The sequence below is a fragment of the Podarcis raffonei genome, chromosome 1, assembly GCF_027172205.1.
Source record: "Podarcis raffonei isolate rPodRaf1 chromosome 1, rPodRaf1.pri, whole genome shotgun sequence".
NCBI lineage: Eukaryota > Metazoa > Chordata > Lepidosauria > Squamata > Lacertidae > Podarcis > Podarcis raffonei.
The window spans coordinates 77074432-77218610 of NC_070602.1; the positions used below are offsets into that span (position 1 = coordinate 77074432).

Genomic DNA, 144179 nt, shown 5'->3' on the forward strand with positions numbered 1-144179 from the left:
ATCAGCTACTTCCGTTTGGGGCACCTCTGTGCACTTTTGTACATCATGATTTGGGCTACTCTCAAAGTGTATAGTGGCTAGACTAAAACAAAAAAGGAAGTATGCAACAACAGCAGCAAGAATACTCATTGCAAAGTATTGGAAGACACAAGATTTACCCACCCTGGAAGAGTGGCAGATGAAGGTGATGGACTATATGGAATTAGCGGAAATGACTGGCAGAATCCGAGACCTGGGAGAAGAGTTGGTGGAAGAAGATTGGAAGAAATTTAAAGACTATCTTCAGAAACATTGTAAAATTAATGAATGTTAAAAATTATGTTGGATTGAAAATAAGAGGCACTAGCAACAAAGTTAGTGAGAATATGCAAAAATGAGTTGATAAGGGATGAAAATATAGAGCTATAATATGTTAAGATATAGAGTTAAGATAAATGAAAGAGGGTAAGGATTTGCTGATCTGATTATTGAAATGGGAATACAAAAAGGGGAGGTGTGAGGAAGTCAAGGAAACAAGCTAACGAGTTTAAAGTTATAAAAAATGGGTTTGTTTTTAATTCTTTTGTATCTATTTGCTTTTTTGTACTCTGTATGTGTATCTTTCTTTTCTCTCTTTTATGTAATTTTGTATGTTTCTTTTTTCTTTTTCTTTTTTTTTCTTTTTGGTATTTTGCAAATTTATGTTTTTGTAAAATTTTAATAAATATATTATAAAAAACAAAACAAAAAAGAAATCTATCTTTATTTTGGGCACTATAAAAATGTGGGACTCAAAGTACAAAGCTAGCACTGAACATAGTCGTTTGACAGAATTAGACAAAAATATGGCAATTAATAGCCAGCAGAAGCCAAGACAAAACTACCAATGAACAAGAAATCTAGAAAGCATAGAAATCATTCTGCTGTAGGCACATGCCATTTTGCCTTAGAAGCAGATTACAGGGTAATACACATTTCTTTAAATTATACAAATTGTTACTAAAAAGTGTAACGTAATGACTGCGTAGTATTCCAACTATGGTTAGCACACATGGCAAAAGTGCTAGGTTTTCCACATTTCATTGTGAATGTGATGTACATACAGCTTGTGAATGTAGAAGTGAAATCCAAGTAGGAAAGTGTGATGTGCTTATTTTCTGCAAGTAAAGACTTCGCAGTGCTAACACATAGCTTGTTAACAAGAAGCAAACACAAAGTCGTTCCTTAAGGACACTAATCGTGTTTTGTGTTAAAGCCAAAAAAAATGCTGACTTCTTGAGGAATGCACTTTATTTGTGTTTCATTTCCTTTTATTTTTGTTGGGCTTACAAGCAAAGAAACAGTCTGAAACAATGTAGCCTTATCTCTTCAAAATATCTGAGGGCATTAAATCCCAGGAGATGAATGTGCTATCAGAATTTTAGATCAAGCTGATGACAGCCACCTCAAGTTGTGTACAGAACAAGTGCTTTTTATTTGAGGCGTAACCACCCCCCAAATAATGATCTCAACTTCTGGGGGGAAATGTGCTCATTTCATTTTTATTGTATTTTTCATTAAAACTTGCTCATCCTGTTTCCAGAAGGGTTTGGCCTTTTAATTATACACTCCCAAGAGCCCAGCATGTTTAGCAATTGTTGTTTGTGACTTTACCATGACAATTTATGCTCATGCTCACAAAAATGGTCTATGAACACTAACAAATACCTCCAGCAGGTCAGGAGTGGCAGAGAAAAAGATTCAGGCAGTGAACTAGTTACCTCTCCAGCTCAGTTAAAATGATTATGGGCAATCTCACATCAACATATAGGGGCTTCCTCTATGTGTGTTCATGACATGTGGCTGTGTAGACACATGGGAGAAACAGATCATATAAAGGCAGTCTAAACCCACTGAAATATATATGATTAACATTAAACCGGAATCCTAACTATGGGTGTAGACCCATTGACTTCAAAACAATGGGTTGTATCCAACTGTCTTCCCTCAGATCTGCTTCAGAGGACGGGGGGACCCTTTGGAACAGCATGGGAGGTGACATGCGAGCAGGCTGCAAGAAAACATATGAACAGAAGAGCCTGCTGGATCAGGCCAATGAGCCACCAAGTCCAGCATCATGGTCTCACATTGGCTAACCAGATGCCTGTGAGAAGCCTGCAAAAACTCCTGTGGTTTTCATAAACATTACTGGCTCCAACAGTGGAGGCAGAGCACAGCCATCATGGCTATTGGCCATCAATACCCATCTCCTTCATGAATTTGTCTAATCTTTTAAAGTCAGCTAAATTGGTACCCATCACTTCATCCTGTGAGAGCTTCATGGTTTAACTAACTCCTGAATTTTCCAACATTCAGCTTAATTGGATGTCCACAAGTCTTAGTATTATGTGAAGGAGAAAAACTTTTCCCTATCCACTTTATCCATGCCATTGATAATTTTATAAACTTCTATCGTGTCACCACTTACTCTCCTTTTCACCAAACTAAAAAGTCACAGATGCTGCAACCTTTCCTCAGAGGGAAGAAATCGTAAGAAGGAGGAATTCACAAAAATGGCCCACCTCTTCTACTCATAGAAGCCTCCACTGGATCAAAAAGCCTTCTATCAGTGCCACAGAGGGACACAAATGGATACAACCCAATGTGTGTGGGGTTTTTTTATTGCATTTAGAATATGGTGACCAGTGAGCTATTGCCAATGTTATTTCACCACTGAGAAGGAAAATGCAAAACTGAAACATTATTTTGTGTCCTGGGTGGTCATGGGATCTTGTAATATTGCAATCCTATGACATTCATGTGAAATACCAATTTAACTTAATAGTAAATATTTTCAAGTAAACATGCTATGCTGTAGGATAAGGTTGTGAATAACTGATGCTAAGGATCTCCCTTTTGCATGAGATAGTATATACAACTAACTAACACAGCGGGTGGCACTGTGGTCTAAACCACTGAGCCTTGGGCTTGCTGATCAAAAGGTCAGCGGTTTGAATCCCCGCGACGGGGTGAGCTCCCGTTGCTCGGTCCCAGCTCCTGCCAACCTAGCAGTTTGAAAGCACGCCAAAAAAAGTGCAAGTAGATTAATTACCTTCTCTGGAGGGAAGGTAAAGGGAGTTTCCGTGCGCTGCTCTGATTCCAGTGTTCCCTTGCGCCAGAAGCGGCTTAGTCATGCTGGCCACATGACCCGGAAAAAATGTCTGCAGAGCGGACAAAGACCAGCTCCCTCAGCCTGTAAAGCAAGGTGACTGGACTTAACTGTCAGGGGTCCCTTTACCTTTAGTATGTACAAAGTAGGTGTGAAGGGGATCACCAAAGATATGCAAATAAATGTGCATCACTATGCATCAGTTTATTAACCACAAACTATGAGTGGTGACTCAAGGGTGGGGGAGCACCATGTCAACTTTGACTTCCCACACATTCCCACCCACCCAATTCTCAGTAAATAGAGAGTTGGAAGGAGTCAACCATCACTACCATTTACAGGCTTCTGGCTGAGAAACTGAATTCATTCTGATAAAGTAGATAATCCTGTTCTGCTGCGTTGGAATATAAAAGGTAATTCAAAAGAACTCTTTGTATGTGGTGCTGTATGCAAGATGTGCTTAATAATAATGCTTACAAAATCCTGACATCAACATGTTTGTTATCTCAAATCTCACTACTTTCTGGACAGACAGCCCTGTCAAAGCGCCAGTTCTCTTATGCATCAATCTGCAAACATATCTGAAAGAACTCCAGGGACTGGAAGGTTTTTGTAAACTGCTCTAAAGTCCTAGGTTTTTATTTGTTTTATCAAACAGTATATGGATTTTATTTAATAAAGAAATAAAATCAAAGCTTCAGGAGTGAACCTGAAACATGATATATGACGCTATTTTAGATTCAGCATATCTGCCCACCAGAGTTACCCTCTTCTCTTCAAGATTTTTACACTTTGTATTGTTACCGGAAAAATCCGAGGGCTCCCTTGGACAAAAACAAAGACACCAACCAGGATAACTTGGAGCAAAACAGCAGCCTGTAGGCTTGGCCTTTATCGAACTGTTGCAACAGGGTATTCCCGTCACTTGCAGGAGAGAGGAAAGACACAGAAAAATGGTGTGCAAGACCTTATAAAAACTTTTGAAATTCCCATCCTCTAGGTCAAGCCCACCCCCAGAAACATCATGCATACATTACAGAAAGGAGGGGTTGAGGGAGGAGTTGTGGTGGTAACCTGAGTGTCCTGTCACCTGGCTGATTCCCTTCTCCCCCTCCCCATGAATCATTTTCAGAAGACAAAAGGTAGTCGCAGTTTCCTGCCCCCTGAGGGAAGATCTGATCATTGTCCTTTGTTCCAGTCCATGCTGAATCCACTCCCATATGCAAGTTCTTTGTGATCTTGATTGTCTTCTGTCTAGGACCATCAGGGTTGGCATAGCAACTGGGCAGGGCTCCTGTGGATGTGCTGGGCTGGCCTGTATCAAACCTTCCCCATTTTGTAGTCTTCATGGAGTAAAATAAAAGTGGAACAGTGCAAATCCGATGTATGGTTGATTTTTCTATGAATTTATAACAGAAGCGTGGCGTATGTAGTGTGTGAGTGTGTGTGAAGTTTGTACAAACTGAATGATTGGGGTGGGGGGTTCCTGCTACAGTATTATTATTATTATTATTATTATTATTATTATTATTATTAATTGTATACCACCCAGGGTGGTTCACAACAGAAAAATACAAAATGAGAATACAAAACTGGTTCACATCATACTTCACACTGTGTGTAAGGAGTGTTTCTACACTTCCCACTGTGAGGAACTTAACTGAACCACAATAGGCATACCCATCAGCTCAATTAGTATCTGTTCAATGTGAATGACTTGAAGTCTGTTTATTCTTAGTGATAGAAAAATAGAAATATATACTGTCCATAAATACAAATTTTAAAATATGATAATCTTTAACACACTTCTTAAGGCTTTCTTGTAGAAAAAAAACAGTTCAACACAGAATATAAACCAAAACATTGGACATTATACATAAAAGTGCTATACTAAAGAAAAATATATTGGCTTAGATTGTAAATGAGGTTCTGATGGCAAGTTCCCACATGCCGAGTTCTGCTAACAGAATGTTCCTGCTTCAGTCTCCCCTCCTCAACTGCAGCCCCTTGAATGTCTACTCAGGAGGGTCAAGGGACATTTCAGTGTATCAAGAGAGGCAGTGTAGGGGGAAGGGAAAATTGGTTAAAAAAAATAAAATAAAATGCTGTCTTCCACATATAGAAGGAACCCTTCCATTTGCAGAGGGGACTAATTAGAACCCAAGGCATAAAATACTGTAGTTCCCAGAAGATCAACATGGAATTCACCTTTCCAAAGTTCATATGAATTGAATTTGTCTTGAAGTCACTGGATTTGGTCTTAAAATTTTTTTCCTCATATCACACATATTTTAGATACCTGAAAGCAAAAATAAGACCACAGCAATGTCACGTGGATATACTTATCAAAATCATCCAAATTCAAGAGTAAAATTAAGTAGCCTACAGTATACATAGCAAGGCATGACCTGTACTCAACTAAATCTGTTTTGCAGAATACATTAGGCAATATCCAACAGTGTTTGTCCACCAGTGGAACAGGCACCATTTGTGAAATAAGGATGTCTCCTCCTGCACAAACCCAAACCTGCCCTGAAAGGTTACGGTGACCCCCCAGAGCAGCTGGGGAGGGATGAGGGCTGCATGGGAAAGGAGAAGGGGGGATCTGTTCATGCAACACTGGATATTGCTCTTTCATTAATAAAATACATCTTTAAAATATTTTGAAAACTATTCTTAGAAACCCATAATTCTGACTTTAACTGGGAATTAGGTTTATGATAATGTACAGCTAAGATACAAGTTTCCAAGTAACTTTTAAAAGATTGCTACATTCTTTTGAAATTTTCACTATAAATGCTTATGCATGGTCTGATACAGTACAATAACATGTGATTTAGTTTCACTGATTCCACTGTTAAGACCACTGAAATGAGTAATCACCTCAAAGAGCTGCAAAAATTAATCACAAGGGTCTGGCTAATATTTATTTTGAGAGATGATTCAAGCTTTATGAAGCACTTTATTGCTACCTATTTACCGTGTATCTTCCAAGGAACGAGAGGTCAATGCCTCTAATCATATGGTATACACACACTGTGGGTAATCCCTGGGATCTGTCCACAACATGAATTTCTACATTTGTAGAAGCATGTTTTCCTTGAAACAATGTGGTGCTCACCAAAGTCCGGCAAAGGACAAACAGCAAGCTTGTCTGCCACCAAAAATGTGGATCAGCCTTGATTTGAGTATCAACATTTAACTCCAGACTTCAATGCAAACAGAGACCACCACTAAATAAGCTATGCTAAGAATAACCCTGCATAATGGGTTACATGTTAGTTCACGATGGCCTCATGGAACTTTGCAGTGTAGTAAGAACAGTTATGATAGTGTTTATACTCGAGAACATCAAGCCCATGTACTTTTACAAGGATCAATAAAAAATCTGTACTGCTTTTTTAAAAAGAAAATACAGAATATAGGTTTACCACAGATAGCAGCATGAGTTAACTGACAAATGCAGCAATGGCTATGACTTGCAGGATTGCTTCAAGTCCACATGTGACAAGCAGTACAACATTAATGATGACATCTGCTCGCAGGACATATGTTTGCCACACCAGAAAGTAGATGGATAGGATTATGCTGCCAGCAGTGATCACAAGACTGATACCCAATGGATATTCTTCTTCTGTTAGATTCCCTTTGGTACCTAGTGAAGTTAAAAAAAAATACACAAGCACAATTGACAAATGATGAATGTGATAGCTCACAAAAATCCAAATTCAAAGCGACTATAATGGCCTTTTACTAGCTGCACCCACCTAGTATGATAGCTATGATCATTCTTCAGCCAGGAGAGCCTTCAGAGGCTAGCACAGCATATACTGGAGTTTGTAACAGAAATACCAGTGCTATTCCCTTTTACAGTGCTTTTGTGCTGATACAGCCATGACGTAGCTGAGAAGCAGAGCCTTCCTTTTCATTGTATCTTCCCCTTTTCAACCACCATGATCCACAGAACCCAGCAATACTCTCATTTTACCCTGGGCACCTAGTGCAGTGGGGCTGTTGCTGCATCCCCCCTCCTATTAGCAGCATTCCATCTACTTACCAAGAAGGGAAGGGCTGGGCAGGGACATGGGCAGGGCTGTGTGGGCACACTGGTGAAAGCCAATTTGGTGCTTCTGCCACTAAACTGATACAGACCCAATCTCTCTGCCCTGTCTTAGTAAGTAGCAGTGGTGCCACTGCTAGGACAGTGAGGGCACAGCACAACCAGTGGCGGAGCATATGCCTGCGCTGCCCAGGGCAGGCGCACTCCCAAGGGGGGCGTGGCGCGGAGGATGCCCTCCTAGGCGCGGGATAGCCACTCGGTTGCCCAGAGCGGCACGCAAGCCCTGCAGCTGGGGGTGGAGCGAGCTGCCCATGGGGGCGGAGCATGTAGCTGGGGGGGGGGTGGAGCGAGCAGCCCGTGGCGAACATTTAGTGTGCTGCCCACCCACGACTCCCAAACCTCCCCCAAGCTGTCAAAACGAAGGGGGAAGGGGGGAATGCCGCTGGCAAAGCGGCGCAGCTCCCCCCCATCCCGACAGCTCAGGGTAAGCTTGGGAGTTGCAGGCAGGCTGAATGTCACCCCCCCAGTGAGGGCACCTCGGGTGATCTGCCCCCACCGCCCTCCTTCCTATGCCCCTGAGCACAGCCTCTGCTCCTGATTTTTATGGTTTAGTAAAATTGCCTTTTTTTAGGATGCAAGTGATAGACTCTTACTTTAGAACATACATCCAAGCAAACATGCATTTGACTGGAGTGTGACCTTGACAAATATATCCCTTATTTAACTAGCATTTAGCAAAGTCTCATTTGCACTTTTACCCATGTAGGTCAGTCAGCCATTTTAATGTTTAACATTAAAAGTATTTAAATGTGTTGTAAAATAATTGGTTAGCTGTCATGAATCAGCATGTTTCGACATGTATCCTTACCAAAGGATTAATATTTAACAATGATTCTAATGTGCATGCTGCTATCCAACTTACCAAAGTATAGCCTGATTGCTTCAAGAACTGCCATAATGAACAGCAATATGAGATCAAGAGCTAAGAAATCATCTGGATACGTGAAAACCTGACCTGCCAACGAGCAAAGTATAAATGATGAAAAAAGACAAGTAACAAGAGGTCCACAATACAGCTATTTTAGCTGTGTATTTGAATTAACTTACTTTTATAAATAATCATCATCAGGGTTGCTAAAAAATAAAATATATAATAAACTACATTTAAATAGAAAAGAATCTGTAAGGAAACAGATGACAGCTGGCAGTTTCTGTCAAGGAAATTGGTTTTAAAACAATCAAATCATGTCCCGTCCCCCGTCCCCCACTTCAGACAGCAACACTCCAAGGTATTAAATAGAGAGGAGTTTCTCAGCCCTGCTAGTTGAGAACCTGCATACAAAGCATGTGGACTGCTATAGAGCTATGGGCTCTCTCAAGGTATGGCAATGTATGCCTTAGATGAAACATTTATTGTGAAAACTGTTGATACAGAAGGTCTTGTTAAAGTTAAAAAAAGTTCTTGAAAGGGTGTCTGTATAAAACTATTTGTTCAAGCCACGGGATTTGTTTTACAGGGATTTTATGAAGGCTGAGAATAAGATCAAAGGCAATTTAACTTTCACAGTCCATTAAGAGGAAGACTATTCCTGCAGTGGCTTTATGAAAATCTTGTATGATTTGGAGTATGAATTTTCAAGTGACAGAAGCCTTTGCTGGGTTATTTGCACTTTCAAAATAACGTACACTGGTATTTCAGTCCTCAAAAGTCTTAGAAAATAAAATTACTGGCCATGGACTGGGAATACCCAGGACTTTTCAATCCTGGCTTAGTCAAATTCCTATTCTAATTCCATCCTACATCACTACTTTTTGGATTGGATAGCTTAGAAAAAGTGATACCACTGACAGAACAAGAACAAACACTGGGCGCAGTCGGAGGAAAAGCAAAGTAATTATATCATGGCTCTGCAACTATTAAGCTGGAATACAAATGGTCTTAACTCCCCCCAGAAGAGGAAAAAAGTGTTTCATTTACTAAAAAAGGAACAATTGGACTTGATTTGTCTACAGGAAACACATGTGATAAGGCTACATAGAAAAGTATTGATCAACAAAAGATTGGGTCAAGAGTTTATCTCATCGGACAAAGTTAAAAAAAGAGGAGTAGTGATCTATGCAAAGGAGAGTCTATCACCGAAATTTATTTTTAAAGATGACCAAGGAAGATTTGTGGCAATTGAAATTCAAACACAAGGAGAGAAATTTCTAATAGTAGGAGTTTATGCACCAAATGAGGGGAAATCTGAATTATTTAAAAAGTTGTATGAGACCTTGATGGACTACTTAAGACTACAATGTGATCTTGATGGGAGATATGAATGGAGTGGTATCTACAAATATGGACAAGGCACAAAGACAGGTAGTCACCAAGGATGGTAGACTACCAAAAACCTTTTTTGAGATGACCGACAATTTGGACCTAGTTGATATTTGGAGAACAAAGAATCCCTTGGGTAGAGAGGGAACCTTCTTCTCTGAAGCCAAAATGACATGGACAAGAATTGACCAAATTTGGATAACTAGAGGACTGGCTCCAAAGACTAGAAAAGTGGAAATTTGTCCTAAAACTTGCTCCGACCATAATGCTGTGAAAATGGAGATGAAACTAACACCAACTGGCTCCTTCAGATGGAGGATGAATGACACCTTGTTTAGGGACGAAGAAGTGACCAAGAAGGCCCAAAAAACGTTGAGAGATTATTTTGAGATAAATATGAATACTAGTGTTGAAAAAAGAGTAATCTGGGACGCAAGCAAGGCGGTTATGAGAGGGTTTCTGATACAACAGAATGCAATAAAGAAAAGAACTCAAAATGAGAAAAAAGATAAAATTTTGGATAAAATAAAAGAAGAGAGGAAATTGAGAGCGAAACCAAAATCGCAAGAGATTCTGAGAGAAATAAAGTTACATCAAGTACAATATATGAAAATGATGAACCAGGAAATAGAGTGGAAAATCAAACAGATGAGACAAAAGACATTCAAATCGGCCAACAAATGTGGGAAATGGTTAGCTTGGCAAATGAAGAGAAGACAAAAACTCAATACTATTACAAATTTGGAAGTGGAAGGAAAGAATATACAGAATCCAGCTGAGATTAGAAAATGTTTCCAGAGGTATTTTAAACAACTATATACACATGGGCCACAGAAATTGATATAGATCAATTTTTGAAATTAAATGGATTACCAAAAATCTCTCAGGAAAATAAGTTGATGTTGAACTATAACTGAACAGGAGGTAGAAGGTGCCATCCAGAATAGGCAATTGGGTAAATCTCCAGGACCGGATGGCTTAACTTCAAGATATTATAGATCCTTGAAAGAGTGGATAATACAACCATTAAAGGAAGTTTGTAATGGAATTTTGGAAGGGAAAAAAGCACCAGAGTCGTGGAAGGAAGCTTATATTACACTTATACCGAAAACTGAGTCTGAGAAGACACAACTTAAGAATTACCGCCCCATATCTCTGCTTAATGTGGATTACAAAATTTTTGCAGATATTCTGGCTAAAAGACTAAAAAAAGTGCTAGTGAAGGAGATACATAAAGACCAAGCAGGCTTTCTCCCGGGCAGACATTTGTCTGACAATACGAGAAATATAATTAATATTTTAGAAAAACTACAAGTGAACATTAATACTAAAGCAGTTTTGATATTTATAGACGCAGAGAAAGCCTTTGACAATATTTCTTGGAGTTTTATGAAGAAGAATCTTCAGGGGATGGGGGTTGGTCAAGGTTTTGGAAATGGTATAGGTGCAGTTTATTCAGAACAAAAGGTCAAACTAATTGTTAATAATGTGGTGACGGAGGAATTTAAGATAGAGAAAGTGACACGACAAGGTTGCCCAATTTCCCCATTGCTCTTTATTTCGGTCCTGGAGGTTCTCCTAAATATGATAAGAAGGGACCAATTGGTTAAAGGTATACAAGTCGGAGCCAAACAGTACAAATTGAAAGCATTTGCAGATGATCTAGTACTGACATTACAGGAGCCAGAATCTAGTACTAAAAGAGTATTGGAATTGATTCAAGAATTTGGTCAGGTTGCAGGATTCAAGTTGAACAAGTTAAAAACGAAGGTTCTAGAGAAAAATCTAACACCGATTGAGAAAGAGAGGTTTCAGAAGGGGACAGGCTTGACACTGGTTAAGAAAGTAAAATACCTGGGGGTTAATATGACTGCTAAGAACGTGAATTTATTTAAAGATAACTATGAAAAATGTTGGTCAGAAGTGAAAAAGGATTTAGAAATATGGTCAAATTTGAAGCTTTCCTTGCTAGGCCATATTGCTGCTGTAAAAATGAATGTATTGCCAAGAATGTTGTTTTTGTTTCAATCATTGCAAATTATGGATAAAATGGACTGTTTCAAGAAGTGGCAGAGAGATATTTCTAGATTTGTCTGGCAAGGCAAGAAGCCCAGAATAAAATTTAAAATACTAACCGATGCAAAAGAAAGAGGTGGATTTGCCCTGCCAGACCTTAAACTTTACTATGAATCAGCTGCATTTTGCTGGCTGAAAGAATGGCTGCTTCTTGAGAACACAGACATTTTGGATTTAGAAGGTTTCAATAATGTATTTGGGTGGCATGCATATTTGTGGTATGATAAGGTCAAAGCGCATAAAGCATTTAAAAACCATATTGTCAGGAAAGCATTGTTCAATGTATGGATAAGATATAAAGACTTACTTGAAAATAAAACCCCAAGGTGGTTATCACCGATGGAAGCGAAGGCTCAGAAAAAGCTCAATATGGAGGCCAAATGGCCGAAATATTGGGAGATTTTGGAACAAGAAGGAGATAAATTGAAATTGCAGAGCTTTGAGAAACTAAAAGACAAAGTGCGAGATTGGCTTCATTATTACCAAATAAGGGAGGCTTACAATTTGAACAAGAAAATTGGCTTCCAGGTGGAAAAATCAAAATTGGAAACAGAACTGTTAGATCCCAAAACTAAGATATTATCAAGAATGTATAACTTGCTGTTGAAATGGAATACTCAGGATGAAACGGTGAAATCTGCTATGATAAAATGGGCACAAGATGTCGGACATAACATTATGTTGGCTGACTGGGAACAGTTATGGACCACAGGTATGAAATTTACGGCATGTAATGCCTTAAGAGAGAATATTATGAAAATGATATACAGGTTGTACATGACACCAGTCAAGCTTGCAAAAATCTATCATTTGCCCGATAATAAATGTTGGAAATGTAAAGAAAATGAAGGTACATTCTTTTACCTTTGGTGGACGTGCCCAAAGATTAAGGCTTTCTGGGAGATGATCTATAATGAAATGAAAAAGGTATTTAAATATACCTTCCTGAAGAAACCAGAGGCCTTTCCCCTGGGCATGGTCGGCCAATTGGTGCTAAAGAAGGATAGAACTTTCTTTATGTATGCTACAACAGCAGCAAGAATACTTATTGCAAAGTATTGGAAGACACAAGATCTACCCACCCTGGAAGAATGGCAGATGAAGGTGATGGACTATATGGAACTGGCGGAAATGACTGGCAGAATCCGAGACCAGGGAGAAGAGTCGGTGGAAGAAGATTGGAAGAAATTTAAAGACTATTTACAGAAATACTGCAAAATTATTGAATGTTAGAATGATGTCGGAATGAAGTTAAGTGGTTTTAGCAGCAATGTTATAAAGGAGTATGTAAAAATGGATTGTTAATAGGTGAGAATGTAAAGTTATAATATATTAAGATAAAGGATTAAGATAAAAACAAAGAGGGAAAGGATTTGCTGAAATAACCAACTGAACTGGAATACAAAAAAGGGAGGTGTGAGGAGGTCAGGGAAACAAGTAAATGAATGACAAGATATGGAAAGATTGATTTGTTTTTAATTGTTTTTATTTTCCTGTATTTTGTATTTTCTCTTTTCTTTTTCTTAATTTGTAACCTTTTTTGAAACTTTAATAAATATCTTTTTTTTTTAAAAAAAAAGGGAGACTTATTTCTGAGTAGGCATGCATAGGACTGCACTATAAAAGACCTACAGGTAATAGCTACATTCCAGCTTGTGGAGTGGATGTCAGTTCTACTGAAACAGAACTGAGTATTCACATTCTCCAGACTGAAGTAATGAGAAGGAATTGTAGTAGCAGAAATACTTGAAGACTGTCTGGAATGCTTTTTGGGGAACTTGTAATACAAACTGTATTACCCATGTGTCTGGAGTGTTGGGGGACCCTCCAGAGCAGATTTGGGTGGACATGGTGGGAGGGATGACTGCAGTGAAAGGAGAAATCAAAGAAAATTGCTTCCTGATCCATTCTGCTGATATAACCCTTATCATCAGCTGAGTAAGACCAATTGATACAACTCTATTTTATGGAGACCACTCTGATCATTTCATTTCTTAGTTTCCCAGACTATAGATTAATCAAGTTCTAGTACAGTACTTATAATCAGTGACAACATATACTGCTTTTGCATATCTCAAATTTCACTATGAATTTACAAACTAAAACTTATTGGAGTATAATGAAACATAAAAGTAGTTTTAAAACTTCAGAAATAAATAAATAAATAAATAAATAAATAAATAACCCACGCCCATCTGGCTGGGTTTCTCCAGCTCCCAACAGATTATTAAAAATACGATAAAACATCAAACATTAAAAACTTCCCTAAACACGGCTGCTTTCAGATGTCTTCAAGTAGTATTCCCCATGTCAATTTGTTTGCTACTGAATACCTGCATTGCATTATATTCTGCAACATGCTTGACAGTCCATAGTCCTCATTGAGGAACCCCAATAACACATTTGAAAATCACAGATAGAAAGAAGCAAAATTATTTCATCATCTGAATGAATGAGAAAGGATACAACAGATGTTGCTCTTCCTGTACATAAGACAAAAATAATAATTAGCAGAGTCTATAATTTTTGGACCAAAGATTAAAAACCTAAGAATGGCTGAATACATGTTGTACAGTAGAAATTATTTTTTTCTCAGAGTCACTGGGAAAACAATTTAAGCTATGACAGTAGCCAGTTAGAACATGAACAGCTCACTTCAAAGCTGTAACACACAATGCTGAAAGATCTATTTCATACCACCCCTACTCCCTGCAAGAATAATGCTGCAATTTACAAACCACTTAAGTCATCTTGGGCATATTTTTCAGTTTAGGGCTACAGTCTTAAACACACTACTGAAGTAAGCCATAAAGAACACAATGGAACTTATTTCTGCACAAACATGCACAGAGGTTATAGAACCAAAGCCTAAAACTGATCAGAAGGTTACATTTTAAAGCAAGAAGTAACAAAGCTAGGAAGGAAATAAAGAATTCATTCATTCATCACTGTCATACATTATTAGGCTTACATAAAATGCTTGATGTATAACCTAGTTACACAAAGCAGTTCTCTATCCCCCTCTAGTGAATTAAGCATGCTATGGTTTCTAAGTTGGTGAATTATTCCAACAGGGGCCTAAGTCCTTCTTTAAATCAGGTTGAAACAAAATAAACCTTTAGATGTAGTTGAAGTTACACTTTATAGTGCAAACAATTCATAAGATGTGGGCATGACTGTAAGATGGAGGTGTAGCCTGAAATTATATTTAATGTAAGATAGCCTCTGGTACACTATGTTTAAGCAACTGATTGGTATGGATACCCTCTCCATCTAATCCAACATCTACAGTCTGATGAATGCCACTTTAAAAAATAATACATATATCTGTGAACTGTCCCACATGAGAGTTTATATTATTCATTACATTACTAATGCCATCTGCACCCCTCCAACCCATAACTATTACATACACACACACACAGCCCATGTATTTAAAGTACATGGTCACAGAAACACTCCCAGTAAGAATTACAATGCCTGTGTTATTGGCCGAATTATTTTTGTGAACCCCCAAGCACCTAATATAGTGAAGCAGCCATATTAAACTGCAAAAATGAAGGGCTAAGAGTAATAAGGGTTGTAACCAACTGAGTAATGTAAGAGAAACTTCCACACATGCAGCAGAGCACCCCCTCCATCCACACCATTCCCAGATTTGCTCAGGGTTCCACCGGCCCTCCAGAGCAAATATGGGGGAGTGTTCAGTTGTAGGAGAGGGAGAAGTTCTGTTGTACAAATCAAAGTTGTTCTGCTCATGCAATGGCTTTGCTGGATTCGACCCACAGCCATTAATGTGTGATCACTCTTGACTGCTCTGAAGTGACAAATGTGGCATCCCATCCAGTAAGTAGAGGCACATTTCCCACAAATACAACTCATTTTGGGGGGGTACATATTCATCCCACTTTTTCTTCCCTGTGTTCCCTGAGGGTACATATCCTCTAGCCCACCCCTTTTGTCCTTACAATATCCTGAGAATTAGGTTATTATGACAGGCAGCAGTGGGCTCAAATTCACCCATATTTGGACCAAGGTCCCAGGTATGTCCAGTAATCTATACATCAGCCTTCCCCAACTCCAAGCAGCTCCAACCAACATGGCCAACAGCTAAGGATGGTGAGTGCTTGAGTGCTGAAACAGTGCAGGGGTGGGCAACCTGGAGCACCATAGGATCCCCACCACCACACTACTATACAATTTTGCTCTCCAATAATTCTGTGTACTTTGAAAGTCAAAACTGCTTAGAATAATTGGATGATTAAGCATTGGTTGCTGTAGGCAACAGTCTACTTCATCACTTATAAAAGCTCACAGTAAGTCATTCAAAAAGCTGCAGGCCTGATCACAATTACTAGGGAGAAAAGAATCCATTTAATGTAATGAGATTTTGGCTCTGTTGTTACTTGAGGTGGCAAACCTGTGTCTAAGCTAGGGGTGCGGAACCTTTTTCAGCTTGAGGGCTGCATTCTCTCATAGAGAACCATCCAGGGGCAGGGCACCAGTGATGGGCAGGGCAGGAGGCGAAAACGGGCGGAGCAACAGCTAGGACTCTCACTTTTGTACAGGCTGCATTCCAGACACACAAAAGCCAGGGGTGTGCATGTATACACACAAACACACACACCTTTCGATCCAGGCAGCCACAGTTCAAGGCCACATTCCAGGGAGGCCAAAAAAACAACAACCCAAAACACCAGAGGAGAGAGCAGAGCAGTGCCTCTGTAAGAGGTGTGGGCTGGGGAGGGTGCCCAAGGCTAGCTGCAGGACAGGAGGGCTGCATTTGACCCCAAGGCTCACTACTCCTGGACTATACGGATTTAATTCTGGCTGTAGGAGGAGGCTTTTGCAATTAAATGAATTACTTCTCGATACCGAAAATCCCCTCCATATAGAAAAGAAATGTCAGGGGGAAAGGCTAAGCTGAAACACAACCTTTCACCCTGATATCTAGTTTCCTATGTAAAATAATTTTATGTTGGAGGGTGCCCATGGAGAAGCATTCAATCAGGCTGACACTCCGCCCCCGTCAGAGGCGATAGCGCTCTGCTTAAGAGACTTGCCGCCTCAATGAGAACTAGACACCTAAACCCTAATCACAAACACTTACAAAACGCAGAAAAAATCCTGCGTGGACGTACTTAAGAACGGACTGCGGGGTTGCAATCTGAGTCTCGTTTACTAAGGAATAAAACGCCACTCCGAGCAAGAACGCGCATTTTTGCTTCTGTGTTGCCATGGAAACCTAATACCAGGCAAGGCCAACGCAGCCCAGTGAGCAACCGGCGGCCTCGTCACCAGGCTCTGGAGCCGCGTGCATGATTAGGGGAACCGGGCCTGCTTCCCCTCACTCGCCCTGGCGTTAACAGCGGCGCCTTAGCGGCACTGAGCTCACCTCGCCTGACGGCCGCCATTTTTTCGCTCCCCACCGCCTCCCGCTCGCTCTCCGCCCCGCCTCAGTTCCTCCAATATCCCGATAGTCCTTGCGCAGCCTCACTCGGGGCCTCGTGAACCTCCGCATACTGCCGTTCGTTGCTTTACGCGCGGGCGGGATTGCACAACAGATTTCGGAGCTCAGGCGTTCGGGCTGAATCGGACAGCTCCGGTCGCTTGGGATTGTGAGGGGCGGGATTCAGAAATCCCTGTTCGGCCTTTCCCGCTCGCTTCCCGCTTATGCCCTTCGATTCGGTTATAGCCGGAAAGACTCGGGTCTCTTCGGCAATCGCCGTCAGTCGCCGCTTTTGAGAAGCCGAGACGAACCTGGACCAGTTCGGGCGCCTTCGCAAGCTTTCGGCCTCGTTCTAGATCACTTCGATTGGGAATTAGGCTGATCGGAAGAGGTCGGCTTAGATCGGGAACTGTTCGGGATTTTTCGGGTGAGACCGAAGCGGCGCTCCGGAGGCCTCGGCCAGGGTTGCCATCGGCAGCACTCGGGAGAGTACTCGGGCAAGATCGGATAGGGCCTTGGGCAGTTCGTTTCGTCACTCGGGAGCCGTCAAAGAGGCGCTCGGGTGACATCGGAGACGAAATCTCAATCGAACGGCCTCGGCTCACCTCGCTTCGGTCACCCCCCCCCCCGCGTCCCCCCTCCCCAACACCCCCGGCTAAAGGCCTCTTCGGATGGAGGACTCGGACTCGGCCGCGAAGCAACTGGGCTTGGCTGAGGCCGCGGCGGTCGCTGCCGCGGCCACAGACGGGTCGGAGCACCAGCAGCCTGTGGAGGCGAGTGGCTCGGGGGCGGAGCCACCAGAGGAAGAGGAGGTGACGGCCGTGACCGTAATGGCGGCGGATGCCGAACACATCGAGATGGGAGCCGAGTCCCTGCCGAGCAGCGACGAGGCCACCGCGACTGCCTTCGCAGGTCAGCGCACCCGGCGCATGCGCAGAGGCGCCCCGCCAGCCAGTCCGTTCAGCTTCGTTCCTGATGCTTGGCTGGTTCGCGCTCGTGCGCTTCAAGGAGTGTTAATGGACTCCCGCCTGTTTTTGTAACATCACGTTTTGAATGCTCGTATTGCATCAGACACCACTCTGCTCTGTGGAAGTACTTCGCACGTTCCTCAGCCGCTATTAGTCAAGTGTATAGAAATCACGTGTACACATGCATATGTGAATCAGCTCTGAGACATAGTATAGTGGAGTCGTCGCTGTCATGGCTGCAATGTTTCATTTCTACTGCTCCCTGAGTCATAGGGCTACTGGACCTTTAATATCGTGGTAGGGAGTCTTTTTGGCCCTCCAGGTGTTGGCCCTGCTGTTTGGTGATGATGGGAGTTGGAATCTCAACGTCGGAAGGGTCACAGGTTTCCCGGCCTGCTTTGACAGCAGCTTGACAAACAGAAATCTAGCAGATGTACAGTTCCTCTATAGTTCCCAAGGGAGAGCTGTGCCTGTTTAATTTCCGCCTGTCAGCCAACTGAAGAAAGACACAGAGCCCTGCTTTGTAGTGGTTAGATGTGACACAGCAATATAACATTTCTGTGTGCATTTATAAGTTTCATTTTTTAGTTTGCCTCTGGAAATATGGCTGGATGTCTGAAATGCATAAAATATCAAAGTAGCATACAATAAAGCTTCACTCGTTTAAAAATTAAACACTTGAAAAAGCAAGTGAAGTAGAAAGTTCTGTAAATACAGGCATACATTGACCTCAGTCATACACTGGGACTAAATCTTGGAACTCAATGAACTTTATTTCTGAGTAGACACACACACATAGGACTGCACTGTAAAAGGGAAAAATTTCCCACTGCTACTCACCACTTTACATTTAAGTGCAGTCACTATATTGGTGGCTTATTACTAATTAGCTGTGCTCACTGAGCCAAAAATGTTTGCTTTATGCATTGAAATGCACACCTCAGAGGGAGAGAGATCACCTTACACCTAGATAGTTGGATAAGAAAAACATTTACAATTGCATGCTTTACTGCATGGAGTTTACCTGGTCTATGGGAGGCTGTAGCAGAAAATTAAACGTTATTTTGGCCATATTTTACAGAAGTGACTACAGTAACTGTAGCCAACGTGGGTGCCTCTGCAGACAACGTATTCACTACAGCAGCAAATGCAGCATCTATTTCAGGACATGTTCTGGTAAGGTCAGGGTTGATTCATTCTCCAATATTCATTCCTTCATATTTAATATTTTGTGTGTGTTAAGTAACATCAAAGCTGTGTGTGTATGTCGCTATGACAGTTCATCAATCCAACTGCACAGATGTAGCTTTTACCCAGGGCTTGTGGGATAAATACATTATTGTGTACTCTTCCTTTTAATTCTATTATGGGCAATCTTACACATTACACAGAGGGAAACCCAGGTTTGCCAACAAGTGTAGATTCAACATAAATCAGTGAGTAGCCAATCACTTGAAAATGTATAAAGCTGCCTTGATGTAGCCCTTGACTCTACAATGCTCCCTTTTATATCACTTGTACAAAACTCAATAATGTAATATTGTTTAAGTGGTTCATGATTTGCACAGGCAGTATCTAGAGTCTAGACTGTAAGATCCTTGGGATGGAGACCTCTCTCAATGTTGTATGCCTTATGTTCTGCTTGTAGTTATGGCCCAGGAAAACTCTGGGAACTGTGTCTATGCAACTGCACAATAAATGCTGAGGAAGGGAGATAAGGATTTCTCCTCTCCCCTGTAAATATGCAAATCCACCTTAGATATTTCCATACTAACTTAGAAATCTATAGGCAAACTAATATAAAAGAATAACAATCCTTTCAGGTTGTATCAGCTAAAGCTCTTTCTTCTGCAGTCTGGAAGGACAGCTCTTCAAATTGGAGACAGCTTAAACACTGAGAAAGCCACTCTGATTGTGGTCCACACAGATGGCAGCATCGTAGAGACTGCAGGCTTAAAGGGTTCATCAGCATCTCTAACATCAGGTATTATGCGGCCTTGCAAAGTTTTTTAAAGTGTCACTCCTCAAGTTTAGTTTCATGCCTTGCAATGATAAGGTTATCATGACAGTTAACTCATAACGTTTGGCTTATCACCTCTTGACGTTTTGTTGATGTATTTTCTGACTGTTCACTTTTATATTGGAAATGACAGATGAAAGTACTTTGAGTTAGTTCAAGTAGCTAAGGGAAATTTCTAAACTGAGAGATGGAAGGCAAAGAGGATTTTGCAACAGGATGACAAATGTTTATTGAATTTTGGCAAAATAAGTATAATGACTTGGACCTACACTTCCTATGAGTGGATTTCCACTCATCCGATTCTCCCTTTGGGAAAAAGGGCAAGATGGGTGATTTCTACAGATTCCTCCTTGCTCCTGCAACCATCTCTACACTTGGAAATCTTCTTTGTAGGTTGGGAAAATTTCTGGAATGTTGGGGCTGGAGGGGGTATTGGTTAAAATCACCTGCCCCTTCTACCTCTGTTGAACTGGAATCCTTTCCAGGAACAGAAGGTTCCTTCATGATCTATGGGAAGACATAGAATAATAGAATTGTAGAGTTGGGAGGGGGCCACAAGGATCATCTAGTCCAACCCCTACAATGCAGGAATCTTTTGCCCAAAGTTCGGGTCGAACCCATGACCTTGAGATTAAGAGTCTCATGCTCTGCCAACTGAGCTACCCCACAGGTCTTGTTCAACTTAATATTAATATAAATGTGCATCAGTGTGTGTGTTTACTTTTTTATTGCAATGATTACAACTATAGCAATGTGAATAAATTTCGTATCATGCATAGAATATCCATCATAACTGTTTCCTTTGTCTAGTGTTGATTCCAATAAAGTGCAAAAGGATTCTTCCATCCCTTAATTGTTTGTATTGTATTATTTTATTCACTACTATTAAATCCAAAATTATCTTCTTCAAAAACTTGCCCATTTCTTAGCCAGATATCTTCCAAATCTTAACCAGCCATCTTTTCCATTTTCCATGCTTCTGCAATCATTATACAAGCTAAATCTACATGAATCACCAAGATTTGTCTGTGCATGTGTTCTTCAATCTCTGTGTGCTTTTATCTATAAACATTTATGCTTACAACTGTTAACTTACACACTGTATTTTGTTGTTCTTTTCTGCTGTATATGTATTAATACGAAACAATGAATAACAATAAGTAAAATGAAAGGTTACTCAGAAGTTATCGTCGCGAGTACTATGTTTACGGAAACCACAGCTCAGAGTTCTGTATAATGTGTTACAATCAGGCTTTTAGTCCAAGTAAATGGGATTATATTGGCTTTGATCCAATTATTCAGGTCTAGCATGTTTTTGGTAAATGACAGTTTCAATAAATATTGGAAGCAGTAGGCTTTTGCAGGCTTGGAGAAGGACTTGTGCTTGCATACTGTGAGTAAAACTATAATTTTGAACATTGAAGAAAAAGTATTGACATAACTGATAAGTTCTGTCTCTTTGTTTCTGTATTTAAATATTTTTTTTCTTTTGAAAACCCAGCAGGGCTATCTAGACGACTGCAGGTTGCCTTGAGTAATGACATGAAAGGAAACAATTCAGCTTCAATATCCCATTTGTAGTTCAAAGCTGTTCTTGGCCTGCTGTCTTATTGTTCTCCAGGTGGTGGTGCAATAGCTACTTGGAACACCCAAATGATTTTACTGTGCCCTGCCTTTTTTATAACAAAGACTTCTCTTTCATCTGATGCAGTGTTATGAAATCAGTAAATCAGGGCCAGTTCATATGCTATGACAACAATGCGATCGGCACTGCTGCATGCTTGCACCCCATGTTGCGCTAGTAATGGCTGAACTGGGAGAACCATGTGGAAGAAACGTATTGTGTGTCTCCCCTCCATGCTGCTGTGGTTGAATGGAAAGCAACAATGACCTTTGCCCCTTTCCACACGATTTCTGTATTTCAAACAGATATTCTGTTTGATACACAGAAATATTTGATTTAATATTTGTTTCCTCTTCTTTTGTTAAAGGAACTAGTTCCCAACTAGAGTGGGGGCGGCAGGGGCTGCTCCAGTTGGACTGTCTCCTCCACACCACAGAGTCCTCTTTACATTTTATATCATTTATTTGTTCTGGTACTGGGAAAATTGTAAACTGCTCTGGGTGCCTTTGCAGAAAAGCAGTATATTTTGTTCTATTGGTCAGAAGTCACTTTGAGAATCCAGTGGCATTTGCCTTCCTGTGGGAAAGGCAGAAGTTAGAACCTGAGTGTGCTGTGTGTGACTTCGTTTTCTTTCCATTAATCCAAAGGGCCTCAGTCTCCTACTCCTTTAACATCTGGGCAAGAAAAAGCAGGAACAAAATACAACTGGGATCCTTCAGTGTATGACAATGAGTTGCCTGTGCGGTGCAGAAATATCAGTGGGATCCTGTACAAAAACCGACTTGGCTCGGGTAAGGTGTCTCTTCCTCTTTTTCTGATCTGAGGGTGATTATAAATCTTCTGTGCTCCTTCTTAAAGCCTGAGAGTCAACAGTGAGCAATGTGGCTCAGCCTCAAGTTCCTGTGGTTGTGGCAGGCCAGAATCTTGTTTTGTGAAGAACAGGGACTCAGCCCTTCCCTCTTCTCTGATCAAATCTGTTTTAAATGTCCTCTGTCAGTGCAAAGTACAGTTGTACATTGGTTCTTGAACATAAGCCATTCCAGGAATCAGTTCGACTTTCGAAAACCAAGGCGTGGCTTCCGATTGGCTGCAGGAGCTTCCTGCACTCAGTCGGAAGCCATGTCGGATGTTCGCCTTCCAAAAAACGTTTGCAAACCAGAACACTCACTTCCAGGTTTGCGGCGTTCAGGAGTCAAAACGTACGAGTACCAAGGTGTTCAAAAACCAAGGTACGGCTGTACAGGGACACTGCATGAGCGGAATTTCCAAACTCCCCTCTTCTCCCCGGCTCATGAGGTTAGGCCAAGTGCCTTCTCTAGGCCCTTTGCTAGATCTACAAATAGCAGAGAAAGGCTGTTTCCAAGCTCAGCTGGGCCATCTCTGCACAAAGCAATTCTTAAGCAGGAGCTAAGCTTGTTGTTTTGCCCTCTTCAAGGTGGTCGAGGACGTTGCATTAAACAAGGGGACACTTGGTACAGCCCCACTGAATTTGAAGCTATGGCTGGAAGAGCCAGCAGCAAGGACTGGAAGAGAAGCATCCGCTATGCAGGAAGGCCGCTTCAGTGTCTTATTCATGTACGGTGGGCTCTCTTTCATTCATTCTTTAATTTATTTCCTACAAAAGTCAGAATGTCATTCCTGCCTTCCCCTCATCCAGGCACAGAGAAACTGGGCACAGTGGAAAATCCCAATTCTAGTCTCAGAAGAGTTACAACTTGACTCCTGAAAGACCACCTGCACATTTACAGACCTGTAAGATCACTTAGATCAGTGGTTCCCAATTAGGGGTCTGGGGAACCCTGGGGGTCACGGAATGCACCCAGGGGGCCTGCGACTCCAGCCCTTGCCTCTCCCCCAACTTTTTTTGTCATTTTTGCATGGTAATATCACACATTTTATGGTCTGTTATAGCGCTGTGATTTTTCAATATATTGGCCAAAATCAGTTTTGTAATCACACCGCGATAATGATTTTGACCAGGCAATATGCAGCAATATATTGTTCCTTGCGCAAGGAGGAGCAGGGCAGCCAGTTTAAAGGCACCACCAATATCACACGGTGATCACCTGAAACATGTTTACATTTTTACTTTGCTAACTATACATTGGAATCTGCTCTGGATCAATATTGAGTAGTATTCCATGACACCCCCTAGCTACGCTAGTGCATCGACTTTTCAGAATTTTCAAAAGTAGGGGGTCCATGGCTTGGCTTTTAAAAAATAGGGGGTCCTCAGTAATTAACTAATTGAGAACCACTGACTTAGATCATCTGGGGAAATTCTGCTCATGCCACCACACCCTGCAGAATATCATAGGGTGGTAACCCGAAAACAGGCATTTTCAGTTGTCCTTTTGTTTTAATGATATGCACTGCTTAAAGATTTTTGAAATATTAAGCCGCTTTTAAATAAAAATAGAAAAAGAAAATGTTAATTCACAAGTAAGCCCCACTAAATGCAGAGGGACTTGCTGCTTGTTGTGTGTGAACAGGGCGGCATCAGTACTGTAGTAGTAGTAGTAATACAGTAGTAGTAGTAGTAGTAGTAGTAATAATAATAATAATAATAAATTTATTTATACCCTGCCCAGCTGGCTGGGTTTCCCCAGCTACTCAGGGCGGCTTCCAACAAAAGATTAAAAATACATTAAAACATCAGTCATTAAAATAGTAACAATTAGTAGAGAGAACATGAAGAGAACAGAATGAGAAAGAACAGAATGTTAATTTCCTGGGCAGGTGGCTGGGAGGAACTCTAGACTAGGTCTTCTAGGAGTAACTTCAAGAAGGTGCTGGGAACCCTGAACTTGATCTTTTGCTTTGTATAGTAGAGCATAGGATGGGTCTCCAGGCATATTTCCCCCTGATACTGTTCTTTACTTTCCCCAATTTAGGATGGGATATTAAATCCTCATGCTGCCTCATGCACTTGTGCTGCCTGTTGTGATGACATGAGTCTGGTGAGTGTACAGCTGCTGTTGCAGCAACTGGCAGGACTCTCTAATGGTACACTGTAGTGCCGTAAGTTTAGGTTATGAGCATCTCAAGAAAGGAATAACTGTAAACTTGATGGATCGAGGTGTGCTTCGCTTAGGGAAAGGCAGAAAGGAAAGGTGGTCTTTTCATATGACAGCTCTTCACTGAGACTTCATTACAGTTGCAGTATCTGACTTTCTGATGGAAGAAATATTATTGAGGATAATTTATCTGTCAACTTACTTATTTGAAAATGCACATTCTATTTATACATATATAAGCTCTAGTGTTTTCTAATAAAGTAATCTGTCAAGTGGCCTTCATTAAGAGTAAATTAAACTACTGCAATTATAATCTGTAAGCAACCTGTTCAAATGCACACCTCAGTAAGAACATTTTTACTATGTTTTCTAAAGATCACATGAGATGAGTGTAGAGGCAGCAACAGAAAAAGGCCTGCTCTCTGAGTCTTGTGTGATTGCACACCGTGATAACTGTAGGGTCCTCTCCCTAGGACTGTCCAGAGCAGGGGTGGTGAGCCTATGGGCCAGATCAGGCCTCCCAGGCTATTTCTCATGGCCTACTAGCCTCCGGATCAAATTTTACAATGTCAAGGTGGAAATCCACTGTGGCGGTGAAATCAGTCATCTTGTTTCCCTTTGTGCTACTGTCGCTAATAGGTTGGAGTGCTCTGGAAATGGGAAGGAAAGCTCTCATCTGTTCCAGGGTTTCCTAGGAAAGGCTCAGGAATTTTTTTAAAAAAGATTGGGGTCTCTTTTCTGCTTCAGGAGCACTCTGACCTGCTAGTGATGATGGTGCAAAAGGAATAGAGGTGCCTTGCTCAGCAGTGATTTCACCATTGGTAGGAGGGAGGGAGGGAGGTGGCAGTGGTCTCTGACAGGACTGGGGTCTGCTCCTTAAAACATGTTTTCCTTTCCTCAAGAAAATCACCCCCTCTTAGATCCAGCGGAAAGGTGGACTTTCTGGCTAAGGAAATGTTCCTTTTTTAAAACAAACAAACAAGCAAACCCTACTTTCCACATTGTAAAGTAAATTTGGCGCTGAGGTCAAACACCACCACCCACAAGCATCTCTTTCCTCACTCTGGTAGCGCAAATACAATACTGTAATGCTAAATTAAATAATTAGAGGTGGGATGCAACATCCCACTATGACAAGCGTTACATCTGTGCGAAGATTTCAGCTTGTCAAACAGAATGACCCCCATCTCCTCCCACCATGTGCTGTTCTGGGGATTCTCCCAACCCTTCCAGGACCAATTTCAGGAGGTGCAAGGGGGAAACCTTATTGCACAAGCAGAAGTCCTTGTTTGGGACTTCCACTGACATTGGGTGAATCCCACCCTGAATAAAAAGCATATGCTGCCCTTGCCTGATACCCCAAATCAGTTGCTTGAGGCACAGAGCAAGACAGTTTGACAGAAACAGCTATGGCCATGGCAGAGAAGCTCTGAGCACTGGTGTTTTCTGCTTGTTACCAGAGTGGTCCTGTGAGACTCTTTGTGCCCTATAAAAGACGGAAAAAAGAAAACGAATTGCCCACAACTCCAGTGAAGAAGGATTCCCCAAAAAACATCACTCTTCTTCCTGGAACTGCTGCTGCTACTTGTAAGTCATTCTTGGAATAAACAGCCTTGTCAAATGAATCACAATCATTTATATACATATGTATATACATCCTTTGCATGTTGTAATGTTAAAATAACTTTATAAATTGTTATCCATATGAAATGTCCATCCTCCTTTCTGCTTTCTCACTTTTATTCAGAAAAGCAAGCAATGCTGAGGATTTTTCCTTCAGCAACCAGCAGATGGTCATGGTATGTGTTGCAATGGCAAACACATCAAGGAAATACTAGCATAATATATTATCTAAAATTTGAATATTTAGATTAAGTTTTTATATTAGTTTCTCCAGCTGGTAGGCCAAATCTGAGGTTTCCCTTTCTGTGACTCTGTCTCTTTGATCAGTGCAATTGGGAGGCCTTTATCCTACTTCTTCTGGATTGTTTCTTCTGTCAGTGGTGTCAGAGGAGGGCTGTGTCTGTTTTTTCTGAAATGTAATGGAAGTTTTGTCAGTGTTTTTAAAAAACAAAAAAAGAAGGAAAGGGTTCTGACCTCCCTTTGTCTCTTCAGCCTGGTCCTTGGACCCTTGTCTGCATAAAAGAGTCCACGAGAATATCCTTGCAGAGTTTTATTCTTAAAAGTCTTTGTGCAAAACACGACTGAATAACTATACACACCAGCACTAACCAACCAACCCAACCTCCAGACACCAGCCTCAGCAAACTAACATTTCTCACTCTATATATACAACTTGGTGCAGGCCGCTGAGTCATGCTGACCCAGCTTTATTCGCATTAAAGAAACAGCGGCCATTTTACCCGTGACACCCCTTCTGTTTCTTAAATGCGAAAAACCCCAACAGAAACAATACATACATACATACATTATATACATAAACCCAGTTTCGTCATCAATTCATTATGGCATGTTGCTGGCAAAGGCTTGGTAAACAAATTAGCAATATTATCTTGTGGCTGACAATACTCCAGTTTGATTACCCCATTCTGTACACAATCTCTAACATTCGCTTGACGGATAGCAATATGTTTTGATGCAGATTTCATTATTTCCGAGCCCACTAATGCAATGCACGATTGGCTATCTTCATACACTTGGATAGGCAAATCTACTTTACAATCTAGATCTTTTAGTATCTGTATAAACCACATGATTTCATTGCATGCTAGCGACAGGCTCCCATATTCTGCCTCACAGGATGAGGTCGCAACAAATCCTTGTTTCTTTGACCTCCATCCAATTATGGAATTGGCAAACATCATAAACATTCCACTTGTAGATTTTCTGGTAGCTACACAGCTTCCCCAGTCCGCATCAACAAATACTTCTAGTTTTTCATCTTGTGTACTAGATATCTTCAAACATACATTTAATGTCCCCTTTAGATATCTGATAAGCCTTTTCAAAGCACACCAATCAGCAGTACTGGGTTTAGATACACGTTGGCTCAGAACATTTGTAGCACATGCAATGTCTGGCCTTGACCACTGGCTTAAATACAACAGTGATCCTATTTTTGAGTGATACAACTCAGGCTGATCAAATTCATCATCACACACTGTCTTTGGGAAATCTGGTGTCATGGGAGTCTGAACTGGCTTGCAGTTTTCCATGCCAAACTGCTCTATCAAATGAAGAATTTTCTCTTTCTGGCTCAATAGGAAGCTTCCATCTGCTTCCTGCCTTACTTCTACTCCCAAGTAATTGCTTACAGGCCCTAAGGCTTTAAGCTTAAACCTCTTTTCCAGTTGACTTGTGAGCTTCTGGATCTCATCTGCGGAACTCCCTGCCACAAGCAAATTATCAACAAAGACTAAGAGCATTAGATATTTGTTGCCTGTCCCCTTGGTGTACAGACATGGATCAGCCACACTCCTTTTAAAACCAAGTTTTACAAGGGCTTCATTTAAACACTGGTTCCAACACCTTCCACTTTGTTTGAGACCATAAACAGCCTTTTTCAAACGCCAGACTGCACCATTCCCCTCTTCAAACCCAGGGGGTTGTCTCATTAACACTTCATGGTCTAAATTTGCATGCAGATATGCAGCATCAACATCAAAATGGTGCACTGCTAGTTGTCTTACAGCAGCAATGGAAAGCATTAAATGAAAAGTTTCACTCTTTACAGTGGGAGAAAACACTTCATCATAACTCTCCCCTTTAATCTGAGTGAACCCTCTGGCTAGTAATCTGGCTCGAAAATGTGGTTCCCCAGATGCAAGGGTTTTTCTTTTGTAAACCCACTTGCATGACATCACTCTGCCACCAGGTGGCGGCATTAAGACCTCAAACACTTTGTTACGTTTAAAAGAGTCCATTTCTTCTTTCATGGCTTGTTCCCACAAAGCACATTCCCCAGGGGGTAAGTCTAAGACTTCATTATAACTTTGTGGTTCCACACAACTCACATTGCATACTCTCACTCCTCCTAGGGTCAAACGTTGAGGAGGTACACCCTTGTTTGAACGCTGGGAGCGTCTAGGCACAACTACTTCTTCTTCCCCCCCTTATCTCTGGCTCTTCTTCCTCTTCCTCTAGAGAAGTATTATCTATTGCCACATCTTTTGGGGAAATCTGTGCCTCCTCCTCATCCTGCTCCTGTGTTGCCAATGGCTGAGAAGAAACCTCTTCTCTTACTTGCAGGGGCAGTAGGCAATCTGGGTTGGCATGGATCGCAGTCCATCTGTCCTGGTCAGCGAAGTCTGCAATTCGTGACAGAACCACGTGTCCTGGGCGTAGATTGAAACGCCACCCTTTGCCATAGGACTGCTATCCCACAAACCGCAGTTTCTGCGCTCTAGCGCCCCCTTTCTGGCGCTGAGCTTTGGGGATATTTACATGTGCCCAAGAACCCCAGTTATGGAGCATTGTCCACTCTGGTTCTTTCCCAAACAACACACAATAAGGAATATCTTTTATAGAGCTAGACCAGGTTCTATTAATCAAAACGTTCGCTGTCAGAAAAGCCTCGCCCCACAGCCTATGGTTGTGACCCAGTCCTGCATCCACTAGCAGGTAGTCCTTTACTGACTGTATTACAGCCCCACGTCTTTCACACAGACCATTTTCAGCAGGGCTATAAGGGTTAGTCAAACGGTGAGTGATCCCCTTACGTCGCAACCATTCCCCAAATTGTTTGTTCAGAAATTCTCCGTCCCTATCTGTTTGCAGCTGCACAACAGGCCGAACGAAGAGCTTTTCAGCTTGGGCAACCCATTCTCTGAATGTGGGGAAACACTCAGATTTCTGCTTTAACAAAAACAACCAACTAAAACGTGATTTATCATCTATTACCAGAAAAGCATATCTGGCGCCTCCTTCAGTCTTCTGTGGGAAAGGGCCTATCACGTCACAATGGACAAGTTCTAAAACCTCTTTAGATACTCTGTCACTTTTAGAAGCCACAGGCTTCCTCTTAGATTTGGCCATTTTACATACATTGCAATCTAGGAAACAGTTACAGCTATTTACTTTTAGGTTCTTGCACACCTTTTGCATCTCTGAAAGCACACGGAAATTGGCGTGACCCAGTTTTCTGTACAGTTCATGTACATACCCCTTATGAACTGGCAAATTATCCTGAACCACCTGAGCTGCTTTAACAGGCTTGTCCTGCATTACATATAACCCATTTTCCAACTTTGCATGGCCACATACCTGAGTTCCATTCTTTATCAGACAGCCATCCCGTGTGAAGTTAACACTATACCCTGCATTAATCAAACAGCTTACAGACAGCAAACAATAGTCCAAACTGCTGACAAACAGAGTCTCTGGTAGAGTAGTGTTCAAGCACTGCAGGAAACATGTTCCCTGGCCATCAATCTTGCTTCTATGACCATCAGCAAGATAGATGGAGTCTTTTCCATCAGCTGGCTTCCCCAGGGTCTTAAAGTCCTCCCGACTGTTGCAGATAATCCTGCTGCTCCCAGAGTCCAGCAACCATGTTCCTCGAGGTATCTTCCTCTCCTCCCAAGAAAATGCAGACACAAACTGAGCAGAACGCGTGTTCTTCTTCCCTGAAGAGAACCCCTTCTGCTTACGTTTCTGCGTCGATTGCTGTCTCTGCTCCACGTCATCTCCTGGAAGTCTTGCCCTGCATTGACATTGGAGATGCCCGGGTTGGTTGCATCTATAGCACCTCCTCACCGCCATGGCCAAGTCCAAGCCTTGGCGTTGCTCCATTGGCAGATTCTGCTGCTGGCCCCCTCGACTGTAACTCCTCCGCTCTTGGAGTTCAGCCTGTCTATCTGACCTTCTTTCTGCTTCTTCAGTCAATCTTCCAACCACATACTCAAGGGTCAGATCTCGGGGACGCATACTCTCCATGCTGTTAATCACAGGCAACCAGCTTTCAGGCAAACTTGAAAGGATAATGTAGGTTTGGTCAGTCTCATCATAACGCTTACCTCTCTGCTGTAGTTGAAGAAACAGAGATTTCAGCGTTAGAAGATGAGTTGCCAAACTCTCACCTTCTTTCATAACAGTCCTGAACAGCCTTCTGGTCAGAGAAATTATAGTTCCAGCAGTTTCTCTGACATGCATTGCCCTTAATAAATTCCAGTACTCAAATGCTGTGCTGGCATTTGCTACATGCAATAACTGAGAGTTGCTCAAACACAGCATAATTTGGGCACGAGCCCTTTCATCCAGCCGTTTTTTCTCAGCAGAGTCCCGTCTCAAAACCTCAGTTTCAACACAGTCCCATAGTCCATCTCTCCTTAACAACTGTTGCATTTTAATTGACCAACTCAGCCAGTTGCTTTCTGAGAGAAGTTCAAAAGGGATGCCTCCCCCAATATTTACAACTTGGGAAGACTGGAAATCTGCCATCTCTGCTGGTGCTTGCTGAGCCCCTTCTGTGGGGCCTCCAGCAATCTCTCCTGACTCTCTTTTTAGAGTCCGACTGGACAGTCCTGGCTGGCACTCACCGGCTTCTAGCTGCTGCCTCTGTTGACCCTCAGGTCCCGCCTGGCTCTGCAACTGGTGTAGCCGCTCTGTGAGTCGCCTACTGTGGTCCTCTAGCAGTTCAAACTGTTCCAGTAGCCGACGCTGAGTGCTTTGCTGATCCTCAGATCCTAGCCGCTCCAGTGTCACTGCAGACAGTTACAGCTTGCCACCAACTGCTCCCACGCACAGGCACTGGCTCCATACACCACCAGGACTCACCAGCTCCCTGCTGAGATGCTGTCAGTTGTTTTGCACTCTGCACATGCTCAGAAACACTGGGCCCATAACCTGTCAGTGTTTGTAAAAAACAAAACAAAAAAGAAGGAAAGGGTTCTGACCTCCCTTTGTCTCTTCAGCCTGGTCCTCGAACCCTTGTCTGCATAAAAGAGTCCACGAGAATATCCTTGCAGAGTTTTATTCTTAAAAGTCTTTGTGCAAAACACGACTGAATAACTATACACACCAGCACTAACCAACCAACCCAACCTCCAGACACCAGCCTCAGCAAACTAACATTTCTCATTCTATATATACAACTTGGTGCAGGCCGCTGAGTCATGCTGACCCAGCTTTATTCGCATTAAAGAAACAGCGGCCATTTTAGCCGTGACAAGTTTGACTATGAGTTAGTGCAAGAGTGGCTGAGCTGTGCTCTCCAAATGTTGCTGGATTCCCAACTCCCATCAGCTCCAGCCAGTGTAGCCAGTAATCGAGGATGATTAGAGTTGTCTACAGATATCTGGAGGGCCACAGTCACCTCTGAGTTAGTGGGCTGGTTTCTGCAACTTGGAAGCAGAAATGAAGAGACCTCTAGTTGATTGGTGTTAACATTTCACTAATATCTGGAAAACGTTTTTACACTTTTTTTAGTCACTGTGACTCCTTCAGGACAGATCACTACCTCCGGCACTCTGACCTTTGACCGTGCATCAAGCGTTGAGGCCACAGCTATTATATCAGAAAGCCCATCCCAAGGTGATGTTTTTACTGGTACGTCTGGTAAGTAAAATAAGTAATTCACACATGTATGCACATGTGATTGGGATACTTGTGTGGAATTATAGATGCCTAAGGCTAACATTTCAGATTTAGGGATTGAGCAAGCTGCTTCAGCCACCATGATAAGCCACAGTTTATCCTGCGCAACTCAAACAAGCCAAAGTATAGTTTGTTGTGTCATTTGAACCTGGACCATGGTTTGTTTCAAACTAACTGCAAGGGATAAGCTCAGAAATAAACTAACGGTTGTTCGTGGTTAATTTGCGCTATACTGTTTGCTATTTGTGGTTTGCTTGTTTCAAAGAAACCATGGCATGTGTTGGAATGTCATGAAACACTATGCTGTGGCTTGTTTGAGCCACATGGGGGGACCCACACAGCAGGAGTAGAGGTATGTTCATGAGTAAACCATAGTTTAAGACAAACTGGTTTAGAGAAACCTGGCCAATGTCTAAGGAAATTGGAAGACAGCAACTCCGATGACTTTACACTGCAATCCTATGGATGTCTACTTAAAATAAATCCGAAACTGAGTTTAGTGAGACTTAATCTCATGTAAATGTGTATAGGATTACAGTTGAACAGTGGAATCCTTTGGGAGTATATTCAGAAGTAAGCCCTATTGATTTCAATGGGATTTACTTCCAGGAAATTGTGTTTATGATTGCAGCCTTTAGCAATATCATAATAAACATTATGCCAATTCACACAGGACTTTTTTTCCTACATGCATGCAGTCCTGGCCTATACTGAGCCACATACAAGCCTGAGACTGCATGTAGTTGTGAAATTGGGTATACGAATACAGAGAGCAGATAACAGCAATTTTAATGAGTTGAAATATTTCTCCATATGAATGAGTATTGGCTTGAGACCACTGACCTTTATTGAAAAAGTTCTATGCTGTAAGGGTAAGTAAACTTAATAAAACATACTCCACATGAAATGTCAACATCTCAGAAGTGGTTGAAAAATGGATTTAGATTTGATAATTTTTTTAAAAAATTAAGGAATCTGTAAGCATTTCTGGTCAAATTTTAGACTGACAGGTCAGTTAAAGGGATAAAATTCTGGTTGTTTGCACAAGGATGCCTGCAAATCCTTAGTAAGTCATTTTGGATAAGCATTACTACTATTTTTTTTAAAAGGAAAAACAGCAGATGCTAGAATTTTGGTATTTATTTAGAATAAGGAACTTATTTATCTGAATTTTTGATTGTCCACATTCTGAATTCCAGTTTTAATCCTCTGTACTGAAGCTGAAACTTTATGCTAAACTATTAAATATATATTTTCAGTCTTGCTTGTCTTACAAGAGAAACAATTCAGTTCGTTACTGGTTGATTGCTGTTATGAGGCACCCAGCTATTTAAATAACACACTTTGCAAAGAAAAATCTGTGGATTCTAATCTAAGTCTTCGCATTGCTCTTTAACAAAGAGTGATATGAGCTCTTCAGTTCACATTGTTTCCAGAATAATTCCAGCTGCTGCTCATTCCTTTTCGTACTGTAATCTTGCATCTTGGGTACTCATATCAAAAGTTTAAATCAAAACCAAATGATGAATTCTTTTCATGAGTCCTGATTTTCCTCCCCCCCCCCCCAGTAGTACAAGACACAAACGTTCAGCAGCCTTGCCGGGTGAGACATCCAGAGCCTCACTACCCAAGCTATCAGGACAATTGTCAAATCTCCGCATTCCCAGAAGCAGCACTGCCAACCTCTCACCCCAAAATTGGTAAGTTTCATCCCAAAGAGCTAAGGGAGAGATCAGACATTGCGCCAACAGGTGCAATGGAATTCCCCTTCCCCCTGTGGTTCCCCAGTCTGCGTAAGGGCTGGGCGATAACTGCTTTCCAACATCGTAATACACTGCCAGCTAAACATCATGGTATGGCAAGTATATCACGATTTTGGAAAGGAATTGGGAAGGAACAAGGCAGTTGCCAGCCACCATGCACAGCTTCTGCCTCATCCAGAGTGCTGTCTCCTCCATCACCCAGCGCCGCCCGTGTCAAAGCAGCAGTGGATGAGGCAGGTGTGTAAACGCTCCATCACATGCCTGCCACACCCGATGCCTTGGCATGGGCCGGGTGGGATGGGCAAACAGGCTGCCTGTCCCAAATGAGACAAGCAGTCCGCTCACACCTCCCCCCTGCCAAGGCAGTGGCAGTAGCTAAGGCAGCATCCGCCGCTGCCTTGAAATGGGCAGGGGGCGCAGGAGGAGGGATGTGGGGCTTGTTTGTACTCCTTAGCCGGGGGTGGGGCAAGAAGCTTCCCACTCCCCAGCTGAGCAGCCTCAATCCTTCTTCTCACACGCGAGCAGGAGAAGGATCGGGGCTCCCTCAAATGGGGAGCGGGAGCACTTTAATGGAGCCCGACCCCGCTGTTGGATCGTGCGAGCCAGTGGCTAGTTGGGGGCTCCATAAAACTGCTTGGCTGAGGCAAAGGCAGTGGCATGCCCATCACCCAAGCAGTTTAATAAAGCGAGGGAGGAACAACCTGTATCAGCGCCTCGCCGAGGCAGCTTGTTTCTCCCTCTGCGCTGGTATGAAGACAGACCGCGATGGTGGTTTCACTCAACAGTATATTGCTGGTGAAACCGCCGCTGTTCCTGAGTCCCTCTGCCTCCAGCACCTGGCTGCAGCATGTTTCTCCTCTGGGCGCTGGTACCAAGGGGCAGCGGTTTCACCCATGATATACCGCTGAGTGAAGCCATCATCACAGTCTGCCCCTCACACCAGTCCTGGGCAATACATTGATATATTGCCCAGGTCTAGTCTGCTTCAGGAAGTCCCCCCCCAAGTCTTCATACCAGGTTTTGTGGGGGCTGGGGGCTGCATTGGGAAGGGAGGAAAATTCTTGTCTGTGCAACTGGAAACTAATTGTGTAAGTGAGACATCTTAACAGAATGTCACCTTAGACGCATATGTCAATATCAGCTTTCTTCCATAAGGGACTAGTTTGATTTTGATGCGTTTTCATCAAGTTCCCTTTTGGAAGTCGTAAATAACACAAGTTTTGGAGTGCTCAGTATGTTTCATAGTGCTTGCTAGCTAACCTCTCCACAGATTGGAGGGGTGGATAGGGAATCAGGAGAAGGGTGGGGGTGTGCGAATACAGTTTCAGATACAAATGCAGCAGCATTGTGGCCCAATACTTATAGCAGGGCATGTGCTGAGTGTTTTGTTGTATACTGGCCAGGGACAGATATTCTGGAGGCTAGAGGCCCTGTGACCAGGCTTTTATTGGGTTCAGACTGCTCACCAGCTGAAATATGGGTAAGCTCCCAGCATTTCCAGCCACACTGGCTAATGGCTAAGGAGTTGTAGTCGAACAACATCTGGAGGGCTATAGGTTCCTCCCACTGCTTTGATCTCTGTCTGAATAGGGAATCTCTTGGCCATCCCAGGGAATTTATGAAACCTGTCAGTTTCTGGAATGCATTGGGGGCTGTTCCAGTGGTACCATTTTGTTGATTCTCTGGAGGAAACCTCGTTATTGATTCAACTGCATTTGGACTTTCTCCCACAAGTCTGGTGCCATGGTTTGTAGATGAACTGCAGGCTGAGTAGCAGTTTTGGTGTCAGCTGAAGCACATGGCAAAAACTCACACTGAGTCTGACTGAACATGTCATAGAGCCCATGTGTAGGCCTATAAGGTGGTGGTGGTGGTGGTGATGCTAGTAAAGGGGTTATACTTTCTCAGCACCATGGCATTAGCAGAATCACATCCAGTCGAGTTCTTTAGGGTTATTCACTGAGCAAAGAAAGAACAAAAACCTCTGGTGGTGGCTATGATATTGCACGGTGTGGCTCTTAATAAGATTTTATTTCCCTCATGACCTCTTAAACCTTCCTTTTTCATTCACTTCTGAGCACACTGTTGCACATTGGCTATTCTAAAGAGCAAGTGCATTAGAAAAAAAGCCCATTAACTGGGCATGACTACAGAAGTATAAACACTTATGGAAAGATCAGGCAATCAAATGTCAAGCTTTGTTCCTCACTGTAGAAAGCATAGTAGCTGAAAGCCGTTGCTTCTGCAAATATATGGAAGACAGGGATGTTTTACTGAATCAAATTAACTACAATCCTATTGATACTGTTGCGCAAACATCTGTTTCATTTACTAACTTAATAAAAGCTTTGGGGTTTACATTTTGATTCTCTAATTCATGGCTTTAACTTTGAAACTTGCACCCATTGCAGTATGGTGAAAGTCTAATACATGCTAAATAATTGCTACGCAAGTTTGTATTTAAAACGTAGTTAGCATTTTTAAATGATTTGGGGGAACTGGAAGCATACTTGGTGTATAGACATATTATTTCTTGCAGAGTTTTCTGGATAAAAACTGGTATTTTAAAATTGTTTTGATCTGATCTGTACACTTGTGTAATTATGCCTTTAAGGCTATACTCCTACCAACAGTTGCCTAGGAGTAGGATTGAACTCAGAGAGGCTTGCTTTTGAGTAGACATGGATAGGATTACATGCAAATATTTGCATCTATATTGTGATTCTAAACACACCTAACAGTGGGGCTTACTTCTGAGCAAACAAGCAAGAGTCTGACATTTTCTGGGGGATCCTTTGCCAACTGCTCCTTTTGCGGCATCAGTATTGTGGGCAGCTGGCATCACAAAGCAGGCAGCTTTGTTTCTTCTGTGGGGGCTTGTGTAGGGGCCCCATGCAAATACTGTTGAAAACAGTTGCAGCTTGTGTAACCACAGTGAGCTGATTAGTTTCAGCTTACACACACACACACACACACACACACGTGTCTTTCCTTTGCAGATCAAGTGCTTCATTGCTCATGTTTCTGTACCCATCACCACCCAACTTTTTTCAATGATGCAGCAGTGGAGAACAGCTTGACTTAACCTCCCTACTCCTGGTCCCTCAACAAAGCCGTTCTAAAGCTTATTTGGTATTCAGCCCATGTCCTTGCACTTGCCAGAGGCTCATAGCTGGTAACATGATTAGTGCATGATCAATGTCCCATTAAAAGATGCCATTAAGGCTACAGTCCTGTGGACACTTTTCTGGTTAAGGCCCATTGAACATGGTGGAACTTTTGCCTGAGTGAACATGGATAGGACTGTATTGTAAAAGAAGTCCCTGCTGTCCTTCTGGGTTGCAAGATAAAGTGGCTGTGTGTTGCTTCTGGGAAGATGCACAAAGCTCTGACTTTTGCTGGATCTCTGCAGAAAGTGACTTCCAAAGCTTGGAAAAGGACTACTGAGTATGCAGTAACACTTATAGTTTTGAAATCTGTGCTTCTGGAATTCCCTCCAGGAACTGAGGTTTGCTAGCGGTATGAAATTTTGATTAGGTTGTAGGTAATTCTGAACCTCTAAAGGGGCAGAGAGGTGAACCAAAGCAGTTACAGACTAAAGTTGCTACTGTACAGTAAGCTTCCAACCGAACTTGAACCAAAGTATCTTAATGGATTTCTTTTGATTTTCAGTATTGACCTCACTTCCTGCCCTGGCTGTGCCACCTGCCACCCCCACCAAAACCATATCGGCTTCCGTATTGAATGGTCTTGAAGTGACAGAGCAGCGGAGTTGGTTGTACCTTGAGGAGACGGTCAACTCCCTTCTCAGCACAGCTCAGCAGCTGAAGACTCTGATCGAGCAAGCTAAGCAGGCCAGCTCTTCCTACAGAGAAGCTGCTGTCACTCAAGCAAAAATTCAAGCTGATGTGGAGAGGAAAGAGGTAACTATGCTTGTGGAATGACAACACAATTCTAGCTCTAAATCAGTCTGCAGCTGACTTGCTCAGGTGGCAAGTTGATAGCCTTCACAGTTTCTTTTATGCCATAGTGGAAGGCTGCCTATCATGGAACTTCTTAAGTTTAGATTGTACTCTTCAATTTGATGCAGAAAGTACCTGTACTTTGAATGACTGGAGTTTGATTTTAATGAAAATTGTAACACTGTCTTTAGCAATAATAAAACAACAACCACACCGTTTTTACATCAAGATCCACGGGTGTTTGCTATTTGCCAGAACAGATCTAAGCTGTGGTCCACTTTCACAGATTCCAGCTGTAGGCAGAATAAATAATCATTGCAATTATTTTGCACGACTATACCGTTTACTGCATATAGACATTCACAGAAAATGACATTTTTTATTTTTATTTTTACAAGGTTGGGGTGAGTGGAGCAGGGCGAGGATGAGATGAAAATGGCCAGCACAGGGGAAAGAAGCGATGTAATAGGAATAGGTGTAGGAACTATAAGGACACTAAAGCCCCAGCCACTGCCTAGTCCTAACCTTGGTCTTTTGTCCAGACGATTTGCGTGCTCTTCTATGCAACCATGGTGGCTAAAACTTCATAGAGCCAGTGAGACGCAGTGGACAGAGTGTTTGAATTGCAGTCCTGGCTTTGGAGCAGCTAGCAGCCATAAAAGCTTCCTCTGGGCGTGGGATATAAGACTCATGCCACCCTCTTTTTGTACCAACTGCATTGGCACCTATTCATTTCCAAGCACAATTCCAAGTGATGGTTTTTGACCTATAAAGTCCTAAACAAGTTGGGACTAGGTTTCCTGAAGAATCAACTTCCTCCATATAATCCTGAGCTGAGATCTTGCTGTTTCTTCAGCTATCTGTAAGGTAACAGCATGCACAAGGCCATTTTTATGGTCTATCTGTCCCTTTCCACCCCACCTCTGGAACTCCCACCTCCAGGCTATCTGAATGGCTCCTTCGCTGCTTGTGTTAGAAGGACATTTTAACACTTTAAACATGTATTAAAACGCTTTTGAGCCCTCTAGGATTTTACTGTTTCTTGTTTTTTTATTTCACGGCATGCCACTCTGAACTCCTATGGAATGGCATATAAAAAAGTATTAATACATTAATAAACAAAGGTCACTCAGTGGCCTTGGGCAGGGATGTCAAAGGATTGCTGACCAAAAATCCCCCAGGAACCTCAGAGGTCAGACATGATGGTAGTTATTAGACCAGGAGTGCATTACCTTTTAGGGGCCAGTGGTCTCATTGTCTTGTCATCAACCACAAGGGGCAAAGGGCTGTATGTCAAAGTGGGTGTGGCCATTTAAAAAAACCCCAAATCTAATGTAATTAAATTGATTGATTGAATAAAATGATAAAATTTGGGGAAGTCTTGGGTAATCACAAAAACGTTTTGGCACCACAGAATCGCAGTAGGGGACCATAAAAAAAAAATTGGTGGACATTTGGGTGTGTGTGCAAAACAATTGTTGGTATCAGCGGGATGGGGGCAGCTATGGGAGCATTCAGTCAGTAAAAAGATTTTTTTCAAAATTATTACAGTGGTACCTTGGGTTACAGACGCTTCAGGTTACAGACGCTTCAGGTTACAGACTTCACTAACCCAGAAATAGTACCTCAGGTTAAGAACTTTGCTTCAGGATGAGAACAGAAATCGTGTGGTGGTGCGGCGGCGGCAGCAGCAGCGGGAGGCCCCATTCGCTAAAGTGGTACCTCAGGTTAAGAACAGTTTCCGGTTAAGAACAGACCTCCAGAATGAATTAAGTTCTTAACCCAAGGTACCACTGTATTATTATTATTATTATTATTATTATTATTCAACAAATTTGGGGGTGGGCTTTAAAGGTCTACAAAAACCCCTCCTGGTATCACAGCAGGGGACATACAGGAGTAGTCGGAAAAATGCGGGGGGGGGGGAGTGGAATCTACCCTACCAACCTGACACAGAGGGCATTTGGGTTGTAGTTCAAAGACTGGTCAGCACATGCCTTTTTTCTCCCTTGATAGTTGCATTGTCAGCTGATGCCTTGCACGTATCTCTGGGCACCGTGCCTCACGTTCCACCAAACACAGGGCTTTACAATTGCTTCACAGTGGTTGCTTCAGCTAGCCCTACACATGCAGCAGAATAAAAGGACAGCCTCCTGGTAACGTGGGTTGCACCACTTGAGGCTGCAGGCACAGGGTCTGCTGTTTTGGAATGCTCCTTTACATTCCTGAAAATGGATAAATAGCATGATGGGCAATGGGACTGGACTTGAACATTTCTCCTGTGCATTGGTGGGGAGCAGAGGGAAGTAATCAGCAGTGGCAGGCACGCACGTATTCCTATTATACTTATAGACCCAGCTGAAATGTGCAGAAGGCAAGTGATGTGTGAACCATACAATGGCTTCTTTCCAGGATATTCATTGGCTTAAACATCTTGGTTAGAAGAAGACAGCAACTCATGACCCAGAAATTACGAGTCATATATGAAGGAGATAATATTGCCATTTAGATTAAGTTGTTAATGAGTGGCAATGAAGCAAGCTGGTTTCATAAATGCAGGCATTTACCGTATTTTTCGCTCTATAACACGCACCCGACCATAACACGCACGTAGTTTTTAGAGGAGGAAAATCCGTAGGCATGCCACCTGTAGGCAATCCCTCCATAACACGCACAGACATTTCCCCTTATTTTTTAGGAGGAAAAAAGTGAGTGTTATGGTGCAAAAAATACGGTAATTGGTGGCAGAGAGAAAAGCTGCTCTTTTCTGTGCCACGGAAGTCATTTTCTCCTGTTTCGATACTTGGAGAATTCATACCGTCAAATGAACTTTTCTGTTTCGTTTTATCTGAGACTCAAAAAAGAATCCCGCCCTTTCCTGTACACATAAAAATATACGGCTGTCATTGCACAGCCCCCATTAGAGGATTTGCAGTGCCACATCACAACCCTGGACTTGCAGCAAGTCATGGTAGGATAGGGGAACAAAAGAGAAGGCAAGTTGCACAACACCAGTGTCCATGGCATGGGAGTGAGGAGGTAGAGACACCAAGAGGAAAACTGTGGTTTTAAACAACAGAACAGAGTTTACATTCATAAGGCCAGGAGTTCCTGCCACCCCCTCCCCATTGCTCTGGATCCTCCTGTGCCCCCTGGAAATCTGCTCCTAAGAGTTGGGTGGTCCTTTGGAATGTGTGTGTTGGGTTGCAGGTGAGGGGAGAGGCTGCAGATAGAGAGGAGAGCTGGGAGAAATCACCTACCCATCCCAACTGCATGCAATTCAAGAAATATAAGACAATGTGCTTTATTACAGTGGTGGGACGCAGGTGGCGCTGTGGTCTACACCACTGAGCCTCTTGGGCTTGCCTATCAGAAGGTCAGCGGTTCGAATCCCCGCGACGGGGTGAGCTCCCGTTGCTCTGTCCCGGCTCCTACCAACCTAGCAGTTTGAAAGCATGCCAGTGCAAGTAGATAAATAGGTACCACTGTGGCGGGAAGGTAAATGGTGTTTCCGTGCACTCTGGTTTCTGTCAGGGTATTCTGCTGCACCAGAAGTGGTTTAGTCATGCTGGCCACATGACCTGGAAAGCTGTCTGTGGACAAATGCCAGCTCCCTTGGCCTGAAAGCGAGATGAGTACCACAGCACATAGTTGCCTTTGATTGGACTTAACTGTCCAGGGGTCCTTTACTTACTTTTTTTTTTTACTATTACTGTGGTGTTGCATTACATGAGGACTGTTAGAGCAATAGTTTCCTCACCAGTCATTCATGAAAAACATTGCTGCTACCCAGGCTGCTACCTGTTAAGTTATATACCAGCTTGAGCCTGAGGACATGATGTGTGACTGTTGTAATTACCTTCCAGAGTTATGTGCTTTAATAAACCACAGTCAGAAACCGCTGTCCCGAAATATGAGAAAAAAGGTAGTTAGGTGACTATTCAATCTGACATTTCTTTTAAACATTCCTCTATAGTATTTGAATTTTTCTAAGATAATTGAACATTTCATACATCTAGGTTTTCTGAAGGGGTAAATAATGTTTATAATGTTGGGCGGAAAAATCTGGATCATATTTTATTTCTGCCTCAGAGGTAAAAGCATTTCAGGGAGGAGGTGGCACACATTTCTCATCCTGCTGCAGCTTGATGTCGGCTTCTGCTGCAGGATGAGAAACAGTCTTCTCTTGTCCCTCTTGTCATAATCGGAGCTTTGCCTTGGTGGCAGCAAGAGGTAGATGTGCTGGCTTGCATAGCTGGGCGACAACCATATTTGGCCCAACACACTGTGGGTTTGGGGGTACACTGGAAGAAACAGCCACATCTTGCTGGGGGTGGGAGGTTGACCCTCCAGCCCAGCATCCAACATTCCTTGGATAAAACTGCATTTCTGTACAGCAAATAGAAGCCTAATGTTAACTGGTTTCACCATTATGGATGTTCTAAAGGATGCCTGGGAACTGTGCATCTAGAAACTTCTGTGTCCTCCTGCATCCTAACAGTAACTTAAAGATTGGATTAAAAATGTGTCAAGGGATCCTCTATCTTCAAGAGCCCCATAGCCCAGGAAAGCTTTTTCTCTCAGGGCTGCGAAAATGCTTCTGGCAAAAATACCCCTTCAGTTCAAGCATACAGGAAGCTTTACAGAGTCTGGACTCAGGGGAAAAAATGGCACAATTAAGGCTATAGATCTGTACCCCCTTACATTGGTTAGGTCTCATTTAACTCTGAGTATTTATGCACAGGATTGCACTGTTAGTCTGGAAGGGAAGTCTCATGAGAGAGAGATGCCAGCTCTAGCACAGATTAGTCTGCATAGCACAGTTTGTGCGGATTAAAATGCCAAGCACGGTTATATGTGGCTGCAGAGAGGTAATTATAAGGTGGCAACACGATGACCACAGCTTTTACTGTATATATATATATTGGTATTTTATTTTATTTCTACCCCCACATTTTAAGGCAAGCATGTGGAAACCGGCTGAGGATGAAAACGTTAAGAGCAATGCAACAATAGAATGGATAGCATATAATAACACAGCAGAGATAATGTTATATATAGCCACTAATAAAATCCAATAAAGAAACTCGGGATACAAACAAGGTTTTAGGGTCTGTTTAAAAGCCACAGAGTTCACCTCTTTGGCAGATACGCATTAAAATGCATACATGTCACATATTTCCTTAGAGTTAACAGAAAGAAGTTCTAATTGAGATTCAGTTTTGTGTTTTTTTTTAATAAGATATTTATTAGACTAATTGAGATTCGGTTTTGTTTCATGAAACTGGCACCCCTCCCCACAATCCTGAGAACAAGATACAAATAGTTAACTGATCTACACAGCTTGCTATGTAAGTGTTCAGGCATCCAAAGTTGGGGTACCCTTGACCTAATGCTTCTCATGGGCTTCTCTTGCAGCATTTATGGTGAGGTCCAACACCAAACTTTCCCCCCATTTCTTCCCTGCAACTCAAGGATCAAGGCATTTCCTTCATATGTACTGTGTTACCATTCTTATAAAATAGCCTTACAAAAACTGGTGGGCAAACCCATTCCTTGCTAAGCAAAGCACACCTTTTACAGATTATTTGTTCTGACTAGCAAGCTTTTCCTGAAGCATAGAGACCTAGATCAGGCCTTTAACAATTTTATTTATTTTAAAAAAAATGTATATAATGCTGTATCATAAAAATCTATCGCAGTGGTTTATAAAAGCATAAAACTGGACAGTAAAAAATATTTAAAAGCTTCAAATGAATAAAAAGCAAAAAAAAATATTAAAAACAAACATCAATAGACCATTGTTAGTGTTGTACACATCATTGCCTGCATAGGCCTGACGGAATAGGGAAGTTTTTAGCAGGCTTTTAAAAGTCTGCACAGAAGACGCTATGAACATATAAGGCAATGATATGAATATATAAGCCAAATTATTAATACCAAGCAGCATCAAATCTGGTGTTGCTTGGGAATTCTAAGAAACCAACAAATGATTGCAGTTTTGAGATCCGTGTAGTTTGGAAAGTTTCAGTCTGCCATCTTGATTCAAAATGGCATCCAATTGTATCCCAACATGGACAAACCTGTTCCTTGATCTCAGGAACCATCAATGCAAAATGGGGTTGTGGTATCTTAAGAGGTGCCCAAATGAAAAGTGAGCAAAATATATAGTAGAGGCAGACACTACAACTTAGGAACAGTTATAACAATCAAATGAGTCATGACTGTCAAACCTGTGCTGGTAATTGGCTTTACTTCCTAGGCAAAAAACCAAAACCAAATCAATTTTTTTTCTTGACAGTTCTTACTACACTTTAATGGCATTGGAATACTTGGGAGTGTTAATACTGGTATCTATGTTACACAGTATTTGAAGGCTGAAAGCTGCTTCTCTTGGCTTACAGAGCAAGTATATCATAAAAAGTGTGAGATTTCCATCTTTTCCTCTCTGCCTAATGTGATTCTATGCCATGGTCATTTTATGTTCCTGTAAACTCACAACACTCCAGACCTTTAAATGCCGTGATGTCAGGTCATAAAGATGATCTGAAATTAAGCCTTTAATCTGCTTAAGTATTAGGTTCTACTCTTGGATAAATCTACTTTGCTTTAGATTGTTTTTGAACTGTTCCTCAGGAGATTTAACACCCTAGGCTGGTGTTGAATCTAATTTTGGCTAGTATCTCCAGTCTTGATACATTTAACTTAATTTATTTAGCACTGCCTAACCGAGTTCTTGTGCTTAGTTTAAGGCTCTCTGGAGCTTGCCTGCATTGTGAATTTATTGTGTGTTTCCATGCTGAATGAAGGGTATATAAATAAAGGGTTTGGTTTGAAGGAATATTGAGTTAAGACCACGGAGGAAAGTGTTATAGTTCAAAAAGTCCATGTGAAATTTTGCAATCTATTTTTGCCCTACCTTAGGGCAAACCCAAACTTGTTCACCATAGCAAGTCCCCCTAATGAGCCAACCCCCTCCCAAAGTTTAAGCCTTCCTGTGGGATAACTAAGCCAAAATAAAGATGGATCGCCCCCATGGCAGTAGAACTCCTTCTCATTATAAGCCTGTAGCAACATGAAGCTTGTCAAAGGGAAGCAGGTAGAGCAAAGAAAGAGTTCAGGAGACCTCAAAGCCTACTGCCGCCAATCAATCAAATGTCTGGGGCAGGCAGGGGAGGAAGAGGACACCATATGTACAGATTGTCTGGATATAAAGACATTCCTCCAAGATTAGCAAAGCTACAGACATATCCATTTCCTTTTTTCTTTTTTCTAACTGGAGGTGGGATGGTGGGGAAGGAGATTTTGTGGAGTAATGGAGAACTGGAATTTATGCAGTACTTGATTTTCACACCTAAACTTCCTTTACCAGTTTAACTGCACAGTTTTAAAGCAGGGGAAGGGAATCTGGAGGCAGTTTGTCCACCTTATCCAATGCTCTTCCGGGCTGTCCTTAGCAGATGGGAAGTGAGAGCAGTGGAACATTCTCATGCTCCTCCATTCTTTTCTTCTTGATTTTTTAAAATTAATACATTGTGTCCCAACTACTGGAAACAATGGGAGAGAAGTAAAAATGCTTTCACCCCCAATGCTAGACTACTATTGGGATCCTTGTGGTTGCCTTCCTGCATCTTAAGGTTTTGAAGAGGTTCCAGACAAGGCAAGCTCAGGGGGAGGGTTTTATCCCTGGCCCTTTCAACCAAGGGGTCACATGTAGGAAGGTGAAAGATCCTGGAGAGATAGATTCCAGAATTGCTGCTGGCCACCATTGTTGGTAGTGATCTACATAGAGCCTGGTACCAAGGCAATGCCTTGTAGCATCTTAACAACTTTCAGCCAATGAATCAAAGCTGGACCAACAAGTAGAAAGCTAACAGTCAATTTCTGTTTTCTGTGTCATGAAGTTGCTTCCCATGCTTGGCTCTTTAATGCTATTTTCTTGTTCTTGTTCTTTTTATTTTATTTTGTTTATGCCTTTTTGCAACTTATATATACACATCATACAGTATTCACCATTATCTCTTATCCTCGGACTTCCCAGTCCATGGGATTCTAGGTAGTTCTCTGTTAGCTGCATAATCTATTATTCCACCCCTTTTCATCTCAAATCTTCCTTTATTTAATGTTATCTGCTGTTCGTATGTTTATTCCTACTTTTATGTTAAATTGACTATTATACCCTCTAAGATACTCTTCAAAGCAACAAAGAAAGGCAGGGATATAGCAACCAATATAAAAGAAAATAAACTACAGGCTAAAGATAGTAGATTAAAGGGCCCTGATATTGGAAGAAGAGCACCAACAAAATTAATATAGCAAAAGCTGAGCTTCAAACCTAAAGGTGGAGCTTTTAAACTACTGTCTTGGGTGTCTCCTACCCCTTCAAAGAGCAATATAGACCAGAGAACGTTGAATCTAAGTACTTAAACCAAACTAAATATATTAGAAGGGCAGGAAGAAAAGTGGGAGCACCTGGACTTCCTAGAAAGCTCTCACTGACGGGAGAAGAAGATAAAGATAAATCTTGAAATTCAAATTAATATTAATACTCTTTTTCTTGTTCTGAAGTTTATCAAATTGTGTCCAAATTAACAGCTTTTGAGGGTGCAGCATGCTGTCAGCAGCATGTTTGGATGCCCTTGTGATTCCTTTCTCGCACACACACAAACCTAGGACCCTGCAGCTTTCCCACTGTGGGGTAAAAAGCAGCTTTTAATCAGGTAATATTAAACAGCAGGTTCTCTCCTGCTGCTGACCAATGCCTTGGCTCCAACCAGTGTCAGGTCCCTGCAGCTTCTATTCACTTTGCAAAGATTGCACAGGAGATCTTCATCACAGCCCTTCTGCATCACATCGAGTTCCCTTCTCACAGGAGTGTTGTTGTTGAACAGAAAATTATATAGCAGCAGAACACTTTAATGGAATCATTTAACTATGCTCTAAAGAGCAGCCTGAGATGTCTGTAAAGCTGAAGTTTGCAATGTCTTTTTCCTTTTAGCAGTATCAGGGCCAGTTATTTCAACAAGCTGAAGATGTAGATGGAAAAACAGAAATCATCATTAAGGTAAGCACAAGGCATTGCTATCAAACAGCAGTTCAGGAACGTTCTGTTCTGTTCTGGTACAATGTTGTCATTGTCTGTCAATGTTATGCGTTTCCAGTTTTGGTTTGCTCCCCGCCCCCCAATCCCCTGGTGGTACAGTGACAAAGTCTACCCCATGACTGTTAGGGTGCTGTCATCCACTTACTTGTGGTGGCCTTTGGGACATTCTGGCTCCAGTATCATGATGCTCTGCTGCCAAGACCACTGGCACGGTCAGATAACACAAGCACAACTGGGAATTCCCTGGGACGAGCTGTGAAATGGCTGGTGCTCTTTGCCTCCTGTGACAGGCTTTGGGTCCCCCTGCACACATGTGTGCTCAAAGTGTGCAGCCTCTTTCAAATAATGCCCTCTGAAATTTGGGTGCAGTGTAGATAGCAGCACCTCCTGGCGTGATGTAGCACTTGATGAGTATTGCGTTTTTTGCTTCTGCAGTTGCATGGAGGCTAAAAGAGTGCATATGTGTCCTGTTTCCGACTCATAAGGAGGGTGAGGAGATTTCACCCCTCCCATATCCAAGAATCTGCTGATGTTCTCTGCTGATTCTCGAGAGAGGAGGGGGCGGTTTCTGCTCTCTACTTATTCCGCTCCAGCCTCACATCAAAGAGAGAGAGAGACTGAGTGTTAGAGAGAGATCGTGTGTATAGATAAGGTTGCTGCTAAGAGCAGCTGCAGACACTCAGTGCAGTTCAGCATTTTCGTTTAGACCTCATTTAGCTCTGTACATAGTTGTGTATTATAGTTGTAGATAGAATAAAAGAAGATATTCTACAGAGCTGCTCTCCGAGTCGTTTATGCTCTGCTATACTCTGCTATACTCTGCTGTGCGACGACTGTCTTCTTGTTGGAGTGAATCCGGTGCTCACAACTCTTAAGCTGTGAGTCCACAGCACTTTGACCTGTTCCTGTGCAGAAGGTGGTCTCTGGAAGTGCTACCCAGCTCGCCTGGCCCAGTCGGGGCAGAAGTGTGTGAGTCCAGTTGGTGGCACTGGCTCAAGGGTGATGTTGACAGAGGGAGCTCTATCCAACCACTCCTTTGTGCATCCCACTGGCACTCAAGGTGGCAGAGCGGGAGGTGTCTGTGCAATACTTTCCATTCCCTGATCAGAGAACATCCCAGTTGCTTCCTTCAGTGTAGATCCCACCCAAACTCACAGCTCAGCGAGGATGAGGCAGCAGGCTGTTCTGCGGCTCTTGCAAGAGACAAATGCACTAGGGTGGGGGGCTTATTTGGATTATAGCTGGGGGGGAATGTGTGTGTGTGTGTCATCCTTTCCATACAAGGACATTTTTCCCTGAGAGGCAAGGAGCAGAATTAAGGCTGTGATGCCTATCAGGAAAATGGTACAAGGGAGGGTGAGTTTGAAGCAGCCCACCCAACATTATAGCTTTGATCCAGATTGGCAGGCCTCTATGGCTACATTTGCCTTTTTAGAAAACATAGGCAATCCAGTCTCGGGTCTCCTGCTGGCACATCTACTTTGGCCCTAGTCCCATATGTTGCTCCCACGTATATCAAACCTTGTACAAGCCGCAGTGTCAGGTTGTCAATGGCTTGCGTACACAAGCAGTTACTGCCGTACCCCCCACTAAAATCAAGGTATATAATTCTCTGGCACCTGTTATATTTCAAGATTTGCAGATAATTTGCAGGCAGATGGTGCAAACAAATTAGGTGATAATGAGAGTGTGAATCAGTTGGGCCCGAAAGCTAGCAGATCCATCTGCACTAAATATGGCCTGTGTTAATGCTTTCACAGCATGTCAATTTATTCACTGCCAAGAATCCCTTCCTGCGCTGGCCTCCTTCAGTTTTACCAGGTTGCTAATCACGCCTAGGTATGAGCTATAAGCAGATTGAGCTGGGAAACATTCCTTGCGTCCTTATTTTTGTTCAGGTTTTGAACAAGCCACCCCAACACGTAGAGCTTGCTCACTTTAATGGGATCTTATGAACCAAAGGACATAATGACAGCTCACCAAAGCAGTGTCCCGTTTCCCCCCACCAGTTGTATTAAAAGTGTTGCCTGAGGATTTAATGCCTGTTTTTAGGTGAATGAAAAAAATGCAGTTATTCTCAATCAATTCTTTATTCTAATGCTTCCTCACATCTCTCCCCCACCCCCACCCTCATCACCTGTTCTTATTCTGAATAAAAACCCTGGTTCTTCCAAGTGGCTGGCAAAAGGCAGACTGGGGACACGGGGAGGTCTAATGCAGAGCCTTCAGCTTAAAAAGTTATGCCTCTCAGTATTCTTATTCTTGAAGGATATTCTCCCAGTTTTTCAGTATTACAGACCAGGGGAAAGCATATGGTACGCTCCAGGTGTTGTTGGACTATAACTCCCATCAGCCTCAGCTGGCTTGGCCAATGGTCAGGATTGATGGCAGTTGTAGTCCAACAACATCTGGAGGGCACCACCTTGTAGGCTCTGTTGTAGGCTCCTGTTACCTCACTTTGGTGACCAAGAACTGTTGTTCTTTTATTCACAGTTCAGCACCATATTGTTTTCATGAGTTTTGCTTATCTAATTTTTATTTATTTACCCCTTTCCATATTTGAGCTCTCTCAGCACTTGCTTGTGTTTCATAGTCAGAACTAGCAGTGCTCAAGAGTCCCCAGAGGTAGACAGTAGACGGGGATTATTTCCATATGTGGTGGACCTGTGACAAGGTTAAAAATTTTTGGGAATCAATTTATAATGAACTCAAAAAAATATTTAGGCATACCTTCCCCAATAGACCGGAAGCGTGTCTATTAGGCTTAATAGGAACAGAAATTAAAATGCGAGATCAAAATCTGTTTATGTATGCTACGGCTGCCGCAAGAACCCTCCTGGCCCAAAGATGGAAAATACAAGACATACCAACTATCCAGGAGTGGCAGGTAAAGCTGACAGAATATGCAGAACCTGCCAAACTGTCAGGGAGGATCCGGGACCAGGAAGATCAAAGATACCAAAATAATTGGAGTAAATTTATTGAATATTTAAAGAAGAATTGTAAAGAGGTTAAGACACTAGCAGGATTGACATAATACCTCCAATGTATAATAGTATTATTATGAGAATGATGTGTGTGATAGAAAGGGGTTAAATATACCAATTGTAAGGAGGGAGGGGAGTTGCGACTCGGCAGAGTCAAAGGGAATGTATGGTTTTATTATGGTTTGTTGGAAAAGAATATGTAAGGAAAACAATAAAAGTTTACTTTTTTAAAAAAAAGAGTCCCCGAGAGCAAGTTACACTGGGAAAAAGAAGCCCGAAGAGGCCATTTTTTTAAGATTTGCATTTTTGAAGGGAAAAAAAAGGATGGGTGATGACAAGGTCAATTCCTCCTGCTCTTTGGAAACCTAAGCAACCCTTTGGAACCTGCAACCCATCTGCACACATTTCCCTTGCATGATGTTGGCTTGTTTTTCTATCACTCCCCCCCCCCAACTTTCATTTTCATCAGGAAGCATATATATAAATCTTTTCCTGGAACTGGTATTTTGAGTTGTGAAGTAAAGTAATTCATGAAATGAGCTTAGAAATAATGAGAGCTAAAAAAATAATCAGTTGGGACTTTGTGCTTGCCACTGTTTACTGCCTTCCCCACAAATGGCCATGCGGCAAACTTTTCTGCATCCATCATCATTAGAGACACGATGAAAGCAGGAGCCTAATGAGCTCTCTTATGGGCCGTCCTGTTCCATATATCAGGTTCAGGCTGCAGACCTAAACACGTGTACTACAAAGTGGGACTCTTTTATTTTATTTTATTTTGAGTCATAGACACAGTCCATTTATTTATATACAGCATTTCCCACAAATCCACCTGTGCTCAAGGCTGCGGATATAAAAAGCAATCTGAAACTCAGTCACACAATAACAGTGCATCAATTGATTGATTTAAGAAAATACATACAGCTAATTCATTAAAAAAAAATCAAAGTGGTTCACAACAACTACATAAAGCTGTACAATTCTTACTCATTTTATATATTTATGATATTTATATATCCCACTTTTCCCTCCAAGGCTCACCCATAAGCATTCATAAGGTTGAAGAATTTGCATGAAATGCATCAGCTCTTGAAACCTATAATCAAGTTATCTTTTTAATACGCTAAAACTGCTTGAACAATTCTTGTTTATGCAAACCTATCCAGTCATACAGAAGTTACACGTGTCTGATTTCTGTTTAGCTAGAGGTGATTTTAACCTTTTCAATATTTCTAATACCATTTTAAACTGTTTTCATATAGACAATTTCAATGTTTTGTTTTATATTGTAAATATAATAATAAGGCTATCAATGGCTACTAGCCACAATGGCTGTTCCACCTCCACTGCCAGAGGAACTATGTCTCTGAATGCTGGCCGCTGAGTGCTGCAGGAGGGGATAGTAGTCTCACGCTCAGATCCTGCTTGCAGGTTTCTCCACAGGGACCTGGTTGGCCACTGTGAGAACAGGATGCTGGATTGGATGGGCCATTGGTCTGATCCAGCTAGCTTTCCTTATGTTCTTAAATTAATAAACATGTTTATTCATATCTAATCTTGTTTTGAACCATATGTGCATTTGAAGAAGTATTGAGATATATTGCTTCCTGTGTACATGGAATATTAAAGAAGGTATGGTAAAAATCCACAGTTGGTCTGTTGTATAAACACTTGAATATCTTTGGCTACATTAGGTTTTCACGACTGTAAAGTCAGAGGTATCCCTCCAAGGTGGAATCTACACACATATAAAAAAACGTTCTGAAAATGATTTTTTTAAAAAGCATTTTAAAAAATACATTGACTTTTCCATAAGGCTCACCATTGCCATCTTGTGACACGTATGTTGCACTTAAAACATTTTATTTGCAGCTGTATAGCTGAGTCCCAAGCTGACTAGTATAGCCTTGGCTTCCTTGTGGTCCTTCAGAAAACTGGAGGGGAAAAGTCTAGGGAACTGAAGTGCCTGTTTAATCCTTCCAAGTGCTCAGTTGCTGTAGGCAAGAGTCAATTTATTTATTTATTAAAAAATAAAGTATTCCCTACACAGGACCTCTGTAATTGTGCATCACTTCTGCCCTTTATCATGTATCTCGTACTATTAAGGCTTTGCAAGAGAGAGTGCTTCTTTCCTCCCCATTGACTTAGCTTCTGTGTCTGCATTGTGACAGCAATCCTGTGTAAACTGTGGTCGGGAAGCAATGAACGAGTGCACTGGCTGCCATAAAGTCAATTACTGCTCAACGTTTTGTCAGCGGAAGGTAATAAATTCCTTATACTCCGCAAAGCCAGAGAAACAAACACCCATGGCCTCTCACTTTTCAGCTGTCACCACTCATTTATTTCACTGGGGCTTGATCAGAAGGGCTGCTTGGTAGATTCCTTCACGAAAAACCCACCAACCTGAAGGACCTCCTGTTCCCATGTGAACCTACCCAAACATGAAGATTATCTAGTAAGGCCCAACTGGCAGGTTTCATTGTCTGCTGAAAAGCCCATAGCTTTTGATGGTAGCCCATTTAGGGAACAATCCCCTCCCTAGTTTTATTCCCTGGCTCTTATCCTTTTGGAGCCATGTTAAAAGGTATTTTAGTTACTCAAGTCTTTTCATGTGGTAATTTTAGGGTTGCTTTTAATGCTTTTTTGTTTTTTTTTAAAGATATGGGTTTTAATTGAATTGTTACAAAATTATTGTTTTTAGTTGGTGCTCTTAAGTTTCCAATGAGAAAATGTTTTTGGAGAGACAGGGTATAAATGGAATTTTAGTTCCCTTTTGCTAAGTGATATTAGGATTCTGGTGTATGTACTGGGGGAATCTCAAAGCAGAATGTCACCTCATAAAACTAGAATTCCGCAGCCCTTGCCCAGTGTTGCTACGTTTTTCTTTTACCCGGTAACTGCTTTCATTTCACACTCTTTGCTTTTTGCCCCTCCTGTTCAGGATTGGAAAGACCACCAGCATATATGTGGCCAGGCAGCCACAGTTACTGTTCAGGCAGAAGAAGTGGATGTTGCAGACAATGTGATAGAGAAAGTTATTGTCTGAAGAACCCCACCTCTTCCATCTAGATGGACATGTGTAGGGAACAGACTGGCTGGACCAGTAACCCCGCTGTGAAGTCCTACTGAACTGAACTCATCAGAAGATCAAACCGTGATGTTGTTTACATGTTGCTGTTCTCTAACTGTGCCCAAACTGACAAGACACGGACAAGAGAACATTTAGGGGCTCTGCGTGTTTTAAAGAAAACTCTGGAACTTACATTATGTTTACAGTCCTCTGTGTGAAACCGCTGCAAAACTGATGGACAGTTTGAATTGTTGTATCCTACAGCTCTGGTGGGTTCTTTGAAGTGACTTAAAAGGTTCTTTAAAGTGGTTTATGAGACCTGTTTTCTTTTGAGGTTCCTCCAAAGTGGTCCACATGAAACTTGAATTGTTGCCATTGTTGTTCTCTCCCTACCTCTCATGTAACAAAACGAATATGGAACAGCCCATCCCTTCAGTGGGTTTTGTGTGCTGACATTAGGGTATACCTGGACTTTGACTTTATCACTGATTTTAGTTTTGGTTGTTGCATTCTTCCATCCCACCCCCTGCAAGACAAAGTTCTCCGACATATTCAGAATTCTGTATTGTGCGGATACTGAGCAAACTGCAAAGCAGTCAGAAAACTTCCTGTAGCATTCACTCTGAGTGCAAATGCAAATCTGTGGTGTCTGAACGGCTATAAACAATTGATTTGAATGGCTATATAACAGTTGATTTGTCCAGTATCACCAAAACCTTGAGATTATAGCACAGCTAGACCTAGCCTATTCACACACCTCACATATAAAAGGCCATCTCGTCTTGCACAAAACACCCTCTTATTCGTCTTGCACAAAACACCTGAGGAGAAACTGAGAAGACTGCACTGTGTCTACGGAGGTCACTATCATTTTAATTTTCACACATCTCAGTTTGTTTTCCACCTCCACCCACTTCACTCCATAAAATAAATGATAAAACATTCTCTCATATCTCCCTGCAAGAAAGAGCTCAGCACTGATCAGTAATCAAATCAGTAAAACTAATACTTTATAAAGAGTTTACAGCTCTGATTTCGTGCTGCCAGAAATAAGCGAGAAGGTGCAATTGTGTGTTTCACCTTATTCCTGCAAGGGAATTGATTTGAAAGCTTCACCTTCCTGAGTGTTAAAATTGCAGGATATAAAATGAGCATTGGTTTTAGGCCATATTCGTTCGTATAAAAGGAAGAACGTTTTTGGGAGTCGGAGGAATGAGAGAAGCACAATAAAATGTTGCTGATATTGATAGCACTTGCCATTTTCTTTCCAGTGTCTGTCCTGGTCCTCGTATTTATTTATAAATTTGCATTATACTTAAAAATAAACTTAATAAAATAAAGAAAGAATGGCTGCGCACAATCAGATGCTCCCCAAATAGGGTTGTGCTGACTTTTGCTTCAGTGCAGCATTGAAAAGCACAATGTTACTCTGGCATTGCAAAGTCATTCACGAGTCCTTTGCAAATGCATTCTATATATAGACTTTCAATTGCACTTTGGTGTAATTTTAGGGAGGAAGGTTGTTCTTGATCATGCCAAATAACTCTGTTGCCAAATTTCCAGTCCTGGCTGCAAAGCTTTTAAAACTTCTAAGCAATGAAACAGCCCATCAGAAAGTCTTAAATAACAGCCAAATAGTGCATTTTTCTTTCATCCAGGGAAACCAGAGCTTTAAAAATCATGTCTCTGTGGTAAAGGAATTTTTCTTGCACCTTTTGCAGGTTAAATGTAATGAGCAGTATTCTCCTCAGTAGAAAGTGTAAAGTAAGGGGAACTTGTGTCATCACCATTTTGGTCCTTATGCTGAGAGTAATACAGTTTATAATCAGAATGTGGGGAAGTTATACATCTGTGTGTACTTGACGCACATCCCACACAAGAGGAATGCTTCAATGTCACCTTGTCCATTTTGTGTTGACCACTCTTAGGGATATACATGGCAATAACGTTACCTCGGTCTCCATTTCAGTGGGGTCTTTTGCAAGAAACGTTGGCTTGTGTCCAGTGCAGTTTCATGATTAGCAGTCAATGTGAGCAAGCAGTATGTCTCAGGTGTAAGAGGAAGAGGCAGAAACCAGGAAATGCCCTTCATTTGGATAAGGTAGGGGCTTTGCCTTGCTCTTCGAACTAGAATGTGAGCTCATGGGTGAATGGGAAAGATATCTGCAAATGCTTTCAACAGGTGTCATCACTTTGTGGTGAATCTTGAGGCTAAACTGGGCTTGTGATCCCAAATCACGAGCCAAAGGGCAAGATGGCATCTGTCCAGTTATAAAATCAAACAGGACTAGCAGCTGAAACTTACTTGAACACGGACAGTGGGGCAGCATCCTCTATCACACCTGGGACAGCAGGCTGTCAAGTGTTTGATGGTGAGGAGAAAGAGGGAATGGAAGAGAAGAGAGTAGCAAGGGAGGAACGTGTGCCAACACATTTCCTTGGATGCAGATGAGGAGACATGGGAGAGTTAAGCAAGTGCTTCATGGCAAAACCAGGATTTGGAGGTTGAAAGAAGGGAGAGTCCTGATATTTCCTACCTCTTTGGGGTTGTCTTGGTTATCATCTCCCTTCTGAATGGAAAGGCCACCAGTGCTATCTGCCTGTTTTTGCCACCCTGACCTTTATCTGATGAAGATAAGAGCTGACTCGACTCTTAATGAGCTGCAAAAGGAGATGGTCTTGGAAAAAGGAGCTGCTTCTTTTTCAGTCCCTTTCACATTCCTCATGTCTTCTGCTAGACTTTGGCCTTTTGTCAGAGGAGCAGTGCAATTCAGCAGGGAAACGAGACCTTTGCAAGGAGTAACTGGGTTCAATAGCATCAGGGTGACTGGAGAAACTGAGCTCAGCAGGGTTGCTTTGCATGGTGCAAACCTAAGGGCCAGATTTAGAGCACAGATGAAACAAAAATATGTCCCAACACCAGGTGTATGCCTACATCTCCCAACCTCTTCCATGGGGGGCAGGTGCCTCTCTTCTCCCTCACAACCGCTCCTAGCTGGGTATGGCAAAGGATCTAGATTGGCAGTTCAAGTTAGACACATGGAAACCTTTTTTTAAAAAAGAGAGTGAGTTGAGTTGTTCTCTGCAAGAATCTTATTGTGCTGTCAGTTCTGCTAGAAGATCTGATGTGGGAGCAATGAGCTTTGAAGCATTTCAATGCTCTACCTCCAACTATGCGCAACCAATATATTGGTAAATAAATGCAAATATTTCAAAATGGCAGTTAGCCTTCAGTAACCTCATTCCAAAGGAAACCAAGCCCAGGGAAGTGCTAGAACCTCTTAATCATTTTGCCGCCAAGAGAAGTGTAGCATGTAGAACAATATACTCCATGGCAGTTCAATCTTCCTTCCTTTCATGGTCAAGCATTTTCATGCACCTCTGGCTACTGACTTCCTTCTTACTTTCCTCTCCCCTCCTCTTTTTCCCAAGGCCCAACTTTTTCTTATCTGACCAGTTTAGCGGACACAATGTCAGGAAGCGCCATGTAGCTTTGCCTAATCACAACTCAGCGGTGCACAGCCTGTGCAAGAGGCAAAGCTTCCTTGGGAACACACTTTGTGACTCATCAAAGCGTCTCCCCTGCTCGGGCTGCTCTGCTGTGTAGTTCCTTGCTTACACTATTATTATATTTTTTTTTATAAATATTTTTATTCAGAAATTTTTCCATATAAACATAACATACATAAACATACAAAAACAAAAACAAAACAAAAAACATGTACCATTTCATATCCTAATTTTTTATGCCTTCCTTCCCCGACTTCCTCATGCCTCCCTTTTCTGTATTCCAAATTCTTATCAATTACTCAGCAAATCTTCCCTTATTTTAATTTAACTTTAAGCTAACCTCCCTTATTCTCCTTGTCTTAACCATTGCTAATAGTAACCATTTACTTTCAATCCATCATCATTCTAGCTTTCATTAACTTTGTGGTATTTCTTTAAATAGTCCTTAAATTTTTTCCATTCTTCTTGCGCTGTTTCTCTTCCCTGGTTTCGGATTCTGCTCGTCATTTCTGCCAAACCCATGTAGTCTATCACCTTCATCTGCCATTCTTCCAGTGTGGGTAGATCTTGCGTCTTCCAGTACTTTGCGATGAGTATTCTAGCTGCTGTTGTAGCATACATAAAGAAAGTTGTATCTGTCTTTGACACCCCTTGGCCGACAATACCCAAGAGAAAGGCCTCTGGTTTCTTGGTGAAAGTATATTTAAATACCTTTTTAAGTTCATTATAGATCATTTCCCAGAATGCCTTAATCTTCGGGCACGTCCACCAAAGGTGAAAGAATGTACCTTCCTTTTCTTTACATTTCCAACATTTATTGTCAGGCAAATGGTAAATCTTTGCAAGCTTGACTGGGGTTATGTACCACCTATAGATCATTTTCATAATATTTTCTCTTAAGGCATTACATGCCGTAAATTTCATCCCGGTGGTCCACAACTTTTCCCAGTCAGCAAACAAAATGTTATGACCAATGTCCTGAGCCCATTTAATCATACTTGACTTAACCGTTTCATCCTGTGTATTCCATTTCAGCAGCAAATTATACATTTTTGACAAATTTCTAGTACTGGGTTCTAACAGTTCTGTCTCCAATTTTGATTTTTCCACCTGGAAGCCAATTTTACTGTCCATTTTAAACACTTCATTTATTTGATGATAATGCAACCAATCTCTCACCTTCCCTTTTAATTTGTCAAAATTCTGCAATCTCCATTTGTCCCCTTCCTTTTCCAAGATTTCCCAGTATCTTGGCCACTTTGACTCCATATTAGACTTTTTAACAGCCTTTGCTTCCATTGGCGATAGCCACCTTGGAGTTTTGTTTTCCAGCAAGTCTTTATATCTGACCCAGACATTTAATAGTGCTTTTCTGACAATATGGTTTTTAAAACTTTTATGTGCTTTAACCTTGTCATACCACAGATATGCATGCCACCCAAAAATATTGTTAAATCCTTCCAAGTCCAAAATGTCTGTGTTTTCAAGAAGCAGCCATTCTTTCAGCCAGCAGAAAGCTGCCGCTTCATAGTACAGTTTGAAGTCTGGCAGGGCAAACCCCCCTCTTTCCTTTGAGTCCGTTAATATCTTAAATTTAATTCTGGGCTTTTTGCCCTGCCAGACAAATTTAGATATATCTTTTTGCCACTTCTTGAAACAGTCCATTTTATCCATTATTTGCAATGCTTGAAACAAAAACAACATTCTTGGCAATACATTCATCTTTATGACTGCAATTCGACCTAACAAGGAAAGCTTTAAATTTGACCAAATCTCCAAGTCTTTTTTCACTTCTGTCCAAGTTTTTTCATAATTATCTTTAAATAAATTCACATTCTTAGCTGTCATGTTTATACCCAAGTATTTCACTTTTTTAACCACAGTCAACCCTGTCTCATTCTGAAACCCCTTGCTTACACTATTATGCTAGTTGCCATTAGTTGTACAAAAAGGCAAGGCTTTGGAAGGGGCCGCAGAATTATATGAGGCGTGAGTGTTGGCCATTAACAGAGGCAAATATTACCCAGCTTGTGTGCTGCTAGTTCTGCAGACTCTCCTCGACAGGACTCAATAGAAGCAAATAAACTTAGGATTGCTGTTACCACCACCCAGTCTTGGGCTATGTAGACATTCATGTCTTAAAATGCAGTGAGACTCCTCTATTTCTCAAGTTGCATTTGCAAGTCGGTGGGCACACCAGAGAGGAGGCAGGCATGTCTTTACCTGAAGTCCCCTGGAACTCCTATTCATGAAGCTGTCGTCTGCACATCTGCAATGGCTGTCTCAAAGGGCTTAGCTGTCAAGTGAATGTGGCTTATATTTTCAAATTGGATGGAAGCTGGTTTAACAGAAAATGCACTGAGCTGTTGGCAATTTGGATGCCACTCAGCTTGCAGAAGAGAAGTTTGCATGGAGTTAAGATAGAGTGAGGGACCTCCACATTCCCAGACCATCCCTGATCTTTTAACCTATCACCTTATTTATCTCCTTGCAGAGTGATACATCTTATGTTCCATTCTGTTTACAGCTTCCTCCTCCTCACACTTCCTCTCTTGGACCTCAATATTAGAAGTAATCTTTAACTAACTATGGCTACCATGTTCAGCTCTACACTAGTTTGACCCAAACTGGAAACTTTTCTATCCAAGATACATGTATCTCCTACAATAAACCACTTTATTATTTTCTTACCAATGAGCATCTCTCTGTGTGTGATTGCAGCAGGTAAAGTGTACACTCTAATCAAGATTCCTCAGATGAACATTGCTCACTCTGCACACTAAAGGGTAACTGGACCCTGTCACCCCAATACAAACAGTAGTAGTTCTCAAGAAACTGCAGGATAGATGTGGATTGTGGCTAATGTGTACACCAGGGGTGGGAGCATGCTAGAGCCATAGCAGACTGTCTTAATTTCTCAGTTTGAAGCTATTCAGGATAAATGTTGAGAAACTGAAACAGATATAACCGAAATAATATACATTTATTTGCCTGTAGTTTTTCCTTACATTTCTCCTCCTCCCCTTTAAATGCAGTTGTGGAAGCTGCAACAGGAGACCAACAGCTAGAGAAGGAAGGAAATTTTACGGCCTCTTCCTGTATTTTTCTGCTAATAATTTATCCCTCTGCAGTGCTGCTTTTCACCCTATATATTTTTCCCTGCAGAGGGAAAATCGGATGAACAGTTTTAAGCTCCCGCCTCCCAACACACACAGACACAGACACAGACACAGACACACACACACACACACACACACACAAGCCTGGGTTAAGAAGCTCCATACCCACTTACCAGTCTTCCATCCCAGTCTCCACAGCTGACTTTAATGTTAATTAGAAATCCATGCAAAATTGTCTTTTGATTCTATCCCATTGGTACCATTGTGACACCTAAGCAATCCAGGAATCATCTCCAAAAGAATTCCCAAGGGAGAAGCTAGAAGTCATCATGGCTACAGGATTCTGTGCACATCTTTACATGATTCGTGAACTGCCTTGGGACAACAGTCCTTGGTTAAATCTCACTTGGTTGGCACATTCGAAGGTTAAAATTAGAACAGCAAATGTATTACAAAATAGCGAGTTGATTTAATCATCTGCCTCTTAATTAATATCATTAGATGAAAATAACTGAATATATTACCTGGAGCTCAATATAGTGTGTGTGTGTGTGTGTGTGTGTGTGTGTGTGTAAGAGAGCGCACTGGTGCTATTTAGGGAGGAGAGAGACATTCAGTTCAGTTGCCTTTGAAGGTTAATCTGCTGAATTCAGACTTTTTTAAACAACAGAACATAGCCATCTTTTGAAGTTTACATTCTTCCTATTTTGCAATGTTGGTCACCAGCCAAGTAATATGTACAAAAATGCAAGTAGTGGAGTAGCATGTGCATAAAAAAAACTGGGGGGACGGGACTTGCAAACTGCATTATTTTAGGGGGAAATGTTCTCCAAAATATGTATTTAGGCAAAATGTCATACAAATGTGTAATTATGAGAAATTCACACTAAAATTATGATGACTTTTCATGAAGACTTAAAAAACCCCACAAACGGATGTGAACTTGAGAACTGAATTTGAGATTGGAAAAATGGGAAACTAAGAGAAACCAGAATTGACAGATTCAGCCATCCCAAGCATAATTCCAGCCAAACTGCAACTCCTATGTATGTATAATATCTGGAGATATTAGTTCCTGGGTGTACAAGAAAACCCTGCCAGGCTCTGTTTAAATAACCCCTGCTGTGCATGCAAGGAAGGTAATGAAGCGTGAGATTGGCCCAGCCTGAAAATTGGCTTGCTTCCCTTCTTTATTACCCTTTTGGACAGTCATGAATCAGCAGGAGGTCTCTTACAAGTGGATTGCAAGAGCTTATTGAGAAATAGAAACAATAATTTTGAAATATTCAGCAGGAAGCAGTACATGCCCGGGTTTATATGGAGTTAGTTCAGCAAAGCATGTCTTATAAACTGTGTGTGTGTGCATGAGATTTTATCTTTAATCAGGCAGACATCCTGTTTGTGTTTTCATTTTGTCTGGAGCATCATTATATAAACTGGATGGGTTGACTTAAATTGTAGGGATAGTGATTCCAGGGATGAATGGAGTTTGATGTGTGGATTTGGGCCTTAGGAGAGCAGGGCAAACTCTACAAGAGCCTTTTCCTATATACTTTCAGTTTCTCGGCTCAGGACAAAATTTTCTGCTCTTGTTATATGGAGACCTTTATTTCTATATGGAAAAATATTTTAAAACTATTTTTAAAAATATTATTTATTGATTCATCTGTCGAGTTCCTTTTTTTGGCCCAGATTTTTCACATAATTTGTCTGTCATCATCAGGAAAAAGTCTAAAGATGCTAAGAAAAGTTTCCCTGTAGGATTTCATGATGAACTGGAATTCCTTGGACTGGGTGGGCTGAGAATAGGGCTGGCTCCTTGCTCAGTTGTTGTGATTCTTTGGTCCCAGCCTATTGACTTCCCAAATGGAATGGTACACTATCCATGGAAAGATGTCAAGAGGCAGAAATTGGAAGGAACTTTAAATTCTCCTAAAAGTCAAGCTAACGGAATATTACAAAAGGGGGGGGGGAGAGACTTTATTAAGTATGCTCTGCAGGTGGCTTTCACAATGTTGGGTTTTCAGTATAGTGGAAATATTGTGCATTTTAAGAAGAAAAATCAACTTTGTAGAGCTACCTGCACAGCGTACTTAATACTAGAGGTCATCAGAGGAGCGCATCTGTCCAAGAAGCTGCTCCTCTGACGACCTCTGTGTTGCAATGGGTCAGTGCATCTGGCTGTTAACCAGAAGACTGGTGATTCAAGCCCACCTAGGGATAGCTGTGGAGAGGATTCCTGTATTGCAGGGGGTTGACTAGATAATCCTCAGGGTCCCTTTCAACTCTACAATTCTATGGTTCTTTAAGAGAAGGCATTCAATCATTTCCCTGGTCCATCTCAGGTTCTGTTCACCCACCAATTTTTTTTTGTCTTGCCTAGAATCATTCTGATGAGATTCCCAAGCAAATGAAGGGAAGTGGATGGGCCATAGCTCAGTGGCAGAGAACATCCTTAGCAGGTAGAAGATCCCAGCTTCAATCCCTGATGTCCCCAGGTGGATTTGGGAAAGTCTCCTGCCTGAATCCCTGGAAAGCCACTGCTAACCAGGGCCAACAATAGATGGACCGATGAGCTGACTCAGTATAAGGCAACTTCCTACATTCCTATGAATGAATTGCTCTCCAGCTACCCTGCTCCAAGGATCATTAGCAATTAAGTGGCATGTCTGCTCCATTCCCATAACATGTTCCACAGACTTGCCTCGTGGAGATCAATACGGACAAAATAAGCAAAGCATATTGAACTGCAATCTCTGCTTTTACTGCTGACCTCTGGCCTTCAGTGGCCACAATTTATGCAGAAGTGTACATAAACCCATATCATGCTTATCTGGACTCCACTGAACTAGGTCTTTTAATCACTGCACGCAGGTCAAACATATAGTACAGTGCTACCTTGGTTCTCAAACTTAATCCGTTCCGGAAGTCCGTTCCAAAACCAAAGCGTTCCAAAACCAAGGCGTGCTTTCCCATAGAAAGCAATGCAAAACGAATTAATCCATTCCATACTTTAAAAAAACAACCCCTAAAACAGCAATTTAACATGAATTTTACTATCTAACGAGACCGTTGATCCATAAAATGAAAGCAATAATCAATGTACTGTACTATAAAATAAATAAGACAGTATTGTAGATGATAAAAATGAAAATTTAATTTTCCCCCCTTCCCTGTACTGATGATAGTCATTGTGTGGATGGGGGGCTTTTATCCATTTTCGCAGTCACACAATCAATCAATCAATCAATCAATCAGTAGATGAACTGAGTTCCACACAGTCACAAAAACAAATTAACCGAAAAAGCCTCAAAAACAAAAAATAAATAGCAAAAACAAAAGCACCAAACTTAATCCATTCTGGAATTCCGTTTGATTTCTGAAATGTTAGAAAACCAAGGCACAGCTTTTGATAGGTGCAGGTATCCCGGAAACAATAGCTGACAGCTGCATCGAATGTTCAGCTTCCAGAAATCGTTTGAAAACCGGAACACTTACTTCTGGGTTTTCGGATTTTGAGAAACAAAGCGTTTGAGAACCAAGGAACCATTGTACATACATGACACACATTTTCCTGCCACATGTCTTTCCCATGCTGCAGGGATGTTCAGAGCCTGGTAAAAATTGTGCTATGCTTCTGATCAAAGGGTGTGGAACTGGCCAATGTTGTAGGCTACAGTAGTGGAGGGGATAGATTGCTATAGACATGGTGGCCATGTTTGTTTTCTTCCCCCTTTGCTCAATTCCATAGCCCTTGTGAAAGGCCCCAGGCAGAGATAAACATCTATTGGTGATTGTCAGTTATATGGTAGTTATGTTTTAAAATCTTTTTATTTTAATGATATAAAATAATAAGCGTTAGAAACTAGGAAAGGTTTTACAGCACCACCAGAAGGTGCTTTAATTCTTTTCTAGGGGAAAATGGTACCATAAATTGGGGTGGGAGGCAACCACTGCAAATGCTTCTTAGCACATGCTGGAACTTGGCATGTAGATGCACACTTGAAGGTGGTACACAGGGGTGATGACACGTTTGTTTTAGGCCACATCAGCAGTCTCACCAAAAGTAGTAGCCTCTCTATCAGCCTTCCCCAACCTGGTGCCCTCCAGATGTTTGCATTACAGCTGCCAGCAGCTTTAGCCAGCATGATGGGAGTTGCATGATGGGAGTTTCTCTTCAAAACATCTGGAGAGCACAAAACTGGAGGAAGGCGGCTCCATCTGACAATAAAAGAGTTATTTGAAAAGATCATTTGTGCCGTGGATAAATGGCTATGTCCATAATTGTTGTGCATTCAAAAGAGGAACTGCATTGTTGTAGCATCTGTCTTCACCCAACCGGAGGAAAAAAGACTGAAGCACACAGTAATGTAGCAAGAAATAAAACTTTAATAAACTATACAAAGAAGTTAAATTTGTCTGGCTCTTTGCCTTGTGTAGTACACTCTGTTCTATATTCAGAATCCAGTTCTATGTTTAGAATCCAGCAGTGTTAGCAGAAGATGTGCAAAACTTTGCGGAAGTAGTTCCTAAATTCAGTGTTGAAGACGGTGTAGATGATGGGGTTGAGGGCACTGTTGACGTAGCCCAGCCATGTCACAATGCTGGTTACCTCGCTGGGGATGGTGCAGGAGTGACACAAGGCTCTGGTTATGTGGACCACAAAGAAAGGAGTCCAACAGAAAAGGAACACACCTGTGGCAGACAGAGAGACAAGGACAAACAAACTTAATTTCTGATTGCTGCAGGCTCCCCACGAAGCCAGAGGTCAGCTAACTTAAATCTTCAAATCTCTGTGCCTCCGTTTCTCTGATGCAGAAGAGTTTCATTCAAGAATAACGTCAATTAGCAACTTGGAAAAGTGGAATGGATTCTACAATGCCAGGCGAAGTGTCATTAGTAAGCTCATGACCCCCAGTGCTATTTCTTTATAACTCCTGAATCAGGAGAGGCAGTGAAGCCCTGGCTCAGTGTCTGGACCCAACACTGGGCTGGATGAGAGTGAAAAAGCTGAGCCTTAACCCTGACAAGAAAGAGGTGTCTGTGGGTGAGTACAAAGCTGCCAACAGATGGATATAAAGGGCTGGATTTGGTGGAGAGGGGAGCAGACCAGCAGAGGCCTCAGACTCTTAGCTTTATTTATTTTTTTAAAGCAAGTCAATCAGGCAAAAATGAAGACAGCTCTAATGCTTCAGCACACAGTAGGCAGCACCATTGCTAAGGACACTTAATCCTTGTTGCTAAGCAAACAAAGGAAATAATGTTGACTCTTCCCAACTGGGAAGCTGATTGGAGGGAGATACTGAGGTATTTTGTTTTTGTTTTGTTTTGATAATATTAAAAGAATACAATTTATTTTGTTTAAATTGGTACTGAGGCAAGGAAGAAGGGCTACCCCTATGCTATCCATATAATCAGTTATCAGTAATCAATATATTCATATATGCTCACACATAATCAGGGCTTACAGTATTTTATAATCCATTTTGAATCAAAGGGAAGCTGTGCCTTAGCTAACTGCATACTGCTTGAAACAGCAAAATTAGGAGCCGACCTTTCCCCTACAAACATCCGTGTACCCTGGACATGGGGAAGACGTGAATCAGAGATTCTGGTACAAAATCCCCTCAGATACAGGCTAAATTAATCCACAGAACAGGAAGAGCAAAACCACAAAATCTCCAAACTCCCTGTCCTGTTATAACTAGGGGAGAGGTTAGACAGAGCGTCACTGCAAGCATCGGAAAGCAGAACTAGAACTCCGTGCTTGACCAGTGCTTGACCAGGAGCTGGTAGCATGGCAAGAAGCTTGCTAATTGGCTAATTTTCACTGACAATATCGTGACTGTCTCATGGTTGTCTCATGATCTATGATTTGCTGTGATCTGCTCAGGTATAAAGACCTCTGGATTTCTGTCAATCGGGGTCCCAGTTCCTTTTGGAAGAGATTCCAAACTGGGTCCTTATTGCCTGGCAATAAACTTCACCTTCTTATTCTCCATTGCTGAGTCTGCCTGATCCTTATTTAACACCAAGCGAGTACCTGCTTACGTTCACGTGCTTCAGTACCACTATCATCAGTGCCACCTCAGCACTCAAATCCATAACTAAATAAGCGCCGAAGAGGCCCCCACACAAGCAGAGCCATTTCTAACTCCCTGCCTAAGGGAACTCTTCTCACCCCATGTGTGAGATTATTAGAGAATCCTCTGGTGTCTGGTTCAATTATTGCCCTGAGTGTGTAAAACAACAAATCTTTCAGTGCATGTGTCTTTCCCACGTGCTCAGTGTCATATTCAAACTGAGTCATTGTGCCTGTGCAAACCATAGTTAATTACTTAACTGAGGCAAGAATGGGAAACCTGAGCCATCCTGATGTTGTTGGGATTCCATGTCTCACATTAACCCCAGCCAGCATGGCAAATGGTGGGAATGGTGGGACTTATAGACCAACAACAACTGGAGGGCCACAGGTATCCCATACATGGGTTAAGGCCTTTGTATACTGCCCTTTTAATATTTAGGCCAGTAAGAGTACATTGACTTGTACATTTTGGGAGGCAATTGCCTGAACACCAGCATAGGAATCTTATAATCAAACAGAGGATCTGTGGCCAGGAGGATGCAGTGCTGGTAAGCACCAGCATTACAACCAAATTGGGCTTTGGACATTATATATATACACACACACACCTGCATAACAATAAATCTTCATTTAATACAAGCCAAGATCTTTATGCTGAAGCCAGTACACAATGGGGGAGGGGAGAGATGGGGGAGATGTGCTTGGATCCAATAGTTGTCCCCAGCTTCATAAAACATTCTTCATAAAACACTGAATGATCATCTGAAGTAGGTCTGCATCTTACACACGGGGGGGGTGGGCTGAGTCTTATTTTCATCCATGTGTGGACAATGAAAGTGCACAGGGGAACGGTGACCAGATTACCATTTTCAACATGGAGCAGAGCTCCTATGCTTTTACAGGAGGGAGATGTAGTTTCCTCTGCCACAGAAGAAGCTGCAACCTGCCCAAATCGCTCTTGGGAGACTTGCTGATGCTGTACACTGCAGGGCTTCATGGGAGAGGCATCGTGACAGGTCGTAAAGGCTTCACCCAACCCCTGTGTTTAGCCTGAGAGCTCTTCAGCAGACAGGTACCCTTTACTACTCAACAGGAGGGAAGCTGGTTATAATTTTTACAAATGCCTCAGAAAGCCTGCGAGTTTAGTCTACAATTAGCAGAAAAGCCCCCAAAGAGGCAAATTGCTGGCGGAGGAGAGGAAGCCCTTAAGCACTGAAGAGAAAGAAAAAGATTTCACAGCTGCAAGGGTCCATTATGTGACCATTTAGTTTGACCTGAATAAAGCTGGTCACAGAAAAAACACATAGCCAGTTCTGGTACTGAAGGCAGGCTTCTGGCACAGCTTCTCACATAATTTCAAAAGGTTTTTTGACAATAATGGGTTCTATCACCACTCCCCCGCTCCAACCTCTTGGCCCACCATTCTGCTGAATTTTCTCCTGAGATTGCTGAAATATGCTATTGGTTTTCTCATTAAACACCTCCATTAAAATGAAATTTCCATTAAAACTTTCCTAATATAGCATTGTTGCTTGCCACCCCAATCTCTGAGCAGTGCAAGATTCCAGGGGTTCCAGGTGCTTACCCAGGGTTCGTGTTTTCTTTGGAATGAGGCACAGCAGAGACTGTGGTATCTTTAGAACAGATGGTTTATTTACACATATATACAATGGAGGGAGGTCACAGCATTAACACCCCAAAGGGGCCTTGCTTCTCCCAGAACCATAGCCTTTGATTCCAGCAGAAGTCAGCCATGGCTCTCTGACCCTTTCACTGAGATGCAGAGGCTGTTTAGGAGAAGTGCCAGAGCTCATTGCATGCAAAAGGTTTCGAGTTCAATTCCTTGGATCTCTAGGTACGGCTTGGAAAAACTCATGCCTGAAATCTGGAAGAGCCCCTGCCAGTCAGATGGACCTGCGGTCTGACGTGGTACAAGGAAGATTCCAACATCAAAAGAGCAGTTCCAGTTCCAATTTAAATGGCCCAGTCATGGCCACCTTTGATGCTACAGAAATAATGCGGACAGCACTGTTAGCATTAAGCAGTTCCTAGTCACAGGGGCACCAATGCCTGCCACAAAGGAGGGCCCATTTAGAGTACTCAGGGTGGAATATATAGGAGAAGTACCGTATTTTTCACTCTATAAGACGCACCAGACCACAAGACGCACCTAGTTTTTGGAGGAGGAAAACAAGAAAAAAAATATTCTGAATCTCAGAAGCCAGAACAGCAAGAGGGATCGCTGCGCAGTGAAAGCAGCAATCCCTCTTGCTGTTCTGGCTTCTGGGATAGCTGCGCAGCCTGCATTCGCTCCATAAGACGCACACACATTTCCCCTTACTTTTTAGGAGGGAAAAAGTGAGTCTTATAGAGCAAAAAATTCGGTAACATTTCCTGCTAGTGTCTGACAGTGCTCTTTACATTTCATGCATTACAGGGGGGGAAATCTAAACTTTGTATGCCCTCCTCAATTTTCCCCCACTAATCATGCTTTATGGAAGTTAAGTGCACTGATTCCAATTTGCAAAAGCTAGTGCACCCTCTGATAACAGGTTGTAGATGCTCTAGTGCCTCAGTCGAAAGACTCATGTATGCAACAAAGCAAACAATGTACACAGCTTCTTCTGCACTGCACAGCCCTTTCCATGTACAGAACTATTCCCTTCACCACAGTGAATGTGGCAGCCCTTGTAGAAGAGGGAGCACCATGTGGGTGCCCCATATATACCCTCACCAGATGAGGTTGCTTCTCTGTAGGTGGTCTGACATTCTGCTAAGTAGGGTTTCTCAGCAGTTCTGAAATTCAGGCAATCAGCCATGTCAAAGGAACTGTTATGACAGGCACTTTTGACAGATTTGAAAGGTTTTGGTTTTTGTTTAAAAAAAGCACACACTCCAATTCTCAGGGTGAGTATGGTGTGTGTTCAGTACAAGGGTGTACTTTTGACCCAGTACCTATTCTGTACCCACTTGGGATATTTCTAATGTCAGATATTATGGCGCACAATCATTGACCACGGGTGCAAGCCAACCCTACTATTAATTATACTATCCCTTTACGATAAAAATAAAAGAGATCCTCAGCTCATCCATACACTTATCTCCTTTGTCAGATAGCAGGTAGAGCTGTTCCCTTGCTCCTCAACGCAGCAGGAATCTCTGCATGTCTTGAATGAAGCAAGAGATCCTATCAGCCATCCATGGAAGAGCCAGGCTAGCATATATGTTCAGAAGCAGAATGCCATTCATGGGTGGGAGCACTGATTCTTCTCTTTTGTCAGAGACTTAGACTTGAAGGCGGAGAGGGGATGAGTGAATCATGCAAGAAATTAAGCACAACTGGCATATGTTACTTGCGGAAAGATTCCTGCTACTTAAAAATTCAAATTGTAGCAACAAAGTTATGCTGTGCACTGCTCTGCCACATAGGCCAGTTCTAACAGGACAATGCTGGGGAACCATTGGCCCTCCAGATGCTGTTGGACTCCAACTCCCAACAGCATGGTCAATGGTCAGAGATAATGGGAGTTGTAGTCCAACAACATCTGGAAGGCCAAAGGTTCCTCATCCCTGTAACAAGACATCCAGCAGCAAAAGGTGTGTCATATATATTTTTCAAAATCTTCCAACAGGAGGAAGAGTTAGATTAAGATTCAAGTGGATTTCCACTATTATGTGGAAAAAGGTGTTTTAGAGAAACTGAAATGTTCTCTGAAAGGTGCCCACAAAAGCGTCCCCCTTTTTGTCTAATTTGCACATTATGCTAAACCATGGCTTATTAAACTATATTTTATCAAACCATGGCTTAGTGATATGTACAAACCTTGCTGTGTGTGTTATTGTTGGTTTATGAACTGTGTTTTAATTATGGCTTGGTGCTACATGTGAACCCAGCACCTTACCTTAACAGCATTTTGGGGGTTTTTTTTGGCTACCCCGCCCCCAAACTCACCTCAAGCTACAAAGGAATATAGCAAGAGCTGCTGGGAAACAAAAAAAAAACTCTGAAGAAACAAGCCTTGGTTTGATCTCCTGTTGCACAATTCACAGTCAACCCATTTAAATCAGTATAACACCACTTTAAATAGTCATAGTTTCCTCTTAAGAATCCTGGGAATCCCAGTTTCTTAAGGGTGCTGAGAGTTGTTAGAAGTCCTTGCTATTCCGCTCACAATTTCCAGGATGGCTTAACAATCAATTCCTCATCCCTGGGAACTCTAGAAAGGGAGGGGCTAGCTGAAGTCAGACTGAGATAGGTGGGGCAATGCCCCATTTGCCCTAATGAACCTGACTCTGCTGCATGTGGTCGTGTAGGGAGACATACAAAGGACCCAGTCTGACACAGCTACTTAGATAAGCAACACCCAATCCCATCAATTTGGTGCTTTTGTTTAACCAGCTATCAGCACTGTGAGGTGAAGAGAGACAACAAGAGTAAAGAAAATTAGGGTAGATGTGCCCTATGGTCTGCATATTAGAATCCCAAATCCCACAACTGGTTACTGCCTGCTTCCCATTTCTGTTAATACGAGCCTTCTAAATTGTATCTGATCCCTGTTGCTTCTCAGTCCTATTAAATAACCACTGAGCATTGAATACTCACCAACCACAACCGGCAGCACCTTCATAGCTTTCCTCTCTCTGCCATTGATCTTTGCCTGCTTCCTTTTGAGTCCTTTATGTGGTGGGTATCTGAGGTGTGGGTAGGACACAGTCTGAATCCCATTGGTCACGTAGTCCCTGGGAAAAGAGCACTCGGAGCAAGTATATCGGTTGCGCTCCTCCAACTTGACCTCAGCCTGGTTCCTCTCAATGACAGGTGGCGGACAATACAGTGGCCTGTTGCCCAAGTAGATGCTGCTCTTCAGTTTGGCCTTCCGGGCTTCCTCCCAACGCCTAAGTCCCTGGAACATGGCACAGTACAGGACCAGCATGACAGGGCAAGGAATGAAGAAGGAGCAAATAGAAGAGTACACAATGTAGTTGTTATCCTCCAGCTGACACAATGTAGGGTCCCGGTCTGGAACATTGTTGAGGCCAAAGATGACCGGGGAGGCCACAGCAAAAGCAAAGATCCATGTGGTGGAGATGAGGACCAGCTGCCTCAGGTCAATTTGCCGCCGGTTATAGTTCAGTGGGATGGAGACAGCAATGAACCTGGAATGACAAAGAAGAAGGTGAAGCTGGGAGTAGTCTTGTGGGAGTGGATGGCCTACAGCATCTCAATCTCTACCATCAGGTGGCCAACATAGTTGTTGCTGTTGACTCCAACTCCCATCACTTCTGACTGCTGGGAATGTTGGTGGGAGATTAGGGGAGTCCAACAGCATATGGGGGCACCAAGTTGGCTATCCAAGCTCTAGGAATCCAGCCAGGATGTATGAATGCACACACACACTGTCAGAGGTAAACAGCTTTTGCTTCATTAATCTGTTCTTATATCAAACATATCCCTGAATGTTTCTCCTGCTCCCATCAATCTATTCCCTGAAATTTGTTTTCTCCCTTGCTGCCCTTATGTTGGGAAGTGTTTCCTAGAACATCTTACTTCCTTCAAAACCCACCTTTTCTTTGAAGTCTTTGTCTGTACCCACTAGTCCCCATTGCCTGTTGTAGCTTGCCCCAACCTGTTGCCTTCCTGATGTTGTTGAACATCAACCCCAGTCAGCACAGTCCAAGCTTATGATCACCTAGAGAAGCCCCTTTCAGATGTTATCCCTCCACACACTGAAAGAACAGATGGAAAGGAAAGAAGGTCCCTGGGCACTAGGCCTATGCCACAACATCCTTGACAGCACCACACCAGCCTGTCACTTATTGAGTGGGAGATCTGATGGGGGATTCTATGTGTGTTTGGCTGATTGTTTTTCAAGTTTCCCTATGTGATCAGGAACTAGCTGCCTTGAATGGATCAAAGCTGCATGTTGGACTGTTGAAACTGATTAAAAAACAAACAAACCAGCATGTGCTGGACCAATTTATAATATATATCAAGGAATATATATTATAAATAATTTGCTAAAACTATTTTCAAGTGGACCGCCAAACAAAACAGTAAATTAACACTGGGAAATCTGTATCCATCAATGACCTAAAATGACTTCTGAACAGGGCATATTTGCTAATGGAATAGTTGTATACTAGTTCAACAAAATTATAGCTTTTCAGTCTTTAGACAGGAGTTCTGTGGTCCAGAGGTAATACGGACAGATGCAGGCTCAGCACAAGCTTGGTTGACAGCCAGCAGTCTAGGGAACAGTTCTACTGAACAAAGGCTTTTGCTTTCACAGGACTCAAATTCCTTCTTTCCATTTGTGAAATCTGTGGAAGAGACATAAAGTGGTGCAATTGTATCAGACCAGCCAGCTCAACAGCCAGCACAACTGACACCAGCACCAACCGTACGGGATCAAGCTTCAGCACCAAGATCTCAACCAGCTCAGACAGGGGACCCTATTCCCTATTGGATAGATCACTGGTTTAACTGGTGGATTGGGACCCATTGCCGGGACATGGCATAATCCAAGATGGGCTGCAGCAGTAGCAACACCATCATACAAATACATGGGTAAAAAGAAAAAGAAATGGGTCCCCAAATACATGTTTGGGTTAAATGTGAGTCCTGGATCTGAAAAGGCTGAAGACTACTGGGGTAGACAGACCAGGATATATCCAGTTCAGAATACACAGTGCCAGAACTCTGGATTGTCTTGATCGATCTAAGGATTTGAAAATGCTCCAAAATATATCAGACCTCCACTCTTGAAGCTACCTCATCAGTTGTACCCTGGGGACAAGGAGGTTTTTAATCTGAAAGTGATGGTATGTATCCAAACTGTATTATTATAGGATGGCAAGTTATTCCAAACGCCTTCTGAGGCCCCTACTGCAGTTCATGTGTTGTTGTTTATGAATGAAACTCAAATCCAGCTGGAAGCTGTTCAAGTGTTGGGATGTGAACACATGAATGTGTGGATAGTGGTGGACAGGAATATAATGAAGCTGGGAAAATCCCAAAAGCTGAAATCCAAGGCAGGCAAAGGAGCTTACCGATCAACGCTGATTGCGCAGAGGTTGAAAATGGAAGCTGTGCACAGCATCACATCCATGGTCATCAAGGCATCGCACAGGACTGTGCTCAAGGACCACACACCTCCCTGAAACTGAAGACAGAGAGAGAGCATCAGCTGAGAGGGAGTTCTCACAGCACCAGCCATGACTAAGATGCCTCCCCATATCCTCAAGAGATTCTAAGCTTGCCTCTGCTACTTTTCTCCAAGAAAGTCCTCCTCAATGGTTGACTAGAGGTCGCCAGAGTGCAACCAGGATTTCTGAGCTGCAGCTTTAACACTACCAATAAAGTGAGAGGTGAAAGTAACTTCTCCTGCACGTTCCTTGCTCAATCCTTTCATTTGGCACCCCATGCCCACTGTCCATCATACCCACAAGTCCTACTTAATGCAAGGGAAGGGGTGGGTGAAAGGAATGGGAGGGAAACAAAGGGGAAGGGACTCTTTCAGAGAGTAGCCATGGCTGTAGTACTGCTTCCTGTTTGACCATTAGCTTTAAAGATGTAAAGCAAATCTCTAGGTAGCAACCTTCTTAGCTCCGGACAGGTGCCATTCCAGCAAAATGCAACCTTGCCTTGGGGTATATAAACCACTGCATATCTCACTTGCTTTACATCAGAATGGGGGAGATTTGTCCTGACAGGGGTACAGGAGGCCATTGATACACTCGGGTGCAGAGAGAGTCTAATGCAATGGCTCTTTAGCTCCCTGCCCCCAACCCAAGATCAGCTGCAGTGGCACAATACTTCCTTTGTAACCAAGCAACCAACGGTGAGCCCCAAAGCATCACCTCTTCATAAGATAACAGCATCGCAGAACCTTCCTTTTTCACCTTAATGCGTATTAATAGATCTCAAACACGTCTGCAAAATCTGGGATTGTCCTAGAAAGAAAATAAGTCACAAAACCCTGCACTAATGTCAGCTAATCCTTGCTCTGCCGTTACTATATATCTCCCGCTGCAATGACGTTAGCGCAGGTGGATTATTCGCACCTTTTGGGCTACAGCTTCCTTATCCCTTAACTTTCAAACTGACTTCAGGGTCAGGCTAGGAGAAGGTTAATGTTCTGCATAGCCTCATCAGCTTCCCACACATTTGCAGGTAACGTAAGAGACCCCCAGGTTTGCTACACGCACATAGCACAACTGCTTGTCTGGAACACACAGGTCTCTGTCAAATTAAAAGAATTAATGGAGCCAAGACAAAAGTGTGGTTTGGTTGATATAGTTTTTACTTGTTCTGTAATGTAAAAATTTGTTTTTAAAACCATATTGTTAGATAAAAGTTTTGGTCTGTGTAGAAGAGCTTTAGGGAATGGAGAACTTCCCCTTTACTTCACCAATAAACCAAATTTCTATGGCAGCCTTCCTCAACCTGGTTTGGACTGCATTTTCTTAGCCTGGGGCTGATGGGAATTGCAGTCCCAAACATCTGGAAAGTGCCAGGTTGGGGAAGGCCCTTCTGTGGGAGGCAGTTGCTGTGCACATGTTAGGCTTGGCGTTGTGCTGCTCCCTTGCTTTCTGTCAGGGCAAAAGAGGGAGGCAGTGCATCAAGGAGAGAATGGGCAAATATGTTAGTTTGGGGGGGGCGTTTCTCAGTTTCTAAGTTTAATTACTGTTATAAATCATTATTATTAATGTATGTATTACTTGCACTTCACCCCAAGTCTGGTTCTCCACATTTCTACATCAGTTTGCAAAAAAGGAAAGGAAAGAAAAAGTACTCATTCTATAGACTCCTCACATTTCCAGAATATGTTCTTGCTAGGAGAACCTAAGTGAAAGAGGCTGCTTTGATGCTCACTCTTATTAGAAGTTCAGAATTTCCAAAGCCAGCTTTGAAAACGATTTCAAAAGTATTTTGAACTTTTAATTAAAGCACTGGTAAATGTAAGGTGGTGTGCAGTTTGTGCTAAAAGAAATGACCAAAAAATATGTCCCAAGGTAACTCAGCATGAAGTAGGTTAGACTTTGCACATGTCATGTGCCCAGAACCATCTCATGAACTTTCCTTTGCTGAACTGAGGTTTCAGCTTAGTGTTTCCCATGTCCAAACTCATCATTTTCTGGTGCTCATTATCAGTTGTAAACCATCAAAGCAATAAAATGCTGCTTATAGGAAACTTTCTGCACCCAAAAGGAGAAGCGAAATCTTGACAGCTCAGTCCCAGAGATCTTTATATCCTTACCATTGCAGCCCTAGGCTTGGAAATCCTTGCAATAAAAACTGCTGGAACCTGGGCAGTGCTTAAAGGCAAAGTGTAGTGTGGGTCTAGAAGTGAAGCCTGCAGGCTGAGCCCAAAAGTTTGGGGCATGTATAATTATGGAGCCTCAGTAGCAAAGCCCAATGCAGTTTGTTCATTTGTAGCATGAGTGGAGAACCTGTGGCCTTCCAAGCCATGTTGAACTCCCATCGCACCTGGCCATGGTCCATGCAGCTGGGGTTGGAGGGACCATGAGCATCTGGAGAGTCACAGGTTCCCCACCACTGACTTATAGTGTACAGCCAACAAACAAGCAGCTGAAGAGAAAACTGCCTAAAGCAGGAAATCTGGTCTCGCTCCTTGCTTTTCTGGAAACCAGTCCAAGAGAATTAAGCAAGAAAATGGGCAGGGGTGTGAAAAAATTAATGTGCTTGAAGTATAAATCTTCATTCTCTCTTTTTAATCATTGCATTGTTTCTTTCTTCTCAGCAAATAACAGACTTACCCACATTCCAGCTTGCCTATCATGAAATACCCACAGCTGCCAAATTCATTTATAGTCAACATTTTTAGAAAAGTACTTGGCAAAGACTGGACTCTTTTCTTGGGATTTGTAAAAGAGAAATGGGATCTAATTTGACCCGCATCTGATAAAATAAAAAACACAATAGGGTTACATTAAGTTCTATAATTGGTTCACTTGATAGAGCTATTGTAGTTTTAATCTCACCTTCACACTCCCTTCCTTATTAAATTACATATTCTTTCCTACACTCTTAAAACTGTTAACAGGCCATTTGGTCAAGTCATTATCTGCCTTTCTCATTCTACTTTAAAATCCTTATGCTATCCTCTTAAATGGGAAAGTAAAAATGGTATAGGCCTAGTTCTTCTCTGAGGTAATAAACCTGTGCCTAGCACTATTTCATTCAGACTGCAGTTGTGGGTTTCAGAAGACCAATTGCTCCTCCACAGAAAACTATTTCTTCCAGATAGAAAACTAGATATTAGAGAGATGCGTTTTAGGCTTCTTCCTGGCATGTTCGTTTCCTGTGTTTTTAAAAAATATTTCAAAACATTTTTTATACATCAAAGTCATGTACAACCTTATTAAGACTAACTTATTGTTCAACCATATCACAATAATTCTAGTAATAAATCCAAATCTTCAGTAGGCAGCACATGTTCAGTAAATATCAATCATCAGGAAATGCCAGGGTAAACAAATGAGTGTTTAACGTGCACTTAAAGCATACTATGGACGGTGGGTGCTATATTTCCAAAACGAGGTTTTTCCATATGCTGGGCGCTACCACCAAAAAGACCCTTCTCCCGGTGGTCTGGAAACCAGGGGGTGGGATACACCCAGAAGGGCTTTGTTTGCTGATCTCAATATATGAACAGGTTTGTGAGGGAGAAGATCTCAGATATATGAATGTGTTATGTGGGTTTACAAAGCATGGTTACTAAGTCACTTATTTTGTGCTAACCAGCATTTGTGTTAGTGCCTATGAAATACAAAGCTCTGGCTATCACCAAGAATAAATAGTTTGAAATTGCTTTGGAGAGAAGAGAACATAGGTTCACAAAGCTGTTTCCTGCTTTTTGAACCATGGCTTACCACCAAGCATTCTCTCTGTCTTTGTGCACCTGCACAGAATTCTGACTCTGGCAGCTTCCCCACCACAGGGGCAAAGCAAAAGGACAAGGCCATACATACCATTGTGTTGATCTGATTAACTAAATCTGGCCTGAAAGGGTTTGGATGCAGCTTGAATTAGCAGAGACTAGAAAACGGGTGAAGGAAGAGGCAAGCAAAGGTGACTTTGGAAACGCATGGTACTGTTCATCCAAAAACAACCAGACGATAAAGCCAGATGTTCAGCGGCCAGGTGCCATAAACGGCAACTGCCAAAACAGGGAATTGCACACACTGAGATAATCGGCTCTCATCTCCACAGGCTCAGCATCTGCTCCTCCCTCTAACCCTTCTCTATTAGAGGGGCAACAGTGGCTGAACTGGACAGGCGATCAGTTCTGCTGCAGCTTTATTACCTCTGCCCCATTTTATTCTTAACCCAAAAACATTGCTGGGGAAACAGCTGGTTCCTCACTGGCAGCAAGCAATTCGTTTCCCCTCATCTCTCTTTCTCCAGGTCTCCTACAAAGACGGCCAGGTGCAGACAAGTCTAAGGCTCCTTTTATAAATCAGTGATGATGGTCCCTACTCTCCTTTGCATTCAAGCAGTATAACCAGTGGTGTCAGTGAAGCAGGACAGGGCTGAAGTGCCACCCCTTATTTCACTCTGACAATCCAAAAGCAACACAGTGGGCTAATAATATACGTACAATACTTTTATATCACTACTGAATTATGTCTTAATTTACAATCAGATAACGTACAATATATACATGGTGACACCAACTAATATAAGTTAAGAAAGTGTCCCAAAGTGAGGGATTTTTAGGCTAGTATAACACCAAGAAGAATCACTCAAGCTTGAGGCAATATGCCTTCCAAGGTAAGTGTCTTATGCAGTGTTTTGCAGGGAGTGAGCTGAAGGATGTTGGTGCTCCAAACACAGCGACAGGACAGTCCTTCCAGGATAACTGACTGTTTCAATGTTCTTCCTCAGCAAGTAAAACGTCCAAAAGGGTACACAGGATACATATGGTTCAGGTAACTGATCTCTAATATTAGAGACTTCATTTTGTACAGTGAGAATTTCTGCTTTCAATCTGTGTACCCTTTTGGACGTTTTACTTGCTGAGGAAGAACATTGAAACAGTCGGTTATCCTGGAAGGGCTGTTCTGTTGCTGTGTTTGCAACACAGCAGATCTTTTTTGTTATCCCTTATTTCACAGCAGGGAGGAGGATGTCATCTCCAGGGGTGCTATTTGCCAGTTCCCTGCACGCCAAATAAACTTTTCTCAGAAGCAAATCTGCCAAATAAACTTAAGCAGAGGAAGAGGTGGGTTGGTTGCATCAGCGTTCATGGGTAATGGTGAAACTACCACTTCAGTTTTGAAAAATTCCCAAGTCACTTTATTATGACCAACCTAAATGTCACTGTAATGTCCCTCTAGTGGTCAATCTTGGTGTGACACTGAGATATGCATAACTGGACCGCTTGCATTTCTCTCCTAAAAGTAAAAGCAATGGGGGGTGGGGGTGGAATCAGATTAGGACAGCAGTATGCAGAGTTCATGGGGGGGGGGAAGGTTAAATCCTTCCCACCCATGGCATTCTGCTGCTTTTATTTTTATTTCCCATAAAATACCTTTATGCGATTGAACACTAAAAACATCAGCAATAAAAGCAATTACACCATTTCATATGTAAACAATATCATAGTAATTAAAAAAGCAATTAGAGCACTTTTAAATATAAACACGGTTTCGACTCTAGTACTGATATAGGCTGGGATAAAGCTCTCCACTTCAAAGACATGTTGGGAAAGGCAAAAGGTACTCCTGTGCCCAAATGCCTGATGAGTGAGATGGTACCTGCTGGAGACCCTCTTCTGCAGAGCATGCTGATTGGTTGTAGGAGTGCAGGTATCCGAATTGCCCCATTAAAGCTGTTTGCTGTATTGGGGAGGGGGCAGAGAAAAAGAGATGCAGTTATCTGTGTCTACCCATCCCCACACTGCAAATAGCATATCTGGGGAAGCAACTGAGATACCAAAAAGAAAAAGTCCTAGGGGAAAGCCCTGGCCCAGTACTGCAGCCCCATCAGACCCCAGCAGCTTTTGTGGGGGGAGACGGGAGACTGGAGATGCAACCATGGACCTCCTGACTTCAGTTGGGCCCTGAGACTCAAGCAGAACTAAAAGCAAAAAACACTCAAGGTGAGAATACTGCATTCATTTCTAGTTGCCAGGCTATTAGGTTTCTACGGACAGGATGCAACTGCTGGAATGTTCAAAAAGACAGGCCAGTTTACACCCTGGGTAAACCATCATCACAGTTTACACCCCCATCATCATTATCAGCAGCAGCAGCATTTTAACGAAGGCCACCAAATACATAATGCAGGAAAGGCACAGGGGAAGAAACTATGCAGTGACATTACCAAGTTCAGATTCAAGAGATCGTGCCTTTGCTCCCGGGTGGCAAGAGAACGTATGGCATCTCCTCTCCTGCCTCTGTTCTCAAACAATCTGGCCACAGTATCAAAGATCAATTGACTTTCCCTCCCACATGCAACATGGTGCAACTACAGCCCAAGAACTTTGTAGGTAAAAGGAACTGCTATCAGGGAGATGCTGCAGTTGCATAGTTCCTCTCTGTCCCAAAGTTCTTAAAAGCTGCAGGCAGGGTCTGTATGTCTGGACCTGCTAATCCTACAAGACAGCAAAATAGCACCTTGGAGATGCTGAGTCAGTGATCCATTCAGAAGGTGGCAGAGAGCTAGTAGGAACTTTTCGAGCACAATCAGCTTACGAGCCCTCATGGCACTTTACCACCCTGCTTCAAGACGCCACAGCAGTGCACGATACACTGGCAGCATGTACTCAGCTCTGCATCACAGTCACACCAGGAGTGTGCCTTAGATATATGCCCTGGAAGATATAGATAGAGGAAGCTTCCAGGTATTTAAAACGGATACAACGTATAATTTTGGCTTCAGATGCTTCATTCTAGGACACCTGCCAGTGGCATGGTGTCACAAGGCTTGTTCATTTTTAAGTAAACAAACAATCCCCTGTATTGCAAAATATGAGTCAGCAATAATCAGTAATCACATGAGCACTGTTCCAGAGTATTTTTCATTATATCCATTCAAAAAAAGATTGGTTAATGAAGAAATTACATATCTTTCTACTTACGAGTGTTGAACTAATTGGCTGATGAAGAATTCAACGAAATGGTAGTTGTTATCCGGAAACATTGTTCAGCAGATTTCAGAGTTGGACATCAGAATTGGACATTTGCTGATTATACAAAGCTTCACAGCTTGCTCTCCACCGGGTAAAGTCTGGCACCGTGATTTATTTAAGGACTTTCAGAGCCTTTCAGAGACTTCAGTTTGTTAGTTTTGATGTTTTGAATTATTCCATAAAGTTTTTCACATTGTTATTGTTTCTGGCCATCATGTTGCTTTTGATATTGCTTGTTCCTTTTTAAAGCAATATTAGTGGCAAAGAGGCTTGTCATAGGCACTTGGAAAGCTTCACATCCCTCATGCTCTCAAGTCTGGCACAGTTATTTGACTCAAGGCTCGTCCACTCCACACTTCCAGCTGTCCTACTACTTCCTTCTGGGGAAACTCACTCCTTACCACTGAATCAGAGCAAATGTCAACCAGGTTTTCCATGGATTGGCATTTGCTTCAATTCTATGCTAAAGAGTGGGTTTTCCTGGGGAAAGTGATGGGGAAAAGAGAAAACCTCTCAGACTTGTGTGCCTAGAAGGCACATGACAAGTGGAAAATTTCTAGGACCTAAGCTTTCTAGGCATGGGACAATCAGAGTGTGGATGAGCCCTTATTAATAGGAAGGGGAGAAATAGTCTATAGCAAATCTAATAAACTGCAAACTTGCTCAGATACTGGGAAATCACAGAGGGGGGTTGTGAGGGAGAGGAAATGCAGGTTGCTCTTTTCCTTTTAGGCAACCTTTAGCCTCCAGCCAGCCAGATATGGTTCATTACACACACTTCATATCTCTCTGTTGTTTCTAATATTTGGAAGGAAAATGCTGGGTTAAGACAAGGGACTGACTAATGGCGAAGTTACATAGAAAGGAATAACAACAAATGCTGTTGTAATGGGGTTTGCTAATCTATCTGAAGCTATTTGTATAATGAAAATTCCAACAGACTGTTAATAAAAAAGAGCAGAGGGTTTGTATTATGTTTGGGCATTTTCAAATTTACACAACTGTGATCTCTTTGGTGATCGCTCGTAGCCGAGTAAGATGGTCTTCCATAAACACGGTTTTAACAATGAGTCCGTAAGTGGCTGTGGAGGCCAATTCTGGATCCACACGTCCTTCCACAGCGGGGACATTGGTTTCCGTGTGGGAGTTGATCACAGTGTGGATTTGTCAAGCATGCCTTCCTCTTAGCATGTTTCTCCCTTGCGCCCTGAGTTTGAGTGTCTTCAAAGCCCATGACACCTTTGGTAGAGGCTGCTCTCCAACTGGAGCGCTCGAAGGCCAGTCTTTCCCAGTTGTCAGTGTTTATACTGCATTTTTAAAGATTTGCCTTGAGACAGTCTTTAAACCTTTTTTGTTGACGACCAGCATTACACTTTCCATTTTTAACTGTGGTAAGGATGGTACAGATGCCTCAATAGTGTTTTGTCCCTACCTAATGCTGGCAATTAGAGAGTCATCAGAGTCCTGCTGCTCATTAATGTTTAGCAGTCAATTCTACAGACATTTATTATCATCTTCACTTATTATACACTACTTTCATTTGTTTCAAGTGCATTTTTAATAAATAAATGTCGAGCTGTGTACTGGAGTACTGAGCCATTGCACATCCATCCTAATGCACAATAATCCCAAATAACCCCCTATCCAGCCAAGAAAGGATGGAAAGATGGATCTGAGGAGGAAGAACCGGGTTCCCAGTCACTGCAAGTGCTGCTCTTGCTACTGGATTCCATACCACATCACAGGACTCTATGAAAGTGCTTCTCTTGTCTTAGAACACGAGAGCATGCAGCTCATGGACTGGTAACAGCTCTCCAGGGTTTCAAACAGGGAACATTCCCAGTCTTACATGGAGATGCAAGAGATTGAACCTGGGACCTTTTGGATACAAAGCACAGAATCGTAGAGTTGGAAGGGACCGAGGATCATCTAGTCCAACCCCCTGCAATGCAGGAATATGCAGCTGTCCCATAGGGGGATTGAACCTGGAACCTTAGCATTATCAGCACCAAGCTCTAACCAATCCAGGCTGACACTGAGCCACAGCCTTTCCCTGCACTAACACCTCCTCCACCCACAGAGATGGATGTTAGTATTTCATGCATCTGATGCTGCAGATGTGATTGGTGTAATTCACATGCCTGTCTGGTAAGACCATGGGAACGGAAGACAGCCTTATCTCTCTTCCATTGTGGGTACTGTTGGACTGTACTTTTGCTTTTACTTCTGTTCTGTTCTCTCCTGGAACTGATGAGAGAGGACGCCATAATTCTTTGTACATAGTATGTAAATAAATACATAGATTAGCTCTACGGTGTCTCATGCTTCCTGCTGTGTAATGCTAGAAGACTAGTGTGCATATACCATCTGGTATATGTTGCTGAGCACGCTGGAGAAGAAGCGAAATGCCTTTTCCAGAGCTGCACAGGACAGCGGGGGCTGCAGGAGCACCTCAGGGTGTTTTCCAATCAGCAGAGGAGAGGGGCTGGAAAGACCTGCAACCAAACCCTAAATTCCTACTTGTGGAGAGTCAAAAGCAGGGTTTGAAATTAGCAGGGCGCCAGGCACATTTTGCACCTAAAGGTTCTCCATTTGCGAGCACCTCAAAAAGTCTGGGTGCCATTTTTTGTGCCTGGCTGACACTCAAGGATTACTGAAATGTATGTGCTTTGAAGCTTCAAAGTATATGTTAGGGATAGACAATATGTTAATGAGTTTAACAATAAAGAGTAGAGTGTTTTGAAAACTGAAGTACGGTACCAATTTGCAAGCACAAAATTAAACATTAACAATTTCTGCTAAAATGTGATATTAACAATGTGTCACTTACGTGAATTGTGTATTAGTTCATGCTTATCAAAATAATAAATAGAAAGTTTTGCCACACAAACATCCCCCAGTGGCAACTAGGCATTCTGTTTGGGTGCTCACAACCCAGGTCCCAGAAGCATTTGGCTCCTAGCTTTACTATCCCATTTTCTAGCCTACTGGTCTAACATTCCTTGCTGCTTCCAATAAGAGAGGATGGCCGTGTGCTCCTGAGTGTGTGCTTTCTTTTCCTTGCACCATTGAGACTGGCACATCACATTTCCTGGATTCTCAAAGTAAAGTATGCACTCACTGAACTAGCAGGTGGGTGGGGGCAAGCTTTCATAAATTTTATCTGGAAAGCTGAAGGAAATAATGAAACAATAATTGAGGACCTGACAAGCATTTTGTGTGAGCTGCTGAACAGATTTTAATGGCACATTTTGGCATATTACTAATCCATTCCTGCAAGAAGTACTAAAAAGTAGCCCCAAATGAATGGTCTGGTAGCAATTCATTTATGATACATTAACTCAAGCTGTTCTTCTGCACATTTCCTTGATGCTGCACTATTCCAGGGTGACTTTAGACTTTAATCGTATTCATATTTAGGATTGCATACACAGATCTCACTGCTTCATTCTCAGGGTACTGGATGAAATTCTCTCCCGATAATTGATTTTACATTACAATTAACTTACACACTCACAGCGCTCCAGTAGTCCTCTTTAGAGGAACTGTTCATTGTGTAATGTCATCACTCAGGAAGATAATTAACAGCATTTGCCCCTTACCTAAGACAGAAAACATAGGAATTGGTTTGGCGCTGAATTGGTTCATTGCCTTTTTTAGTCTTCCCTGTTCAGAATATGAGTCCATGGCAACTGTATGATTAATATCTATGGGTTGATAAAACTAACTATTCAAGTCAGAATCCATAATTATGGTGATAATAGGATAATAGTGAGTGCAGGCTTGGAGATTTTTAATCAGAGCTTAAGGCTAAGAGTTCAGTTTCCTATCAAAATATTGTGTCTGCAATGATCATCTAAAAATCTGACAAACATTAATTTCTATACACTACAGTCAGTATAAATCCCAAAATACTTCTTAATAAGCAAATAAGGAGATAGGATCTCCTAATTTTATTAGTTTTCATGATTAATAGAGAACAGCTTAGTTTTCAGGTATAAATTCCAGTTCCAAATCTATGCTTCGGTACGTATACAGGGTTGTTGTTTTTTGCACACAGTGCAAAATGTGGTAAAATGTGGACTGGACGAGGTAACTGTGAGGTGGATTTGTAGCTGGTTGACTGACCAAACCCAGAGAATGCTCACTGATGATTCCTCATCAACTGGAAAAACATGACAAGTGGGGTGCCACAGGGTTCTGTCCTGGGCCTGTGGTTGTTCGACATCTATATAAATTTCTTGAATGAAGGAATTGATGGGGTGCTAATCAAATTTGCAGATGACGCCAACCTGGGAGGGGTAGCCAATGCTGCAGAAGACAGAATCAGGAATCAATATGACCTTAACAGATTGCAGAACTGGGCCCAAGCTAACAAAATGACTTTCAGTAGGGACAAATATTAAGGTTCTACAATTGGCAAGGAAGAACCAACTGCACAAATATAAGACGGGGACACCTGGTTTGCCAGTAGTACCAGGAGTCTTGGTGGACCACAAGCTTAACATGAATCAACAGTGTGATACAGCAGCAAAAAAAGCTAATGCTATTCGAGGCTGCATCAACAGAAGTATAGTGTCCTGATCAAGGGAAGTCAAAGTACCCCTCTATTCTGCCTTGGTCAGACCACACCTGGAGTACTGTGTCCAGTTCTGGGCACTACAATTGAAGAAGGATATTGACAAGGCTGGAATGTGTGCAGAGGAGGGTGAACAAGATGATCAAGGGTCTGGAATCCAAGCCTTATGAGGAATGGTTGAGGGAGTTAGGCCTGCATAAGAGGAGACTGAGAGGAAATATGACAGCCATCTACAAATGTCTAAAGGACTGTCAGGTGGAAGATGGAGCAAGATTGTTTATTCCTGCTCTGGAGGCTAGTCCGCAAGCCAATGGCTTAAAGTTACAAGAAAAGAAATTCTGACTAAACATCAGAAAAAACTTTGTTGGAAGCTGTTGGACTCTTCTTCCTTGGAGGTTTTTAAGCGGAGGTTGGATAGCCATATGCCGTGGATGCTTTAGTTAAGATTCCTGCACTGAAGGGTTTTGGATGAGATGACCCTTGGGGTCCCTTCCAATTCTATGATTCTATGATCAAACTGAAAAATTAACAGCAGCCTTCAGAAACCTCTGTTGTAATTATGCAGAAAGCACAGGAAAAGTGGTGGTTTGTATATTTCTAATTTCGGCACTGTTTGTATCCAGGAACCAGAAACAGCCACACTGCAAACCAAATGTATACATTACTCAGTCTGTGGTGTTTAAACAAAGATCCAACAAAGGCAGAAGTTTATTCACAGTGTCAGTACACTAAATTCCTCTTTCAGTCACAGATAAACATCCCTATAATGGGTTCAATTATTACAGATACAAAGCCAAGTCACAGATACCAACCCAAGTTCACATTGATATCAACAGGTCTTAAATGCAAACTAAACTGGACAACATTGCTCCAGATTGAATTTATTCATAAAATGGTGTTAAGTATATTCTGAAAAGAAAAAGGCTGAACATTTAAAAGGCCTGAGACAGATATACAGAACACAGCAGTTAGTTTTGAAAATCTTGGTCTGAGATTTTGGACACTAATTCTTTCCAACTGGCTTTTCATCATCATCATCAACCCCCCCCCCCAAAAAACCCCCACCTAAAGCAAAGTTAGATCCCTTTTACCAAATATCACATATCCCCATTTTCCATGTTGTCTTTGTGGCTTTCAGGCAAGAAACTGTTTTATGCTTATTGCACTAAATGTACTACATGTTAACCAAAGCCACAGCTGTCTCTTTGATGCTTGACTAACTGGATTAACAGAGGCCAAACCCGCTTCAGCCTGGTCACAAGGTTAATTGTTACCTGATTATACTGAGTTGCTGGAGATTAGCTTGCTAGGGGACACAGTGTAAAGCTTTAGAGATCTTAAATGTGCCAGGCCTCCTTTAAATAGTGCTCCAGAGCAAGAGATCCACCAGAAGCTCTTCTTTATCTTCTATTTTGTACAGCCAGAGTTTTCAGTGTTTCCATGACAAGCACCAATGGTACAGAGGCTAAGATTAGAAGGCTATAGCAAATATTTCTCTGGGGAAAGGCACTCAATGAGACTCTTATACAACAAACCTTCAGGGAAGGGCCATAGCTCAACAGTACAGCAAACGTTCTTCATGCAGAAAGGTCGCAGGTTCAGTTGTCAGCATCTCCAGGTAGGACTGGGGGAAAAACTTCTTTCTGAACCCCTGGAGAGCCATTACTGAGCTAAATGTGTTTGCTTCCTCTTGGTAAGAAGATCTACCACGCTGGTGTTTTCCTCCATTCAAGCCCAAATCCTAGAATATGATATCTCTGATACCACATCATGCAAATCCAAATCATAGTTCTCTTGATGCAGTTTGTGGATGTCACTATTGCTGGCTGGAAGATTTCATCTTGTGTCACCTTGCCCAAAAGTAGCCAGTCCTCTCTGGTTCTACTGCATCTTCCAGACTCACCCAAACCAGCCATAGGGCAGGCTGGCCCATCGATGAGGTGAGGTGAGCTGACTGCCCTGGGTGGCAGGATCCACAGGGGCAGCAGATCCCAATGAATACCTTTCTTCCCCACTAGTTCCTGATACAGATCTCACCCTTTCTTCCCTGATGGGGAGGGGGGCACCATTTTGCAGTTTGCCACAAGCACCAAAATGTCTTGGGTCAGCCCTGGTCATAGGCAGCTTCAGGGTTTTGTGTTCTCCCTCTAGCAGAGGGGTAAGGGAGCTCCAATTAGTTTCTCAGCACCCCAAACAACTATCTTCCTCCCAACATCCAAAGCACATGCTCCTCAGGGAAATGCCCACCTTGGGATTACACAGTGAACTACATATCCAAGGATATGTGCCCCATATTATATTTCCCAATTCCCCACGTGCTGCAGCGACCCTAAAGAAGCAAAGTTTTCTCCTCAAACATTTAAAGAAACCTTATTTTCCTAAACCTTCCTTCCCACCCTTAAAAAAAAAAAAGGAGCAGGCTAGTCTGCACAGACAGAGAGAACATGAAGAATCTGTGAAAGAATTCATTAAGACTGATATTTCAGGTCGTAATAAAAATTAGGCGATGCCACTAAAGAGAGCAACTAACATATAGCTGTTGTCTTGCAAATAAAACACAAGCCCTATAAATTTTGCATGCACCTGTAAATGTTGATGTCTAGTGACTGAATCTTGTTAATTTCAGATGGTTGATTAGTATATACCACCTCTTTTTTATCTCAACTGGCACAAGAGTCCTTCTCCCTTCTGTCATCAGACCAAGTGTATATATAGTATCTTAAACCTGAAAAGGCTGCCCTGTGCACCGCCCCCCCCCCGGGGAAGTTTGAGGAAAGCAGATGAATAAAGATGGCACTGATGGATTCTCAGATGTGTGCTGAGAGGGAGAGACACAAGGAAAGCAAACAGAAGCTTTGAAAAATGTGGCTCTTTGAAATTTCAGAAAGTGCATCACATACCTTCAGAAAAATGGTTGCACCAAAAAGTAAGAGAACATGACTATTCTCAAAGCCATGACAACTATTTACCAAAGACGTTCTGCAAACAGTACAGATGATAAACCGATGAGAACACTACGATGGTTAACTCATTTCATACTTCTTCAGAAGCAGAATGGAGAATCATTTGTAGACGGTGGCCATAAATCCCTTTCAATGCCTCTTTCTTTCAGGAATGTGTTATTCCTATTAATCTTCTTTGAATCTTCTATGAACTTTTAATCATTTGAGTTCAATCTGAAAGCTGTGGCTCAAAAGACTGTAATCCAAAAGTGAAGAAATTTAGAGTTCCAGGCAAGGAGTAAGTTATACCAATATGCTGTTGTTGCTGAAGGAAATACTAAAGGAAGTGGTAGAAAATTTGTATTTGCAATTTTGTAGTCCATATACAAATATCTACACATGTCCACATGTATAGCTGTTCATATTGTTACAATTATTATTAATGATATCATTCATTTTCACTTGGGTTCCTGTAACTTTGTCTTTATATATATAACTTTGTTATTTATATGAACAGTAATGGAACAAATCACCAAAAAGTACCTAATCTCCAGGAAATAAGTTCATTTTTTAAAATTCTCTACATAGAAAAACCCATACTAGGTGAGAAAGTGAATGGATTGGCTAAAGGAGAACCATGCCGATTCTTTATTTAGGTTTTCCAGAGATATCCAACATGATGAATGAGCACTACGTACCCTTAAAAGTTTCCCTCTTATAAAAAGTAATAAGAATAGTTGATGAGAGCTTTGTTTAGAGCCTGCAATGAGATAGAGGAATATGCAGCTATTGGTTTAGAAACACATTGTCCCAGGTATCTGTTTTTAGTAGATAGCAGTCATGACAGATATTCAAGAGTAACTTGGAAAAAGGTCATTTTTGAAGGCCTATCTTCAACCATGCTGAATGAAGCAGTCTGTTAGAAACATTTCCTTTTCTCTTCATTCAGTGACTTTTTAAACAGATGTTTATGCAATAAAATTTGATGTGAATGCAGTTAGCAGATCTACTTCAAAGCATGGTCACTTATGGGTTAGGAAATGGGCTGATCAAGTGAGTTTTCTTGCAGATAAAGACTTGCAGAATGCTATAACATGGCTGCATTTGTACATCACACTTAACTAAAAGTGAAAAAAACAACTGTGGAGCCAGGCATACACTTAGAATTAAGGAACAAGACACCTTAGAGCACATGCTCAGCCCAGGGATTTGTTTTCAGTAGCAGAAGTGAGCTCACAGTTTTTGTCACTCACAAAACTCCTCATTTCCTCCCCAAGTTTTGTTCAATTCAATGGCCTAATTTGTGCTGGAAGAACCTTTCTCATTCACTGTCATTGATAAACAATTGGGACTCAGAAACTTTTACCTAGGTAAGCCCAGGTGAGCCTTGGACTCACACCCTCCTCCTTCTCTGCACTGGTGCAGCTTTTGCATATCAGACTGTCATGTTCATTATGATTTGTTTGAAACAAGCCGTACTGAAGTCATTGAGTCAGCAGCTAGCAAGCCTTACTGTCACCTCTCAGTTAAGAACCCTCAGTTGACCCTTTATAAAGGTTTGGAGGAAGATTTGCATATGGGGCGAGTATTAGTGAGGACTTCTCAAGGCAGATCAACAGATTGCCTGTAGCCATTTCAAGCATTCAACAGACTTTTGAAGCCAGTCCAGAAGAGCAGGACAGCAGATAAATAGATTCACTGGAAGGTACAAAGGTTGAACCTTTTTGTTTAAACTAGCTCTCAGCTCTGAGGGTCCCATACATTTTTGTAGAAGAGGTGTGGCTTATGATGTCTTGGAGATGCTGATTCTGCCCTCCATTCAGAAGCTGGCAGAGAGATACTAAAAAACCTTTTGAGCATAAGCAATTTATGAGTCTCCACTGCATTTTGCCACCCTTCTTTTAAGATGCCAAAGTAATGCATGGAGACACTAGCAGCATGTACTCGAGTAGATATGCATTACATTCACACCTGGAATGTGTTTTAGACATTCATTCTAGAAGGGTACAGTTGTACTTCTCTTTGGGGATGAAGTTTGCAGGTATTTAAAAATGTCACTTTGGGTATAATGTATAATTTTGGCTTCCAATGCTTCATACTAGGACACCTACCAGTGGTATGATGTCACAAAGCTTGTTCAGTTTTAGAGCAATGTCAGTGGCAAAAAGGCTTGTTGTAGGCACCTGGAAAGCTTCACATCCCTCAAGGCACTCAAGTCTGGCACAGTTAACTGATGGAAAGAGGAGGAATAGCAAATCTGATAAGCTGCAAACCTGTTGAGATACTGGGAAATAACTGAGGGCATGCATGGGGAACCTGTGGCCCTCCAGAGCTTGCTAGGCTACAGCTCCCATAATTCCTGACATCTGTCTATGCTGGCTGTGGCAGATGGCAGTTGTAGTTCAACAGCATCTGAAAGGCCGGAGCTTCCTCACCCCTGACTATGAAGGGCACCAGAACATAAGAGACTGATAAATTCCTCATTTATCAACTTTGATGCAACCGTGCTCCCTTTGTAAGAGAAAGTTTGCATACAGAGGGTTGCAAACTGCACTCCTCAAAACTATTTTTTTACTGTACAGTATAAGCATTGGGGGAGGGCCACAGCCCCAAAACTGAAAGTTAATTTTAAAAAGGACAATACCCTGTATCGAATTTTGATTGCCCTTATGCAAACACACCTGATATTATTTTGTGTACATCCTATTGTCCTATCATGATAAAGCAGATAGGTAAAACAGGTAAAGGACCCCTGGATGGTTAAGTCCCGTCAAAGGTGACTATGAGGTGCGCCGCTCATCTCGCTTCAGGCCGAGGGAGCCGGCGTTTGTTCACAGACAGCTTCCCGGGTCATGCGGTCAGCATGACTAAACCGCTTCTGGCACAATGGAACACTGTGACAGAGCACATGGAAATGTCATTTACCTTCCCACCGCAGTGGTACCTATTTATCTACTTGCACTGGTGTGCTTTTGAACTGCTAGGTTGGCAGAAGCTGGGATAGACCAACGGAAGCTTAACCCGTCGCGCGGATTCAAACTGCCGACCTTCTGATTGGCAAGCCCAAGAGGCGCCGTGGTCTAAACCACAGAGCCATCCTCTCCCCAAATCTACAGGTGAGCCAGGAGGGTGCACTTCAGCAAGGGAAGCAAGTGAGAACTGTTTCAGGACCCTGGACAGAGGACAAGGAGCAGATTACGTGTTCCACAGAGAACATCAAAAACAGAAATGATTATTGAGCACTAAGACAACATGGAAAAAGTCAGGACCATTCAAACACAAACACACACACACACTGCAAATTGTACTCATTATGTAAACATACACAGAAATAAAATAAAATAAAATAGCCATAAAACAGCTTCTGAACACAATATTAAACCGCAATGAAAAAAATCTAACTTGACAACCTAACACAAATAAGCAAAACAAATGTTGAGCCAGACTATACTTCTCCAGCTCTGACCTCTTGCTGTGGAGTACACAAAACCTTAGTGGGGCATCTACTCTAAAGTCCAACATTCTGTCATCTCTACCAGGGATGTTGCCTATGTTAACACACTAGCTCTTGGACACAAGTTTATTAGTTCCTTGATGAAACTAAGCTAGGATGGGGGCAGCTATGAACTGTGGGGGTCTAGACTCAGAAACTTGAGAGAAATGGTGGTGTTCAGGCCCAGTGTTTCCTCAGTTGGCATCAATGACCTCTTGGTCTCTGTGTGTGTCATTGCTGGATTCCGTAAGATAAAGACACCTATGAAGTCAAAGGAGATGCTCTTCACAATTGGTAAGGATTTCTATTTAACAGAATGTGACTGCCTTATCATATACAGCCCAATATAACAAATATATTGCATGCTGAGTAAATTAAAAAGAAGAAAAGAAATAAGACTAAACATGATACTGTTTTCTGTAGAATTGGGAACAAGAAAGCCCACCATTAGGCTGATGAGGCTTTCCTTGTTGAATAACAAATCAACCTTCACTTGTTAAAGAGTGTTATTGTGTCCCCTCCCAGCAAGCAAAATGCACCAACCCCCCCCCCAAAAAAAAAACCAAGAGGGGAATCGTTTAGCCAACCACTGGTGATTCACTCTTCTTTCCTAATGAATTGTATTAAAATAAGTAGCTAAGTGGTTAACCCTGGTTTGACTGAATAGGCAGCAACAACCCAGCAAAAGCTATAATATTGAATTGACTGCCTGCTGGCATCACCTTTCATCCAAAACTAATAGAATTCACACTGGAGATGATAGAAAGGGCTACTAGGATCTTAATGGAGAGAGAAAATCACCCTACAGTGCTCTAACTACTCCAAATGGTTTATAGCAGAATTTGTGTGCTCTTGACAGGAGGAAATAAAAGAGACTACAGGGATATCGGCAGAGCTGACAACCCTTCTGGTCTGATTGCAACCCCAGAGGCACTGTGTAATTCTTATAGAGTCCCTGCTCCTGGCATGATATATAAAGAAACACATACATCAAAACAAAGGTGATGTTGCTGTGTGAGGTCTATAATTTTAGATCTCACAGGTGAGAGGAAGGAGAAATCCCTTAAAGAGTTCAGAAGCTGGGGTCTGGTGTAGACTAACACCAGTAACCATGGAGTTGACTATGGGATCACTACTCCTTGTTGTAGGGATGGTTAGACTGTCTTGCACAAATTTCTACTCCCCATGGACTTTAAAGCACCAGAACTAACTGTGGTTAGCACTAACCAGAGTAACCTTTTACCAGGATTTAAAGCTAGTCAGTAAATCCTGATTGCAAGGAAACCTAGTTATTGCTAGCCATGATAAAATCTGGTGCCAATGAGATCCTTAACTCTAGTTATGACCAGTGGGGCAAGGGAAAGAGAATTCCTGCTAGTGATGAGCTGTGAAGGGATTGGGGTGGGGAGGGGGGGAGCTAAAAAGCATGTTACTCTGAAGACCTTTCCCAGACTTGAATGTGGTAAAGCGACTGCACAGTGTTACATCAGCACTAGCTCCAGAAGGCACATAAAAATAATTCAGGATCTTGACATTATACCCAGATGTTCAAATCAATCTAATGATTTATGCATCTTACAACTAGAGATCTCCATCTCCTGTTTGTTCACTCCTTCGCTGAATGATAAGCCTCTGGTGAAATGCTCTCATTATGCTCAAATTATAAGCATTTAACAACTGCTTCTACTTCCAAATATGGGATGCTTCCATTTTTATGTTCCCATTGCTAGATTTTAAAAATACCAAACTACTGGGTTAAAGCTTATTCTTCTGATATGCTATCAGTGCAGCATGATCCAATTGCTGAGGACTGTGGGAATTACTCTAGCTTTTTTGCAGTCCACAAAGCAGAATCTGGTACACTTTGGGAGCAACTGAGAAAGGGAGGGTTAAAAAAAGGCTAATATCACCCTGAAGTGGTCAAAATATGTATCATTATATCTAACTGTTCAACTTTAAATATTGTACAAGTGAGGAAGCTGTTGCACCCAATAGTTGTGCAAGGGGAAGGCAGCTAGCACAACCAATGTTTGCAGTCCCCTCTTTCCCCTACAAAGGGGGTGTCTAACCTTTGGCCTTCCAGATGTTGTTGGGCTCCAGCTCCCATCAGCCCCAGCCAACATGACCTACAGTCAGGGATGATGGAGACTGATTTGTAATCCAACAACATCTGGAGGCCACAGCCTCTAACCCCCAGCTATGGTTGGTTGGCATCCATCAAGAGACAATGGAGCATGCCTCTGGGGGGTGAAGTCAAAGCACTGCATTAACAGTACCGAATTGACATCCCTTCCCCTCCCCATCTATACATGATCATTTGTTGAAATTATTGTACTTTTTCCTTCCATAAGACATCTCTTGTATTTTCCATCTGAGGCACCAAATTTATTTCTACCATGGGATGATTGGCACCATCATAATAAACTAATTAGGCTCGTTTTTAAACAAGAGCAAAACCAGAATCTGATCACCAATCTTCGTTGGATTTTCAGTGAGCTAAAGCTGTCACCAACAAATTATTCACCTTAAAATAATCATTAAAAGCTATGATACAATTGCTGGAAATATTTAAAATATTATTGCTACGTGGAGAAAAGCCCAAAGAAGGGGAAGGATGACTGCTTTCAAGCATCACTTGACTGAAGAAGTCACAGTGGCATATGTCTAAAGGACAAAGCAAAGGTAAGAACCGCCCCCCCTTAAATAGGGTCATAAATGCCCAAAAAATGCAGCTCATAATTTTTCTTGGAGCAATTAAACTACATCTGTCAGATTAAGGCAGCAAAGAGATTGAGGAACATGGCCAAAAACCTATGTGTGTTGTCACTGCATACCAAAGTTTATTTGCAACGCATGCATCCCTCTTTTCCTTGGCTATTTTGCCTTTCCCTATCAGTTGGGCAAGGCAGGTTCTGCCTATCACAGGGAGGCACATTTCTGTTCACTGTGCTGCAGCTTGTGGAGAACCTTCATTGTACAGACATGTTGTGTCCTTAATGGGCAGAAGAAACACCGTTTTCCAAGGAACACATGGGTCGTTACATCAATATTGGGCTACCCTGAATGAGGTGGGCAATCCTCATGCTTCAGTAGGACAGGGAGATATCTCTAGCTTTCTAAACAGCTTCACATCACACACATACAAATTTTGGAAATGTATGTACTATACTATACATGTCTTCGCTAGGGTTTTATGCCCTTGTTGGAATATGAACACCTGCCAATTCAGCAGAAAACAGCTACGCTCTGAAGGCAAAAGAAGAAAAGCCACCACAGCTCCTCTTCCTTTACCATGTGTTGTATTTGCTATGACGTTGTATAGCTCCTAGTACAGGCCAGTGTAGCCTTTGACTCACCAAGCTGAATGCAACTACCAGCAGCAAATTTAACCCTTTTTTGGGGGGAGGAGCTACCTGCCCAGAAATGTGAAAACAGGAAGCCTGTCAAGTACCTTGGATGCGACAATAGATGGGTAGTTGGCTACATTCAGCCTTATAGGTTATGAGTCGTGCATGTTTGCTCTAACACTTCCCTGCAGTGCCACAGTTCCCAAATCATCCAAACACTCCCATCTTTTCCAGGCCCTGTTGTGCTGCCGACTCTCTACTTCTAAGTCATACTAATCTCATAAAACATTCGGAAATCCTGTCCACCTCTTGCTCTGGATTTTATGTGATGCATACATGCGTGGGTCTTCTAACCCTGTGCTCTACCTGTTTTCATAGATTTTGAGCACCACTGACTGCTGCATATATATTTGCCCTGGGATGTTTGGGAAATTCTATTGAGCATCTCTCTTTTACGTAAGCCATGCCCTCCTGGTAACTTTTGAATATCAATGTTTCAGGATTCACATGCTAGAAGATACCGCTCTTCAAAATCTTTCTCAGCAATTCATCGAGTCCTATAATGGCTAGTTGACACAGGTTTTGCATTCTGTATATAATCAGTCAAAATAACTCCCTACCCTCCTTGCACATCACAGGTTTCATGGATGTTCAAACTTTGGATGTTGCACATCACAGGTTTCATGGATGTTCAAACATGGATGTTCAAACTACTTCAAACTTTGCTGAAACCGTATAGTTATCAACATTTTGCAAATGGAAAAAGGATAAAGTATCTCAAAGGGTCAGAGATACAACAAAACCAAGGACTCAATAATGTGTTCCTCTAACCACTGTTTCATTATTTGAAACTGAACAATATTAGACAATTTGCAGAAAAAATCAGTATGAGTCTTTAAGAACTGCACATGCAACAGAATAAAGACTTGTGTGCTTTAAAGCAGAGATATACGAGGATCAAAAGCTGGTGGATATTATTTTCCAGTTTATTTCAATGGACTATGAGATCAGGAGCCATGCAAGCATTACCCAAAAGCTGCATTCACTTGCATGTAAATGGGAAGAATGTTTTAGCTCAAAAGGCTTCTTTTCTTCTTTAAATTAGAGGTACCCTTGGAAACATAAGTGCTTTTTTCATCTAATAACAGCCTGCTAAGATAATGGATAATAATAGGGTGTGGTATGTGTCGCATCACTGTTTCTAATTCATATTCTAATACATATTTCTGACATTCAATCTACTCCACATTTAGCTCCTCTCACACCTCTGCCTCACAAGACTTCCATTAACTCCAAATGACTTTGAATCAGATCTAAGAGGGAATGGCACACCTACTTTGAACATTAAATCTTGGTTATGCTGTAAAACAGAGACCTGTGACAGGGATGCATGCACACATATCGATGCCCCACAAAATAACCCCTAGCCCCTACAAGTAAGCGAACAGCAAGGCAAATCATCCTAATTCAAGCTGCCCATGGGTTTTATCTTCTAGTCTTCCTCAGATGCCACACAAATTTTCAATGACAAAGAAACCAAAGCTAAACAAATGTTCAGCTCTGGAACAATATGCTCTCCAAATCTGCAAGAAGCACTTGAGTTTCTGCTACATCTGCCATTTGGCTTATCTGAGATCCACCTGGACATTGTAAATCTCCCATGTATCAGTTGGCTCACTTAACTAGCACTAACAGTGCTCTCATTTATCTCAACTTCTGATTTTCCAAATGTTTTGCATGAGATCAGCACAGAGTGGCAAAGCTAGATAAGTTTAGATCCTTGACTAAATGGCCTTATAGGCACCCTCCCCCCACCCCAAAAAAAGGTGGCTGTGTATTTTACTTCCTCTGCCATTCCATGCTGTACAACTGATTGTACATTCCTGACACGTTAGGACAAAAAGCAAACAAAAAACAGTTTGCCAACCCTGATTAGTTTCACATTTTGAACTCATTTAAATCATAACCCCGCTGTGACTGCAGGAAGAAAATGGAGCTCATTTGTGCTGCCCTAATGGTAAAGGTGTTTGCATGAAAATAAGCACCACATTTTTGTAGAAAGAAATAATATATTTATTGAAGTAGAAATAATAAAATGACCAAGTATGTGTCTGCCTGTCTGGTCCCAACTACATAATTTGTTTAATAAAAGAGGAAGGAAATAGGAAAGATGTTGCAACAATGACCATCACCCCCGGTTGGCTCTAGCATGCCCGCAGAAATCCTAGTGCCATTGCCACCCCCACCTGTCACTCTCTGGGTGTTCCTCAGTGAGCAACCTTGGCTGAGGAGCCCTGAGCTTCAGCCCTAAGACCCGGCCCTAGCTGCAGCCACTGTCCACACACTGCTTCCAAACTACCCAAAACCACAAAAGTTTAGGCTGCATTCCTTAGCAGATGTCCTAGAACCTTGGTTGAACTTCTTCAGGAGTAACCTTATGTTTAGTTTCAAGCCATGACTCTATGTAACAGTGTTTATGCTACATAAATCCATAATGCCCCATGGTGCTGAAACTTGGATAGAAAACACGTTTTGTTTCATTTCCTAGCTAATTTCCCCAGGTTATGAAGACACTTGCAACTTCAGCATCAGATTCTATGGTAAAATTGTTGCAAATTAGCTATTTAAGATTAGTCAGTATTGAGGAAATGTCAGGCTTGAACCAAAGAGATCTAAACACAAATACCTCTTCTATAACAGACATACTGAAGAGTTTGGACAAATCCCCTACTTACATACCTCCACTCCTCATATGTTAAAAAACCCAAACACTACTGTCAGAAAGAAGAACTACTGTATTTTCCTGTCTATAAGACGCCCCCATATATAAGACGCCCCCTATTTTTCGGGACTCTGATTTAAGAAAATGGGGGGGAGATGGCCCCCATGTATAAGATGCCCCCAAATTTTGGACATTATTTTTAGGGGGGAAACCTAGTCTTATATATGGAAAAACATGGTATATACCCACAGATGACATAGTAAAACAACCCATCATCATCAATAGGCCATTGCTCCTGTACCACCATAGTCCTGACAATATTCAACCAACGCCCAGACCTGTGGCTGTGTAATATGCCTTTATCCACCTAGCATTACATATTGAAGTGCCAACAATCATACCGTTAGCAGAAAACTTCAAAGAAATTAGGACACCACAGAACTGCGGCATCTGTTGTGGTCTGAACACATTTGCACAGGTCTTTCTCAACCACTAGACAGAAAGTACAGAAGGTACAGGCTCATTCTGTGGTGATGCTCTGCCTGCCTCCCTGTCTCTTGCAGGCTCATGCAAGAGACACTGTCCACACAGCAGCTACAAAGCTTGCAATGTAGATGTGTGCTCTCTGCTCCCAGTTAGCCCCACAGGCTCACCTAGACAGCACAACACCCCCAAACTCCATGAAGTCCCACAGCAAGTCCCTGACAACTGTGTGCAAGGTCTAAGCACTGAAGCAACATTTCACAGGCTTTCCATTACAGGATCCCAAACATGCCCACAAGGCACGACAAGCTTTCCTGCAAAGGCTGCCATGTGGCATTCAAATCTGCAATAGTCGACAAGGATTTGGGGACCTTTGGAGAGTTGTGGGAAAGAGAAATTCCGACAGGTCCTGCTTTTCTCCTCCTTGGGCAACACTAGGACTCAGCAAGCTGCACCTACCTTGAAATCCCCTCCTGCTGCACAACTCTCTTTAAAGTCCCGGCCACTCGTTGCACCTTACCTTCTGAAGTATATATAGACGTGCTTCAAAACAAGGGATATTTATTAACATAGGTGGTGCCTACTCCCACCCCTTCAAATAAAGGTTGCATGGGAAATTACCTTCGCGAGGGGGAAACAGGAAAGCGAGGCGAGAAGAAAAGGCGATGGACTTTACCTCTGAGAAGACGTAGAGAGGTAAGACGAGGATGGCCAGGAGCAGGTCTGCCACGGCCAAGCTGACGATGAAGTAGTTGGTGGTGGTCTTCAGCGCTTTCTCGGTGCACACGCTGAGGCACACCAGCAAATTCCCGCTGATGATGAAGAGGATGAGGAAGACGCCGAAGACCAGCGCGGCGAAGTTGTAGTCCGGCTCCTCTTCGGGAGTGGGGCAGGCGTCGGTGGCATTGAAGGCGGGGGTGCTGTTGGCCCCCATGGCTCCCGCTCGCCGCCCTTTCACTTAGCACCCGCGTCCCGCCGACGGTCGCTTCTGCGCCTGACGAGCTACAAGGCCGAAGAGCTTCACGGGCTCATGGTCCTTAAACGGCAGGGCTCGGCTGGCGAAAGAGAGTCACCTCGCCCCGGAGCTGCCTGGGCGGGAGCCAGCGCCCAGGCTGCCCCACTCCATCACCGAGTCAGAGGAGCGATCCCGGCGAGCAAAAGGCGGCAAGAGAGACGCCGAGGCTCGGCGCCGCCCGGTCCCTGCTCGCGAGGGACTTCTCAGCAGCCGGCGCGCTTTGCTACTCGCCTCAGCGACTGGGCGCGGCCCCTTTCCCGAAGTTTTCTTTCCCGCTCGACCCTCGCCAACCAGCCGGGCGGGAAGAAGGAAGAAGCCCTCGAGGCTTCCTTCCGCGCGCCTAGAAGAGGAAACGCGTCCGTGCGCAACGCACGCGCCGGACCCTTGCAAGTCCCGCTCACTTTTTTCTCCTGTTCGAGCCCAGCTCTGCTGCCCCGGCGCGAGCTACAAGTGGGTCACCTCGAGGCGAGGAAAGCGAGCTGACTGGACGGAGGGAGGGAGGGAGGGCGCTCTGACGGGGAGGCCGGGCTGGGCCGCGCGCGAGGAGCCGACGGCCAATCAGCAGCGCCCTGCGCGGCGCAATCCGGGCACATGTGGGCAGCGGGAGACCCGTGGTTCCTGCGCCTCACAGCGCCTGGCAGGAGTCCCAGGCGACGTCGCGCCAAAATCTGCCACAGACCGCCCAGAGACCTGGCTTGGGCGCTCGCACGTGCAGCTCCTTAGAAGGTTTCTCGGGGCACGAAATCGCCACAGGGAACCTGAGGCGTTGCCAGACAATCGGAAGGTCCCGAGAATGTCTGTTTTTGCGGGATTCCCACCCAGGGCCGTTACCGCGGTAGATGTCGCCACGTGGTAGGCTTCCTACAAATCTGATAAAAGGGAAAGGGCAAATAGCTACTGGCAAACAGGGTCAGGGAGAAATCTGCAAATAAAGGTATTTTCTCCCCTCCCGGAGTAAAGTTGCGTAGAATGGCTGGATGGCTCGTGATGGGCACAGCCTTTCTGCCTTTGATCTTATCTTTCAAAACTACTGGTGAATAGATGCAGCCCTGCTACACGAAAATGCATTGCCTTCCATACACTTTTATTTTTCCCCCTTTTAAAGGTGGGTGAAAAAGTTCCCGTTCGCAACCTTGCAGCTATGGGAGACAGCAGTTGTGTTGCGTCATTCTTGACATCACAGATAATATCCAGCAGGTGCCTGTGTGACACTGGTGCAAACTATACTCCAAAGAACAATTGCAACAGGCACCTCTGTGGCAAGATAAATAGCTTTCTCGGGGAAGATAAGCACACAAACTTTATACAAAATATAACATGTTCCCTAGTACATTCAGTCTTCAAACACAATATCCTAAGGCACAGCCAGGAGCAAAGATGTGTGAACTTTGCAGAGCAAATGGATAACACTATGATTAAAAACTGATAATCGTTTTTACTATGTTAAAGGAAGTTCCTAGACCCGATAGAGACAATATTTTCTGAGAATGGGGCATTAGTGCTCTAAGTTCTATAGGGCTGGATTGTCATGTTTAGGGCCTCAGTGTAACTGGTTAATTTAAAATATTTAAATAGAGTCGAAATATGCCCTTGAATGATCAGGTAGCAAATTTTGAAGAAACGCTGTTAATTATTTTTAATGCAAGTGCTTACAAAAACTGTGGGTGGCAGACATGGGCGTAGTAGCCAGGATTTTTGTTGGGGTGGGGCAGCCAAAGTGGTGGCAGATGTTGCTGTGGCTTTAAGAAGGTGTGTTTCTCTTCCTGTCCTGCAGGCGGGAATGTCTCATCTAAGACGGTGCCTGCTGTGAAACATGAATGCATCATCTAAAAGCAAAGGAATAATGCTTTTATTATTTTATTCATGAATGCAGATTTAATCAAATAATTATAACTCGTACGGTTAATGAATAAACTAATAAGCTTATCAGTTGAAGGACCAGAAGCACAATAAGTGATGAAAATGAAAGTGCAGCACTCATAAACTGAGTTGTGCAAAATCACAAGAAGAATGTAAATCCAGCTAACGTTAATTTAAAAATTAAGTTAATGTAGGAGTCAAAATTGCAAAACATTTTTGGGGGTCTTTACTTTACTGGCATACAGCCTGAGTCCACTTTTCGCAAGGACAAAGGGTCTTAACCCTCAGTCCCCCTTGGAAATTTTAGCACTCCCTTCATTTGTTTCTTCCCTTCTAGAACAAAATGTGAAATGGTCACTGCAAAAAAAGCACTTTGTGGAAATGACCTTTTTTATCACCACTCTTGTAGGACAGAGAACTTGTTTCTTTACAAGTAGCTTCATGGGGATTAATGGATTCCTCCAACCCCACCACTTAAAAAAAGAGAAGGAGCTGGAACAAATGATTCCCTTAACTATTTTGTCCAAATAACTTTTGGGGAAGATTCTTGTTTGTTTGTTTGTTTGTCTGTCTGTTTGATTAGTATCTGAAGGTTTTTGTAGGCTACCTTTCATCCAAATGTATCCTGGGAGATAGGGGTTCATGTTGGGGAATTATGGTAACATATAATTATGTAATGGGTAAAATGTTATCCCCAAAAATCAATTATTAGGGATGGAACACGCCTTCCCTTTCTTTTCAGCATATGGATATGAAGGAGATGATTTTCCTAATTACCCCTGTGCTATGGTCTTTGGAAAGATATCAGGTATTATTTTGAATAATGTGTTTACCCACCTTTCTTTCATGATCACATACAAATATGACTTTCCATTTGGGGGCTCTGTAGAGCCATGTGGCAAGATTTTATTTCTATTTCTATCAGTCACTTAAAAGGTAAAGGCACCCCTGCCCGTATAGGCCAGTCGTGTCCGACTCTGGGGTTGCATGCTCATCTCGCTTAAGAGGCCGGGAGCCAGCACTGTCCGAAGACACTTCCGGGTCACGTGGCCAGCGTGACGAAGCTGCAGCTGGTGAACTGGCACCAGCGCAGCACACGGAAATGCCGTTTACCTTCCCGCTATAAAGCGGTACCTATTTATCTACTTGCACTTAAGGGTGCTTTCGAACTGCTAGCTGGGCAGGAGCTGGGACCGAATGGCGGGAGCTCACCCCGCCGCGGGGATTCAAACCGCCAACCATACGATCGGCAAGTCCTAGGCACTGAGGTTTTACCCACAGTGCCACCCGCGTCCCATCAGTCACTTAGGAAGCTGGTATAGTGTGATGTAGTGGGAACGCACAAGAGTTAAAAGGTAGAAAATTCCCTAGGCCACATCTCATCTCTGCCAACTAAAGTCACTAGATGGGCATAGGCAAGCCTCTATCTCTCAGTTTTAGCCCCGCCCCCAACAGCAAGAGAACAATAACGCTGACCTTGCCTTGTTGTTGCAAGGATTACAGAGATAATGTATGTGAAGTAGTATCCCAAGACAAATTGCCAAGAAAATCCAACACAGTCACAAGAAGAAACAATATTAAAACACAAAAGTGCATAACGTAGTAGCAAACAAAAACAATATTGTCCCCCCCCCCCAGTTTAAAAGACTGCAGTTAAATTAGCAAAAGCCTGGGAGAAGAGGAATGTTTTCCCCCTATACCTAAATATATGTAACAGAGGTGGCAGGGGAACCTCCCTAGAGAGAGCATTCCACAGACGGGGAGCCACTGCAGAAAAGGCCCGTTCTCGTGTTGCCACCCTCCAGACCTCTGATGGAGGAGGCACACAAAGAAGGGCCTCAAAGGGTGGCTACAGGGTCTGGGTCAGTTCATATGGGGAGAGGCAGTCCTTGAGGTATTGTGGTCCTGAGCCGTTTAAGGCTTTATAAGTAAAAAACAGCACTTTGTATTGGACCCGGAAACCAGGGTGGATAAAAATCATTTTTAACAATAATAATAATAATAATAATAATAATAATAATAATAATAATAGGATTTTTTAAATTTTAAAACAGATTTTTTTTATTTAAATTGGATTTTTAAAATAAAATGCTTTAGGAGGAAAAATCTTTCTAAAGATAGTTTTCTATTTAAGTTACATTATAGTCCAAAGGCTATGCATCAGGAAATAAGGATTTGTTTTAAGTTTTTCATGTGTGCTAAAACTCAGTCTAAGGTGTGTTTTTTTAAATCGTTTAACCACATCAGTTAGCAAACATGGATAAATATGCTATAATATTGTTTTAGTTAAATTGTTATTAAGGAAATGATCATTTTCCTCCTTATTAAACCTCATAATAATTTCATAATTATCTGTCAATGTATTTCTAATAATAATAAATAATAATAATTTTTTATTTATACCCCACCCTTCCTGGTTCAAAAACTGGTCTCAGGGCGGCTAACAACAAATTTAAAACACTTTAAAACACTTAATTATAAAAGCAGCATAAAGTACAGTATAAAAACATGAATAACAATAAAAATTAAAAATCAATTAGATAATCCCCAGGGCTAGCTGCCTGAATTGGTCCTACTTGGGCCAGCGAGGAGGCCAGGGGAGAATTAGCTGTGGGTTCTCAGAGCGGGTGATCTGCATAAAAGGGGAGGGGGAGGGAAGAGAAGGGAAATAAAAGATCAGGCTGAATTCAAATTAAAGGCCAGGCGGAATAGCTCTGTCTTACAGGCCTGACGGAAGGAGTTAAATCCTGAAGGGCCCTAGTCTCATGGGACAGAGCATTCCACCAGGTCGGAGCCATCACTGAGAAGGCCCTGGCCCTGGTGGAGGATAGTCTGACTTCCTTAGGGCCCAGGACCTCTAAACTATGGTTATTCATGGACTTTAAGGTCCTCTGCAGGACATACCAGGAGAGGCAGTCCCATAGATACGAGGGCCCTAAGCCACAAAGGGCTTTAAAGGGCAAGACCAGCACCTTTGAACCTGACTCTATACTCCACCAGGAGCCAGTACAACTGGTAAAGCACTGGGTGATTATGCTCCCATGGCAGGGACCCCGTGAGGACTCTCGCTGCAGCATTCTGCACCCGCTGGAGTTTGTGGGACAGTTTCAAGGGCAGCCCTGCGTAGAGCGAATTACAGTAGTCAAGCCTGGAGGTGACCATCACATGGATCACTGTGGCCAGATTGGGATGGGAAAGGTAAGGGACCAACTGCTTAATGCGGCAAAGATGGAAAAATGTCGCCTTAGCTGTTGCTGTAACCTGCACCTCCATGGAAAGGGCGGTGTCCAGGATTACACCCAAACTCTTAACGGAAGGCACTGGCACTAATTGGGTCCCCGCAAGAGAAGGGAGTAATTTTTTATATAACTGTAAAAACTACTCTGAAAATTTATTATTCCGAAAATGAAATCTTCATCTGGTTGTAAATATTAAGATTATACCAGCAAGAATTAATCTTTCTGTAAAAAATACGATTTAAATCAAGCCTTACTGACTAGTGATTTAAATTGTGATTTAAATTGATTTGATTTAAATCAAATCCACCATGCCAGAAACTAATTGGTCACAACAATACAAACACAACACGTAGGTTAATAGTTAGTAGAAAATATATTGCAAAATATTGCAACACAGGGGTTTGGTTTTGGAAACTAATTGCTGGCCAGTGCAGTCAGGCCAGGATTGGTATTACATGCTCAAGCCATCTTGACCCAGTGAGCAACCTGGCCACTGAATTTTGCACCAGCTGAAGTTTTCAAACCGTCTTCAGGGGCAGCCCTACATATAACACGTTGCAGTAACCTAATCTAGAGGTTACCAGAAAGTTGATGTAAATTTACTCTCATGTAAATATGCCTAAATTCAGGCTACCCTTCAGTTTAGCTAAACATGCCCTATCTTATTATATCAGAACGATTTAGGAATGGTCTGGTGGCAGATCACTCAGTGGTAAATAGATGTGGGATTTGGAGTGACTGTGAATAGCATATATTGCCTAAATATACTGCCTAAATTCCCATTCCTTCCACATATATATATATATATATATATATATATATATATATATATATAACACACACAGTGGTACCTTGGGTTAAGAACTTAATTCGTTCTGGAGGTCCGTTCTTAACCTGAAACTGTTCTTAACTTGAGGTACCGCTTTAGCTAATGGGCCCTCCTGCTGCTGCCACGCCGCTGGAGCATGATTTCTGTTCTCATCCTAAAGCAAAGTTCTTAACCCGCGGTACTATTTCTGGGTTAGCGGAGTCTGAAACCTGAAGCGTGTGTAACCCGAGGTACCACTGTGTGTGTGTGTGTGTGTGTGTGTGTGTGTGTGTGTATCTCCTCGTGTAGAACTATTCTGTTTTGAAATAGAAAAGCAAAATGCCAGAGTTCTTTTTTTGACAATGTTATATTTTTCTTTTATTAGCTCTGCCCTTCTGTGTATAACAGGGATTGATTAGACTATGTCTCTCTACCATTCATCATGTCCTGAGCACTTCATGTCAGAACATAACATTGTTCCTTTTTGCTGCAGTTTAAGCTCTTTTAATATTCTTTTGAAAGCCCCAAATATATGAAAAAGATAATTGTAAAGAAATTTCTTGAAAACGACAACAGCAATGGAAGCAAAAATATTTATGCTTCTGCCTCTGAACCTGGGAGATTCTGTATAGGCATTCGTCTGCCTGTTTGTGAAGTTCAGAGATGAGCATCAATCCTTGCACAGCCAAATTAATGACGGCAACACATAAGGGGCATTAGGAGGCTCAAGGAAATTCCAAGTCTTGTAAAAAAATTAAAAACTAGAAAAAAATATATAAACATAAGGGGCCAAATTCATCTAAGTCCTTGTGCTAGCAGAAGCTGGTGCAATGAGTCTCACTAGCGCAATGGGACTTCCCCCCCCCCACTCTCCAAATTTGCCCTGGAGGGTTGGGAGGACCCATAGAGGAGGGCATGGGAGTAGGGGAAGGGAAGTTGTTTCCTCTGGGAAGCAGAAATGCTTTCACTGATGGAGCAGTCACCTTAGTGTGACAGCGAATTCCACCCAAGGTGTCAAAACCAAACACTGAGGGAATGAGGGAGGACAGAGCGTGCTCAGTGGCTGCGGAATGACAAGTATCTGTTACAGGGCAGATCTGGGTGTGTGGAAAACCAGGGAGGGGGAATGGAATATGGAATAGCATATCTTGCAGCAGGGTGCAGTTGGCTAGGACTGTGAGCAGGAGCCTCCATGCTGCAACGTTTTGTTGCAGGTCACATTTGCCTCCCAAGAATTTGTCTCCTCAAATCCCCTTATAAAGCCATCTGAACCAGTGGCTTCCCCAGTAGCTTAGTAGCAAATTCCACACTTTAATTATATGTCGCCCGGTGGGTGGGTGTATACTTGTTTTATTTATCCTGAATCTCCTGCCAATCAATTTCATCCTATTATCCCCAAGTTTGTGAATTGTGAGAGAAGGGTTTTATAACGCTCAGTGCTTAGTGTCTTTTCTTCTCATATGGGAAGGCTGAACCTTTGACATTTAAAGTTCCTGCGCTAAAACAATCACAAACAAAACCCTTTTGGAAGAATGACCTTCTTCTGCCAGTCAGCGCTGGAACTGTCAGTACAAAGGGTAGAAGATGGTGCCCCTTTGAGCCAGTAAATCTGGGCTACTGACATAAATCACTCCTTTTTTCTGGACTAGTACACCATGACATCATTTGGGATTGTAAGCCAGAGACAATACATGTTGCTGAAAGATTTTGCACAAAAGGTTTTGTAAGGCATACTGAGTTTGGGGAGGGGGCACTGTCATTTTTATATACAGTGGTACCTCGGGTTAAGTACTTAATTCGTTCCAGAGGTCCGTTCTTAACCTGAAACTGTTCTTAACCTGAAGCACCACTTTAGCTAATGGGGCCTCCTGCTGCCATTGCACGGTTTCTGTTCTCATCCTGAAGCAAAGTTCTTAACCCGAGGTAATATTTCTGGGTTAGCGAAGTCTGTAACCTGAAGTGTATGTAACCTGAAGCATATGTAACCCAAGGTACCACTGTATCTCTGGTAAAGGGCTTCCTAGCAAAACATTTATACATTGTGCTCTGCAAGCAGACTCAGTAGAGGATCCACCTAGCACAGCCTCTGCAACCAGGTGCCCTCCTGGTGTTGTCAAACTTATCCCTGCCCTTCCAGAAACAGCTAACTTAGAATGGATGCAGCCCTGGGTATTTTGTTTGCATTTGTTTGCCAACAAAATGTAAGACAAATCAGAAAGCAATTGTTTAATTACTGCTCCAGACAATTTACCTGATCAGGAGCAGGTGGCTGCTGTCTTATCACCAAATACCTCCAGACAGGTAATGGAAGGAAGGCATCATTCTTAACAGCAAGTTAGAGTAGGAAAGGCAGAATCTCGCTAAGGAACAAAGCAAGAGTATGGATTTGCGACATAGTGTTTGGCATTAACTGACTGCTGTTCTTCTGATCGCCTTGAAACATTTTTGTGCCGCTCAACTAAACTCTTGTTAGAATTTGAGCTTTAATTTATTTCATTTTATTTATTTCTAGCTTTCTTGTTGTTGAGATAAGCTTGAAAACATGGCAGTAGTTCAATTCTCAAATATGTGTTTATTTTTAAATTTTATCTCCCACCCTTTACTATAAATCAATCTCAGAGTGGGTCACCACATACAAAAGTGCATCAACACACCCTGATACAGAAGCCAAAACTGTTTACACAAAATGCCTGATGGAAAATAAGTCTTTTCACCTGGGGCTGCAGACGTCTGAAGGCAGCCCTGTTTAGGGAAGCTTTTAATGTTTGATGCATTACTGTATTTTAATATTTTGTTGGAAGCCACCCAGAGTGGCTGAGGAAGCCCAGCCAGATGGGTGGGGTATAAATTATAAGTTTATTATTACTATTAAGCCAATCTTGGTGTTTCTTAAACTCAGGGAAAGACTTCCACAGCCAAGATGCCACCACTGAGAAGGTCTTGTTATGAGTGTTGAAAGTCCAGACCTTGCTTGATGATGACATAACCAAAAGAGCCTCCCTGATAGATCTCAGGTTATGGGAATGACAGGACAAAGGGAGGCACTTCTTTAGGCAGCCTTGAATTGGGCTCAGCAATAAACAGGCGACAAGTGCAAATCTTTCAGGAGTGGTGTAATATGGTCTTGCATAGCCATGTTAACCAACACCATTTAAACAGCATTTTACACCAGCTGCAGTCTCCAATTTGTCTTCAAGGGCAGCCCTATGTAGTGTCCATTACAGTGGTCTAACCAGGGCCTGCACAGGAGCAGCTGTAGCTGGAGAACCAGCTGGAGCAGGAAATTGGTGCTCCATGTCATTACACCCCCCGGGCCTCCATGGAATGGAAGAGTATCCCAGACCATGCACTTGCTCCTTCATAATAGGTTGCTCTCCTAATTCCCAAACCTGGGAACTACTGCTCCACAGCACCTCCCTCTTGTTAGGATTCAGTTTCAGTTTATTGATCTTCATCCAGCCCATTCCTGCCTCCGGTCACCAATTACTATTCAGTTACAGAACTATGCCAGTGTGCTGATTATCTGGTAGCCAAACTGCTATATAATGAAATTGCCCTAATTCCTGCTTTGATCACATATTCCTCTTTCTCTATTCCAAGTCTCAAAAGCTACTTTTTTGCATTGCAGCCACATCACATCTGGTGACAGTGGGCCTGAACAGTCTGTTTATGAGACCAGTACAGGTTGTGTAAGAGCCATAACTCAGTAACATAACACAGGCTTTGCATGCAAAAGGTTCCAGGTGCAATCCCTGGCATCTCCAGGTAGGAGTGAGAAAGGCCCATTTTGAACTCTGGAGAGTTGTTGCCAGTCAGTGCAGACAATACTGAGCCTGTGCAGCTTGCTATAATTCTGTGGTCTTCAGCCCTGCTTTGCCTACGATCCACACACACAATCACCTTTTTAGCAAACCAGCCCCTTTGGAGAGGGGTTTCATGCTGTAAACAAATTCTCAGACCACTTTAAAAGAGTAGCTTCCTTGAGAGGGTAGGGCAGGTCTTTCTCAATTTCAGAAGGGACTGTATATGCTGTTTGCCCACTTCCTTTTGTCTTATTTGAAATCGTAATGGAGCTTAACCCAAGACGCACTGTCATGTTGCTGGCGATTACACGGAGACAAAGTGCAGGCAGATTGCAAATTGGAACACATTCTCTAAATGATGTTTACCAGATTGTTGTGTCACTCCAGCTAAAAGCATCCCTTTCCGAAATCGTCTCAAGCACTAGAAATGTTTTATCCCTTAAAAAATTGTTCATGTTCCATTTTTTTTAAATCTCTCCCCTCCTGACCTGTTCTTTTCATAACATTTACCATTAATGTAGCAATATGAATGTGTAAGAACGAGAGCATAGGGCAGGTAAACAAATAAACAGAAGTGTGGCATTTTACTTTTTTTAAAAAAAGAGTCACAAGGACTGGGAAACAAGAATGAAATGAAATAAAACACAGGCTGTCAATTAACTATTTGCATGGTAACATTTCAGTAGTGCCAAGAGTTTTTTTTTTCTCGCTAATGAATAACTACAGGCAGCATCCAGATTTCTTGACCTTGAGTCTCCTGGCTGTTGAGCTTAATACCACTGAGAGAGGCTAATGGAAGTAGTTGACTCCTGTGCCCATCCTTTCATTTGTTCCCCTGTCCAGCAGCTGGAATACCAGTCAGATGCTGCCCCCTCCTGCAGGTATCTAACCTACACACACAATGTGTGTGTCCTTGTTTGAGAACCTGTATAGGTTAGGAAGAAAGATGTGAAAGTCAGAGGATGAGATTTAAGAGTCCTGAGTCCTAGCACTTCCAGGTGTTCAGAATAACGTGTGTGAAAAATGGACCTTTCAGTGAGTAGCTTTCAGACTATATGTAGTAACAAATATATTGATCTCTTACTGAAAAATATCACACACGCTTGAAATTTGTTTGAACTACTTGTGCATTCATGCCATTTTTATGACTTTTTTATACATAATCCACACCAAGCTTCTCACAACCTACAGCTGGGTAGTAAATTAATAAACGAGGACAAGATTGAGAGGACAAATTTACCATGCACACTTTTAGTTCCAAAATTGCAATAAAATAAAATAAAATAAGAGGCATGGACTGGAGCTCCCAGTGTGGTCATCTAGCTTAGTGATAAAGAGGGGTTGGGGTTTTTTTAAGACTAAAGAAAGCATTTGTGTGATTATGTGAAGAAGAGCTGTATTATTATTCTAGGTTGGATGAATAAGAATTTCGTGGTGTGCATGAGTCAAATATCACTTAGTCTTCCTGTCATTTTGAGTATGCCCCTCGCACCTTCAGGGTGGTCAGTAAAGTATTCAAGGCAAAAGCTTAGGCATACAAGGAAAGAAAGCTGCAATGTGTACTTCCTGACCTCTGCTTATGCTAATCGATATGAAGGTCTCTTGCCAGCATGCATAATAGTGTGAGACCTCCAGAATATGCAGATGCCTTTCTCATTAGCTACTCGGTAAAGTTATCAAACTACCCAAGGCCCAAACTAATTTGGCTTACTCAGAGCCCTCTCAAAGAGGTGCCTTGCCTCAGGCAGTGCAAACCAGTGAACTCACTCATTGGGATCCATCTGGGTCAGAAGCTTCCACCCAAAATATACACATGGAACTCATTTTTTGCACACACCACACACCTGTGTACTTATCCTCACATTATTTATCAATTTTATCTGCTCTGTATCTTTTCAATGATGGCCCCCAAAAATTATTTCAGTACATTTTGATGTTTTCATAATTAAGTTGTTGTTTTTCAGTGGAAGCTGCTCAGTTCTGATGGGCAACATGGCTAATAATTTCACTAGGTACAAAGGCTAAAAGGTAAAGGTACCCCTGACCGTTAGGGGTCCAGTTGCGGTCCAGTTGCGGACGACTCTGCGGTTGCGCTCTCATCTTGCTCTATAGGCCGAGGGAGCTGGCTTTTGTCTGCTTTCACAGACAGTTTTTCCGGGTCATGTGGCCAGCATGACTAAGCCGCTTCTGGCGAACCAGAGCAGCGCATAGAAACACTGTTTACCTTCCTGCCAGAGTGGTACCTATTTATCTACTTGCACTTGGATGTGCTTTCGAATTGCTAGGTGGGCAGGAGCTGGGACCAAACAACGGCAGCTCACCCCGTCGCAGGGATTCGAACCGCCGACCTTCTGATCAGCAAGCCCTAGGCTCAGTGGTTTAGACCACAGTGCCACCCTTGTCAAAGGCTAGGTATACTAAAAAGATAACCTCATCTATCAGTACTTAGTGGATTGTTCCCCATGTACCATTGTCTACATTTAGCAATGCAAATATGAATTAGTGATTGCCCAAATTTATTATATATTGGTAGTATCCCTATTTACCTCATAGTCAATTAGCTTTTCCCAAACAGTTCAAAGCATTTTGATCACCTTTCTAGTTAGAACAGAACAAGCTGGAGGAGGGGAGAAGGGTGCCAGGCAGAAGGTGATTTTCATTCATCAGGAATTAACTGACCTAGGTTTTTTCTCTCACTGCTGTTAATCACTGCAGATCAAACCACCATGAAAGGCACAAGAGCAGGTCAGGGTTTCCTCCCCTAATGAGTTGGCGCCCTATTGGAGCTCATTTGGCCATTTCCTCTTAAAGAAATATAGCACACAAGCTATATACCTTTGCCACGTATTGCTTCTTTAAAAATTGGTCCTTTGGAAGCAGACGTGCATGTAATTAAAAACTGAAATGGTTATAAAAATGAATGTGTTGCCGAAAATGTTATTTTTGTTTCAAACCTTACAGATCGTGGACAGAGTGGATTGCTTTGGAAAATGGCAGAAGGATATATCTAGATTTATCTGGCAGGGCAAAAAGCCCCGAATAAAATTTAAAATATTAACAGATTCGAAAGAAAGAGGGGGGTTTGCCCTGCCGGACTTGAGGTTGTATTATGAAGCTGCAGCCTTCTGCTGGCTGAAAGATTGGTTTTTGTTGGAAAACACCGATGTCCTAGATCTGGAAGGTTTTAATAATGCTTTTGGATGGCACGCATACCTATGGTACGACAAGGTTAAAGCACATAAATTGTTTAAAAGCCACATTGTCAGAAAAGCAATTTTTGCAGTCTGGATGAAATATAAAGACTTACTAGAGAGTAAAACTCCGAGGTGGCTATCACCAGTGGAGGCCAAGGCCCGAAAAAGACCCAATATGGAGGCCTATTGGCCGAAATATTGGGAATTGACTGAAAAAATTGGAGACAATTGGAAGTTGCAGAGCCAGGACAAACTAAAAAATAAGGTGCGAGACTGGCTACATTATGCTCAAATTCAAGAGGTTTTCAAAATGGACAAAAAAGTTGGTTTCCAGGTGGAAAAGTCGAAACTAGAGACAGAATTGTTAGAACCAAAGACAAAGCTGTTATCTAGAATGTATAACTTGCTGCTTATGTGGAATTTACAGGATGAGACAGTTAAATCTGCTATGATTAAATGGGCACAGGATGTTGGACACAACATTATGTTTGAAGACTGGGAAAGGTTATGGAACACCGGAATGAAATTCACGGCCAGTACGGCCTTGAAGGAAAACACTATGAAAATGATATACCGGTGGTACATGACCCCAGTCAAGTTAGCTAAGATACATCACCTGTCTGACAATAAATGTTGGAAGTGTAAGGAAGCAGAGGGGACTTTCTTTCACCTCTGGTGGACATGCCCAAAGGTTAAGGCTTTCTGGGAAATGATTTACAATGAGTTGAAAAAGGTATTTAGGTATACCTTTCCCAAGAAACCAGAGGCCTTCCTGTTGGGCATGGTAGACCAGAAAGTGTTAAAGAAGGACAGAACTTTGTTTATGTATGCTAGTACAGCAGCAAGAATACTCATCGCAAAGAACTGGAAGACACAAGATTTACCCACGCTGGAGGAATGGCAGACGCAGTTGATGGACTACATGGAGATAGCTGAACTGACCGGCAGAATCCGAGATTTGGATGTAGAAACAATTGAGGTGGACTGGAAAAAGTTTAAAGACTACTTGCAAAAGTATTACAAACTGTATGAATCTTAAGACGGTGCATGATTTGAAAATGATACGCTTTAGCAATTATGATTAAGTAAATAGTAAACTAAGTGATAAAAGAGAAAAGGAGATAATATGAAATTGAACATGTTACGTTTATTTTAAAGGTATAAAAATTCTGACATAATACATTGAATATAGATACATAACATGTAAAAGTTACAATAAGGTATGACATAAGGTAACAAATTGCTGACATTGTTAATATAAAGAACGCAGAATCGGAAGGGGTGGGGAAGTCCAATTTGGGATTTTTGTTAAAAAAAAAAAAAAATGGTTTCTTGTAAACTCCTTGTTTGTAATGTATAAAATTTGGAAAGAAACGTAATAAAAAATATTATAAAAAAAAAAAAAAACTGAAATGGTTTTCCAATAAGCCAGCAATATATTAATCAAGCTGCATTTACCCAGCATGATTAATTTCCACCTGCAGTTTAGAAGGCAGTAATCTGCATGCAAGAATAAATCCAATGCCTTTTTATTATTCAGTTAATGCCCATCTTTCTCTCTCCCCTCCCATTTTTCATGTTCAATTTCTGCAATGTGTTCTCATGCAAAAATGAAGTTCTATGAGCATTTCCTCAACCACCATCAAGTTCTGATGAACCATTTATTTTAATTATCTCTTGCCCTTATCCCTGGATGGAACTGAAGTCGGTATAATATACACATGTTCTTTCCAAGCAGTCTTCCGTCCAGGCCTTCAGAACATCCTGTGGTCTGCTTGTCAGTATTATTCACACTATACTATTTATACTAGTCAGAGAGAGGATAGTCTTTACTTGAATATCATAGAACCATAGAGTTGGAAGGAACCCCCGAGGGTCATCTAGTCCAACCCCCTGCAATGCAGGAATCTCAACTAAAGCATCCATGGCAGACGGCTTTCCAACCTCTGCTTAAAAACCTCCAGTGGAGGAGAGCCCACCAGCTCCCAAGGGAGCCTATGCCACTGTTGAACAGCTGTTCCTGTCAGAAAGTTCTTCCTGAGGTACGTAGCTAGCCTGTGGCCCTCCAAATGTTGACTCTAATTCCCACCATCTCTGCTGGGGCTGACAGAGTCCAAAAATAACTGGAAGGACACAGATCATGCAGTTTAAAACAAGGAAACAGAAAAATTGAAACCACCATATAAGCGCAGTTTATAGAATTACAGTGGTACCTCGAGTTACATACGCTTCAGGTTACATACGTTTCAGGTTACAGACTCCACTAACCCAGAAATATTACCTCGGGTTAAGAACTTTGCTTCAGGATGAGAACAGAAATCGTGCTCCGGTAGCACCGCGGCAGCAGGAGGCCCCATTAGCTAAAGTGGTGCTTCAGGTTAAGAACAGTTTCAGGTTAAGAACGAACCTCCGGAATGAATTAACTACCGTACTTAACCCAAGGTACCACTGTAGAAACAAACACAAAGTAGAATAAAAACACTGTACAGAGCATTTAAAGGGAGCACCCAAAGGAGGACATTTACTAGAGATCATTAGGGGAAGCAGGGAAATGGTTGAGAAGAACCTCTGCACTACAAACAGAAGTGAAGTTCTTTATTTGAGCTACCTCAGTTTGTAGCTTGTGGGCACTTTTCCATTTGAGGAGAAATTGCTGAATTTCTTTCACACATTATTTGGGGGGAACTGGTGGTCTCTGGGCAGACCTTTGCTTCTGTAAACACGGAGAAGCATAGCAACTGACAAGCTAAAAATGAACATCTTTTTCCAGAGCAAATATAACCTATACCTTCACAGCTCCCAATTGCATTTCTCAGTGCTTACAGCATTTATAAGTCACACAGCTGGTCCCAGACTTGTTGGTCTATTCTGAAACTAATTTCAGGAAGTGCCAAATTCAGTACAGTAATAAACAAATAAAACAAAAAAGCAGTCGGTGATAGGTTCAGCCACCACCAAAGATGAATTATTCTTTAAACTACTTTGCTGCCTCCATTTGTTTCAATAAGCGATAGTTCAGCTTCTGTTGCTCTTGTTGCTGACCAGTGCTCATTGCCAGACACATTACGCTTATTCAAGTATTTTTTGGAAATAACAAATGCAATAAACAAACGTAGTCAGTTTGAGTAAAATGTAACACAAAACACATTAAGTAACCATCACCAGTAAGCGAAAGCAAGCAGGCAGCTCCCCATTGTCAATATAAAGAACATGTCTGGTTGCAAACTTTCTTCTGTGAAAGAGGGGGGAAATGGGAACCGCTTAGTGAGGAAGTGATTTTGGTGATCGTTTCCCCCAGGTAATTTTGGGCATGATCATGAACTCCCATTTTTTATTAATCCAATCTCATGGGGGATAGAATTGCTGTGTTTTCTCACTTACTTGCCTACACAGTTTTAACAGCAAGGAAAAGATGATGGAGCAAATTATAATGATGAGAGACGGGGGTTATGGGTCTCCATCCTGTGCTGTAGGCTTCATATTTCTTTAATACCCCAAATCCCTGTGTGTCCAGGCATGCCCACCAAAGGTGACAGAGAAAACTGATCCGCCCATCGCCTTTCCCGCATTATAGGGAATATGTTGCATTAGCTCTGTGTATTTTGGCTGCCATAATGTACCATCTGGACATTAATTTAATTTGAGTCTCCAGAAAATTAGTATTAACTGTTTACTTGAAAATAATTCACCATGCCCTTTTGCAGGATTTGGTTTCTGTATGCACATTTGGATTACAAGCTAGGAAGCATTGTTGCTTTATGGAAGACTGGGATTTATGTCTGTGTGAGGTACATGTTTGATATTTGGCTGCCTTGGCAAGTCTTTCAACTACATGCTGTAACAGTCGAGTATTCATTTCACCTGTTTTAGCTAGATTTCCTCTTTTGACAACACTGACTTTATATCGCATAATATGCAATATTCACTTTGGGGATCCTCCAGTTTGTAGACTATCTTGGAGTATTGTGAACCATAAATTCAGGGATATATGAACTGAAGTGAAAATAGAAAGAACAGAAGGTGCTATTGCCCTCCATTTGTCCCATTTTTGTGAAGTACTGAGGACCACAGGATGCTGTGTAGCCAAGTTTCATCTGCCTTTGGCAGCATAATCTACAGGAGCAGTGGGGATAATTCAGTCTGCTCAATTTTCTTCCATTGTATATGATGTGTGTGTGTGTGTGTGTGTGTGTGTGTGTGTGAGAGAGAGAGAGAGAGAGAGAGAGAGAGAGAGAGACTGCTCCATGTCATAAAAATCATATAATCAAATAGTCAGATAGTTGCTTTTCAAATCATGTGTGACCCACCCTACATTAAATCATGACCTCTGCAATGTAGTTTTCCTGGTTCAAAGATATGTATGCACCCACACACAAAATGACTGTATTCTCTGGAGAGTTGTGCCATAGCACCTTGATGAATACAAAGCATCCATTTTGATTAATTGTTTAGTCCCTGAATGTATTAATTTGCATGCATTGACAACTTCCCTGCTACCTTCCACAAAAGCTGATCACAGAACAAGAGATGTTCCAGCCCATTTCTTACCCTCCTTAGGCTTCTGACTCTCCTGGAGCAGTACTGTCTCCATCCTACCTTTATATATCAGGGATAGGGCACATGTCACCCTCCAGATGTTGTTGGACTCTACCTGGCATCAGCCTCAGCTGCCATGGCCAGTGATCAGGAACAATGGGAAATGGAGCCCAGCAGCCTATGAAGAGCCACAACTTCCCTTCCCTGCTTTCGATAATGATTGCATTATGGTTGGGCTCTTTCACATTGTATGATAGAATCTTTGGAGGGTCAGCCAATAGTTTTATAAAATGGAAAACTGTATTTGGGGAAGATCTTGTCCTTGTGGTCCAAATAAAGGCTTGAACGTCTTGGCTCACTGATGCAAATATGCAAAATTTAAAAGTACACTTTTAAAATTTTTATTTTAAAGGGAAAGTATAAAATCAAAGTGTTCAAAACTGCTTTCGACTATTTTAATATTTCAGAGTAGTTTAATTAATAATCAGAAATAATTTTAAACTAAATGAAACAAAGCATGTTGTACACAAAATATAGTCCTTCCCTTTTAAAATGTATTCTAAAACACTTGCACAAAAACATCCCTTTGAAGCAAGGGGTAGGAACCTCAGGCCTAGGGGTCAAATGTGGCCCTCCAGGCATCTCTCTCTGGCCCTTGGAACACTCTATAGACCACACAGCTCAGGGGCCCTGCGTCACACGCTGAGTGTTTTATCCTGGCTGGCCTGCGTCTTTGGAAGCTGATCATGCCTCTTCTTTAAGAGGATGAGAGGATAAAGAAGTTGTGTGTAACTGTATAAAGAAAGCAGCCAACTGTACAAAGGTAAAAGTTGCAATTTTTGTGCTGGCCACTTTTGCCTCTGGCCCCACAAACTGTTGGCATGTGGCCCTCGGGAGTTTGCCCTGAAGGAAATGTGGCCCTTGGGGTGGAAAAAATGTTTCCGCCCCTGCTTTAAAGGCTGCATACACCTACCAGGAAGTCCAGCTAAAGACAGCAGAACTTTGCATTGCAAATGACAGGGATTTTGATAGTGAAATGCATTCCATCATCTAACTAAGAGAACTATCTATGCCAACATTTAAACTTGGGGCAGCGGTGATAATGATGGTCTTCTGATTTGCTGAAATAAAAACCCTTGGGAGCGAAGAAGAGGTCCAGAAGCTCTGACCTAGCACTTACAAAGCAAAAAAGCTGCTCAGATGGAGAGTGGATGGTGACAGAACTCACACCTTCAGTGGTAATTTCCCGCCTGTTCTCCCTTACTTCATTTCTAATGCACCATTTCCAATGCGCTATTCTTCTTCCTCGAGGTTCTGTCTCTGTTAGCTAGGCAGGAGAGACTGAACGTTTTCCCCTATGTATACTCTGCCTCCTCAGGCAGATATCAAGTGTTAAAAAACACAGTGCCCTAAAGGAACATTTAAAAAGCTAAACTCCCTAATCCCCTTGTTCCAATTAGGGTCCTTTCTCAGACAGCTGCTGAACATTTTCACTGCCATAACCCCTTCCAAAACGAGAGCCATCTGCTGCTAGCAAAAATCAGAACCATCTAGGCTTCTTGCAGAGCTGCTGCTTTTTATTTTTATTTTAAACGAAACCAAACACAAGCTTTCCTTCTTCCTTGTGCTCTGTAAGCTGATTAAAGGATATTTTACTTCTATGGGGAATGGATTTAGCCAGGCAGTCCCTAGTACCATCTGACCTCAATTTGCTTTGCTTCGCATGTGGTGGCCACATCCTTAGGGTAGGCGGAGAACCTTACGATAGATTATTTGGAATTCCCCATGGTCATATGCCCCAATGAATCATTGTGCCAGTTCCTATAGCAGTGCTTTCTTGGCAAGGAAACAGCCTTTACCAAAGGTGTCATGGGCTTTGAAGACACTCAAATTCAGGATGCAAGGGAGAAACATGCTAAGAGGAAGGCACGCTTGACAAATCCACACTGTGATCAACTCCCGCCCAGAAACCAATGTCCCCACTGTGGAAGGACGTGTGGATCCAGAGTTGGCCTCCAGAGTCACCTACGGACTCATTGTTAAAACCTTGTTTATGGAAGACAATCTTACTCGGCTATGAGTGATCGCCAAAGAAGAAGAAGAAGGGGGGCTAGTTCCTCCTTTACTCAAGGGTGAGGAATCCATTGCCCTTCAGATGTTGCTGGACTACAGCTTCCTTCACCCTAGACTATTGTTCAGAGAGATGCTTCTGGGCCCCTAACAAGCTGTGTCTGTATCTCCTGGTCTTCTTTTTCACTTCAGGGAGATGGTATGTGTGATTGTTTCTTCCCGAGCTCTTTCCCTGAAAACCACCCCACAAACTGCTACTTGATCTATCACACGCAAAAAGACAGCCTGCCTCATGCACTGCTCTGACTTGTCAAAAGCTCTGTCTTCTCTCCTTCCCTCTCTCTCTCTCTCTCTCTCTCTCTCTCTCTCTCTCTCTTGTTATTACTCTCTGCTGCCATCATGGGGCTGTTTAACCAATCCATCAATCATCATCATTAGGAACCTTCACCAACTTCCTTGCACCTTTCACACAAAAGGTGTTTTAGAAAGGTGAAGAACTTTCTGCAGAATGATTTTTTGCATGTAAAGTTACTACAGATGCCTCGGCCTTCATTATGAGCTCTTCCCCAGGAAAGCTGGGGTATCTTCTGGCATCGAAATGATGAAATGTGCCAACTATAGTTCTCCCATGCATACACCCCCTCACCACCACATAATTTTAGAGGAAAAGCATGTTAAGTAGTTCTTTTAATAAGTAGTTCTACCACTAGGGCTCACCCTTCCTTCCTTCCTTCCTTCCTTCCTTCCTTTTGCATTTGAGGCCTAGATCCTATTTGGTTCCAGTTAGTTTGCAATTCTAATATGAAACCTACATTGGCTATAACATACTTTTAGCCAGCATGGCACAGTGATAGAGTGTTTGACTAGGATCTGGGAGATCCGGGTTCAAATCCCCACTTGGCCAGGAAGTTCACTGGGTGATTTTGGACCTGGTCACTGTCTCACCTACCTCACAGGTTTGTTGTGAGGATGAAATGAGGATGAGAGTACTATTCACACTGCTTTGAGCTCTTTGGAGGTGAAGGTTGTATATAAAACCAAGAAATAGATAAATCCCACATGAATGGCATTCACACCTAGCACAAATACTGCTAGAGGCTCAAAACCACCCACAAGTGCATGTAACTGAACCCCAACCATGATTTATAAATGAAAAGCCGCTTTAGGAGAAAGAAATTTCTTTAAAGGATACTTAATCTTTCCCCTAACTTCCATTTCTTCACAGAAGAAATTTCCATTCCCTCCTCTGGCGCAATTCTGAAAAGCAAACACCTTGGAGGATACACTTCAGAAAAACTGCTTGAACATTTCAATAGCTGTGTTGTTTAACAGATCAGAAAGAAAGAAGTTTCAACTGATTTCATTACTGCCAGAAATTTAGAAGACAGAATGATGTTCAGCTTTTGTTACAGGCACAAAGTGCCTTTTCAGAGGGAAGAGGCAAACACTGGCACATATTTCAATATTTCTAAGAACTGCAATCCAGATAACACCAGAGGACAGCTTTCCCCATTAAGAAATTGCTTGAGCATAGGTAGTGTGGGATGGAACTGCAGTGTTCCCTGCTTTCAGCATAGAGTCAGTTTGCCGTAATTTTCTGTAGTTCAGCTCTTGTCTAGTCTAGAATGGATCTAAAACAGTAATGGGAAACCTCCAGCCCCACAGACCTCATAGGGCCCAATTTAGCCTTCAAGGCCTTTTTCCCCAAGCCATGTGCCATATGTGATGACAGGTGAGGGGCAGGTAGAGACACAGCTGCCAGTGCCCAGTTGGAAGCCTTGGTTGAGCACTGGCATGGGAGGCTTGCCGTCATGAGCAGCTGGAATCAGCTGTGCTCCTGAGCTCTGCATGGTGAACTCTGTAGTGCAGTGACTCCCACTGGAAAGCGGAGCTTGAAGTCAGTACCTAGCACCTGATAGGTGCTTTCAAACTTACTGGGATCAGCTGATCTCCTGCTTTCTCCATAGGGCACTCCATAATGCAGCCACCCCATGTAGAAAGCAGCTGATCAGCTGATCACCAGTAACTTCAAGCCCCACTTGGCTGGAGAACCTGTTGCTGGAATACAACTTCTGTCTTCCCTGACCACTGGCTATCCTTTGCTGGCATCGTTCAGGCCACCCAGTTCTTGGTGGTGGTGGTTGGAGAGGTGGATTACTCAATCTGCTTATGTGTCCTTCTCCCCCTACAGATTTGTCTTCCTCCATACGCAACCCTGGAAGCAGGGAACATCCAACAGTTTGATAACTTGGTTATTAGGAGGCAACAGGAGGTTCCTGGAGAAATTCCAGGGAGTTTCCTCGCTCTCAAAAACATGGTTGATCAAGCCAAGCTTGTCAGGTAACTGTAAGCCATCTGGAAGAGGAAGGAAGGTGGATATTTGACTACCACCAATGCTTCCATTGTAACCTCTATGATACACCCATCATTCTAAGTGAGCTCTCGAATGTCAAGAACATTCCTAAAAGACGCACACATTCATCCTGGCAGATAATACCTAAGCAAACAAATATATATTTTTAATTCCCATCAAATAGGGTAATTTAAAGGTGAAATAAGAGATAGCAGTGCCATTCACAGAAAATCAATCACTCTCAATATGCTTGCTATCACTCCAAGGATGTTTGCCAGACAAATTAGGAAATTAAAAGGGCATTCTGGCTTATTTGCCATTATTAAACAGTACCCTTATTCCAGTCTTTACCTAACGATTACTGATAAGAGCAGAATATTTATAGGAGAGAGGCACAGGTAAGAGTTGGGCAGCAGCACTGCAGGCAACAGCTGAGAGAACTTTCACTTGTCCCAGAGCAGCGTCTTTTGAAACGGTAAGTATTTTGTCCTCCTGGCTGGCATATTTGTTGACAGAGTCCTTGTGGGGTTCACATTTTTTTACTATGGCTGTGGCTCTGGGAATGGTTCCACAGGGTGCAAATAAGTAAATCTGTCACAAGGGAATTTAGCATCCGCCATAGCACAGCAGGTAAGACTGGCTTATCACTAGATTCCCTTTTAGCAATACAGTTCTGTAACCAGGATAGAAACAGTAGACAATATATCTTCACACACAGAGAAAGGGGTTGCCAACTTCCTCTTCACCGCAGCCGACGCTGACCTAGAGTGTCCTTGAAGTTTAGAGTGGCTTCTCAGGAAGCTTAAGGACACAGCAGTGGGAAATGGAGGGCTATAAAGCCTATGTACGTGCACACCCCTTTGGGTTGCTGGCTGATGGGTTTTAAGCCTTAGTCATGTCTGTCAGCCACAAAGCCCAACATCTAATTATTTTTATGACTCATCTGAAAGAAACTAAAGACTAATTATGTGTGAATTCGCAACAGAAAGGAGGTAAACCTGCTTCTAGGACGCTGTTTTAGGAACTTATTTTGTATTCCTCCTGTCGCAATAAAAAGCGCTTGAGTGGCTTTTTGTCTTTTTTTAATAATAATAAAATCCATTAAGGTTTGTGATTGGTGTTACTGTTGTTGTTTTTTTTAAAAAAGAAATTGCTACATGTTTAACTTTATTCACAGTATTACTAAGTGAAGGAACATATATTATAGCTGGATGCTTGAAAGAACAGTGTAACAATCCACACTATTCTCTTTTTCTTCTGTTGGCGTCAAAAATGATGCCAACGCCATGGGGAGGCTGTTCTATATGCAGACCTTTATTGCAATGATAAATTATCTTTCTAGACGATGTCACGTGCGATGGCTACCTCTCTCCATTCATTTGTTTGATGTAAAGCTCTTCTATTCTCTTTTCTGTTATTTTAACATCCCTTAACACATGTAGTAGGCAGAGGCAGCACAAGGCTTGTAGTTTAACATAATGTTTGGCAAATTAGATGTAAATCAGTACAAGGATCCAATACCTTTTAATAGCTGTGGAGAAGAGAGAATTTCAGTAGTGAAATGCAGTGATGAGAAAACTCCACTCATCAAGATTCCCTCTTAAGTATACATTCATTAAAGGACATGAGACCTGTCAGAGATAACCATAACTGTGTGCTGAAAAGGATTTTGAACAGCAGAGTTATAGTGATCATTTTCCAGGTTCCACCTGAGGCCGGTTATTGACATACATCAGAATTACGTGGCACAGTGGTGAATGGACTGGCATTTTGTTTTGTTTTTCTCTTCTGAAATGAAATCTCACGGTGAGGGAAGCACCCAGAGCTTGAGAAGAAAGGAAGGGTGGAGAAGTGGACGGTCTCTTTTGTTTTGATGGACAGGTTCAGCTTTTAATCCCACTGAATTATTTCTCCAGGGCACTCCAATCAGAGTGATCTGAGGGAAGGATTAAAACTTAACTTGTTTTACATGGGAATCTGTGTCTTTCCTGTGCAAATCTATGAAGAGCTCTGCATTGCACCCCCCAAAATCTGAAAGCCACCCTCCACCAATGACCCTGGGGTAACAGGATTGTTGTTGAGGGGATTATACCTCCTCCTAGTCCAGTTTTCTGTGGGGATTCGTGCTATTACCCCACTTCCCCCTTCCCTTGTGAACATCAGTGGAGAGATCACTCTCAGGGAGAAGTAACTGTACCTCCCCTGAAATCTGTGGGGAGAGAGCAGAAGACTACTCCTCACCAATGACCATTGGGTTAGCAGGGTCCTTGCTGGGGATCCCCACCACCACTTCCATGACTATTATTGTACCAACGCCAAAACAGTAACACCTGCCCTTTCTGGAGGCCCACTGCAGCCATTGTTCTGAAATGTAGGGGGCTTCATCCTCTCAGAAGTGATGACCATGCTTGCAAATCATATCCAATTCTGATAAAAAATGAAAAGGTTATAGACTTCTTTTTTGTTTTTTAAATCAAAATTCAAAGGTGTCCTGCACAAACCCTCTGAATGTATCTACCTGCAGTTTGGCAGGCTTAATCCATGCAAATTTCATTGTATGAAAAGGAACAAATTTGTAGCTGTTTTTAGATCCCCCGCTATAGTGAATGGCCAGGGAGGAGGGAAGGAAAGCTTCATTTTTAACAGAGGTAATTTTCTCCCAAGTAATTGAGTGGAGTTAAAAAGACACTTTCCTGCTCTGAAACAAATTGGGCTGCTTCCAAAAGATACACGTTAATTTTTTTCTGGCCACTGCGCATTCCTACCTAATGAATGCAGCATAAAAATAATAGGCAGAATCAATAAAAAGTTAAAAGCCTTTGCCTGGCACCAGAAACAGGGCAATAAAATGGGCTCCAGACATCCCTCTCAGGGGAAAACGTTCCAGCTCCAGGACGTCACCAACATTAGTCATTATTTAGAGAGCCCTGGAATGTGCGTGTGTGACACAATAGGCAATCTGTACCAATAAAGAACTGCAGCCTTTCTGTTACTCATTAAAACTTGTTTCAGTTTTAAGGGGAGCATCATGGCTTCGCTGATGGCTGGACTGTGGCAGCTAGCTACTGTGGTGATGATCTTGTCTCACATCTCAGCATCACTTCCTTCTCTTGGGAGGTAAACATCTTTTCTGTGACTCAGCCCTTCCTTTTTTTCTTTTTTCAAAGAAATTCAATTCAAAGCAATTCAAAGATTTCCCTCCCACCCAGTCACTTTGGCGACTCTTCCCCTCCCCCTCTTCATCACACACAGAGTACTCTAGAGAAAAAGTGTGATGCCGATCACTTTTTGGAGAAATGGACAGTTGCAATGACAAGTGCAAGCTTCCTTAGACACGTCTGAGATTGGATTGACAGCTAGTGCTTGTTTTTCTACAATCAGTCCTTTTAAAAAGATGGAAGGAGCGTAGGAAAGAACGCCATGCAGTTCTGCTAGTTTAGCAGGCATGTAGGGAATGTGACCACTGTTAGGACTTTTGTTATTAAGATTCAAGTTTCAAAGTTTAATTACAATTAACTGTCTTTGAGATGACATTGCACAGCTAATGTGTTATAAATATATCACATCAAAAACTATAGTGTTTTCCAACAAGTCTCAGTTCCCCAATTTCCCCCAGGAAAGCCTCCAATAATTACCATAGTATCTTTCTTAGAGAATGCTCACTTGTCTCATTCCATGCTGCGGCTACAACAACATCAACATGCTCTCTGCCCCAGCCCCGACATCCGCACTCTCAGTGGAGCAACAGGCTGGATGGCCTACCCTTGGGCAAATGATAGATGACTTACAGTGGAATTTAATCCATTTTATGTTAGCTTGACTCATTAATTCAGTTCAACTCTACATTTCTATGATTCTCAACCCTAGGCACCAGAGGCAAATCGAGCTCAAATTGATGCATGATGCGGGAATGAGAAGAGAATATGAGAAAGCTGCCAAATTACTACAAAACCTGATGAACTACAAGCGCAGGTAAATACAGAGATAATGCCTAAAAACGCTAAGACTGAAAAGTCATCAGGGAAAGAGTATTTATTCACCTCACTGTTTCAAAAGATCTCATATGTGAAGTTCCCAAACTATAGGTCAGGAGCCTATGAAGGGTTGCCATATACAGTATGTGTGGGCTGATTTTAAATGCTGGGACTCTCTTGGAAGATCAGAAGCAGGAAATCAGTAGAAAATTAGGAGTGTTAGGAGTGCGGTGCAAAAGTGTATATAAGGTGCATGGAAATGGGAGGCAGATTTGAGAACTTTCAGAGTTATTACGAACAAACATTAAAAACAGATCTAAAACAAGATGAAAAAACAAACTAAAACACAAGAATAATCATAAAAGAGCCGGCTCAACCCCACCCCACCAAACATATGCTGAGAGTTAAGCTCCAAAGGATTCGGAAAATAAACATGTTTTCACCTGGGGCTTAAAAACAGATGGCACCAGTCATGCCTTCTTGGGGAGAGCATTCCACAAATGGGGAGCTACCACTGAGAAGGTTTGTTCCCAGGGCTGGCGCAGCCATTAGGTGGGGTGAAGCCACCGCCTCAGGCAGCAGAAGCCCCTTGCCCTATCACCTCTGAAGCGCTGCCAGCAGCTGCAGAGTGTTACTTCTCATTTTGCCTCAGGCAGTGAAACAGGATGCAATGCCTTTGCCTGTTCCCATGTTGCCAGCCTCTGAAAGTTCCTTGGAGGTGGGAACGCAGGATGAATGCAGACTCCAGGTTGGTTGATGTAAGGAAAGGCACACACAAGGTAGGGATAACTGGGATTTACATTTTCCATTTCTGCAGTGTTGGCTCAAACTGATGTCCCAGTTAGATGCCACATGTGAACACCCATAAGGAAATTCTGATGGGTCACTTTATTGTTGCAAAGCACCAGCAGGAGGGAAGCAGGGAAGTGGAAGGGTGGGAAGGGCTTAGCTAGTCCCTGGGCACCTTGCCCATTTCCTTCTCCCTATGTTTTGTTCTGCCATAGGGTTTCAGATGTACGTTTCACCATTCACACATGCACATAGACTCCTGGGAGGGAGAGCAGATTGGGGTGAAGTAGCAGCCAGGGAAGCATAAAACACTATCTGCTTTTCTGCTCCATCTTCCCTTCCCTTGCATTTTAGCATGAACACTTTTCATTCACATATTTTTTATTTTTATTGAATGGGCATTCAGAAGGAAGCGTATATACACAAGAATGGCAAAATATAGTGGCCAGAACGGATTGAGATATTTTCATCCCAATACACTTTAGGCTTTTGTGGACATTAATCAGTCTTCAGAGAGAGGAGAAATTGCAAGGTTCATAAAGCTACTTTGTAAGAAAGAAGCTTTTTCCAAAGATGTATTTAATTTATGTGAATTTACATTCTAAAATAACAATGCACGTTCCTTTTGAGTGGGTGGTATGGGTGTCTTTAGAGAAGAGAGAAAACCCCCAAATTGGCCTCTTAGCAGAATGTGCCCTCTCATCTCTGACCTTGCTCTCTTGTGCATTAGTGTCTCATCTGGAGTAAAGGATGCCTCTGGCTTCACTGATAAAAACACAGATGACTTGTGGAGTTCAGAAGAGAAACTCATTAAACTGAAGACTTGTTTGCAATTTGTAGAGAACCTTGATGCAAGGTGAGACTTGGAAGTAGTCAATGGAACACCATTTTTTACACAGGGATCCAGGTGCCCAAGTTTGCTAAATTGTTCAAGGTCTTGAAAAAAGAAATAAAAAAGAAATTGTGAAGAGTTGCAAAAAGACCTCTCCAAACTGAGTGAATGGGCGGTAAAGTGGCAAATGCAATTCAAGGTGAACAAGTGTGAAGTGATGCATAGATGCTCTTAGGGTCTGAAGTGCCAGTGACTAACCAAGAATGAGAACTTGGCATCATAATGGATAGCTTGGTGAAGATGTCTATGTAGTGTGTGACAGCTACGAGAAAGATAAATTCCATGCTAGGGATCTTTAGGAAAGAAAGTGAAAATTCAACTGCCATTACACAAATCTATGGCGCAACTGAATTTGGAATACTGTGTACAGCTCTGGTCATCTCACCTGGCTATTACACTATTTCCTTGGCCGATTTTACTGTTACCTCTCCCCAACCCTCTCCCCACAGCAGCTGTGGGAAGCAGTGCCTTGCTACATGTGCTTCAAGTCAGGAACAGTAGGGGGCGAAGGAAGAATAGATGATAAAGTGGAGGGAGGAAATACTAAGAAATAAGACAGGGCAATGGGAGGGGGAGGGGAAAGATGACAAGTAATTTTCTGATTATGAGCATGAAGGATGGGTAGATTAGGTTAGTCAGTTAGAACTCATTCACAAGACTTTTCAGATTCAGTGAGCAGATTGAGGAGTCAAAGTTCCAGGGATGCTGGCCAGTGAACTATTGCATGATATTTGACCTGCATTTCTCTCATGGCAGTTTTTCAGGCAATGATGCAGAGGAAGCCACTCAGATAATGAGCCGCTCGGTTTGCCAACTGATTGCAGAAATAAATAAAGCAGTATCTGGAGCAACAGTAGATGAAAATCAGGAATGAAGCATCCAGCTCTGTGAGGATCTTCAAAAAAACAAATTGCAACTTCTGTTTTTCATGTGTGGATTAAATGATTGGGGGAAACAAGCTGTGGAATTAAGTTAGTAAGGATTGCATAAATCAAAAGGAATGGGACTTAGAATGAAAGACTCAGGCATTTATACGCCTCATGGTAGAGCCTAAAATTATTTATCTTCATCTTGTCTTCATCTTCTCCAAAATCAAATAAAGAAACTATAGCACAGCTCTTTTGTTATTAGTATTATTTTTTGTTGCATGTGACAGTTATCTTATAAACCTAGCTGCATTTTCCTGGGTAAATTAGACTTTTGGAACATTCCCTCATGTGGAAGAACCCTGGCATTGAAAGGTAACAAAATGTATAGTGTGAACAGTTGTTCTCACCTACCTGGGAAATCATGAAAAGCTGCTTCAATCATGAGAAACTATCAATGTCATCTGTATTTCATGCTTATATGCGTGCCGGGTAAAGGATCTCAGTCTGGAATTCAGCAAGCTTCCAGGGGGTTCCAGATGCTCACCCAAGGTTTGTGCTCCTTAGGATAATTGAAGACACAGCAGAAACTGTTGTAGCTTTAAGAAATATGACTTATCCACCTATTTACACTTTCAGTTTGCATGGAGGGAGTCCAGATCTCACAACATGGTCATCTCAAGCAGGGCTTGTCCCCCACAGCAGTGCAGCCCTGGAGTCAAAGGCATCTCTCCCAGGCTTCAGCCAACCTGCCCAAGATGGCTCTCCCTTTGTTCTGCCCCTTCTTCCTAGCACACCTTGCTAAAAACTCTATTTTCTGGCCACTTCACACTCAGTTACCCTGGCAACCTTCCACCCCACCCCACCCCGTTCACACCTCAGGGGAAGGGGGAAGAACAGTTTTCTTTGTTTTCTTTTTTGTTAAATCGTTTTTATTAATTTTCCAATAAAAAAATCCAATTAACATATCAAATCATAATCCGATTAAAATAAAAAACTAAAATAAAAAAGACCAAATTATTATCCAAATTATAATTATTAATTTTTTGGGACTTCCTATAGTCTGGACCTTGAAGCATATCTCCAAATCTCAATCCTGCCTCTCCTCGTTGTTTCCATATTTTCCACATCTCGATTATAACGCTTTAAAATTATCTGTCTCCGGCTGTACAATTCTCAATCATGTCATACATCATATATCCTTTCATCCGTCAAATACAGTTTTATTTGTATATACGGTATATCTTTTTTCAACTGTCTTTTTGCCAGTGCAGCTTCCTCTGGCTCCATTCTAATCCGGGCTGTTATCCAACTCTGTTATCTGAAGTTTCTGAACTTTAATGATGCAGCAACTCCCAAATCGTTAATCCTTCCAGTACGGGCTGTTATTCAAACCTGCCTTTTGGGATTTAATAACACAGTACCTTCCACATTATTGAGTTATTCTTAATAATTGTTAAGCAGACTGTTTGCTATATTGCAGGGTAGATAAACTGTATTCCACAGATATCAGTCATTTGGCGATCAATCAGCCTTCCTGGGAGCCACACAGTCCCCCCCATGGGCCCTAGAGGGGGGCTGCTAGACATCCATCTAGCCTTCTCTCTTGCTCTTAATGAAAAAACCTTTTGCAAACAGCTGCACTGTATGTTATCCAAAATATTGTCTCAAATCATTGTAATCAACCAGCAAATAGTTCCTGTTTCCCTTAAGGAAGGGAGGATTTCACAATTTCCTGTGCTGCGTCATACTGATGAGCGCCATCTTATTTCTTTCTTCTTCTATCTTCAGCAAGCATTTCAAGTCTTAAGTAAAGCTGCGTAGTTGAATCCTCAATTGTAAATAGAAGTCCATCTGTACTCTTTCTTTTTTTAAAAAAAAAAGTTCTTAATGAGGCTTGGCATGGAAAACCAGTTGTAGATGTTAAGAAGAGAGAGAGAAAACACACCAAACACCTCCGCAATCCACACATTATGATGAGAATCTCTTTGAAGTCCGAGCTTGTACACCAGAGACTGTACAGTTCTGCAGGTTTTTTCTTAGGCTTCTTCGGTCCAGACCATGTCTGTTTATTGTCCAAATCTAATCATTTCTTCAAACAGATATTCCCGGCTATGAGAATGACATTGGAGAGTGCCAGCCGTCCCGTGCTCTGCGACCCAGTGTCCTGCCGCTTGCACCTTGATGCAAGTCGGCAATCTTGGACAATCTGCGGGTCTACGAGACAGTCTTCCCCCATCCTGAGGAGTCTGCCAGGGCTAATTACCCCCATATCAGCCCTGAATTACTGGGGCGGCTGGGGTCGGATCATATGGCAGTCAGCCATTTCCCACCGCCAGAAAAAGGAAGTTGGGGAAGGACAGTTTTCTTATGGAGTATTGCCAATGACTCTGTTGTTTCTTAATAGCCCTACCTTGGCCAGGTCATTTTGCATAGCCTAGCTCAGGAATTCCTCTGCAGCTTTTATTTCTCCCTTCACATCCGAAATAATCAAAATTCTAGCATTTATTAATTTCTAGGGTTTAGAGGCCACCCCAAATCTGCAACAATATATAAAGAAACGGCAAAAAGCACTTTAAAACATGAAAATATTGGCACAGCACAGGACAAACAAACGTAAGCCTTACCCCACAGCACATATTAAGGCCTAACTACAAAGTAATGACAAAAGCATTCCCTTAGGAAAAGATTTACTATGAAAAAATAGTAACAAAGTCTCCTAACAGAGAGGAAACTTTGCCATGCTGGATGATCACAAGCACTGTAATGACCTTTGCATCCTATTTTGATAGTCTTGCGGAAAGAGAGAGAGAAGAAATGATCTGCTTCCCTGGCACAGAATTTCAAAGCACTTCGCAGTTGCTATGATCTAAAGTTTGAAGATCAGAGTGAGATTCACAATCCCTCTCTTTGGAAATCTCCTAAATGAGAAATGCTGAAGTTTCCCCTGAAGTTTTGCTGTCGCACTTTCTTTTTCTTCTCAAATATGTTACTAAAGGTCAGCAAAGGCACTCTGCACATGCCCAGAGCAATATTCATCTTTGTTATTACTTTATGAGTTCTTGGGGCTTAGCTTGGGTATTAAAAACCTGTGAATAGGTCCCTGACTCTCTCTAAATGGCACCACACTGCCTGGTTTCAAGCATTGTTTGTATATTTTTGACACCCTGTGTAGCCCATTCAGATATTTTTTGGAGGGCATGTGTGAATTACTCGCCGTCTTTCATTCTGTAAAATGGCCCACCCTCTTCCGTTCAGCATCACCCATTACCCTTGGTCCTAGCCACATGCAAGTGTTACATAATATGTAACAGCAAAGCGGGACCATCCACTTATCGCATTCAGGAACTGGTAACAGTAAGCAAGTCATAAATAAGTGAATCAATAAGCTAGGATGCAAAGGTTAAACGACTGTGTCAGCTCAGTGTCATTTGCCACATTATTTCCTCATGGAACAGTGAAAGGAAGATACATTGCAACAATTAACGAAGAAAAGTGGATGGTCCGCTTTCCTTAATTTTTGGATTTCTTTTCCATCTGCCCAATGGCTTTCTTCAGGCAGTCCTGTACCTGGGTGCTTTTCTTCTTGCTGTCAGCAATTCATGTTCAGGCACAGAATTCAGGTCAGTATGTTTTCTGGGTAGGGGAAAAAACTCTGATTTGGGTTGGTTTGATTTTTTTAATATAAAAGGATATACCAGTAGAAAAACAATTGCCACAGGTGCTCTCAATGTGTAGCACAAGTTGGTACCTGTTTCACTGGAAGCATGTCCTACCACATAGGACTCTTTGATAAGTGTGTCTTGGATCGCAGCCTGAATGCTGTGCATATTCCAAGCACAGGCTGTAGCATGGTTTGGTTCCTGTCAGCCAGAATCTATATAACCTTTCTAATATTTTAATGAAAGATGTACAGTATTTTGTAACAGACCTTTGAATGGCCAATTTATCACACAGGCAAAAAGATGGCCATTTCAAAAGAAAGGGCTTTTTTCTTGTTAATTTCTTGTGAGTTCAGGGGCGAATCTGCTATGAAACTAATGAAGCTTAAGGCTTCAGGGCCCCTAATCCTGGGGGGACCCCAGAAGCAACTTAAGTCCACATTGCTTAAAATCTTTGGGTCTAATAGACCCCAATCTCCTTCTCCTTCTCCTTCTCCTTCTCCTATATTTCAACAATTCCAGTGTTTGAGAGTCAGTAGCACAGCTGTTGTAAAGGTGTGGTGATCTGTTGTGGAACAACCCCATTGAATAAGATAAATGGGGTTACCCAGACCTTGTTGCTGGTTGCAAAGGGGCCCCCATGACAGTTCAAGCTTCAGGGCCCCCAAAATGTAGGTCCACCACTGTCTGAGTTTATATGATATTTCCTATATATTTGTCCCAGACAAATTCTTGGACTAGAATACACAAAGCACTAGTTGATCTTATGCCTTCTTTTGACTAAGCTTGTGCTTTGAGAGATTTAAAATATTGTATTTTGTTTCACTAGATTGTGGTGTGCAAGATAACGTTGTTAATATCCAAGAGAATAATCCTCCTGGGGCTTTGATTACCAACATTAACACAGCTGACGGTGTCACAGTAAGAATTAACCCATTGGTATTGAATGGTGACCAGTTTGAGATTCAGAACTCACAACTGCTCCTGAAAAATTCAGTGGATTATGAGGTAATGAACTGGTATGAAAAAGATGCAGAAATATGGCTGGGGGGTTAATAGCATAGAATCAGAGAATCTCAGAGTTGGAAGGTTCCCCAAGGGTCATCTAGCCCAACACCCTGAAATGCAGGAATCTCAGCTAAAGCATCTGTGACAGTAACGGTAGCCAGTCAGACTCCTATCTAGAAAAGTGGTAAGGTGAGGTGGAAGTGAATCAGGGCAGTACAGTCATAACCTGAATATAGCTATCCAAATATGTTAAAGCTATTTAATAGCCTTAATTAAAACACTGAAAACAAGTGCCTTGCAAATGTCCATTCTCTCTGAGCTTTTATATTCTTTTGGCCAGAGCAGTGTAAGGCAAAGGACTTACTTTGTTGCCTGAGGCAACAGACAAGATGGCTTCCCCTCCCTGTTCCATAAAGTGTTCCTCAAAGTGGTAGATATGCAAACAGGCTTTCTACCAGGCAGCATATGTCATGTGATAGATTAAAGCCAATTTGCATGCCATCATTACATGCTGGTAATGCTTCTTCATTTGAAGGCTATGGGGTATTTTCAAGTGTGATGATTAAACTCTGAGCACCTCTTTCACTTTTTAGGTATGTATGAGATAGTTACTAAATAGAGAACTTGGAGTGGAAGAGAGGCTTTTGTAATTCAAACAGGAATTCTGGGGGTTTTTAGTCACATTATAAACCTATTTGGGCGAAAAACCTTTGTGTGAAAACTACTAGCAGTGATTCTTAGTACAGTGGTACCTTGGTTCTCAAACTTAATCTGTTCTGGGACTCCGTTCGACTCCCGAAACTGTTCGAAAACCATGGCGCGGCTTCCGATTGGCTGCAGGAGCTTCCTATACTCAAGCAGAAGCCGCTGAAGTTGCGTCGGACATTCAGCTTCCAAAAAACATTCACAAACCAGAACACTCACTTCTGGGTTTGTGGCATTCGGGGGCCGATTCGTTTGGGAGCCAAGCCATTCGAGAACCAAGGTACCACTGTATAAACATTTGTTTAGTTTATTCTGATGTACACCATCCTAACAGATCAAGATAGGCAAAAATGTTTAAAATGTCTAATTTTTGATTATTATTTCACATATCCTCATAGCTAATAATACTTCAGCCATCAAATGCTTGGGTGAACAGGAATGTTTTCATATTCCTCCTGAATGTTAATGATGAAGGCAGATTTACTTCAGGAGGAGGGCATTCCATAAACAGGGAGCCACTACCAGGAAGGCCCTATCAGGCAGCACCAATAACTAAAATAAAAATTAATTAATTAAAAATTGTTCCAGAAAACATGATTTAATTGAAATCATTTGTTTTTAATACAGGTTTCAACAGCGCTAGTTGTAGAACTACAGTGCTTCAGAGCGGATATAGTCGTGAGTAATATCTGAGATGCTACTTTGTGTTGTTAGATGTTGCACAAACATAGTGGGAGACACTTCTTTGCAACGTCATCTAGGTCCAGAGTTTTTTCCCAAGAGAACCACATTCCCTCAGCAACTAATCCACCAGGGGCTGCATGCCAAGTGTGGGTGGGGCTGAAGCTAATGGTAGACATGGTCACACACACCTTCAATCTCCGATACACCCTTTGCCTCCTTCACCCTATTCTCTTTCTCTCCATCCCTTGTCAATGGCATGCCAGGGGTGGGGCCAGTGCTCCCCCCCCCTCAATTTTGTTTGATAATTTCAATTTTCAAAAAACAGGTGTATTGTATAAAAAAAATGTCAAACACAAAACACTTGAAACTGCTAAATTTATTTTATTTTAAATTGCAAGAATAAGTAATGCAACATATTTGAATTCGGTGGCACTTGCTTCTGCAGACATGTCTTGGGCTGAACTTTTTGGATTATTGTCATTTTCAAGCTTAGTTCATGTTTGAAGCCAAGAGGGCCACCCAACATTCCTTTTTTTTTAAAAAAAAGACCATAGTTCTAACATCACCAGCATCACCCCTGATTTTCAGCATTTCAACAGTCAATCAATTACTAACATTATTCTGCTTTGCTCACCTCCAGGTAAATAGTATTACTGTTGTAGTGAACATTATTGATGTGAATGACAACCCTCCTGTGTTTCCAGAAACCAACATCACCGTCAATGTTCGAGAGGTATGATAATGATGATAATGATGATGATGATGATGATGATGATGATGATAATGTCTCTGCAACAAGTGACAATGGACTGTAGCTATAATTCTGACAGAACCATAATCTTGGGAAGAATAAAACCTTGTATAAACATTAAAATACAAATATTAAGCATAACACAATGAAATAGAAATGATACTTAACCATAACATATTATTGCTGTTTCCAATTTAATTCCAAAATAACAAACAAATATCCATGAGAGTTAAGAGAGAAATATAGATTACAACTCTATTACACTATTAAGCTCACTAAAATATTTTATTTGAAACAAGTTCATAAAAACTGCTCAAACAGTAATGTCTACTTTGTGAGCCATAGATACAATTGTATGCAAATTAACGCAACCATGGGGGGGGGGGAATATAGAAGATGCCAAATACATTACCACCCTCAGGTCCCCTTCAGTGACTAGTTACAGTGCACAATGGATTTCCAACCTCAAATCAAGAAGTTTGTTCAGAAAATAGGGGTAGCTGTTCATTTAAAATACTGGGTGCAATGTTCAATCAAACTGTTTAAATAACTCTATCATATCCCAGTTTATTTTTATTTAGCAATATTTCTAAAGGGAGAGCATCCTAATCTGCTACTAGTATTGTAAAGAACTCATAGGTTGTAATTTATAATGCCGCCTACTTCCTTTGCCAGCAAAATCATGTATCTGCAATACATGAGGTTTTACTCCTTTATTTAATATAAAATACAGAAAACTCTTCTTATAGCAATTTAAACATGAAAAGACTAAATGTAAAATTAGATAAAGGTATCCTCTCTACAATAAAGTTATTAATAGTCAAATGCAAGCTTCTCCTATTCTGACTGAAGGGAACAATAACTCTCTTTTACACTAGATAAGATCCTCATCATTATCCCACACAGAATCTCGTCACACTGAATCTTTCAAATGATGAAGCCAAACACATTCAGTTTTAAAATACAACGCAGACTCCCCTCTGCATGTGATAACTTGTTGTATGGTTCTATTCCATTGTGCCTTATGTGGTAAACCATTAATTCTCTCTCACAGTGCAAGATATAAAGAGGCCAATAGGGGGATTGGTGAAAGACTAGGACTGGACTGGGGAGACCTGACTACAAATCCCCAACGAGCTCATGGGGTCCACTTAAACCAGTCACTCTCTTTCTATCTAACCTGCATCATGAGGTTATTGTGAGGGGAAAATGTAGGTTGGGAGGAGAGAACTATATGCTGCTGTGAGGTTTTTGTAGAAGCGACAGGATGCAAATACAGTATTAAAAACGGAAAAGCATATGTCTACATGTCTATGCATTTAGTATAGTGCCAGGCTAGATGTGAGGCTATAACTATATGAACAAAGTCAACACACACATTTTGGGGGGTTATGTAAATCCAAATAACAGCTGAGGAGGATCCTGGACAGCTTCCATAGGCAGGAATAGAAATGTTTTCAAAAAATGGCAATAGCAGCTTAGGAGAGGAAAAGAGAAAGAGGTGGGAGGATCTTAAACTCCACACCTCACGGCACCATGGTCCCCAAGACTCCTCAGGCTTCCTCATCACTGCTTTGCATTATGAGAAAAGCATACATGTCAATTGTGATCCTTTTCATTTTGGCCCAGGATTCTGCAAGGAACTTGTTGCTCCTTTATTCTAGATTGCATTTGAATGTTGTGACCTACTTTGGTTCTTCTGAGAAAATTGTGTGCATGTTACTTATCTGCCTAGTAAATTATCTATCTGCTGTAAATTACATGTGACAAAAAATAGCTCAAAATGATGTTCCTTTTTTTGTTTTGTTTTTCAGGATATAGCAGTGAACACGACTGTTGTGCCCCAGGCTAATGTAACAGCTAAGGACGCTGACAAAGACACAATATATTACAACCTTACAGCAGATCCACCAGTTAGTATATAGTTGGGTGGGGAGTTAGTATAGCCCAGGCAGAAGCAAACTTCGGCCCTCCAGATGTTTTGGCCTACAACTTTCATGAGCCCTAGCTAACAGGACCAGTGGTCAGGGATGATGGGAATTGTAGTCCAAAACATCTGAAGGGCCGAAGTTTGCCTATGCCTGTTATAGCCAGTGGTGCAGACAGGTAGTTTTACTGGAGCTCTTTCAGTGGAAATGTGTATTTGTTCACTTAATTCAAAACATGCTGAGTTTGAGGGCCCTCCCATTCAGGGCTCATCCAGACTTCTGCTTGTCCCACGGCTTCCCCCCAGGGAAACCCAATGTTTACCGTCGAATCCGAGCAAACATCAGTTGGGGTTTTCTCCAGATTGACGTTTGCTCCGATTTAGAACTAAAGAGCAGGTTTTCTGAGGGAAAGCAGCAGCGCAAAGGCAAAACCACTCAGACCCACCCAGGCCTGGAAAGCATGGGAGAAGCAGAAAACCACTCAGAGCCATGCTTTCTAGGCATGGGACAAGCAAAAGTGTGAACATGACTTCAGTCTATGGAATGGGGCCCCAAGATTCTGCTCCAAAGCCTGGCACTTGCTTCTCCCATAGCTGCAGCCCTGAATCCAAATAAACATAAAACATTATGCTCTCTCTCTCCACTGTTTTACTATCTGTGTTACCTCATTCCTAAGCTTCCAGCCTACATTGCTTCAATTGCTTCCACCCTCTCTTTTTCTGTGAAGGATGGGGACCCTACTCAATTGGTGTCTCATCCCCAGTTCTTTTGATCCTTTGATGTCCTAATAGTCCATTAGCCCAGGCTATCACCTCACACCGGAGGCTAGTCCTGGCTTAATTAGCTATTGACACATCACAGTAAACATGACCTTGGCATCATTAGCTTTTATGCATGCTGATTCCAGAGAATTAGGTGTCTAACACACAGTTAAAATACACATGGGTCGAGCATAGTTTTCACACTCTAAGCCTTAATTAAAAGGATTTAAATGAAAACTCCATTGTACCAGTAAGAAACCAGAGATCATATACTTTCCATAACCCAGTCACTTTAGGTGTCGAAACATGCAACAATAAGCAATACCTTTGACATTAAACAGTGTTTTTGAAATGGCATTAGGTTCCATATCTGTGATGAAGAGTGTGTCACTATCTCTTCTTGTCTTCTAGGTAGGACTGGAGTATTTTAACATTGAAGGAGTTAATAACCCGCAAATTTACTTGCTCAAAACCTTGGATTATGAAAAAATTAACTACATGCAATTTGTCTTATATGCCATGGTGAGTTTTATCATGAGCAAAATATGTGTTTATTTGCAACTGCCCTGCTGCACATGTGTTTCCACATTCACCAGATAAATGCCCTTGTGCTTTTAGGGTTGCCACTGGCAATCTTGACAATTGCCAGGCCCCCACATCCCAGAAGTCTGGCCTAGGTATAAGAGCTCTGATGCGCACGCACTGTTCCTTGCTCTGCAAATGCTTTCTCAGTCATTTCAGTGCAGAGATCCAAATATTTAAATAAAAGTGTTTGCAGAGCTTCCCCCTTCACTGAAATGCATAAGAAAGATCATGCTGAAAACATACTTGTTTACCCAGGAGTTTCCTGGCCATGAATATTGGCTGCTGCATGCGGCCAGCCACTGTGGTTATTGTATTATTGCAAATGTTATATCATAACAAATTGTGTCCTTTTTTTTGCACTGGGTGGTATTCAACTAAGGGCTTCCAGAACAGTGCAAGTGGGGAGGCAGGGAGGGATCGTTCCATCTAGCAACCCCAAATGCTTGCCCTGGTTGAACGACTGCCTTATCTCAATGTTGAATTCCTCCCACTCTTTTTATTTCTGTACATTGCATTCTGTTTTCAACTATAAAGCAGTATGCCAATGTTTTAAATAAATCAAATCGCACATTGGTGCTGGACTATCAGTTTCCAGCAGGGTGCACTCATGACCTTTGATCAGAGGTATTGCCTTTAAATGAATTTATTTAATTTGGCTGGTATGAATCAATGCAGCTACTTGAACTCAGAACTTCTGACAAGGTAACCTGCCCTGGTGGGTTTTGCACGTATAGTGCTAGGGATTGTTTTGGTGCTGCTGTTATAATGGACATGTTCCCATTTCTTGTTTTTGTCCTTCATTTTTCTTTCATATAGGATGGGAAGGCTGGTGAAGCTCCACACACAGCCACTGCAACAATAACCATACATATCCTACAGGCTGACCTGAGACCTCCCTGGTTCCAGCCATGCACTCCTTTTGGAGGGAATATAATGTGCATCAACACGGGCTACACTGGCAAGGTCAACATTTCGGAGAATATGGTATGCACAAGGAACCCTTAGGCTGTGTCCACCCCAGGATGCCTCACTTAATTTTGCTTTGCTCCTCTCGGTCCCTATAGGACTCTTTTTGTCTTTGCTGTCTATGGACTCAAAGATCAGTCCAGGAGTGCCCTGGAACCAAGCAGCACCTCTGCCTGCTGCATCAAACCTGGAACAGAATTGGTGCCAATACCAAGAGGGCACTGGCTATTCCCAAGAAAAATAGCTGGGGCAGAAAAACTTCTACACAACATTACAACTTTTACAACCCAACTAAACACACTTTGCATGAGGCTCAAACTACATCTTTGGTTCTTGCCTCCACTTTCCTTTAACCCATTGCAGTCTATGGCAAAGGATGTCTAAGCAAAAAAAACAGCAGACAGAAGCTGCTTTGCCCATTCCCTCCTGTCTTTAATTTATAATTTGTTTCAGATATGTTGTTATTGTAACATCTTGTTAACTAAAAGCCAGACTCGTAATGGCTGAAAGTACCTGAAGTGAGCAAATGCTTTGATTTCTGGAAACATCTGAAAATGTTTTACCTTGTTTATTGCAGAATGAGTCTTTGGTCTTGGAGCCAGGACCCCTCTCTGCTATTGATGGGGACAGAGATTTGAATGAAAAAGTAGAGTATGCAATTGCTGATGGTGAGTAGATTACTCCTACCCACAGGAAAAAAAGTTTGGGATGCCAACATTTCCAGGAAAATCAAGGCTTAGTTAATAAATCCCTGTGTAGCCTTTTGAGTTTCTATGTGTTCTAAATAAGCTACTCCATGTGGCAGGCACAGGTGCGTATACACACACACACACACACACACTGAGCCTTGTATCCCAGCTGGTAACATGGGTCATCAGCTACATCCAGCCTTGGATGTGATGGTATCAGAGCCATGGGCGTAGCCAGGATTTATTTTGAGAGGACAAATGTGAGCTATCTGCAACACAATCACTCAGTTAGTTAAGTATTTTTATTTATTTACTTGATAAATAACTCCCGTGGCTACACCCATCCCATTCTTTCTTCCGGTGACCAGAAGTTCCAATTACTAATTTTCTCAAATTTCATTAGGAAATGACGACACGTTCTCAATAGACAAGGATTCTGGGGAAATAACAATGAACAAGACTGTTAACACTCTGAAGACTTTCATGTTGTATGTTGTGGTAAGTCTCTTGGTGATCTGTGTTGATCAACTCCTAGCCGGAATATGTGTTTACCAAGGAGAAAAGAGCTAGTTCAGCTTCCCTCAAACTGATGCCCTCCAAGTGTTTTGGACTGGCATGGGCTGATGGGAATTGCCATTCAAAGGATCTGAGGGCACCAGGCTGGGGAAGGCAGAGCTAGGCTGTGAGAAATGTCTCTTAGCCATTCATTAGATCAGGGATGGGGAGTCTGTCGCTGTCCAGATGTTGTTCATAGCAAGCATGGTCAATGGTCAGGGATGGTGTGAGTTGTAGTCCAGCAACATCTAGAGGGCCACTCCCACATTTACCGGTAATCCATGATAAACTGGATCTAATCCTATAGGCCTCCAAGGGGGAGCAGTCTCAGGCCCACAGGCCAAATTTGGCCTGCCAGGTCTCCCTATTTGTCCCACAAGACCATTTCCCCCAGATCATGCTCACCTGCCCCACACCTGATATCATCTGCTGGTGTGTGGGGAGTTCAGGCCTGCTGGGTTCAGGTGTATAAGGCAGCTTCCTGCAGAAAGTGAGGCTGAACTGCCCACACATCAGCTGAATGTGTGCAGTTTTGAAACCAGTGGTTTTGAAAAGTTCAGTTCGCTATCTTGATTCAAAATGGTGTCCAAACATAGACAAAACCCTGCTTTTTGATCTCAGGAGCCATTATGCAAAATTTGCATATGACCATGTTATGAGTCTGGGGCAGGGTAGGCTTCTATGCTGAGAGGCCCTTCTAAAGCCCGGATCCAGCAAGTGTATAAATCTAAGCAAGGATTCAAATTCTTGGAATAGCCAGGCTAGTTTCTCAATGAGGTAATGGCCTAAGTTTGGATTGTTATGGTAACAAAGGAAGTGGCTGTGTGCCAGACAGCAAATGGGTGGTGCTCCCTTCCTCAACTCTCTGGTAGTTAGAAATACAAATGCCAAGCTGGAGAGTCGAGTTATGTGTGCTAGAAGCTAGAACCTGCAAGGTTGCAGGCTGGGTAGGGGGGGGGGAGACAGAACTATGCTTGATTTCTATTGGAACCCAAGGTTATGGCTACAGTAGAAACAAGACCCTTTCTGGAGGTCTTAATGGTGTTGACCCGGCCATCATAGGCTCAGATTGTATATATATGTGTGTAAACAAACCATATATCATAAAGATGCAACATTCTCCACTGTCCCTCAATCAAAAGAAAACAGGAACCCTGGAACTCCTGAAATCTTGCAGTACTTGGAGACTGGGATGGCATGCAACAATATCTTAAGAAGTGTCCAAGTACATAGAGTGGTATTCAAGGATAGGGTGCCAACTGTGCAAGGGTATCCTCTCGTGAAATGAGGTCTCCCCCTCTCCCTCCCCCATACCCTTCCAACTCTACAGCTGGAACTCTATGATGCTATGAAACATGCCTCTGCCTTGGGAACAGATTCAGGAATCCCTAGAACAGAATTAGGGTGTGCACAGATTTCTCCTTGCGTAACAGATCATTCTCTCCCGTGCTATGTTGGATTCTACCCACAGTGAACAGACAAAGAAGCAGCTTCCCAAAATTTGTAGTAGGCATTCAAGTGCTTGGTTAAAATGTTGCTCACCTCAGATCCTTAGATTAAGAAACATAGGCTACAAAACTGAATTTCTGCAGTTTGGGCATTTTTGGGAGAATGCCAAAAGGGTCAATCCTGTCCCCACAAGAGTCTGATAAAAGGCAAAGCACTCCACACTCAGTGACATTGTAAAAGCCAGTGGCAGAGAGTGGAAGAAAAGCTTATCATCCCAGATCTCAAGCACATATTCCACCCCACTCCATCCTGTGGGATGTGAAACACAAGAGCAGTCAATTACAACATTCCTAGAGTGTACATGTTTAGACATGGGATGGGATGTTTGTCCAGCCAGCAGGTAAACTTCCTGTTTCCCTCTGGGCTGGACAGACTTCCTCCACATGTGACTAGAGGTGGGTGTGGCCTCACCTGTGCAGGTAACGACAAAAGCACAGGGCAGGGGCAGCCATCTCTCTCTGCCATCTTCATCTTCGAACAAGCAACATCTCTCCTGAGTGAAAGATGCCCTCTTGGCTCCCAGCCAAGAGAGGAGAAAGGGACTATCTTCCTATAAGATAGATTCCAAATGTATATTACTTCATTAAGCTTAAGTCTGCGTTCTGGGATCTGATTGTGGACAGAATGTGAGTAAACTCTTTTTATACTTTTGTAAAGGACTGTGTCGTGTCTTCTATTTTAAGAGGGAATAAGGGGAAATTACCAGAGTGATTATTATAGAGGCTTAAGCAAGCCTGAGCAAACGCTGCCGTTGCAAACTTAAAATGAAGGGGAATGTTTTACTCTGCTGATATTGGGAACTTGTTAACACAAGTTGGATAAGGATATAATCAGACAATATATCCTCTCCTGCATCCCTGAACATTCCCACACATCCCCACCCAGTGCTTACTTTCCATTAAGTCATTTTGCATTTTATCCCTTGAGGAGAATGACTGTTCTTGTGCTTCTTGCTCTCTCTTTCTCCAGGCTTTCCAGACCAACAATCCATACAGATATTCCCAAACAACAGTGGAAATCAAGGTTGTGCGTAAAAATGACCACAAGCCGTACTTTGAGAAAACCCTTTACGCAGGAACTGTGTCTGTGGGCCTGCCTGTTCCCAGCCTGGTCATGGAGGCTGGGAGACCTTCAGTGCCCCTGCGCATCTTTGCTGCGGATGATGACTTCACTGATGTATGGAACTTTAGATGCCTTTGAAGGTCATTGGGGTGCTGGGCAGGGGGAGGGGGCAGAGATGTTAAGATACTAATAATGATATCAGATATGGTTCCTATGTGAGGTTCATGCGAGTTAATGCATGAAGGGTTAGAACGACCCTCATATCTCTTTTAGCATTATGATCTCATGTCCGTACTTGTGCAAATCTTCAAACCCCTGATCTGCATATGACCTGTCCACTTTGCCTCTCATTTACCTGTCTACAATGAAATAAAAACCACCTGGATCAAGCAATCTTTTGCAGGCACAAAAATAATAATAAAAAAATCTGTTGTGACCCCCCCCCCCCGCATTAAAAATTATTTGGTCAAATATTTATTTACATTTTATGCCCTCTCCTTTCTTCCATAATGGAATGCAAGGCAACACAACACAACACAACACACATGGGGCTCCTAGGCCATTTCCCAGCCAAGCACTGGCCAGCTGAGCTTTTACAGCATAGCTGTATCACATGCACCCAGATTATGCCCTGGGACCATTTTCAATTTGGACCTTCTGTCAAATAAATAATGCTCTGAAATTATGTAACTCAGAACTTCCTGATAAATTTGGAAGTAAGAAGTAGTACAGTTTATTTATTTATTTATTTTATCTTATTCTGTGTTGAAGGGGTTACAGAAATGAGGATTGGAGGGGGGGCAGGTACATACCCTACAACCTGGAGGAAATAATCAGGGCAGGTTGAAAGGAAACATGCTGAAAGTGTTGACAATAACAGGGAAGCCGATACAAACAAGGCCACAACCAGGACATTGGCACTAGTGACTAGGTGCATATTGCATAGCCAGGGTGGGAATGGGGTGGAGAGCATAGGGGCAAATTGTTGTCTGGCTTCCATGTTCTTAATTAAAGTCTATTTTTATATTCTCCATTCACAGAAATTCAATCCTGATATCAAATACCAAATCCAAAACAGCACGAATTTCACAGTTACCGTAGATGGATTTCTCCTGACTGCTGTAGTTTTGGATGTGGCCTCCACCGTCACCCTTTTGGTAGGTCATCTTTGCCCCAAAATTTGTGTGCTATATTAATTTGATTGTAATGTCTGATGTTAGAAAAAGGCACCAGAGGCCCCTTTAAACATGGGCTTCTGTCATCATAATTTCTTTCATTGTTATTTCTCACTCCAAGAGAGTCTGGTCATGGATAATTTAAAGTGGACAAAAAAACCAAACACACAGATGGGAGCCAGGACACGATAGTTATTTACATTCTGATCAAGATCACATTTGTTTAAAAAATGTAACAATATTGGCAATATTTGTTCCAAAGACTCCGGAAACACAAATTAGGAAAGATTATGTATCTTTTATTAGACCAAGTTCTGCAAGCTTTTGAAGTACACCGGCATAGGTATATATGGTAAGATTTCTGTGTAACTCAAAAGCTTGCATTCCACAGCACCAATAGAAGATTGTCTAGTCTTCTATCCTACCTATTTTATGTTGCTTTTCATAATAAATAGTGGCCTTGCTCTATTTGAGTGCTGTTGTGAGGATATTTTAATGAAGACAATCAACAAAATGAAACAGGAAACCCTTTCATCCTAATTTTATAAGTGTGTGTGTAGGAGTCATAATTGTGCTGCCTAGCTTCACACTCTTGCCAGACCTATCTGTGCATTGCATATGTAGACATCAGCTGTATGTTCTGCAGAACTGGAGTGTATAGATTACACACTCCAATGCACAGAAGCTTGAACTGTTCAGAGCCCTTAACTAATTTAGTGCCTTCATAAATGAATTGATGGAATAAATGTGTTTATGCGAAGGGTTAACATCCGCTTTCATGTCTGCACAGGCTATTGCTAATGACACAGCTACTCTGCAAGAGGACAGCACCCTCATAACTGTAGATGTCAAGCCTTTAGAAAGTAAGTTAGCACATACAACGTAGATGAAATATAAGGATCACAGATATTGCTCAAAAAGACTAAGGCAAAAGTCTGCTTCCAGATTATCTCTGTTTGGGGTAGGAGGCTCAACCACATACCAACAAATTCAGTTGACATATTTAAAGTGTTGTTTTGTGTGTGTGTGTGTGTGTGTGTGTGTTCTTGCTCAGCAAACATACTTTCAAAACAATGGGACATACTGTACTGCCATAAGGAAAGTGATAGGAAAATGCAATGGAAAGTGCAAGATAATAATTGCTTTGCTCAGCCAATGTAAGAATAACTACTACAATTTTATTTTATTTATTTTATTATGT

At 42.2% G+C, this 144179-nt stretch overlaps 4 protein-coding genes across 10 annotated transcripts in view; 2 read left to right on the forward strand and 2 right to left on the reverse strand.

Annotated features, from left to right (window-relative positions):
* Window positions 1–5103: 5103 nt before the first annotated feature.
* On the reverse strand, window positions 5104–17034 carry TMEM80 (transmembrane protein 80). 2 transcript variants are annotated; one of them, XM_053395009.1, is made up of 6 exons: window positions 16979–17034; window positions 14050–14066; window positions 8295–8388; window positions 8110–8202; window positions 6559–6782; window positions 5104–5426 (listed from the first exon to the last, which is right to left on the reverse strand). In XM_053395009.1, exons 1-5 carry the CDS (start codon window positions 16995–16997, stop codon window positions 6577–6579), a joined length of 429 nt encoding a protein of 142 aa, XP_053250984.1. In that variant the 5' UTR covers window positions 16998–17034; the 3' UTR covers window positions 5104–5426; window positions 6559–6576. The 2 variants fall into 2 exon arrangements, with proteins under 2 accessions (XP_053250984.1, XP_053250976.1); XM_053395001.1 differs by lacking the exon at window positions 5104–5426 and having other exon boundaries at window positions 6041–6782.
* A 336-nt stretch (window positions 17035–17370) lies between these two features.
* DEAF1 (DEAF1 transcription factor) lies at window positions 17371–53777 on the forward strand. Of its 6 annotated transcripts, none has more exons than XM_053394956.1 (13): window positions 17371–17459; window positions 19082–19176; window positions 19855–19984; window positions 22292–22435; window positions 23080–23219; window positions 24539–24604; window positions 26122–26248; window positions 32048–32176; window positions 33784–33915; window positions 37651–37901; window positions 46939–47004; window positions 52202–52291; window positions 52972–53777. In XM_053394956.1, exons 5-13 carry the CDS (start codon window positions 23142–23144, stop codon window positions 53074–53076), a joined length of 1044 nt encoding a protein of 347 aa, XP_053250931.1. In that variant the 5' UTR covers window positions 17371–17459; window positions 19082–19176; window positions 19855–19984; window positions 22292–22435; window positions 23080–23141; the 3' UTR covers window positions 53077–53777. The 6 variants fall into 6 exon arrangements, with proteins under 6 accessions (XP_053250931.1, XP_053250912.1, XP_053250917.1 ...); XM_053394937.1 differs by lacking the exon at window positions 17371–17459 and adding an exon at window positions 17704–17944; XM_053394942.1 differs by lacking the exon at window positions 17371–17459 and adding an exon at window positions 17704–17944 and having other exon boundaries at window positions 33787–33915.
* Window positions 53778–64098: 10321 nt separating this feature from the next.
* On the reverse strand, window positions 64099–99004 carry DRD4 (dopamine receptor D4). Its single transcript, XM_053395021.1, has 4 exons — window positions 98216–99004; window positions 72865–72977; window positions 70418–70971; window positions 64099–64424 (listed from the first exon to the last, which is right to left on the reverse strand). The coding sequence occupies exons 1-4, from the start codon at window positions 98471–98473 to the stop codon at window positions 64222–64224; spliced, it is 1128 nt and encodes a 375-aa protein (XP_053250996.1). The 5' UTR covers window positions 98474–99004; the 3' UTR covers window positions 64099–64221.
* Window positions 99005–130350: 31346 nt separating this feature from the next.
* Window positions 130351–144179, forward strand: part of CDHR5 (cadherin related family member 5) — a 21181-nt gene continuing 7352 nt past the window's right edge. The window contains exons 1-12 of the mRNA XM_053395034.1: window positions 130351–130561; window positions 131430–131608; window positions 132941–132991; window positions 133638–133730; window positions 135563–135661; window positions 136849–136959; window positions 137839–138006; window positions 138566–138656; window positions 139081–139175; window positions 141711–141917; window positions 142844–142960; window positions 143769–143841. Of these exons, the coding sequence (XP_053251009.1) occupies window positions 130483–130561; window positions 131430–131608; window positions 132941–132991; window positions 133638–133730; window positions 135563–135661; window positions 136849–136959; window positions 137839–138006; window positions 138566–138656; window positions 139081–139175; window positions 141711–141917; window positions 142844–142960; window positions 143769–143841 (1363 nt within the window). The 5' untranslated portion in view covers window positions 130351–130482. The remainder of the gene's footprint in view (window positions 130562–131429; window positions 131609–132940; window positions 132992–133637; window positions 133731–135562; window positions 135662–136848; window positions 136960–137838; window positions 138007–138565; window positions 138657–139080; window positions 139176–141710; window positions 141918–142843; window positions 142961–143768; window positions 143842–144179) is intronic.

Excerpts from the sequence above, each read along its gene's own strand:
- TMEM80 (XM_053395009.1), bottom strand. Across the intron at positions 8,203-8,294 it reads GATGATGATTATTTATAAAA|GTCAGGTTTTCACGTATCCA; the intron begins GTAAGTTAATTC and ends GCTCGTTGGCAG. Across the intron at positions 6,783-8,109 it reads AGCAATCAGGCTATACTTTG|GTACCAAAGGGAATCTAACA; the intron begins GTAAGTTGGATA and ends TAACTTCACTAG.
- DEAF1 (XM_053394937.1), top strand. The coding sequence starts at position 17,704 with ATGGAGGACTCGGACTCGGCCGCGAAGCAACTGGGCTTGGCTGAGGCC. Across the intron at positions 17,945-19,081 it reads CACCGCGACTGCCTTCGCAG|AAGTGACTACAGTAACTGTA; the intron begins GTCAGCGCACCC and ends CATATTTTACAG. Across the intron at positions 19,177-19,854 it reads CTATTTCAGGACATGTTCTG|TCTGGAAGGACAGCTCTTCA; the intron begins GTAAGGTCAGGG and ends TTTCTTCTGCAG.
- DRD4 (XM_053395021.1), bottom strand. The coding sequence starts at position 98,473 with ATGGGGGCCAACAGCACCCCCGCCTTCAATGCCACCGACGCCTGCCCC. Across the intron at positions 72,978-98,215 it reads CTCTCTACGTCTTCTCAGAG|TTTCAGGGAGGTGTGTGGTC; the intron begins GTAAAGTCCATC and ends CTCTGTCTTCAG. Across the intron at positions 70,972-72,864 it reads TGCGCAATCAGCGTTGATCG|GTTCATTGCTGTCTCCATCC; the intron begins GTAAGCTCCTTT and ends TTGTCATTCCAG.